This window comes from Pestalotiopsis fici (genome assembly GCF_000516985.1).
Source record: "Pestalotiopsis fici W106-1 unplaced genomic scaffold PFICI_Scf_1, whole genome shotgun sequence".
NCBI lineage: Eukaryota > Fungi > Ascomycota > Sordariomycetes > Amphisphaeriales > Sporocadaceae > Pestalotiopsis > Pestalotiopsis fici.
Genome location: NW_006917091.1, coordinates 2,358,193 through 2,496,624, shown reverse-complemented (window position 1 = coordinate 2,496,624; position 138,432 = coordinate 2,358,193). Strand labels below are relative to the sequence as shown.

The 138,432-nt window shown below is 45.5% G+C and overlaps 39 protein-coding genes across 39 annotated transcripts; 24 read left to right on the top strand and 15 right to left on the bottom strand.

Annotated features, from left to right (window-relative positions):
• Positions 1–1,277: 1,277 nt before the first annotated feature.
• PFICI_00752 (putative beta-glucosidase M) lies at positions 1,278–4,102 on the top strand (the record flags this gene model as incomplete). The annotated part of the gene is made up of 8 exons (XM_007829333.1): positions 1,278–1,404; positions 1,475–1,721; positions 1,783–1,916; positions 1,980–2,068; positions 2,120–2,232; positions 2,292–2,421; positions 2,478–2,644; positions 2,704–4,102. The coding sequence occupies 8 exons, from the start codon at positions 1,278–1,280 to the stop codon at positions 4,100–4,102; spliced, it is 2,406 nt and encodes an 801-aa protein (XP_007827524.1).
• Positions 4,103–4,614: 512 nt separating this feature from the next.
• PFICI_00751 (uncharacterized protein) lies at positions 4,615–5,949 on the top strand (the record flags this gene model as incomplete). The annotated part of the gene is made up of 1 exon (XM_007829332.1): positions 4,615–5,949. The coding sequence occupies one exon, from the start codon at positions 4,615–4,617 to the stop codon at positions 5,947–5,949; it is 1,335 nt and encodes a 444-aa protein (XP_007827523.1).
• A 2,651-nt stretch (positions 5,950–8,600) lies between these two features.
• On the top strand, positions 8,601–9,260 carry PFICI_00750 (uncharacterized protein; the record flags this gene model as incomplete). Its single annotated transcript, XM_007829331.1, has 2 exons — positions 8,601–8,959; positions 9,155–9,260. The coding sequence occupies 2 exons, from the start codon at positions 8,601–8,603 to the stop codon at positions 9,258–9,260; spliced, it is 465 nt and encodes a 154-aa protein (XP_007827522.1).
• A 723-nt stretch (positions 9,261–9,983) lies between these two features.
• Positions 9,984–10,604, top strand: PFICI_00749 (uncharacterized protein; the record flags this gene model as incomplete). The annotated part of the gene is made up of 2 exons (XM_007829330.1): positions 9,984–10,022; positions 10,086–10,604. The coding sequence occupies 2 exons, from the start codon at positions 9,984–9,986 to the stop codon at positions 10,602–10,604; spliced, it is 558 nt and encodes a 185-aa protein (XP_007827521.1).
• Positions 10,605–11,323: 719 nt separating this feature from the next.
• PFICI_00748 (Phosphoglucomutase) lies at positions 11,324–13,280 on the top strand (the record flags this gene model as incomplete). Its single annotated transcript, XM_007829329.1, has 4 exons — positions 11,324–11,376; positions 11,512–11,609; positions 11,709–11,912; positions 11,974–13,280. The coding sequence occupies 4 exons, from the start codon at positions 11,324–11,326 to the stop codon at positions 13,278–13,280; spliced, it is 1,662 nt and encodes a 553-aa protein (XP_007827520.1).
• A 772-nt stretch (positions 13,281–14,052) lies between these two features.
• PFICI_00747 (uncharacterized protein) lies at positions 14,053–14,862 on the top strand (the record flags this gene model as incomplete). Its single annotated transcript, XM_007829328.1, has 1 exon — positions 14,053–14,862. One exon carries the CDS (start codon positions 14,053–14,055, stop codon positions 14,860–14,862), a length of 810 nt encoding a protein of 269 aa, XP_007827519.1.
• A 576-nt stretch (positions 14,863–15,438) lies between these two features.
• On the bottom strand, positions 15,439–19,119 carry PFICI_00746 (uncharacterized protein; the record flags this gene model as incomplete). Its single annotated transcript, XM_007829327.1, has 3 exons — positions 15,439–15,657; positions 15,730–18,896; positions 18,954–19,119. 3 exons carry the CDS (start codon positions 19,117–19,119, stop codon positions 15,439–15,441), a joined length of 3,552 nt encoding a protein of 1,183 aa, XP_007827518.1.
• Positions 19,120–21,828: 2,709 nt separating this feature from the next.
• On the bottom strand, positions 21,829–24,667 carry PFICI_00745 (uncharacterized protein; the record flags this gene model as incomplete). The annotated part of the gene is made up of 7 exons (XM_007829326.1): positions 21,829–22,012; positions 22,070–22,212; positions 22,275–22,775; positions 22,827–23,169; positions 23,225–23,797; positions 23,855–24,390; positions 24,461–24,667. The coding sequence occupies 7 exons, from the start codon at positions 24,665–24,667 to the stop codon at positions 21,829–21,831; spliced, it is 2,487 nt and encodes an 828-aa protein (XP_007827517.1).
• Positions 24,668–26,267: 1,600 nt separating this feature from the next.
• PFICI_00744 (uncharacterized protein) lies at positions 26,268–27,396 on the top strand (the record flags this gene model as incomplete). Its single annotated transcript, XM_007829325.1, has 3 exons — positions 26,268–26,484; positions 26,610–26,842; positions 26,959–27,396. The coding sequence occupies 3 exons, from the start codon at positions 26,268–26,270 to the stop codon at positions 27,394–27,396; spliced, it is 888 nt and encodes a 295-aa protein (XP_007827516.1).
• Positions 27,397–27,917: 521 nt separating this feature from the next.
• On the bottom strand, positions 27,918–32,494 carry PFICI_00743 (uncharacterized protein; the record flags this gene model as incomplete). The annotated part of the gene is made up of 3 exons (XM_007829324.1): positions 27,918–28,175; positions 28,257–32,337; positions 32,421–32,494. The coding sequence occupies 3 exons, from the start codon at positions 32,492–32,494 to the stop codon at positions 27,918–27,920; spliced, it is 4,413 nt and encodes a 1,470-aa protein (XP_007827515.1).
• A 771-nt stretch (positions 32,495–33,265) lies between these two features.
• PFICI_00742 (uncharacterized protein) lies at positions 33,266–34,056 on the top strand (the record flags this gene model as incomplete). Its single annotated transcript, XM_007829323.1, has 3 exons — positions 33,266–33,401; positions 33,454–33,610; positions 33,678–34,056. The coding sequence occupies 3 exons, from the start codon at positions 33,266–33,268 to the stop codon at positions 34,054–34,056; spliced, it is 672 nt and encodes a 223-aa protein (XP_007827514.1).
• Positions 34,057–39,188: 5,132 nt separating this feature from the next.
• PFICI_00741 (Non-histone chromosomal protein 6) lies at positions 39,189–39,550 on the top strand (the record flags this gene model as incomplete). The annotated part of the gene is made up of 2 exons (XM_007829322.1): positions 39,189–39,255; positions 39,309–39,550. The coding sequence occupies 2 exons, from the start codon at positions 39,189–39,191 to the stop codon at positions 39,548–39,550; spliced, it is 309 nt and encodes a 102-aa protein (XP_007827513.1).
• Positions 39,551–41,915: 2,365 nt separating this feature from the next.
• On the top strand, positions 41,916–43,853 carry PFICI_00740 (uncharacterized protein; the record flags this gene model as incomplete). The annotated part of the gene is made up of 9 exons (XM_007829321.1): positions 41,916–42,349; positions 42,405–42,513; positions 42,680–42,752; positions 42,824–42,890; positions 42,964–43,190; positions 43,248–43,359; positions 43,424–43,551; positions 43,608–43,775; positions 43,825–43,853. 9 exons carry the CDS (start codon positions 41,916–41,918, stop codon positions 43,851–43,853), a joined length of 1,347 nt encoding a protein of 448 aa, XP_007827512.1.
• A 1,221-nt stretch (positions 43,854–45,074) lies between these two features.
• Positions 45,075–48,361, top strand: PFICI_00739 (uncharacterized protein; the record flags this gene model as incomplete). Its single annotated transcript, XM_007829320.1, has 4 exons — positions 45,075–45,505; positions 45,561–45,748; positions 45,796–46,405; positions 46,456–48,361. The coding sequence occupies 4 exons, from the start codon at positions 45,075–45,077 to the stop codon at positions 48,359–48,361; spliced, it is 3,135 nt and encodes a 1,044-aa protein (XP_007827511.1).
• Positions 48,362–48,743: 382 nt separating this feature from the next.
• On the bottom strand, positions 48,744–49,517 carry PFICI_00738 (uncharacterized protein; the record flags this gene model as incomplete). Its single annotated transcript, XM_007829319.1, has 1 exon — positions 48,744–49,517. One exon carries the CDS (start codon positions 49,515–49,517, stop codon positions 48,744–48,746), a length of 774 nt encoding a protein of 257 aa, XP_007827510.1.
• Positions 49,518–50,206: 689 nt separating this feature from the next.
• PFICI_00737 (uncharacterized protein) lies at positions 50,207–51,445 on the bottom strand (the record flags this gene model as incomplete). Its single annotated transcript, XM_007829318.1, has 1 exon — positions 50,207–51,445. One exon carries the CDS (start codon positions 51,443–51,445, stop codon positions 50,207–50,209), a length of 1,239 nt encoding a protein of 412 aa, XP_007827509.1.
• A 3,718-nt stretch (positions 51,446–55,163) lies between these two features.
• PFICI_00736 (uncharacterized protein) lies at positions 55,164–56,876 on the top strand (the record flags this gene model as incomplete). Its single annotated transcript, XM_007829317.1, has 4 exons — positions 55,164–55,548; positions 55,611–55,725; positions 55,794–56,242; positions 56,305–56,876. The coding sequence occupies 4 exons, from the start codon at positions 55,164–55,166 to the stop codon at positions 56,874–56,876; spliced, it is 1,521 nt and encodes a 506-aa protein (XP_007827508.1).
• Positions 56,877–59,551: 2,675 nt separating this feature from the next.
• PFICI_00735 (uncharacterized protein) lies at positions 59,552–60,945 on the top strand (the record flags this gene model as incomplete). Its single annotated transcript, XM_007829316.1, has 5 exons — positions 59,552–59,748; positions 59,799–59,961; positions 60,017–60,102; positions 60,152–60,665; positions 60,724–60,945. 5 exons carry the CDS (start codon positions 59,552–59,554, stop codon positions 60,943–60,945), a joined length of 1,182 nt encoding a protein of 393 aa, XP_007827507.1.
• A 176-nt stretch (positions 60,946–61,121) lies between these two features.
• PFICI_00734 (uncharacterized protein) lies at positions 61,122–62,517 on the bottom strand (the record flags this gene model as incomplete). The annotated part of the gene is made up of 3 exons (XM_007829315.1): positions 61,122–61,485; positions 61,555–62,431; positions 62,499–62,517. The coding sequence occupies 3 exons, from the start codon at positions 62,515–62,517 to the stop codon at positions 61,122–61,124; spliced, it is 1,260 nt and encodes a 419-aa protein (XP_007827506.1).
• A 423-nt stretch (positions 62,518–62,940) lies between these two features.
• On the top strand, positions 62,941–63,921 carry PFICI_00733 (uncharacterized protein; the record flags this gene model as incomplete). Its single annotated transcript, XM_007829314.1, has 1 exon — positions 62,941–63,921. One exon carries the CDS (start codon positions 62,941–62,943, stop codon positions 63,919–63,921), a length of 981 nt encoding a protein of 326 aa, XP_007827505.1.
• Positions 63,922–64,128: 207 nt separating this feature from the next.
• On the bottom strand, positions 64,129–65,986 carry PFICI_00732 (uncharacterized protein; the record flags this gene model as incomplete). The annotated part of the gene is made up of 5 exons (XM_007829313.1): positions 64,129–64,297; positions 64,369–64,970; positions 65,028–65,424; positions 65,551–65,689; positions 65,761–65,986. The coding sequence occupies 5 exons, from the start codon at positions 65,984–65,986 to the stop codon at positions 64,129–64,131; spliced, it is 1,533 nt and encodes a 510-aa protein (XP_007827504.1).
• Positions 65,987–91,607: 25,621 nt separating this feature from the next.
• Positions 91,608–93,497, top strand: PFICI_00731 (uncharacterized protein; the record flags this gene model as incomplete). The annotated part of the gene is made up of 1 exon (XM_007829312.1): positions 91,608–93,497. One exon carries the CDS (start codon positions 91,608–91,610, stop codon positions 93,495–93,497), a length of 1,890 nt encoding a protein of 629 aa, XP_007827503.1.
• A 477-nt stretch (positions 93,498–93,974) lies between these two features.
• Positions 93,975–94,605, top strand: PFICI_00730 (uncharacterized protein; the record flags this gene model as incomplete). The annotated part of the gene is made up of 2 exons (XM_007829311.1): positions 93,975–94,016; positions 94,069–94,605. 2 exons carry the CDS (start codon positions 93,975–93,977, stop codon positions 94,603–94,605), a joined length of 579 nt encoding a protein of 192 aa, XP_007827502.1.
• Positions 94,606–94,921: 316 nt separating this feature from the next.
• PFICI_00729 (uncharacterized protein) lies at positions 94,922–95,789 on the bottom strand (the record flags this gene model as incomplete). Its single annotated transcript, XM_007829310.1, has 2 exons — positions 94,922–95,401; positions 95,469–95,789. The coding sequence occupies 2 exons, from the start codon at positions 95,787–95,789 to the stop codon at positions 94,922–94,924; spliced, it is 801 nt and encodes a 266-aa protein (XP_007827501.1).
• Positions 95,790–96,880: 1,091 nt separating this feature from the next.
• Positions 96,881–99,198, bottom strand: PFICI_00728 (uncharacterized protein; the record flags this gene model as incomplete). The annotated part of the gene is made up of 2 exons (XM_007829309.1): positions 96,881–98,541; positions 98,598–99,198. The coding sequence occupies 2 exons, from the start codon at positions 99,196–99,198 to the stop codon at positions 96,881–96,883; spliced, it is 2,262 nt and encodes a 753-aa protein (XP_007827500.1).
• Positions 99,199–99,656: 458 nt separating this feature from the next.
• PFICI_00727 (uncharacterized protein) lies at positions 99,657–100,379 on the bottom strand (the record flags this gene model as incomplete). The annotated part of the gene is made up of 1 exon (XM_007829308.1): positions 99,657–100,379. The coding sequence occupies one exon, from the start codon at positions 100,377–100,379 to the stop codon at positions 99,657–99,659; it is 723 nt and encodes a 240-aa protein (XP_007827499.1).
• A 2,185-nt stretch (positions 100,380–102,564) lies between these two features.
• On the top strand, positions 102,565–103,917 carry PFICI_00726 (uncharacterized protein; the record flags this gene model as incomplete). The annotated part of the gene is made up of 1 exon (XM_007829307.1): positions 102,565–103,917. The coding sequence occupies one exon, from the start codon at positions 102,565–102,567 to the stop codon at positions 103,915–103,917; it is 1,353 nt and encodes a 450-aa protein (XP_007827498.1).
• Positions 103,918–108,130: 4,213 nt separating this feature from the next.
• Positions 108,131–109,282, top strand: PFICI_00725 (uncharacterized protein; the record flags this gene model as incomplete). The annotated part of the gene is made up of 4 exons (XM_007829306.1): positions 108,131–108,379; positions 108,467–108,713; positions 108,769–108,845; positions 108,920–109,282. The coding sequence occupies 4 exons, from the start codon at positions 108,131–108,133 to the stop codon at positions 109,280–109,282; spliced, it is 936 nt and encodes a 311-aa protein (XP_007827497.1).
• A 127-nt stretch (positions 109,283–109,409) lies between these two features.
• On the bottom strand, positions 109,410–111,000 carry PFICI_00724 (uncharacterized protein; the record flags this gene model as incomplete). The annotated part of the gene is made up of 2 exons (XM_007829305.1): positions 109,410–110,096; positions 110,149–111,000. 2 exons carry the CDS (start codon positions 110,998–111,000, stop codon positions 109,410–109,412), a joined length of 1,539 nt encoding a protein of 512 aa, XP_007827496.1.
• A 1,875-nt stretch (positions 111,001–112,875) lies between these two features.
• PFICI_00723 (uncharacterized protein) lies at positions 112,876–113,351 on the top strand (the record flags this gene model as incomplete). Its single annotated transcript, XM_007829304.1, has 2 exons — positions 112,876–113,080; positions 113,164–113,351. The coding sequence occupies 2 exons, from the start codon at positions 112,876–112,878 to the stop codon at positions 113,349–113,351; spliced, it is 393 nt and encodes a 130-aa protein (XP_007827495.1).
• Positions 113,352–113,975: 624 nt separating this feature from the next.
• PFICI_00722 (uncharacterized protein) lies at positions 113,976–115,171 on the top strand (the record flags this gene model as incomplete). The annotated part of the gene is made up of 3 exons (XM_007829303.1): positions 113,976–114,246; positions 114,305–114,788; positions 114,862–115,171. The coding sequence occupies 3 exons, from the start codon at positions 113,976–113,978 to the stop codon at positions 115,169–115,171; spliced, it is 1,065 nt and encodes a 354-aa protein (XP_007827494.1).
• Positions 115,172–115,625: 454 nt separating this feature from the next.
• PFICI_00721 (uncharacterized protein) lies at positions 115,626–117,174 on the bottom strand (the record flags this gene model as incomplete). The annotated part of the gene is made up of 3 exons (XM_007829302.1): positions 115,626–116,769; positions 116,832–116,961; positions 117,012–117,174. The coding sequence occupies 3 exons, from the start codon at positions 117,172–117,174 to the stop codon at positions 115,626–115,628; spliced, it is 1,437 nt and encodes a 478-aa protein (XP_007827493.1).
• Positions 117,175–118,910: 1,736 nt separating this feature from the next.
• PFICI_00720 (uncharacterized protein) lies at positions 118,911–120,667 on the top strand (the record flags this gene model as incomplete). The annotated part of the gene is made up of 3 exons (XM_007829301.1): positions 118,911–118,965; positions 119,122–120,136; positions 120,196–120,667. The coding sequence occupies 3 exons, from the start codon at positions 118,911–118,913 to the stop codon at positions 120,665–120,667; spliced, it is 1,542 nt and encodes a 513-aa protein (XP_007827492.1).
• A 655-nt stretch (positions 120,668–121,322) lies between these two features.
• On the bottom strand, positions 121,323–122,402 carry PFICI_00719 (uncharacterized protein; the record flags this gene model as incomplete). Its single annotated transcript, XM_007829300.1, has 2 exons — positions 121,323–121,659; positions 121,726–122,402. The coding sequence occupies 2 exons, from the start codon at positions 122,400–122,402 to the stop codon at positions 121,323–121,325; spliced, it is 1,014 nt and encodes a 337-aa protein (XP_007827491.1).
• Positions 122,403–123,049: 647 nt separating this feature from the next.
• On the bottom strand, positions 123,050–124,822 carry PFICI_00718 (uncharacterized protein; the record flags this gene model as incomplete). The annotated part of the gene is made up of 4 exons (XM_007829299.1): positions 123,050–123,853; positions 123,916–124,523; positions 124,580–124,683; positions 124,740–124,822. 4 exons carry the CDS (start codon positions 124,820–124,822, stop codon positions 123,050–123,052), a joined length of 1,599 nt encoding a protein of 532 aa, XP_007827490.1.
• Positions 124,823–127,181: 2,359 nt separating this feature from the next.
• Positions 127,182–129,255, top strand: PFICI_00717 (uncharacterized protein; the record flags this gene model as incomplete). Its single annotated transcript, XM_007829298.1, has 6 exons — positions 127,182–127,509; positions 127,563–127,724; positions 127,782–128,074; positions 128,147–128,663; positions 128,732–128,838; positions 128,896–129,255. The coding sequence occupies 6 exons, from the start codon at positions 127,182–127,184 to the stop codon at positions 129,253–129,255; spliced, it is 1,767 nt and encodes a 588-aa protein (XP_007827489.1).
• A 625-nt stretch (positions 129,256–129,880) lies between these two features.
• On the top strand, positions 129,881–130,522 carry PFICI_00716 (uncharacterized protein; the record flags this gene model as incomplete). The annotated part of the gene is made up of 1 exon (XM_007829297.1): positions 129,881–130,522. The coding sequence occupies one exon, from the start codon at positions 129,881–129,883 to the stop codon at positions 130,520–130,522; it is 642 nt and encodes a 213-aa protein (XP_007827488.1).
• Positions 130,523–133,163: 2,641 nt separating this feature from the next.
• Positions 133,164–134,377, top strand: PFICI_00715 (uncharacterized protein; the record flags this gene model as incomplete). The annotated part of the gene is made up of 2 exons (XM_007829296.1): positions 133,164–133,584; positions 133,641–134,377. 2 exons carry the CDS (start codon positions 133,164–133,166, stop codon positions 134,375–134,377), a joined length of 1,158 nt encoding a protein of 385 aa, XP_007827487.1.
• A 244-nt stretch (positions 134,378–134,621) lies between these two features.
• Positions 134,622–136,311, bottom strand: PFICI_00714 (uncharacterized protein; the record flags this gene model as incomplete). The annotated part of the gene is made up of 3 exons (XM_007829295.1): positions 134,622–134,662; positions 134,889–135,291; positions 135,349–136,311. 3 exons carry the CDS (start codon positions 136,309–136,311, stop codon positions 134,622–134,624), a joined length of 1,407 nt encoding a protein of 468 aa, XP_007827486.1.
• Between the last annotated feature and the right edge of the window lie 2,121 nt (positions 136,312–138,432).

Below are 138,432 nucleotides of genomic sequence, written 5' to 3'. Positions count from 1 at the left end.
CTCCCTAGTGAGATGCATATTTGCGGGGTGATTTCCAACGTGTATTCCTATGTATGCTTCGAGGTGATCGTCGTTGATGACTCTCGTGTGGCTTGTTCTCGTTTTAAGTTCTACGTTCCTATGTTCATATGTTTAACGTCGAGCGTGTCTCAAGATTGTGCCTTTGAATGAAATGATCCTCGCAATCAGACAGGCTTCTGTCAGTCGCAGTGGTCATCATCATTAGGTCGACCACAATGCTTTGTTTTTAGCACGAATGTAGAGGTTCTCCTTATTTCTTGTGCACTAAGTGTAGTGTAGAGTAGCTGTTTAGTCATGACTGACTGAGAAGCGGGCTAATTGTTCAAGTCTTTCGTAGTTTCTCCAGAGAAAAGCCGGTTTCCCTTGCTGTGCGCCACAGTTCCTGGTTGAAAAATTCGGTCGTGGATCTACGACCGACACGACGGAAGCTGAAAAGTATGTGTTTGCGAAGTAGGACAGGAGGCTAGACATGAACTTGGATAGACACCGCCGGCGGCATCACCTAAACAGGTTAGTTCTTCTCACCGTGTGCATCTTGTCCTGGAAACACATTGCTTGGCATCAGTGTGATGATAAAGGGACAACCCCATCATTGAGCAAAGACTGCTTCTCATATGACCACATCGTGACCGCTTCCATAGCATGGGGATGACCCGGAAACTCCGCGCAATCCTGTCGCCAAGCCAATGAGATGGGGTACCGGTTGAAAATTGTTTCCCCATGCTTTCCACTGCCCATGTGGTGCAACTCCAAGTCCTAGCCATGGGTATCCAATTAGCTTCGCCTCTCCACACTTCCCCATATTCTCCACGATTTCGCTTCTGCAACATTCCCCGAAGCCGACTCTGGTAGCCGGGTCTGTAAAAGCCTCAATGGAACATTTTTTGCGGCTCCAATGGTCGTGATTGGTAGCATTTCTTCGGCGATCAGGGTTAGATGCCAAGTATTGATTTTCTGTCTCCGCACGGGTTACTTGGGCTTTCGGGGTGATCCTCGATAGACCATGTACACCTAGCTTGAAAATGCGCGTCAACATGCACATGATCTTTTGATGGCTTCGGTGGGTATTTGCCGACAATGACCCGGAAGAGGTCTGACAAGGAGTCAGGAACGACAGGGTGCGATGGAGTAAAGAAATCGGTTGTGTGACGATGTATTCATAAATACAGCCCGTCCCCGTGGAAGTATGCTCTCGCAGATCATGTCCCATTCGCCTGATCATCCTTGGCTGATCAAAGATTGACTGCTCTGGCACAATGGTTTCAGTCACTGTTCGAGCCCTGCTGGGCCTTGCTGCTCTGGCACAGTCGATCTCCGCTGATGACAGCGCCATCACCAGTGATACCGTTTTCTATGGTCTTTCTGATCCCGTATACCCAACACGTGAGTGGTAGAAAAACTTGATTATGCTCGATCCTTGGGTTGCCGTTGGAGTACTAACATGATCACTAAGCGGAGCTGGAGGCTTCTGGCACCTGGGCTGATGCCATCAGCAAGGCTCAAGCCTTGGTCAGTCAGCTGACACTGGATGAAAAGGTCAACTTGACTGCCGGAGCCACAACCGAAACTGGTTGCTCGGGCTTCATTCCAGCAATCGATCGTTTGGGCTTCCCTGGTATGTGTTTGGCGGATGCCGGAAATGGTTTGCGAAACACGGACTATGTCAGCTCATGGCCCTCTGGTATACATGTCGGTGCAAGGTCAGTACTTACTAAGCAAGTATATACATATTGAGGATCCATGCTAAAGTCGATCACACAGCTGGAACAAGGACTTGACCCGCCAGCGAGCAGTAGCCATGGGCAACGAGGCCAGGAAGAAGGGCGTCAACGTTATTCTTGGACCCGTCATTGGCCCCGTGGGACGTGTCGTGCTGGGTGGAAGGAACTGGGAAGGTGAGTTGCACAGTTTGGTGGCAGACGCGGTACCAGAACAGGATTTTCTAACACGCCATGCAGGTTTCTCCGTTGATCCATACCTTTCTGGTGGCCTCGTCTATGAGACCGTGTCCGGTATCCAGAGTACTGGTGTCATCACAAGCACAAAGGTATGCCCAGCTGAGGAGTTGATCATACTGCGAAACTTACAAAGTAAACAGCACTTCCTCGGTCAGGAGCAAGAAACACATCGCCTGGCAACTACCAGTGCTCCTATCGTGGAGTCTATTTCGAGTAGCATTGACGACAAGACCGTACACGAACTATACATGTGGTAAGCTCCTCTTGACTTTTTCTCCTGTGGACTTCAGCAGACTCAATTCCTCTCAACAGGCCATTTTCCGAGGCAGTTCGCGCCGGCACAGGCAACATCATGTGCTCTTATGCCAGAATCAACAACTCTTATTCATGCCAGAACAGCAAGATGCTCAACGGCCTCTTGAAAGAGGAACTCGGATTTCAGGTAAGCACCCATGGTGTATATGTATACGAGGCAAGAAAGCTAAACTATTTGATCAGGGTTGGGTTGTCTCCGACTGGGGTGCTCAGCGTTCGGGAGTCGCTTCGGCTCTGGCCGGCCTTGACGTCGCCATGCCGGACGGTGATGGACTGTGGGCAGGCAACCTTAGTCTCTCTGTCACAAATGGAAGTGTCGCAGAGAGCCAGCTTGATAATATGGTTACCAGGTATTTACCCAACATGAGGAAGATATGCGAAAGTGGATAAGTTCTAACATGTTGCACAGGGTCTTGGCGTCTTGGTACCAGATGAATCAGGACGAAGAAGACTTCCCGGTTCCTGGCGTAGGATTGCCCGCAGATCTCTCGGCTCCACATGAAGTCGTGGACGCCCGCGACCCCAATGCCAAACCTACCCTGTTCGACGGTGCTGCAGAGGGCCACGTGCTCGTCAAGAACACCAACGGTGCCCTGCCTCTGAACTCATCAGAGATGAAGCTGATCTCCCTTTTTGGATATTCTGCAAAGGCTCCCAACATGAATAATCAGGCTCCTGTACGCGAAGGAGACTATTTCTCAGCATGGTCCCTTGGAGTAGAGTCTGCAAACCTTACGGAGATCAACCTTGGATTCCTGGGAAACCTCAGCATTGCCAAATCAGTCATCGCACCCAACGGAACGCTCGTCTCTGGTGGCGGATCGGGCGCGACTGCGCAGAACCAGATCAGCTCGCCTTACGACGCCTTGGTCGCTCAGGCCTATGAAGACGGAACTGCGCTTTTCTGGGACTTCGAGTCTGGCTCGGCACTGGTAAACCCAACTTCGGACGCATGTATCGTTATTGGTAATGCCTGGGCAACTGAGGGATACGACAGGCCCGCCCTCAGAGATGACTTCACCGATGGCCTAATCCTCAATATTGCGGATCAGTGTGCCAACACAATTGTCGTCTTTCACAATGCCGGTACCAGACTGGTCGACACATTCGTCGACCACCCCAACGTTACGGCAATCATCTTTGCCCATCTACCTGGACAAGACAGTGGACGCGCACTCGTCTCTCTTCTCTATGGCCAAACTAACCCCTCTGGCCGACTACCCTACACGGTAGCTCGCAACGAGTCTGATTACGGAGCAATGTTGAAGCCAGACGAGACTTTGGCGCCAGCCAAGTACGCACTGTTCCCCCAGTCCAACTTTACTGAAGGAGTCTTTGTCGACTATCGTCACTTTGATGCTCAAAACATTACGCCACGTTACGAGTTTGGCTACGGTCTGAGCTATACCACCTTTGACTATGCGGATCTCCTCATCTCGCAAACGGATGCTGCCACGCAATCGTACCCAATCGGCGAGACTGTCGAGGGCGGACAGGCCGATCTGTGGGATGTCATCGCCGAGGTCAGCGTCAATGTCACCAACAGCGGTGCGCGGGACGGCAAGGAGGTTGTGCAGTTGTACGTGGGCATTCCCGGCACCGATGTGCCCGTTCGTCAGCTCCGAGGATTCGAGAAGCCTACCATTTGCGTTGGCGAGACTGCGACGGTGGAGTTTGCCATTACGAGAAAAGACTTGAGTGTCTGGGATGTCGTTGCACAGAAGTGGAACCTTCAGGAAGGAGACTATAGCATTTCCGTCGGCAGAAGCAGCAGAGACCTCCCTTTAACGGGAACCATTTCGATTTAATTATAGTACAAGTCGAAAGAAAATAATGTTAATATAAAAAATTATAACATGAAGAAATTCGTTTTAATCGCATTCATTTTAGTAGCTTAAATGACTTTTTTATTGACATGTATTGGACTTGACGTTTCTTCACAAAACCGTCGTGCATCATCTTGCCCCTCAAAAGAATGGGTTAATTGTATTTCTTATTCCGAAGCGGCAACATCTGCTTGAGTAAATATTCTTCTACTTCCAATGCATCAGGAGATTCGACGCCAAATCTGACGTGAATGCAATGCCCAGGTACAGAGTAATGTACATAGCCAAAGCAGCTGCCCTCGGCCCGACAACCGGCGACCTTGACAGGGGTGGCGACCAGTACTGACTCGATAAGAGCTGCGATAAGAAACGCCGGGTCCCAAAATTTTGGTAGCGTCCCGAGTACAACTCCGCGTTGCGACCAGGAGTAGACGAGCCTCGCGACGATCTTGCGACATATCTTTGCCCTCTGATAATTGTGTTCCCCAGGAATCATGGCCGACTCAAAGCCCTCCACAACGCCCAATGCCGCACCGGCGGCCCCAACCCAGGCGCCAGGCTACAAGGCCGCAACGCCGAATCCTGCTTTGCGCATGATGGGATTGCCGAACCTGCCCAAGAAACTCCCGTCGCGCAACTGGATGATCTTTTGGACCATTACAGCCAGTTTCTCGGCTGCTGTGATATACGACAAGAGGGAAAAGAAGAGGGCAACCGCGCGATGGAGCAAGGCAGTGGCACACTTGGCCAAGGAGCCCGTTACATCGGCTACTCAACTTCCCAGAAAACTCACCATTATCCTCGAGAGCCCGCCCACTGAGGGCCTGAGACCTGCGCAAGATCACTTTACCGAGTACATGAAACCGATTCTGGCTGCCTCCGGTCTGGACTGGGAATTTGTTCAGGGCCGGAAGGAGGGCGACGTTCGAGCAGCCGTGGCTGAGAAGATACGGCGGACAAGACGATTACAAGAAGGCGCCCCCGTCGAGGAGCAGGAGCCCACTGGCGAGGAAATCGTCCGAGGTATGAGGCAAAGGAATGCGACTCCGGAATGGACCGGTATCAATGGAGATATCATTGTCGGCCGACACACATGGAAAGAGTACATTAGAGGCCTGCACGAGGGCTGGCTGGGCCCATTGACTGCTCCTCCGGTCCCCGAGATCCCGAAGCCAGAGACACTTGCCGAGTCCGCTGAAGGCAGTACAGAAGAGAAGAAAGAAGAAGAGAAGAAGGAGGAGGAAAAGAAGCCTGAGCGACCTGCACAGCCCGTACCACACAACACCACAAACGACTATGAAACTTCACCTTTGCCTTCCCAAATACCCGCAGAGTTCTCACCTTCCACACCCGTGCACTTCCCTCACATTCTCGGCTTCTCCAACACTTTTATTCGGCTGGGTCGCTTCCTCAACCGCCGCTCCTTGGCCGATGAGGTCGGTCGCGAGGTCGCCGCCGTCTGCTTGGCACATGCTCGCGAGTACCGCCAGGACGCCGTTGGCGAGGAGCCAGAGATCCAGACCGTGCTCGAGAAGGAAGAGGGTGACTGGCCGAAATCTGTATGGAAAGAGGAGAAGCCCAAGGAAGGCGAGGCAGATGTCACCACACCTGCACCCGAGAAGATTTGGACGAGCCCCATCGTCTTGGACTCGAGAATCACCCAGCGCATGCGACGCTTCGAGCTGCTTCCCGAGGACGAGGCCCGCGCTCGCGAGATTGTCGTACCCGAGGAGGAGATTGAGGGCTGGATCAAGGGAAGCTTCCGAGGCCTCTGGCGTTGGGCCACGGGCCCTTCCCCGCCCAGACCGTACTGGTCTGACGAGGAGTAATCATTGTGTGTGTCTCAAAAACGTCACTTAATCAGTCCATATTTGGTAATTCATTGTACAATATCGGGGTTTGATCTCACGCATTTGCAAGGCGCGCAGGGTGTACAACATCTGAGCTTCTGGGGTTTTGATAGAAGAGGCATCTGATGATGGTTTGTTAGATAGAATTGGAAAACCTCCAAACGTATGAATAGTGCCATCTTGTACATCAATCACGACTCTCCAATGATAGACAGCTCAACGAGCAATCTACTATTTCAACTCGCCCCCCTTGTATCTGAAAGTGGATGGTTAACGGTGGTAAAAGCTCATTTGCAGACCAAACCCTTCGATTGACGCCTGGCTCTGGCGTGAGTGACATGTAGCCTGGATTTTCAGGAGTGACTGCGTAACATTTTGAATGCGACTAAGCATAGATTCGCTCCTGGCTCGGTTGCTACAGTCACCAGAAATAGCATTTGAAGGATAGCCGAAACTTACTGATAACCATAATATAAAGGTAAGAAGAACCATCTATATTCAGAACTTCGAGGAAAGAGACACGGTACTCGCCTTGGGCCTGCTTGGAGGTCTCTGCGTACATCCTCATTTCTGGCATTTCAGTGGACGGGCTTGACATGAATATTTCGGTTAAATGATGGAAAGCAACCAGTGAAGGCCCACGAGTTATTCTCATTGCTTGTACGCGAACATTCAAGGATGACCGAGAAATATATTCCCAGTAATAGAATCTCCACGGCACCTTTCCTGACCGACATGGCCAGTCTGAGTGTATTTGAACCTTGGAGGCTCTAGACTGTTGTGAATACTCACGATGCGTATGATTTGTTATCTATTTATTTTTCACACTCTGGTCGGGAGTCCAGACGAAAGAAAATAATCATGGTACTAAATATTGGGTTCTGAGGTACAGAGTGGCAAACAAGATTTCTTATTATTTTTTCTTCTGTTTTTTTTTTTTTCTGAAATACGTATCTAACATGAATTAGGAGCTAGGAGCCTGACTTCGGCAACTAGCAAAAGATGCTACCACAGGTTTCCTGATGATTCCATTGATGAGACTGTTCGTCATTGGCCATCACATAGAACCTTGACACGACAATTCAGACGTGAAAAATTTCAGGTTCATTTAACTCACTGATTTCGCCGAGATCATCATGTAAAGACTTGCGCTAGAGGAGGTCTAATGGCACAACGAGCAGGTTCGTTGGAATGAGACATTGGATAGAATACATAAATATATTGGCAGTTAGCATTGAACTTGACCAATCTCATCCGAGTCTTATGATCCTTTTAACGGGAGTTCGGGTTATATATGGCGCTTTCCATTTTTTGCCGCTCCGATGCTGCTAATTATTACTTGAAAATAAATGATCTTGAGATATATATCTTACGACTAATTATGGCAGATATCCAAGTCTACACTTCTTGGCCCATGGATGTACCACTCAATCCGAAATTTTCATGTCACGATGGTAAGCTACTTGGAAGAATTCTGTCAGAATGATCCGGAAGAATTCAAATGGCGCTCACGCCTGGGGGTCCCAAGCAGAGCCATGGGGTTGTGTTGGGATGAAGTTGGTAATTATATTTGTAGAATTGTGTTTGATTAGGTACCAGGTAGTTTCGTCCAGCGAAAAGCTATAGCCGTAGGTTCAGCGACGGTCCTCCAGTGCCTCCCTCTGCTGAACATGTCGAGCACCAGAACCTCGCCACTAGTCAGTCTGCGTAGCCGTGGAAACCGCAACAGCCGAGAGAGTTCGAGAGACAGAAGGGGCACCCATCAAGGTTGTTGAATCACAAGCTTTCGACGTCAGAAGTTGATGGGGTTCAGAGTTGACATCTGTTGGCGCGTCCTTACGCGACATTTATCGTAGCCTTGCTGCACGCACTATCGGGGATTATACATTGCACCATTTATCAAGGAATGAAAATCAAGTCGTATATAACAGCCGATATACAAGCTCAACACATAATACGACGTATACAAAATTTGAGATTCAGAGCTGCTGGTCGTCGAGTCAGCCCTGGGAGCGACTTCAGTGTTCAGCTCAAGAAACTACTTGGTGAAGTCTACTTGCTAATTCAGCTGGCTATCGCTGCTGTCTACAGTGTGGTGAAGATTATTTACCTTGGCCGCAATTGAGATCATGGGGAAGCAACTCCCGTGCCAATATGTACAACGAGAAAGCCACACTGAAAACCCTTCAAGCTGGTTGCACCTTGTCGGCACTTTAGGTATGGCTTTACAGTTTCCTCAAGCTGCGTCTATATTGGTTACATTTACGACTTCCCATGTTTACACGCAAGTAAACAAAACGTTCATTCTTCTATTATTTTTAGGCGCCATTCAACGTACATGTATTGGTTGTCTGACTTTCGTGCCTCATCCTCCATTTTCTCTTCTTCATCTTCACATTACTTCCAGCAATACCTGCCGCCATTACCTTTTAACATGATTTCCAACACTTGCTGATATTATTATCGCCATAAAATCTTTCTAAAATATCCCTTTGACATTTTCTTTCAACAATTCTTTTCGCAACCATACAAGCACAGCCTAAAGTCCTCGTACGTCTGACCAAACTAGATCCGACATATCTAGTTCTTCGATCTACGCGGCAGTGAGTCAACACCGACCTGCCGCAACCATGCCATCGAGGACCGAGAAGCCTCGAAGCCAGTCGGCGGCAAGCCGACGTAACGAGAAGAGGCTCGAGCACCGGGCCTCTTCTCTGCCTGGTGGCTCGTCAAGGGTCACCAAAACCAGCCGACCACGAGAGCGTCGGTTCTCCCTCTCGTTGACGTTGCAACACGTTGACGACGAGTGCCACTACGAGGAAGTTGTGGAGAAAAGGGGTGAGATGGCTGTTGACACTAGGGACGGCAGCCAACGCGACGAGGCCAGAGATCTCATTGCAGAGATCATGGTCGCACAGGGCCTTCAGGGAAGGCTATACGAAAAGATGGGCCGAATGGCGCGAAAGGAGCGCTTTCAACAAGTCGTTGTGTAAGTCCCCAAAACCTGCATTATAATTCTGTTTTCGCATTATTTTCTCGAAGAAATTCCCTTCCTTTTTCTAAGAAGATAGAGGTGTTTCTTAGAGTTCTCTCTTGTCTCGGGAAATAACCACCTACCTTTTATCCTCGGCTCCGTGACACAAACCTGAAGATAAAAAGAGACTGACACATTTTAACTCCCTAGGCAGAGCAACGCTTCCAAGGCCATCGAGTGCCAGGTGGCCCAGCTGCAACAGAGGTTGACCATGATCAGCCTGTGTTGCTCTTTCGAAGAGCTTTGTCTAGATTAGACAAGGCTTTTCCTGGTCCGAGAACATGGGAGTCATACATCAGTCACAGAGTGAGTTTCCCTTTTGCGCTCGGGCAAATAATCTCCTGTCAGCCAAGTTCCATCTGACGCCTTCTCGGCCAACCAAAGGGGTATATGTCTAAGACCTACCCAAACTCATAACGATTCCGATGCCACTGGGTCGTTCGCCTCAGGGCCGCAAATACTTCAGAATAATCCTCAACGTACTTCCAGCATTGGTCGACCATGTCTGTATAGATGACGCCTCATCTTTAGGCGGCCGGGCAGCCTCAGACGGCTCTTCCATCAATACCAACCCCGACAACCTCAACGACGCCATATAATCTATGAGCAGGCTTCGCCGTGGTGCATTCACGAAACAATTCACTGAGGTGGCATCTCGGCTATGCTATTCATACGTCATCTATGTAGCCAGTGGTGCTTCTTGGACACGAGATGGGGATAGGGTTTGAAGGAGATGTTGGGTGGACATATTCTGTGGGCGGCCAACAGGAATCAAATAATGGCGCTGGGTTTGGAAGAAAAAGATTTGGAGAGAATCTTTTGTGAGCATGTATGGTGGGTGTTGATTTGATGTTCGAGAGTGGCGCCGATTTCTTTTGGGCGGGTGGTGTGGTTTGGGCTCACCTCTATCATCATCGCTCAAGAATTACCCACCACTCAAAATCTTGTCACGAACAACATCAAAATTTCCGCGCACAAAATGGCTGGCAACGAGGCTCTGGTATGGATTGACTGCGAGGTAAGTTGAGACCGAAAATGCCTCTCATGCCGTCTCATGCCTTGTACTGATCACGGTGGACAGATGACGGGCCTGGACCCTGACCGCGAAGAAATCATTGAGATCTTCTGCATCATCACAACCGGCACACTAGAGGTTGTCGACGAGGCCGGCTTGGGCATAGTGATCCACCAGAGCAAGGAGAGAATGGACCAAATGGACGACTGGTGCACCAAGACACACGGACAGAGCGGTTTGACGGCAGCCGTGATTGCCTCGACAGTCACACCAGAGCAGGCGGCCGACGAGCTGCTGGCCTACATCAAGAAGTATGTGCCTGAAAAGGGCGCAATCCTCGCTGGTAACAGCGTGCACGCCGACCGCGCATTTCTCCGCAAGGAACCTTACAGAAAGGTTGTCCGACACTTGCATCATCGCATCCTCGACGTGAGCACGTTGAAAGAGGCGGCTAGGCGGTGGTGTCCAAAGAAAATCATTCACAACGCGCCGCAGAAGAAGGGGTTGCACCAGGCAAAGGATGATATTTTGGAGAGCATTGAGGAGGCCAGGTACTACAAGGAGACCATTTTCAAGAGGGATTAGACTCTTGCATCACTTGTGATTTGGTGCATTGGAGGCGTCAAATCTTTGTTTGTCATGGTTTTGGGGGATTTGGAACAGTCAAGAGACTTCATTATCTGGGAGCTACGATACTCGACGTCTTGTTTCGCATGTCTTCCACGACTGCCAAACTTTTAGTCAATCAATACCATCGAATCTGGAGGAACATCGTGACATCATGTTGAAATTTTGCTCGCCATTCTTTTGACCTTGAGACTGTCGCAATTGTGCATGTTTCAGGGACCGTCCGGACTGCCCAATCCGTCATTTCTCGTCTACACTATCACTTCCCCTTTTATTGCCCCTGATCTGTCAAGGTTGTTCCATTGAAGTCGCCGTGCACGAACAAGAACCGAGAATTCGCGGAATCTTTCGCCGCTACGGCACGCCACTTGCAAGGCAGCTCACCAAAAAGAGCGCCCAGATCGGCCCAGCTCACCCCCACTTCAGACCAGCCGAACCCCCACCACCTCATCTCAACTATTGTCCTTAGGTTGGGAGCTATGATGTTTCCCAGCTCACCGTTGTTAGACAGCCAAATACTGTACACACCACTACTACATTGACCTACCTTGTACCTAGCTGTTCCAAAAGCTGGTGCTTTAACCGCTCAATTGACTTGACTCTTTTGCAAAAATCTCCTCCTTTCTTTCCTTCTTCTTTTTCTTCATTACACAGCACTGCCCATTACTAAAGACATCATGAGCGTCAAGACTGTCGAATTCGAGTCATTCACTGACCAGAAGCCCGGAACGTAAGTCAACTGGGACTCTCAACTACCCCGCGATCGTCATAACCATCACTGTGCTCCAGAACATGGACCCCCCTCCTTCGACTATTGCACGACAGATTGATTTACGGAGAACTGGTCCTAATAACATTTGCACAGATCCGGTCTTCGCAAGAAGGTCAAGGTTTTCCAGAAGCCCAACTACAGTGAATCTTTCGTCACCAGCATTCTACTCTCCATCCCCGAGGGTGTCGAAGGTATGTTTGCGCTTTGCAAGGGACCCCGCCAATGCCCCTCGCCTACCCTACAGCCATCTCTGTCCCCCCTTCAACGTGAGACTGACCACGGCGCTATAGGCTCGTTCCTCGTCATTGGTGGTGATGGCAGATTCTGGAACCCCGAGGTTGTGCAACTGATTGCAAAGATTGGTGCCGCCTACGGTGTCAAGAAGCTCCTGATCGGCCAGAATGGCATCCTGTCGACCCCCGCCGCCAGCCACATCATCCGGAAACGCAAGGCCACTGGTGGTATCCTCCTGACTGCCAGCCACAACCCTGGTGGTAAGTTTGGTTTCCCAGTCTATCTGGCCATTGTGTGTGCTAACGTCGAGTCGCAAAACAGGTCCCAACGAGGATTTCGGTATCAAGTACAACCTGGCCAACGGTGGTCCCGCTCCCGAGAGCGTCACCAACAAGATCTACGAAGCCTCCAAGACCCTCAAGTCGTACAAGATCGCCGACATCCCCGATGTTGACCTGTCGACCATTGGCTCCAAGACGTACGGCAACCTCGAGGTTGAGATCATCGACAGCACTGCCGACTACACCCAGATGCTGAAGGACATTTTTGACTTCCCCCTCATCAAGAAGTTCTTCACCAACAACCCCGACTTCAAGGTTCTATTCGATGGTCTGTCCGGTGTCACTGGCCCCTACGGCAAGGACATCTTTGAGAAAGAGCTGGGCCTGTCTGGCTCGACCCAGAACTGCGAGCCCTCGCCCGACTTCAACGGCGGACACCCCGACCCCAACCTCGTCTACGCTCACTCACTGGTCGAGAAGGTTGACAAGGAGAACATTCCCTTTGGTGCCGCTTCTGACGGTGATGGTGACCGTAACATGATTTACGGTGCCGGCGCATTCGTCTCGCCCGGTGACAGTCTGGCAATCATTGCCCACCACGCCAAGCTCATCCCCTACTTCCAGAAGCAGGGTGTCTATGGCCTGGCCCGTAGCATGCCCACCTCTGGTGCTGTGGACCTTGTCGCCAAGGCCCAGGGTCTCAACTGCTACGAGGTCCCCACCGGCTGGAAGTTCTTCTGCGCCCTGTTTGATGCCGACAAGCTCAGCATCTGTGGTGAGGAGAGTTTCGGTACCGGCAGCAACCACGTCCGTGAGAAGGACGGCCTGTGGGCTGTTGTTGCTTGGTTGAACATCATCGCCGGTCTTGGTGAGGCCAACCCCGGCACCACGCCCAGCATCAAGCAGATCCAGAAGGACTTCTGGGCCACCTACGGTCGCACTTTCTTCACCCGTTACGACTACGAGAATGTCGACTCTGAGGGAGCCAACAAGGTCGTTGGTGTTCTGAACGACCTGGTCAAGGACCCCAAGTTTGTCGGCAGCAAGATTGGCGACCGCACCGTCGTTGACGCTGGCAACTTTTCCTACACTGACTTGGACGGCTCCGTCTCCGCCAACCAGGGTCTGTACGCCAAGTTCTCCAGCGGCAGCCGCATTGTTGTGCGTCTGTCCGGCACTGGATCTTCTGGAGCCACTATCCGCCTGTACATTGAGCAGTACACGGACGACAAGTCCAAGTACGACCTTGACGCCCAGGACTTCCTCCAGCCCGAGATCAAGTTCGCAACGGACCTGCTCAAGTTCAAGGAGTTTGTCGGCCGCGACGAGCCTGATGTCAAGACATAAGCAAAGAATGCTAATTTTATGAATGATGAGAATAAACACCAAAAAGAAGCCCTGATTAGTTAGATAAATCGATCATTTTTAGTATACCAACTTTTCTCACCCGTTTCAACACTGTTGCATCATGAATGGCTTTGCCGTACCATCAGTGTCCAGGTGATTGCTCAAGGATAATCACATGCGATTACACTGTAAGCAGCCAATGCGGCGCATTATGAGGGGGGTGAAATGCAACACAACTCTGCTTCTCGCTCCCAAATGGTCGGCCAAAGTGAAGACGCGGACAATGTCCAATCCTTTCGAGGCAGACGGATAATGTCATCAGCTGCGACTTGATACTCTGGGCGCTTTGATGGCTAGATGACATCTTATGTATATTCCCGTGGAGGAACCCGACCCACTATGGTCAATTTAGTCTGGCACCATACTTACCTACTACCTAGTAAACATCCATGTGCCTATCTGGTATCAGATGCGTCAGCGAGGTCAGAGCCGCGCTAAACATCGAACCGAGGCAACATTATCCGGGCGACTGACAAGTCATTTATTGTTCACAAATCTACTCCCTGGATAATGTAGACATCTGACAATTGATATCCAATCGCTGCTTGGAGCTTTCAGCCTTGTATCTGACATTGAAGTGTGGGAAGAAACCTACATACTCTCCACGGGACTCTCCAAGTGTATTTATCCATTCTTGGTGCTTTCAAATTCCAGCATATCCGTCATCCCCTTTGGCGCAGTCTCGAGTAGTCCCCTTCATCGTCTCTCAAACATGGCAGCCAAAAGCCTGTTCACAGTCTCTATCCCGCCGCTCAAGGACCATGTCGGCGGCGAGATTGTCTGTACCGAGCCCGCGCCAGAGGTCTACCTCTTGACATTTTCCTCGGCCCCGGATAACCGCCTGACGCCAGCCTTTTGCGCGGCCATGATCAAGGCGCTCGACCTGATTGAGCTGCGCAAGCCCGCGACCACGGGCGTGGTCATCACCACGTCGGCCATTCAAAAGTTTTACTCCAACGGCCTGGACCTGGACCTGGCCATTCGCACGCCGGGCTTCACCGAGGACGCCCTCTACCCGCTCTTTCACCGCTTCCTGACGTTCCCTATGCCCACCGTTGCCCTGGTCAATGGCCACGCCTTTGCCGGCGGCTTCATGCTGGCCATGCACCACGACTACCGCGTCTTTGCCGGCGACCGGGGCTACATGTGCATCAACGAGCTCGAGTTTGGCGCCCCGCTGCTGCCGCCCATGAGTGGCATCTTTCGGACCAAGCTGCGGGCCGACGTCTACCGGACCACGGTCCTCGAGGCCCGCCGCTGGGACGCCCAGGCCGCGCTGGCCGCCGGCATCATTGACCGCGCCGACGGCCTCGAGGGCGCCCTGGCCCTGGTGCGCGACGGCAAGCTGACGACAAAGGGCAAGACGGGCGTCTATGGCCTGCTCAAGGAGGAAATGTACCGCGAGCAGGTGGCGCTGCTCACGGCGACGGGCAAGGACGTGGTCAAGTTTAGCGATGCCATGGATAGGGAGAAGAAGCGGAAAGCTGGGCTCAAGAAGAGGGGGGCCGAGTCCAAGTTGTAAGTGGGAGGGAGTCATAAAACCCCCGCGGTTGCATTTAAATTTGGAGTCAATCAAGTCAAACATGGAAAGCGATAAACCATAGACAGGAAACATGCCATTCATTATCGATTAATCAGGGGTCTGATATTTAGAGAATCCCCCCCAAAAAACCAATATTGGTCATGATAAAGAGCTGCAACGCTGGACAAACCAGGTTAAACTCCAAATGAATGCACATGTATTGTTTGTCATGAAATAAACTGAGCTACCTCTGCTCCTGCTTCATCAAAGGTGGGGAAAAAAAAGTAGTTCAATATGTCGCGAGCTGGCGACGCTTGAAATTATCAGCGAAAGAGAAATTAGTCCAAAAGGGGGGGAGGAAAGAAAAAAGCAAGAGAGATCACAAGTCCTTCAAAGGATGGTCTTTCCGCCACATAAATACCCTTGGCTCGTAGGCCGTTTTTTTATCTCTTTCAAATTCACATCAAGATACTCCCGTCGAGCCCCTCAAGTCGAAAAGAAGTCCGTTTAACCTTGTCCAGCCACTCAAAATCCCGCCGCCCAGCGCCAGGCATCGCGTTGAGAGAGACAAGTTCTCTACTGGGGCGTGGTTGCGTTGATGGGAATTCTGAATCGGAAGTTGCCAAATCGGAAGCAGGCGCCAAAGGCGGACTGGCAGGTTGCGCAGTACAGACCACCGGTGCCGCACCATCCCCAGGCGCTGCAGCACTGGCCCGTCGGGCAGCGTGTCTCGAAGTCGGTGCCGTGGTATTCGACACCGCAGCGGCCGTCGGTGGACAGAGGAGGAACGCCGTCCTAGTAAATCACCTGTCAGTATCACAAGGGTCATACTTGCATAATGGGGTGAGAGGTCAATTTGGAACGTACTGCTGGGACGGTGATGTTAAAGTCAAATGGTGGGTTCACGATGACCGACGTTGTGACGGGAATCAACGTCGAGATCGTGGTCGGTATCGAGATGGATGTGATAGTGAAGCTCGTTTCGAGGCTTGTCGGGAGCTCAGTTGGTGTTGTCAGTGGTGGCAGCTCTGTTGTGATGTCGCTTGTAGGGAGCTCAGTAGTCGAAATCTCGATTGAAGTCTCAATCGATGTGGGGAGCTCAATGGAAGTCTCGATCGATGTTGGGATCTCAATCGAAGTCTCAATTGAAGTCTCAATCGATGTCGGAAGCTCAGTAGTCGAAATCTCAATAGAGGTTTCAATCGAGGTGGGAAGCTCAGTGGTGGAGATCTCAATTGAAGTCTCGATCGAAGTGGGCAGCTCGATTGAAGTCTCAATTGAAGTGGGGACTTCGATAGAGGTCTCGATTGAAGTTGGCAGCTCAGTCTCAATCGAAGTCGGTAGGTCAGTAGTTGAGATCTCAATAGAAGTCTCAATTGAAGTTGGGACCTCGATTGAAGTCTCAATTGAGGTTGGGAGCTCAGTCTCAATCGAAGTCGGCAGGTCAGTGGTTGAGATCTCGATAGAAGTTTCAATTGAAGTCGGGAGCTCAGTCGTTGAAATCTCAATAGAGGTCTCGACTGAAGTCGGGAGCTCGATAGAAGTCTCAATCGATGTGGGAAGCTCGGTAGTCGGGATGTCGGTGGGAAGATCACTAGTCTGGTGGCTGAGGTCCGTGGTAACGTCGGTGCTGATCGGAATCTCCGTCGAGACTGTAATGGTAGGCTCGCCAGTAGGTGTGGCAATAATGGTAATCTCCGTCGAGATGATGCTATCCGTGTCAGTAGGGACCAGGTCGCTTGTTGTATCGAACGTGGGCTCCAGGCTGATGGTGCTGCTATCGATAGTCGTTGGTATATCAGTAATGATATCAGATGTATCGATGGTAGGGACCGGGAGCGAAGTCGGCAGGCTAATGGTTGTCAAGTCTGTCGGCAGCGAGGTGATGTCCTCGGTGCTTGTGGGAAGGTCGGTAGTCTCGAATGACGTTGGTAGAGTTTCCGTCGGTAGAGTCTCTGTAGGCAGCGTGATGACAGTGTCCGTTGGCAGTTCTGTTGTCTCGATCGGGAGCTCAGTAGAGGTCTCCAGAGACGTCGGGAGGGTGATCGTATCCGTCGGCAGGTCCGTCGTGTCCGTGGGAAGCTCGGTAGTATCCAGCGATGTGGGCAGAGTCTCAGTAGGCAGCGTGATGACAGTGTCCGTAGGCAATTCTGTGGTCAGATCTGTAGAGGTGTCGGTGGGAAGCTCCGAAGTCTCAATGGAAGTTGGCAGAGTTTCAGTAGGGAGCTCAACGCTAGTCTCAGTGGGCAAGTCAGTGATAACAGGCAGGTCGGTCGAGATCTCTGTAGATGTCGGGACTTCCGTTGGAATCTCAGTGATGGTCGGGATGTCGGTGGTAATCTCAACCGTGGTGCTCAGATCCGTGGAAAGAATGGTCGTGGGGACATCCGTGGGAACCTCGATTGAGGTAATCACGTCCGTGGAGACTTCAATAGTCGTTGGCAGGAGCGTGGAGATATCAATGTCCGAGGTCAACGATGACAACAATGAAGTAATATCAATCGAACTCGTGAGATCCGTCAAAGTTTCAATAGGAAGATCGGTAGACAGATCAGTGGACGTGGGCAACTCAGTCGTCTCAGTCGGCAGATCGGTAATCTCGGAAGTTGGCAGCTCTGTCGTCTCGATAGGCAGGTCAGTGGAGATTTCAGTAGAGGTTGGCACTTCAATAGAAGTCTCAATCGTCGTGGGCAAATCTGTAGAGATATCCGTCAAAGTTGGCAGCGTTAAAGTGGGCAACGTCAAAGTTGGCAATGTCAAAGTTGGCAATTCAATGGAAGTCTCGATAGTTGTAGGGAGATCTGTCGAGGTCTCGATTGTCAAGGAGATATCAGAGGTGATATCGGTGACCGTTGGTAGATCAGTCGTGATATCAGTGATCGTGGGCAGATCAGTCGTGACATCGACGGTGGTCGGCAACACGGACGTAACATCGATCGATGTGGGAATTTCAGTTGTGATCTCAACTGTCGTGGACTCATCCGTAGAAAGAATTGTCGTAGGCAGGTCAGTTGAAACCTCTACTGCAGTGGTGATGTCCGACGACACCTCAAGAGTTGTGGGAATAGAGGTAGGCACTTCAATGGAGGTTGGGACCTCGGTCGTAACATCAGTCGACACGGGCAAGTCTGTTGTAATCTCAGTAGACGTGGGCAGGTCTGTTGTCACCTCGAGAGACGTGGCAATATCTGAAGAAGTGTCAAGTGTTGTAGGCAACTCAATCGACGTGGTGATTGGCACTTCTGTAGAAATTGTTGTCGTGACGGGCAGATCAGTGGATACCTCGACTGATGTGGGCAGGTCAGTGGAAACTCCTGAGATTGTCGTGGGCAGAACTGTAGGGATTTCCGTCGACGTGGGCAGCAGGTCGGTTGAAACAGTCACGCTGGGGCTCAGCGAGACTGATGGAGATACAGAAATCGGGATCGAGATATCCGTGGAGATGGGAGACGATACTGAGGTCGTTGGTACTGAAATCGGCAATGATGTTCCCAACAACGTCGAGGAGGAAGAAAGAGAAGTTGATGGCAGAACTACCGACGACGAGCTCGATCCTGGACAAGCCCCATTGACGTTCTGGTAGAGGGTGAACTGAATGTCATCGAACCAGGTAGCACCAACAAAGCCGGCCGCAGCTGGGTCTCCACCGGAGGATAGAGTTGGTGAGTAGCCAGTGCCGAATCGGATCTTGTCCAAATTCTTGAAATCGTCAGTCAGTGTAGCAACGATCATGTTTCCCGTAGTCGAGCGCATGTTTGGGAGGTAGCTGAACTGCTGAGCGGCCACTCGGTTGCCATTCCTATAGCCGAGAACGGCTACGATGCAGCGCGAGACACCAAAGGGAATCGTCTGGAATCCAAATGCACAGCCAAACTTGAAGGATGTCAAGTCAAACGAGTCGTACTTTGAACCAATGTAGTTGACCTTGACAATTGGTGTGGATTGGTCGCCATAGTAGAGCGCAGATTGGTTACCCGAGGCCGGGTTGATGCCGTAAGGCAGCTTGCCAGTCTTGTCATGGGGATCTTCGACGTCTATATTCCTGATGTTAGTATCTTGTACCTATACTGGCGGACATTATAGGCTCTCACAGAAATCCTGGAACTTTACTCCATTGTAAGTACCAATAGGTGTTCCCGCAGCACGAGGTCCTCCAGTGGTGAGGTCGTCAAAGTTATCCAGTACGCTGACGGGACAGAGGGTGGCGCTGGTGAGCGCTGCTCCGGAGAGCAGCAGCGGCAGAACGGAGTTGAGCATCTCGGGAGCTCAGCTATTACTTCTCAGATGGAATTGAAGAAACGAGTGGAACGAGGATGATGCACAACCTCTCTTGAAGCAATACTAAGCTCTGAGGCCTGTAGATTCCACCATGAACCCAGAAGGCGGCGCGCTGTTTATATATTCGCGGTGCCCTCAAGGCCGTGAAAACTGAGTGGCGGCGGCATCTTTCGAGGCGTTCCATGGACCATACAGCTCAGTGAACCGTCTCCGTGATCATGCTGCGCTCGCTCCAAGCGTGGACGCACGCGATTCCACCTGAGACATTATAGAGTCTGCCGCTGCTGAAGGGGCTCGAGGGGCGCCTCCCCAAAGCTTCTCGTGCTGGGAATCACAACGGAAGATCTCCGTGCATCGTGGTTGGAATTGCCATTCCGGGTCAGCTCAGAAGCATTGATGCCGATGTTCTTGGTATCATGGAATATCTCATTCATGCACATGTTTGTTTCATTATCACTTGATTTATTGTTGTCATTCTATGAGTAGTCCGATTCATCTTTTCGCCTGGCCAGTGCAGATCCGAAGAGCGTGGAGTTGAAAGGGTCTTGCGAAGATCATGATCAAAACAAGCCTAGTCTGTAGTATGACTCTCTATTCTTTTTCAAAGACACACAAACCGTTGTGATCAAAATGAGCGACAGAAGCAAATTCTACGAGCTGACCCGAGCCGCAGGTTTCAATTAGCTAGGAGAGTGAACTCAAAAGTGCAGTCATCCCATTGGCCATTGGAGGCGGCAGCAATAGCCTGTCTCTATAAAAGCAAATTTACCCTATAGTATTACTAAGTTGGTAGCCAAAGCACCCCACAAGTTGTCAATTTTGAGTTTCAGCTGATGTCAAAATATTGAGGGACTTTGCAGCAGAGCACGTGGTTTTGGTGATGAACCAGGAAACCACCACGGCTCGGCTCACTGGGAAAGGTTCACTGACTGAGTCCCGCCTCCGCCACTGTCGCCCGAGGCTTGAACGAAATAGGCTTCTTGGGGGAGCTTGTTGACCCATCGAGCCGAGTCGCGGTGAGGCCCGCAAGTGGACAGGGCAAGTGGACAGGATCCCAAGTCCAGACCTCAGTCTTGACCATTATCGTCGCATTCCCTTCAAGAATCAAATGAGCTAGATTCACTATGCGAAAACGTTATCCAAAAACAATCCCATAGGGCCCAACCTTGATTGTTTAGCCATGCTGGGATCAGCCTTGCCAGAACTCTGAATTATTTTGGTTATGTTTGGTACCGATGCAAATCACTTAAGTTGCAGAAAAGAAAAACCATTAGTGCCTCGATCTGCAAACCTGTGGAAGTGGCATCGAGTCAGGTGAGAACATAATATTCTTTAGGAAACTATTAGTTGAATGAATCAATGGCTCCAAAGTACAAGCATTTGTTTAGTTAAAAAAAAAAGAAGAAAAAAAAAGTAGACAGTCACTGGGGCTTGGGTTTGATCACGTGAGGTTCGTACGTTCCACATTCCTTCCAAAGGTTGAACATGCTTTCTTTTCTTTCTGTGACGCATTTCCTTCATACTGGACTCATTTAGTCGTTCTGCTAACTTATTTATGTATCGTAAAATACTACCAAGAAGTGCATGAAGTGTCCTTTCTACGGGCAAGTCTCTGCCAAAGGATGCCAGAATGCTCAATCAATTGATGGAGCAAGAGGAAATGCTCATGATGGACCTCATCCCTGACCAAGGTCGCGTGTCCCGTGCATGGTACCTTGCATTAATTTGTTAAGCAAGGAGCACAAGTCAAAATGCAGCGCTCACGATGAGACGGAAGGATACGAGTCTTGCCGTGCTGTGGCTGAAAATGTCAATGGGAGCCGTGCTTCTCGACTGTGTGGCGATCAAGATATGCGCAAATCGAGGACCGCAAGACTTGACTGCCTTGTGGGATTTTGTGCGAATCAGATGTCGTCGCTTGTGTATCCCAAATCGAATCAGACATCAGCCCACAATAACCATATAGAATTCCTGACTCTATGTTCTGTTCCCCAGCCATTTACAGCGATGAATTTGGAACCTTTGGTCCAATCTCAACACTCGGACACATTTGTGGAACATGGGAAACGAAAAAAGAAATAAAGAAATACAGGAAGAAGGATGGAAAGAGAAGTATAGCGCGCTGACCAAAGAGAGAAAAAAACCTGATGGTCTTACACCACGACGTGTCTTAGAAGCATAGACCAGATGAATAACGGGATGGCATCTTGGAGCAAAAAGGAAGTTCCGCAAACCCGCTTTTGATTCCGCGCCCTGCATGAGGCGTCAAGGTTTGGAATGAAACTAGACGTGTCAACTGAAGGTCGGGTCCTTCATTACGCTACAGAGTGCGTAAACTTCCCAGGCTGATGAGGCATGTCAGAAATTCCATACCCACGTGTGCAATTGAATGGATATATCTTCATGGATTTGCGTCACTGTAGCCTCGAGCCGATCCGGATAAGATGCCGTTTGAGAGGATCGCGATTCGTGCTAGACTTGGCAGCGATCGACGTGTTTAAATGTCCTGCTTATTTGCTCACAGATGTGACAGTACGCTATAAAATCCCATTCACTCTATAAGGTTGGTGAGCTCTAGCATGAGCAATGGATCGCACAGGTATGGCGACTACTGCAACATCACAGAAAAACCACCGAACTTTCATGGCCAGAACCTCCATCCGCTCTCATCTGACATAAGTCTGGTACTCACTCCTTTTCTTCAGCTTCAGCCTCCTTCTTGGCTTTCTGTTCCGCAGTCGTTTGTTTTTCCCACATGGCAAAGTAAGCACCCTGCTTCTTCAAGAGCTCCGAGTGGGTACCCCGCTCCACGACTTTGCCTTTAGAGAGCACTACGATCTGATCCGAGTTGGTGATGGTCGAGAGGCGATGCCTGATGCCAAAATATCAGTGAGCAGTTCTTCTTGTATTTCAATATGGGAAGGCTTACGCTATTGTGATGGTGGTTCGGCCGGACGTCACTCTCTCCAAAGCATCCTGGATCTGGCGTTCTGTATGAGTATCGAGGGACGCAGTGGCCTCATCCAACAGAAGAATCGGGGCATCCTTCAGAATGGCCCTGGCGATGGCAATCTGATGAGGTGTCAGTCATGAAACCAGAATCCGGGTCAGCGCCATCACGGCGCTCCACTTACTCTTTGACGTTCACCACCAGAGAGCTTCAAGCCTCTTTCACCCACTTTGGTTTCGTATCCATCGGGGAATGCCAGAATACGATCGTGGATATTGGCTGCTCGTGCAGCATTGAAGACTTGCTCCTCAGATGCTGATGGATTGGCGTAGAGCAGGTTGAACATGATGCTAGCGTTGAATAGCACCGTATCCTGAGGCACGACGCCGATGTACTTTCGGAAGCTATCAAGCTTGAGATCCCGAATGTCATGGCCATCAACTGTAACCGATCCACCAGCGACATCATAGAATCGGAACAGAAGTTTCAAGCACGTCGACTTGCCAGAACCAGACTCGCCCACAATGGCGGTCTTGGTGCCGGGCTGCACGGTAAAACTGACCCCATCAATGGCTGGCTCCTTGCCCTGGTAAGAGAAGCGAACATCATTAAACTTGACTTCGCCTTTCGGGTCTTTGAGAGCTACCGCATCTGGCTTTTCGACGATGCCAGACGTCTCCTTGAACTGCAGAATGTCAGTCGAAAATTGTTTTCCAAGGTGCGATAGCAAACATACCAGATCGAGCATCCGCTCAGACTCTATTAGCGTATTCTGCAACATGGTATAGTAAGTGCCGAAAAAGTTCAGTGGAGCCTGCAATTGTGCAAAGTATGCCATCAGCTCAACGAAGCCCGGCACAGTCTCCTGTCCAGTAGAAATCTTGTAGGCCGAAAGAACAACAATGAGGGCCGTGCCAAGCGTGAAAATAGAGCTCTGAGTCAGGTTCAGGGCATTGAGCGAGTAGTACACAATTCGCTCAGCCCTTTGGTATATCGTTACTTGTTCCTTGAAACGCCCCGTTTCTGACTTGACGGCGCAATTGTGCTGTACCGTTTCATAAGCCATGATGGCATCAGTTCTGTGAAGCATTAGCGGTGATTGGTGGTTGATTTATCAAAAGTATTTGGCCATACCTTGCAGCATCCATTTCTCGACTCTTGGTAGTCATGTCTCTCCTCTGCCTGGCGCGGAATTTGGCCATGTAAATAGTCAAAAAGACATATGACCACATGATGGTGAGAACGATCAGAGTGTAGAATGCATTGTACTTGAAGAAAAAGTACACGGCCGCAATGAGAATATCGAAGATCATTGGAAAGACTTGGAAAAGGAAGCTCTCCAAAAAGGTATTCATCGCACTGCCACGGCTGAGCGCGCTGGTCACCTCACCAATTTTCTTGCTCAGATGAAAGTCCATGGACAATCCAAGAACATGCTCAAAGGCGGCACAGGCAAGTCGACGGTATAGATTCTGAGAAACTGGTATCCATAAGACAGCACGTGCAGCACCAATGGCACCTTGACCACCCTGCAAACCGCGGAAAATCACGTACAGTGCAATGTCCTTGTAAGGCATGCGACCATATCCAAGCTCTGAGACGAGGACTCCCATCTGACGGGGGACCAAGAGGTTTATAACGCGCTGAGCGATCAGCAAGATGATACATAGAACCACAACGGCTTGGTGCAGACGCGAGTCCTTGGGCCTTTTAAAGATGATTAACATGAGACTATTCCGAGCATATCCGGGAACGCTGGCTTACCAGAGGTAGGGGAACAGAACACGGAAGCCGGAGATGTAATCGAGCCATCCACTCTTCTGTGCATCAGGTTTCTTTGGCGGGGCTTTGGCTCCGTTTGCAGGTGTGCTGCCGTAGCCATTGGCAGGCTCTCCATTCTCGAGAAGCGATTCGTGCTCAGATGACGAGCCGGCATGCTTCGGTTTCTTCAATGCCCATTGGCGTCGAGCCAATACAGCAACCATGAACAGCAGCAGCACAAGTCGCGCAAGACTCAATGAAAAGAGGTTATCCAGAAGCCTCGAGCTGACATGAATCCGTTCTTGCTGTGAGAACAGAACAGCAGCAATGACGGCCTCGAGGATAATGCCAGCCGCCCAAGCGATGGCATGAGCAACGGTTGGCGTCCAAGGGCCATCTGGATCTGGCAACAGGCCACCAAGAAAGTAGAGCAGTACACCAAGATAGGAAGCAATGTAGGCAGTGTACGGAAAGTTGACTGGTGGGTAAGCCTGCTCCTCGGCAATTGCCTGGGCAGTGACAAGCACTACGCTGACTAGCTGTTGCGGCAATGTTAATTTTTGGAAGCCTTGTATTGAGGGAACATTAAGACAGGGATATTATACATACCAATAGCGGCAACAGTAATGCCTGCGCAACGCGAATGATTCTGTTGTGTACTCGATTCACCTGCTCGGCGCGTTTCTCATCCACGTCCGGGGAGCTTCGGGCATTGTAGCGCTGATGGCGTGCGAGCTGCGACAGAGCCAAAGTCACGAAAAGACCGCAGGGGTAGAGGTAGAAGGCGACCTCCAGCCCGACTTGGACGCCACTCATACTTCCGAAAAGGCGACGTTGTGTCGGCACTCAATGGTTGATGATACAAAAAGGGTTAAATTTCAAAAAATCCTTTGATGTCATGGTTGAAGATGGTACCTGGCAGGCGGCTAAGGCTTATGGGTCCCCTACCCGTGCACCTTAGCGTTGGTCGTGGGGCCGAAGCCCGGGTGTTCTAAACGGAGAGTTCTATTTCCCTTGCCCCGCCAAGATGCATCTTACTCTTACTAATGTAGTATCTTATCCTTGCATCCAATGCACATAGGAGAACAAGTTTCGTTGAATGTATCATGCTGCTTTGCGGAAACAATCAATACCAAATTCGCAGGAATGAAAGTATTCAATTCTTCGCAGAGATGAATTAAGATATCAGCCGCGGGCGAGTGTTTGATTTTATGGAATTAATACACTCGATTTGACAAAGTTATGCGTTTGTGGTTTCTCCCTTGATCTTCTTTTTTTTTTTTTTTTTTTTTTTTTTTTCCCCTTTTTTGAACAAACGATTGCCAACGCCAACATCATTCATTGAGTTCAATACACTCTGATACCGCTTAGCCATACCCCAACTACTTGATAGATCTGCCGTCTGGTGGTCCATGTCTTGGTTGTCCATATCGCTTCCACCGTCATCATATAGGTCACTAAAATCGGTCCAGTCGCCGTTGGAGTTGTTACTGTTGCTGTCTTTAAAATATATTCGAGATACCCCATTCCCAAATGCGTTTGCCCTTCATCTCAGCAAGACGTTGGGAATACATCTGGTAAGGGTTCCCACTTGGTTGGCCAGGAACTCATGCAGGATGCGTACTCTTTGTTCCCAGCGAGGCTTCGGAACGGCGAAGAGCTTATCCGTTGGCCTTCAATAGTAGAGGGAATAGGGCAAAGCGGTAGAAGGGAGACACAATTCAGTAAAAACGCTTTTCGAGAGGAATACAAATCGTGCTGGATTCCATACATTTGTCCATTAGACATATTAAGTTCTGTATCTCTCGCAAACTTTCTAAGAATCAACGGTATTCGACTGGTTTGTTTTTCGTTTTTTTATCTGAGGACTTGCAAATCTATATTACGAGCCATCCTCTCCATCTCTGTCTAGGTGGATGTAAGAGTTACACCCTGAATATCCCCGGGGTAGGAAGCGCTGCTCATGATGGCCTACGGTGTCTGCGATGGCCAAAGATTTCATAACTCCAACTTCATAGATTATAGCACCCACACTGAGCTATCCATGACAAGTTGTTTGAGCAATATCAGTTCATTACCGAAAAGAGAGCATTCCCCTCCAATTATAAGGCATAATATTCATACCCATATTGCATTTACATATCGCAATTATATCGAGTATGCACGGCTTATACACAAGTCTGATTGGCCCATTCATGTCCTTGCGGCTAACAGCCAAAGACCGGCCCCACTCTTTTTTCGTCAAGCTACGTCCTGCATTAGACCGACCCCAAGAAAAATATCGTGGAAGCTCTTTTGGGGAGCGCGGCTTTGCAAGCAGTAGAACAGCGACATCGCCAACAATTGTGCCCACGCCTCTCCATTTGCGAATCTTGCCACGGACTCCCCCGAGGACGCAAGAAACCGAAAAGAAGACATGGCGACGCCAAGACTCGGCCGGGCGCTCACAACGTGTCCAAACTGCCTGGGACGCCTGCCCCTCGCCCGACCGACGGCCACGCAGGTACTGCCCTCGCCGCTGCAGCAACTGACCCAGGTCCGGCACGCGAGAACCCTCACCAAGGCCGAATTGGAGGATCTTCAGGGTATTCCTGTGCGGCTGCTCAAGAACATTGCCGGGTTCGGCAAGCAACGTATGTTTCCTGACCGTGGCCTTGTCTCTATCTCTCTTTGCCTCTCTGCGCCTGCTCCGACTCTACCTGCCGAAATCATTACAGAGAGCCTGGCTGATTGCTGACCTTTTCTACTTGAAATCTAGATTCCATTATCCGAGTCAAGCCCGGCCGTATGCGAAACCAATGGCACCACAAGGGTCTCGCCGAGTACATGACCAAGAAGCGGTTCACAGAGCTGGGACTCACAGAGGCCGCCATTGGTGTGCGCGACCGCACGTTTGGCACCAAGTTGCTCGACGAGGAGGACGGCGATAGCCAGAAGATTGTCACCAACGAACCAGTCAAGACCAAGAAGAAGGAGACCATTGTTATGACGGTATGTGACAGCAGTCTATCAAATTCCTATGGAATGGATTGGGATTGGCGAGTTAGGATATAGAGAACCAAACAAGGATCACGAGCATTGCTAACTTCGCCATTTTATACATACAGGCCGATGAATCCCGCGCCCTTTTACAAGATCTCCTCCCCAAGGTCCTAGTCTTTGCTAGGAAACCAATCGCCGCACCCGAGCCGGCCAAGGACCCTGAACCCGTGGTCTCGCGCAATTTTGCCCTTGCCGCCAACGCGCAGGTATCGACGCAAACCGCGGCGGAAGCAGCAGCAGTACCCGAGCAGCCACAGCAAGACACCAAGGCCATCTTTGGTTCGGTGGCCCCCACCGATGTCGTGGCGCGCATCCGCGAGGCCCTCCTGGCCGACAGCAATGGTAGTCGCGTGTCGTTCGAGGCCGAGGCCGTCTCGATTCTGGGGCTTGAGGCCGGCGAAGACCGTATCAAGCGGCTGGGCGTGTACGAGGTCGAGATTGTGACGGGCAAGGGTCTGGAGCCCGTCAGGAGGACGGTCGAGGTTGTTCCCGAAACCGACTAAACGGTAAGGCTGAAGCCACGACCGCCGACCGAACTTCACCAGCTCATAATGATGCAATGGCTCGGTGAGTTTTGATAGGCCTGGGCGACAGAATAGAAAGAGTAAAGAATGATGTGGGCTGTACTATATGTTGTTAGAAATGTACCAAGAAATGTACAACACGTGTTACCATGGACAATATACTCAATGGCAAACAAAACATGGCTGACAAGTGCACATTATTTGTTGCGCGGTTGCTTCAAATTTTCAGGAGTGTGCGCTCGATACTACATTCCATATCCATGAGCCCATTATCATTCTATAAAGGTAGACAGTACTAAGCTACGCGTGTGGGTATAGCCTTATTCCACCCCAAACCAAAATACCTGAGCAATCTGAATACACGACCACAATCACAGATGGTAAGGAAACTATCTAACCCAAATGCCTGCCAACGCCAAACACCAAATCAAACCCTGCTAAATAACCACACGTAAATCAGGCACTGATCTCGGAGGAACGACTTTGAGAGGGAGCCAATGTTACTTTCCGGGATAGCTAACGTCGAGACTCCAAAGAGAATCCCAGACCACGCTCTTATCACGGCTGTCGGCACTGGTATTGCTTGTGTCTCTTTGCAGCTGTTGGTGACCGTTGCCTCCTTCTGAATTCTGACCTGCACCTTGATGAAGCCGTTGTTTGGAAGGGCTACCACGGTATAGGCTGGCGGGCTTGGATTTGGCTGGTGATGTGGAAGTTGGCTGGGACCGTGGAGGCGGTGGCGGCATCCGTTGCCAGTCCTATCCAAATCAGCTTCATTCAGCTTTGGATCATCACACTCAGGGACCGAAAAGAGAATCCACCACTTCTTGGTCGCGTACCTCATCGCCCTCGGCATGTCCACCGCTGGCTTTGGCGGATCCAGAACCTGAAGAGTGTTCCACTGCCTTTCCTTTGCCCATCGCCCCAACGCTACCGGCCAGATCGGGGCTGTCTGACGGACCAGCACGCAGACTATTCGTCTCAGAAGCCAATGCACTACTCTTGGCAGCGCCGGCGCCAGCGCCGCCAGCAAAAGGCAGAGCTTTTCTATTGACACTGCCTGAACTTGACCGACGGCTTTCAAGACTTTTGCTGAGCGTACGACTAACGCCTTCAATGCCCGTTGCTTTGCCACCAGGAAGCAACCTGCTCGCACCGGTTCTTGCTTGGTGTGTGTGTATATCGGCCACAGCCTCTACGGTATTGGCGGCCACGGTGCTTTTGCCCAAACCCGGTGTTGATGGCGCTCCGGCTTTGTCCTCGGCAGCATCAACAAGCCACCATCTGAGCCCATCAGAGAGATCGAATGGGTTGTCAAATTCAGTCTCCCCGCTACCGTTGCTGGTATTTACGGAATCGGTCTCGCCAGCATGGGCAGCAGTTGATGAACTCAAGCTCTTGGACAGGTCCACAACGCGCTCCTGCACCCGCGTAATGCGAGCTACGAGCCATTCACGCTGCCTCAGGCGGTGAGACTCCTGCTCACGCAAGAAGAAGTGAGGACAGCCAACATTGAAAGCTGCCCAAGCCCCAGTGGTTTGATTTCTAGTCGGCAGGAACAGCGCCAGGTCGCCTTCCTTGAAATGCCTGAAAGCAATCTTGTCATGGGCATCCTTAACGGCTTGATGTGCTCGTTCACGATAATTGCGTGCATCCTTGGTATATTTGCGAGCCGTATGCTCTAACTCTTTGACCCGCCGGTAGATTGCCTCGGCAAAAGCATCAATGTCGAAGGAACCAGGGCCAGACACGAATCCCTGGTACTGAGACGTTTCCAATTCGGCATCCTCAGCGTTCATCCAGTACAACAATTTCAAGTCAGTGCTGTCGGCGAGTGTGGCACCCATTGACACCGAACGTCGCACAGAACTACTTGGATCTGACGAGTCATTTGCATCCTTGGATGTTCGTTCGGCACGAGGGATCTTCTGTATAGTCATCTTGCCGTCTTGCCGGTTGACTGAGAAGGAAAGCCTCTCAAGAAGCCGGAGTAGTCGCTCATTGTAAGTGAACAAGCGTTGAGTCAGATCCTTGGTGCGCTCGTTGCGTCCTTCAAAACGTTGACTCAAGCCCATGGCGCGCAAATCCAAGGAATCGAGCTTCTCACGGTACATGCGAACCTCCTCCTCCAGGCTGCCAGTATGGGACTGTCTGGCAGCGAGTGTCTCCATGAGCTCGGCGACTTTCTTTTCTTTCTCCTCAAGCTTCTTTCTCAGCGTTTCCGAGCCTGACTCGCCCTCCGTCATCTTCATACGGAGCTCACTGAGCTGATCGCGCGCTTCTGTTATCTCATTTTCAAGAGTCCGACTCTTGGCCTTTTCTTCCTCGAAGACCTCATTTAGCTTGATTCGGGCAGCTTCCTCGGATGACAGCTTTTCTTGTGTCATTGCAACTTCAGTCTTGCTTTCCTTGATCGTTTCTTGAGCGATCTCTAGATCAGACTTCAGTAAAGTCATATCCTCCTCAAGCGTCATGACCTTGGACAGAACATCACTGGATTTCGTGGCGACAGCCTCCATGAGGTCACTGATGTCCTCGGGGATCTTTTCCCGTGGTGATATTTGACCATGGATGTCCCTTAGAGTTTGGATGTGAGTCTCAGCACTGGCCTCGGATGCTTCGGCTCTTCTACTAAGCGTCTTAACAGCCTCATTTGCCTCTTGCAACTGCTTTTCCAAGGACTCATTTCGTTCTCGCTGCATTCTTGCTTCGTTGCGCAAAAACTCGACCTGGCCTTGCGTTTTGAGAGTCTCGTCATGCTTCTCTTGGTTAAGACGCTCGACTTCATCCTCGAGGGATCGCATTCTATCTATGAATGCTCCCTTTTCGTCTTCCCTAGACTGCCCGAAATGCTCAATCTCGTCTTCGGTCTCTTCCAGGCGAGCCTTCAAGGTCTTGATCTCATTCTCCAGGGTCTTTCGCTCCCTGTCGTGCTCCTTTTGCAGAGCATCCATGTTCTCCAGGAGATCCTTCTTGATGGAATTGACTTCATCCATTCGACCCTCCATGTCCTTGGTACGGGCAGCGGTTTCTTTGCCGAAAACCGCGGATCTCTCTTTTTCAGTGACAAGATCTCCCTCAAGCTGGGTAATACGCCTGAGCAGGGCTTCACTGTTGTCAGACACATTGGAATATCGTCGATCATCGGGGATGGCTGGAGATTTGATCGAAGACACGGAGCTGTTGCGATCGTGGCTCCCAGGCTGGAAAAGGTTGCCGATCGAAGGTCTGGATTCGGTGCTCTGGCGATGCAAGAGTCCTTCAAGGCGTCGGACCCGGCTCTCTGCTGTCTTGAGCTTGCCCTCCAACATGGCCTTATCGGCTTGAAGGCCACGCAACAGGTCGTCATCACCACGGACAAGAAGTCCGCTTCTACCAAGAGCTGCTTCATGGACACTGCCGTTCTTGAAAGCCTTCACCCTTTTCATCTGCTGCTTGGTTGGTGAATTGAGCTCATTGATAAGTTTTTGAATGTCCTCGATTACTGTTGTATCAGCCCTATGATGTTGTACCACGGCTAGGAAGTCGTCCAGGTCCTTTTTGTTTACCGCTGGCCACGCCTCCTCTTGGCCAAGGACATTGACCTCGAGGCCAAGCACATTGCTCTCTGTCTTGTCGGGACCGTAAGTACTGCCCACCATTTTCTGCCATTTGCGACGCCGTTTGAGCTCCTCGTCTTGGAATAAAGCCATTTCGTTGACCAGAGTTGAGGAATCTGTTTTGACCTTGTCTGACCATTCTCTCCGACGCATTGATTCAGCCATGAAGGATGCGTACATGAATGGCAACTGTTGTATGAGTCGTAAATAGTCGAAAGTGGTCATTTCCTCTTCACCCTGGTTCAAGACACCCATCATCGTCTTGAGGTTGTGAAGAAAACTCGTTATTTCAGCGATCGTACGCATCAACACAAGGGACTCGGCAGATAAATCGTTTCTCGCTCGGGTTGCGTCTCTGAGCAGCTCGTCCATCTCCCGAGCTCTATTCTGAACACTTGGCAACAGACGTTCGGTGTGGTTTGCGGCCGTCTTCGATGCTTGCAGGACGTCCCTAGTCGAGCTCGAGTAGGCTAATGTTGCCTGATAATCCGTATCTATCTTCTTGGCCACGGCTTCAATGTCCTCGAGTAGTTGTGCTGCATCATCACCATGGGTCAATATTGAGCGAGACATGACCTTGTCGATTTCCTGGAACAAATCGTCGCAGCCGCCAAACATTTTGTCTGCCATATTATCCAGCTCAGCGACCTTGTTGTTGAATTTCCGCAGAGACGATGCTGCAAGCTTCCCAGCTTTACGAGCAGTGTCCAGGTCGATCAGATCTTCGAGTGTGGCCTGCCGGGACTTGCGCAGGTCTCGTCCAGTCATAAATCGCACCATGGTTGCTGAAATCGTGATGCCCCGCGCAAGATCCATATATTGCTCCCAATTTGTTGCAAGGGTGCCGTACTCTTCCTGTGCTGGGGCGACCCATTTCTTCAATTCGTTAAATTTAGGTTCCTGTGGTCGGACTGCCGAGTCCAGGTTAGCCACGGCTGCATCGAGACATTTGGTCATGACCTTCATTTCCTCGTGACGGGCCTGGAAAGCTTCGGTCATGGCCGCACAGTCCTCTATTATTTTGAAGGCCCAGTCCCGGCGGCTCTTGAACAGGTCCTGCCATGACTGGAGCGAATGGGTGTTCTCGATGTAATCGGGCGCATTCGTGACAGTGTACTGCTTCGGAATGGGCTCCTCGGAAGCAAGGTGTGCTGGTGTGCCGGTAGGCGAGGCTTGCGTTATCCGGACGTCGTAGATGTATATTTCCTTTTCGAAGTGTATCGTCTGAATCTTGACAGTCTTGCCTTGCGGCGTGAGGGCAATGATGTTTTGCGGCGAGATGGAGCTCGGCCGAGCGACCCAGGCTTTGAACTCATCCAAACTACACGAAACACGCTCCGTTAGCAACAGACGACAAGTGCAAACAAAAGCAAAGGGTCTTGGACTAGGAGCCGCGAGACATACGTTGCGAACTGCGAGATGTCAACCTGCAGGCGCTGGCCCGTATGGGCTATCAACACCTGCGTCGGCGTCGCCATAGCGCATGCATTCTCTCTCGCGCCAGGAGAGTTGCAGAGTTTGGTCACGGATGTTGCGAAACGTATGTGTCGGGCAGTAACAATGCGACGGTGTTTTGAGGATATGTGGCTCAAGGTTGTAGAGGTGCGATATCACAACCTTTGAACAAAGACCGGTCGAGGTTTGTTTTGCTGGGTAATCACAAGGGTCATTCGTCAGATATCCCAGATGACCGCCTAGGTTAGGGTAGGCAGAGCAGTGAGCTACTAGGTTGTAGCACGCGCCGCCCACCATGCGCCAGGGTCTCTCCAAGCGGCCTACCGTACCTGGGCTGCGATAAGTACTCGAGTCTCGACAATCAGAAACACCGATAAGCGTAGATTGAGATGTCGGCCAATTGGCGGACGAAATTCCGCAGTGATGATTTGCGGCTTCACTTCTCTGGAAGCTGAGATGCAAATATTGGCAAGTTTGGCAAAATCTTGTCAAAAATCAAGACCAGCATGACATATGCTTGACTTCAAGATTCAATCCCTTGTCAGGCCAAAGGTTATGCAATATTGCGGCTCGCCGAAACTTTCCCATCATCCGAATCGCAGCGTCTTCCGTTAGCATTCGTTTGCCGCCAAATTCAATACAACTCCGGACACTGCCAGTTGGTGCGCCACATGAGAAACGCCACACTTTTGCAATTGCATACACACAGGTACGCGTACGCGACGCTGCGACGAACATATGGTGAATACTGCGGCTATACAATTTCTAAACCGACCTCTTATATTGCACCAGAAATGGATATCCCAGCAAGGACGGAGAACTCACTGCCACTATCTGAAGATGAGAAGAGGGTGCTGGAACTCTACGACCGACTGCAACAATTGCAGCTCGAGATCGCCCTCATAACAGCACAAAAGAACTACACTCCGTGTGAGCAAGACGTCGCCTTGTATCACTTCCTGGCCTAACACTTCTTTCCCAGCTACATCGCGCGCGCAGACTGTAGAGGATGCCCAAAACGATCTGTTAGAATCTAGAGCACGATACGTCCTGCGGAATCAAGTCACGGAAAGCGTGGTCATGGCAAATCCCGTATTACAAGCTGTGCATGGCGGAACAAATGCATCACCCATTGAAAAGTACGTCAAACATTTCGATAATCAACTGCATGTTTTATTTGGAGAGGGGGCTCATAGCTTGAGACAGAGATCTACTGGGCGTCCTGGCCAAGCGAGACAGCGCTTCGATAGCGCTGGCTGATCAGACAACCTCGACCAAGCAGATCAACGAGGAAATCATGGATGTCCGCAGTCGGACATTGCAGCTGAGCCGGCAGAACGTCGACTTGGCCTCGCAGGTTCTCAGTCTCGCCGGCGAGGCAGAAGAGCGCAAGGCCGCGGCCGTTGAGGACACGGAACAGGCCGAGGAGATTGCGCAACTGGAGCAGGAGGTCAAGGCGAGCCGGCAGAGATGGAGGGTCATGAAGGCCACTGCAAGTGCAATTGTAGCTGGCAGTGGAGTTGACTGGGCTGCTGACGAGCAGCTCAAGAGTATAGTACTTGATGAAGACGACGATGGCGTTTAGAGTCGAGAGAGTGACCAAAGACAGCTGCCCAGTCTTGTGGTACACATTTCCTGTATCGCGCGAATGCAGGTCTGACTACTGTTTAACGTCATGAATTGGAACGAGTCTGGTGGACAAGATGCACGAGATGTATGCATTGCAGCACCGAGCAATGTCGACGACTGTTACATGGTGCAGCATCACTCAATGACTGAACCCAATTTTGATACCGGGCTCTGCATCTGCATTTGATAGTTGATGCAGCTAGATTTCAAGCCACATCTGCGTAAAAGCTCATTTCTCTTCGCATCTGCGGCTTTCGACGAGGAGATGGCGTTCCACCTTGACCAGTGCAGATTGATGTCAAGTTCCGAGCATCGCTTTTAGCAAAACATGACGACAAGTTAGCGGGGAGAGGCAGATCAGGGGACCGATCAAGTGGAGGCCATCGGCTACTACACGTATACATCCTCAAAGCCTTGATAACGGTTACTTGAGAAGCAACATTTACAGTACTGTCAATTTCCCCAGAAGCTTTCTGTTTCTAAACAAATACCTCCCGCCATATGTAGGCTGTGAGCGTCACGATCCAGACTGGTCTTTTCGAACTGCGTCTGACCAATACCGAGGCGTTCGTGCCTGGATGGGGTCATACTGTAGATGCGGTTTAGCGCGGACACAATCTGGGCCGCATCTTTCCTGATGCGATGGATCTTTGATGCAATTGCCCATGTCACCTCGTGGCAGCAAAAGAAGGGGTTCATTTAGGACCATTGCGGGCATGGTTTTTAATCGATAGCGGACATTGATTTGGGCTGAGGCCAGTAGACGAGGTTCTATCATGAGAAAAGTTATAAAGGTCTTGATTCGGGTTGCGCGGGAGAAGCGAGGATTTATCGCGTGGGCGAATCCACGTGATGTCAACAATGCCGCAAGACAATCAGCCATGAATCCGGCTGGCACGCTACGCACCGATATTGGGCCCTGCCTGGGCCCTGGGGGGGGTGAGAGAAAGCTTACAGTAAATTGCCGTGTTCCAAAGAGAGCTCAAGCTTCATGGCGAGGGGGGGAAAGGCTCAAGCCAAAAGGTGGAGAAGAAGCTCTCAGAGGAGCAAAGACGCACTATTGAGCACAGTGCCAACTCATATTGTGACTCTGCTGCGCGCGCACTTTGGCTACAAGCAGTACCGCAAGATCTCATGGTGTACTTGGGGGGCAAGACGCGCCTTGTCCCTCACCCCAAAAGTCCTACCCATACATTAGCTGATCCTTGGGCTGACAGGAAATGGCGAGAGAGGCGAGATCTGGTGCACAGCAACACCGTCACCCACTCCCTGCCACTGCTCTGGTGCGTCGTATTCTTCCCACTAGGCACAGTCGCCCAGCCGCATCATGGAGTTGATATCACCGAGCTAGGTAATAGACTCTCATCAGCCAGAAATGGGACGTCACCAGTTTGTCAGTACATTGAAGTGATCGTCACTCCTACCAAGAAAGAAGATACACAGTAGAAGCAACCTCGACTTATATGCGGGATCGAGGACCGATTTTCATGGAATGATTATTCATACCAGTCCAGAGCCTCTCCAGTTATCTGTGCATCCACAGCAACAGCCTTCTGATTTGCGGTAGATGCGGAGCAATTGGGGTTCTCATTGTCGCACTGCCAAATCCTGTGACCAGCGGACTTGTGATGTAGCCGCTTCATAATAATAGTTGCCCGGATATCGAGTGCGAAAGAGTTGCAGGTTGCTAAAGCTCAATTTAGTAGATGGACGCGGCCGCCGAATAGTAGCCCGTAGAACCTCTCATCCCATCCATGTGATGGAGGGCCCCAATGTGCGCGGCGGTGATTACCAAACGGCGTACGAAGTGCATACCTCTAACAACACATCTCATAGACGGCAACCCTGCACTTCGGGCCCGTCAATCAACTGAAAAGCTTGGACAAGGGAAATGAATGCAGTTCGCTTGGTTACATGCATGTAGAATCCCTTTTTTGAGTCTCATCCAAATGAGTTGCTGAGCGGCCGCGTCAGCTCCAGTCTGCCAGGAGACCCAGGAACCAGATCTATCCATCTGGTGTGAATACTGCAACGAGACTTTTATAGTCTTCTGACAAAACTCGATAGTATTTACTACTTCAGAGAATGATAAGCTGTATAATCAGCCTGCGTTGAAGTCCTTGGTAAGAATTGCTGTCAAAGACATGCCAAAACTATATCAATTGAGATAAGGGTCCTCATTCCATTGCCCCAAGGTTAGCACTTGGTAATATTTAAAATTTATGTCGTGTGCATGTTTGGTGATCATATTGGTGGCCTTGCATGGAGCCTTTCGTGATAATACTAGTATGAGGTGACCGAGAGGAGACTTGTGACGGGCACAGGAAGGCACAGACACAGATAGTAGAGAGAGAAGTGAGGGAAAGGGAAGTGCGGGTGCAGAGAGGGGACAGCCAAACTCCCAGCAAAATGGGCGCGGGTAAGAATCACCAGCAAAACCGGCCCATCCACCACTGCGACTGAGCAGCGCGTCCACATGCACAAACCTTGGGAGACGAGCCATGGAAGTACCATACGCGCTAACCGGGGACCAGGAGGTACATCTGCGACAGGAGGCTGGTTTGGCTGGACTGTAGGTAGGCGTGAGAAAAGACCTGGTGCTGGGAGGGTGCAGGTAAAGAGGCAGAGGGAGCCCGAGGGCAGATGCAAACAGGTGATTGATTGAGCGCGGGGAAGAAATGAGCATATGGACACCAATGGGCGGGCGTCGACGACCGAGAGTGATGTGAACGCAATGAAAAGTGAGAGGGCGGAAGGCTTGGAGCAGATGCCGACGGGGTGTCAGCACAAATGTGTGAGGTACACAGTGAGGGCGCTCAGGGCCTCTGACGCTGCGCAACAGCGCAAAGAGGGGTACTGTACATGGCCGGGTGAAGGAGAGACAAGACGATGGAGTGTCGGTTTGTTACGCGCTTGCAGCGTAAAGGAAAGGTGTGTGGTCCCGTTGCCTGGCGATTGATTTGATGAAATGAGGAGACGAGAGCTTTTTTTCTTCTTTCTTGCGGCACGCACCAAACGAGGATTGGAGGAGGAGCCAACAGCCTGCCTGTCTCTCTCCTACCTACCTTGAGGTACCTCAGACCTACCTTGACCCCTACCTACATTTGATAGCTCGCAGGTCTGGCTGCTGCAGGCGTGCAACATGATGTATGTACCCCACGAAGCTCCCAGTGCGACGGAGGCGGTACATGCTTGATGCCTCATTCCATTCTTTTAAACATGGCATTACTTGCCTCCTACATACGCTCATCATAATATACAGTAGCGTAGTAGTAAGAGTAACCTCAGCCTGGCTCGCATAGATTTGGCCATGTCAAAATTGGAGTTCTGTCGCAGGAGCTGTGCAGTCAGTCAGTGCAGCGCATACATTACGAAAGTGTGTTATTATAAGCTGCTTGACATGATTATGGTGTGTGTGCGCCTGGTCTGGCTGGGTAGGTAAGGTAAGGTGGGTAGGTAGCTTGGGGTCGGGGCCTGTAGGTACCTTCCCAGCAGCCGATCGGATGCTTTCTTTCGACGACGCCCCTTCCCTCACGCTTGTGCTGTTTTGTATCGTATTGTCTTGCCTGTCTGTGATCTAGTAGATCCAAAGAGAAGGTATGGTCAAGTACCTACCTTGGAAGCGAATACCTCACTACACATGTGGGATGGAAACAATCAACAAGCGACGGACTTCTTTTTTTGTCTAGTGGACTATGATGTAGGTAGGTTGATACAGAAAAAAAAAAAAAAAAAAAAAAAGAACCTGCCATTATCTACTTTGTATCAAATTAATCAGTGCATAAGGTCAGCTCACAAGCCGATCATTGTGTTAATAGACAAAGATGTATTCCCAGGCAAATCATTACTAGTAAAATCAGATACCAGGGGGGCCACAGACAGAAGACGCGACAAGCCGACCCAGAGAAAGGGCGCCCCAGGCAAAGCAAGGAAAGGCAGCAACTGACTGGGCAAAGAAACAAAGTCAAGGCAGGTACAGTAGGTAATGTACCTAGGCACACACCCAAAGAAGTGAGAACGCAAAGCACAAAGGCAAGACCAAGCTTGGAAGGGGGAGCGAGCGAGACGAGACAGAGACCAACAAACCAGGCAACGCAACTGGGGGCCCCTCACTCATTCTTCCGCTTTCCTTTTGCACACCCACCCCAAGCAGCAGACACACACTCCCACCCCCTCAGGCAAGAAAAGGCCCAGCCCAGCTTAGACAGCTTTTGCGCGCGATTGACCAGACACCCACACAATCAGCTGGCCCTCTAGCTCCCATAGTAAAAGGGCGCCCGCACTCTCCCCCATACAAATTTCCCTCTCTTCTCTCTCACCAAAAAGCTCCCATACAAATCTCCCATACAAACCGCCCTCACATACAAATCATCGCCTACACTTCTATACCATACAAAACCAACACATACAGACAAGCAGCAACTGTGAGTACTTGCTTTTCTATGACTGCACACTGCAAATCACAAGTCCCTCTCTTCCCAATCGCCCTCCTTGCCCGTTCATCGCATCGCATCTGTTTTCATCGCCTGGACCCGTCCCATTGGATCTGATCTCGCCGTCGCGATTCATCGCCTCTTTGCGCCGCCCGCTTGCGAGAGCTCTGCCCACGCCCAGAGCTGTCCAAGCTTCATATCGCAAGCTCGCCTGGCCTGATCACCCGCCAAAAATCGATAAGAGTCACAACCTCGCACCCAAAGCTGCACTTGCGCGTCTTGCACTCAATGAATGCCGTTGTGCACAATTGCGCAGCACCACAACACCAAATGCTTGCAGATTCAGCAATCTTGCAACTATGGTCCTATGATGCACCGCGATGGGTCATTTCAAGCTTTTTTTAAGCTGGAAATGATTGACTGGACAGGGCGCAATTGCGCCGTCCATGAGTCTTCAATCGATCACGAAACATCATGAAGCTCATCGCGTCTTGCATCATTGTCGCAGCTATGAACCCCACCAACGTAGCGCGACGCGTCGCAGCCGACAAAACCACTTAAACTACACCCGCCATCACTGACTCCCTGGCCACACTTCAACACTAGCACTCATCTCGCATTATACTCGAGATTTCAAGTCACTGACAATACATAGATGCCTAAGGAAGCCACCAAGCGCGGTAAGACCGGCAAGGCCGAGAAGGTCAAGCGCGGCAAGAAGGGTATGTTTCTACACCACTGAACTTGTCAACGCTTGACTAATACCAGTTCCCAGACCCCAACGCCCCCAAGCGTGGTCTCTCTGCCTACATGTTCTTCGCCAACGAGCAGCGTGAGAACGTCCGTGACGAAAACCCTGGCATCTCCTTCGGCCAGGTTGGCAAGATCCTCGGTGAGCGCTGGAAGGCCCTCAACGACAAGCAGCGTGCCCCCTACGAGGCCAAGGCTGCCGCCGACAAGAAGCGTTACGAGGATGAGAAGCAAGCTTACAACGTGAGTACCCCATCTCCCACTTAAAACTATTTTAATTTTCTTTTACTGAACCATCTTGACCTTGCGCTGACTAGGCCATGGACAACTAGGCTGGTGATGATGACGAGGAGTAAATGCTCATTCGTTTTTTCTGTTCCACTGCCTCCGGTCTACCAGAGTGTCGAGGGGATGACCGACGGTTGTCCCAACGAACCAGCCTAGATGGAGGAATGCTTCTGGTTTCTATTTTGCGTGTAATATCGGATTTCGGACAGGTGTTGGCTGCGCTGCTTTTGAGGACCTTGACTTGATGAGAGGCCGGAAATTACGACTCGGGGGACAGGTTGTCTCGTTACAGTTGATCTGTCGCATCTCACACACGATACCCGACGGTCACTGGTAGCGCATGTACACTATAAGTCGTCTCCCACAAATGATGATGAGTTGCGACACAACAGACTTGTGTCTGAATCAGAACATATCTCACCCACTATCGCGCGTTATTCCTGACTTGCTGTGATCTTGGAAATTACTGCTGTATCTTGTGCCATTTCAAGTGGCCGTCGTAGAAGAATACAGGAACCCACTGGTGCTGCTGATGGTGGGTGGGTGGCGCTCATACACCTGATTGGTTGGCGTAGCTTCGCTTGGTACGTCTAGGAACAAAGGCGTATGGGCTTGGGATGCCAATAATGTATAGAAATCCTGGTGTCTGCCTAGAATGGATTTTCTCAGATCCTGCGGCAAAAAAGTCTTGAGTCTGTCCTTCAGCCTCTTCCATAGACGCTGTTGACTTAAACCACCCCAATCCCGCCGACGACATACAACTTACGCGAATTTCTTCATTCCTCTTCAATCAACCATCTGTTGTTTGATCGCATGATCGCAGCATGGCAATCAACAAGACCAAGATAATGCACAAATATTGCACATCACCAAGACTTTGAATCGGCGCGCTGCAGGGAGGTCGCCCTTTTCTCAATATTGCAGCCAACCGACCCGGCGTATTGCTTGTAGCGGCACGGCAAGCTTGATACGAGCTTGGGCAGACGAGGACGAGAGGCTTGCGAGCCGAGCTCTGATAATGATAAGCCCCAGATTCCCCGCCGTTCGTGGAGTCGGTCGAACAGCTTCTTTCCTTTCGTATGGACGGACCACTGGCCTTGGGTGTGCCGCTGTGCCCAGATTATAATGCAAGCAACAACTGGTAGCAGTCCCTGCTTTATAAAGAAAAATTTCCCCGCGATTCATCTACCCATTCCAGGTTTTGCTAATTGGTAGGTAGCTCTCTACATAATATAAGGACGTTTGGCCCCGATTCTCTGATCGCTATAGCCTATAGTGGCAGCAGCATCATGCCACCACAGTCCTCTCCTGCAGTGATGCCAGCGCTCTTGTTGGTCTAAAAGCAGGCAGGCTCAGCAACACTGCAGATTCCAGATGGCACAGCATCCGTTGCGTCCTTTGGGCCAGCCCTCTGGTAGTTGCGTGATGCCGGGCAGGTCTCTCGGGACTGGTTCGATTGATGTCCCGCATATGAATACATGCATGTCTTCATATCCGAGCCCGTTCACTACGCCTGATCCGGATTACGGTCCAATTTACTGTTGCATATTTTCTCCATGGGACCGGATGTTGGATTCGTGGCAATCGCTGACTGCCCATTCTACAATATGCTTTCATACTGCCTCCTACCCTTTTTTTTCACGCCTACTGTCTCAGTCTCAGTGGCTTTCACAGAGCGTATGAATTTATTGATTACCCATGATTGGCAGCAGCAACAACAGTAGCAGGTCTGTTAATTGATGACGCGCAGTCTCTCTTCACTGCAGAATATGCAGAACATCGCCAAGCTCCTGCAGACCTAGCAGCGGCTTACGCGAGCGAGCAGTGGCCTGCGCTGTCGCTTCTGCTGGAAACTAGGAATTATCGTTTGGGGCAGAGCCCAACTAGAACTTGAAAGCTGAATAAAACCAAAGGGCTCTCTCTGCCTCTTGCACGTTCTCAGCCTTTGGTTTTCGGCATGTCAATGCTGGTCAAGCTTGACTGCGTGTGATTGAATATCTATTGGCTTTCGGGTCTACACCACCACTTGCCCCACACGGCCAACTGGCCGGCCGTAGCGGAGGTGCCCTTATGGGAGGCTCTGCTTTTTCCTCGCCGATGTAGGTGCCCTTACTCTTGGGGTTTCTGTTCCACTCTCACTTTCTTTCTCTCTTTCTCTTCTCTCCGTCTGCGTTGGGTCTCGACTTTTTCCCCAATCCCGCCTTGGCGGCGACCGTCCACCATGTATTCTACAAGCTGCTTTGGGAATTCATCCTGAATAGCCTACAGCAGAGATGCTACAACGAGGGGAGCGAGAATTTCGGTCCTATGATACTGCTCAAAGTACGTCGGTCCCGCCGCCGCCATGGAGTTGGTTCGTAATAGCGTGGGCATCAACCTGCTTGATGGGTGCTGTTATGAGGCGGAGCGCGCTGAAAGGGTCGCCGGGAGCCTTGAACAACTTCGACAACACCTTCCACCAGATATGCACGCGCACCTTGCCGGCCTAATCACTCAGATCATCTCAACGTCGCACAATCTTCGGGACATTACGGATCACTCTCAAGTCCACATGGCCCGAGTTCCGTGGGCCACCGATCATCTCAATATCCTCCTACCTTGTTTGGCGAGAACTTTGAGAGACATTGAAGGATACTACTCGAATAATGGTGAAAGTCGGGTGAACAGGTGGCGTAGAATGTATCAGGAGATGGGTGAAGAGCTACGCGGAACACCTCTCCCGGCCCGCTTTGTTCTGTACAATGACTACCTAAATCAACTCCGTTTCCTGCTCGGCAGGTATGTTTCAATGCGCACGATGCAGCTTATAGTCATGATCTTAACCCATTTCCAGGTCGCCAAATTATGACCCAAACTCATTGATTTATATGCAACGTCGAATACTTGATCTCAGGAGGGCAAGAGATATCCGTGAGTTCCTTTCGGTGGGGAGAAGCGATCAGGTACTTTACAGCAGCTAACACGAAGCGACTTGAGCCCTTCCTACTCGAATCGAAAACCTGCCTATCTTGCCGTGGAGAGACAGCGCCAACCAGCTGGATGTTGCAACGGTACATTACTGCTCAGCTTTGTTTTCTTGTCCTTGTTACTGAAAACTGAATGATCCAGAGATCGCACTGGGCGGAATCCATTTTCCAGCCAGAAATCCCAAGAAAATCTAGGCTGGAAAGACCCAAAAGGTGTGTTTAGCAGTTGTGAAGCATACCAGCCATAGTCATGGTCGCTAATGATTCGGCAGCACACAATCTGAAGCATTCGGCCCATGGGAACGGTTTGGGCAACCTTTTGTCTCACCCAATGCCAAGATTCTTACTAGATGGTATGTCCGAGATACTGCAACTCGAACGACGCAAACGATTCCTGCATCGATATTGACCAGGATCTCGATATAGTCACTTCAATAATCACCAGCTCTCTGTCACCTTCATTCTCCAGGATGATGATGCTCCCTGGCTGATGATTCGAATTGTCAATCGCCAAGCGCATTGGCTCTGCTTGCATGGGGCTCACGAACTGTGCATCTCACGTCACGATTATGCAACTTTGTATCTCTCGCGTTGGAGCAGGACTGAGCAGAGGGCAAAGAGATGGGCAAGCTTGAAGTTTGAGTTCTTCGAAGGTAGGTTCCTTGGTGATTCGACTTGTCATTCTTGAACGACACTGAATATCTCGGCAGAATTGGTTCTCTTCTACAATATGTTCCTTTGCTTGAAGTTGAAAAGTAGTCGAATGGTAGACTTTCATCCCAAAGAATTGGCATTGAGGGAGGAAATCAACATGTTTACGGCGTGAGTCTTGATTTCAATACGCCACATTCATTCACTCTACAATCACGTACTGATGGGATCAAAGCTTTGTGGAAGACGACAGGACGATATACACCCTTGCAATACATCGCGATGTCGATACCAAACGACGTCGACTCCAGATGACTTTGTGCGAAGGCCACCTCAAAGGCTGCCCTGTTTGGACAGCCTTCCGTAAGCAGATGGCCAAGATATCTTTCACACTTGTCAATCTACTGACGGCGATGTAGTCCCTGGACCCGGCGAAACCCCGCGCTCTCAATGGTTGAAACGCGGCAAGTCAGAACATGTCATTTTGTTGAAGAACCTTCATGCATACGTTTTTTGTGACGGCTACTCGGTACCGACAACTAAATTGAACGCGGACACCTTCAAGATCTATTTTGTCAACCCAATTGGTAAGAGCGCCACTTGGAGACCAAGGCGTTATTTCTGACCTGGATGTAGATGCCGATAAGTTTTTGACATACTTTTGATCGCCCTTACCACACCATCTTTTACCGTTTCCGAGCCACATAACAGCCGCTGCGGTTGGTGGGCAATGATGATGAAAAACATATATGGGAAAATCAGGACTTGCGAACTTAGGGTCATATTTACGATGTGATGATTTGGATATGAACGATTACGACTGCAGCAGCACCGAGTCCCTTTTCGCCCGGGGCTCAAATTTCATGAAAGATACCAGAAAGGAAAGTAATCACAGATTGACGATTCACGATTTACGACATGACGAGGCCCCAAAAGAAAGATTCTTCCGCGGGAGGACTTTGGCAGATTGTACAAAAAACAATATGCACATGTTTTTGTGTATTGCTTTCAGGTTTATATCCCCCCTTTGCTAGTTAATTTCTCCTGGTCGACTTGAGCTTCTCCTTTCTGTTGTCACAAAGTGTATATATTCGAGGGAAGGGAACGAGTAATACATGCTTTGCTTGTCTAGTCTCATTGAAGCCTTTGAGAGATGGCATTATTGACGATGGTATACCCACGATTAGATGGCGTGCGTCATGAACTTCATTGAATGAAACTCATCTACATAACGTAACAACATATATGGATAATGGCAGAAGTTTCTTTTTACCATGGTTTCCGCAAATCGTGACGGGAGAATAGCATGTGCAAAGCTGAGAAGCATATGACCTGCCCATCTACCATGTTAGAAAGATTGGAATCAACCCTGCCATACTGCCTGAGTCGCCACCATCCCGAGACTAGCTGTAGGTAAAGAAAGAGTTCTACATTCAGTATTTACCATCATTTAATGATAATACCGCGCAGCGCCCTTGATTTGGGGGACATTTCGCACCAGTTGATAACTCACTCGTTCAAATGAGAGTATATTTTGCAAAACAATAGAACCCTTTGACTTTGTCAAGGTCAAACAATCACAGGTGAAATGGTTAAAAAAAAAAACAATGGTAAAACAAGATGCCCAAGTTGACCCAAATCCGACAGCGCAACCTCCGCTCAGCCTGTCACACAAGGGGGGCGTATCACGAGAACAACACACCACATGCACTGCCCACATACATCATGCAGGCCCCGCACACAGCCTCGGAGCAATGCATGCCACCTAGAGCAAATGAAAGTCCTCGCCTGCTTGGAAGCGAGCACTCTTCTTCTCAAGTTGTAGAAATCGCCTGAAGCACAACTCTAACCATTTTTCGACCTTGAGTTTTCCATTGTCCACCACAATGGAGGCGCTTGGTGGGGTGGCCAGCGTCATCGCTGTGGTTGATCTCTCAGCCAAAGTGCTCTCACTCTGCTCGCAATATCACGAAGAAGTCAAGAATGCTAGAAGCGATATTGAGGAGCTCAGAAAAGAGGTGCAAAACGTTCAGACGCAACACGAGAGAACAAAAATGTTGCTTGAAGGCCGAATGGGCTTTGTCCTTGAGACTTCACGACAGCTGATTGAAGGCCATCAAGGTTGCAAAAAGCAACTGGAAGATTTGGAGTCCAAGCTGGCACAAAATCTACAAAATCAGCCTGGTTCCACGAGGATGAGAAGATTTGGTTGGCGAGCCCTGAAGTGGCCATTTGCAGCCAAAGCGGTACAGGAGACCGTCCAAAAGCTCAGAGTATTCCAACAAGACATATCAAAGGGACTTACCATCGATCAAACGTGCGTTCCAACTTATCTCATTATGCTGATTGATTGCTGATCTTGGTTTTACTAGCGTGCTTGAGCTGGGTGATGTTGAGCGCTCCTTCTTGGAGGCCATTTCATCTATACCCTATGAGAAGCACCACAACAGCAACAGCGAGAAGCGAACTAAGGGTACGTGCGAGTGGCTACTTTTGCACGAAACTTTCAATGAGTGGCGAAAGAGTAATTCACAAGTAATATTGTGGCTTCAAGGGCAGGGTAAGCTTTTCTTTTACCGCTTTCAGCTACTATACTGACCTTCCTAGTTGGCGTTGGAAAGACATGCTTGATGTCAAAGGTTGTCGATTACATGAAAGGAGAATCCGGAAACCTTTCACAAAATGAGGGGGTTATCTTCTTCTACTGCGATCATCAAGAGGAACGGCGTCGAAAACCAGTATCTATTTTCCAATGCCTGCTTCGTCAACTCCTACTGTTTGCAAAAGAAGACCATCCTGCGAGAAAGCAGCTCTACAATCGCTGGCAGGGGCGAGAAACACAACAGCTTGGCCTCGATCTCGAGGAGTGCCAGAAGTATCTATCTCACTTGATAAATGATTCCGCAAAGACCACAGTCATTCTTGATGCCTTGGACGAATGCGAACCCAGCTCTCGCAGGTACATTATTGAGGGACTCAAGACTCTCTTGGAAAAGTGCAGCAAGCCGCTCCGTATCCTCGTCTCTAGCCGTCCTGAAAGAGATATCCGTGACAGACTCTCTTCTGTCTCCAGTATTGATGTCCGGGCAGAGTACAATGAGCAAGACATCAAGACTTTTGTCAAACAAGAGATTGTCAATCATGATAATTGGAGCAACATGCCGCCTGAACTACAACTCATTATTGAGCGTACAATCCAGGGGAAGAGTAGCGGAATGTATGTCCCAAGTAGGCTTGGCCAAACAGAGAGATACTGATACGCAATAGGTTCCAGTGGGCAGCTCTTCAGGTCGATCAGCTTCTAGAGCAAGAAACTATCAGCAACATCAAAGACCGCCTCGGCCGGCTGCCTGATACCCTAAAGGGCACATATGACGAGCTATTCGCTGCAATAAGAATCCGAAAGGGGACTGACAAATGGTTAGCAGAAAATGCTCTGAGATGGGTCATGTGTGCATTTGCCCCTCTCGGAAGAGAAGAATTGCTGTCCGCAATCCGATTGAACACGGAGGGTGACGAATTGGTGTTGCTTGAAAAGATCACCGAAGTCCAATTGCTGAAACTATGCAACCACATGCTCGTCTTCGATACAGAACGAGACGTATGGAGATTTGCACATTTTTCAGTCATTGAATATCTTGAAGACATCGGCTTTGGCATCCGGAAGTCTCATTCAGACGTTGCCAAGGCTTGCCTGAAGCTTCTCAACCACACATTTATCAATTTTGAGCAGCAAGGGGACACCAGCAAAGTAAAAAACCACACTACAGTCACAGATGGCATCTTCGAAACTGATCATCCCATCCAAGTGTATTCTCGACATCATTGGATCAATCATATTCAGACACAGGAGACCTCCTCAGAGCAGGAACGAGATGATGAACTGAAAGAGCAGAGAATTGACAATGCATTGACTCGCCAACTTCAGACCTTCCTGGGTTCTTTTGACAACAGCAGCCCTCAGTATCGAAATTGGTACGACCAAGTTTTTGAAGACCGATATTTTCCACGCACATCTTTTCTATACATCCCGGGTCATTGCCGCACAGCCCCCTTACGCATGATATCTCCAGAATCGGCAAGCATTCTACTTGCCTGCCGGTTCGCGGTCCACAAGGTCTTGGAGGATTGGTGGAAAGCGGATTATGACCTTTGGCAGACCAATCATGATGGGAAGAACCTTTTGGCCGTCGCTGCAGCCGGCGGTTCCAACTCCATTTGCAAAGAGCTTTTAAGTCGTGGAATCAATGTTGAAAGCCAAAAAACGAATAATGCCGAAGCTCTTGCTGAAGCATACTATTATGGCCATATTGACACCCTCAAGCTCTTAATCACAAAACAAATGGTTGATCCGAATGTGGGTATAGGCTTGAAAGGCAGCATCCTCGTAATGGCAGCAGAAAACAGAGATCTTGAGACAACAAGATTTTTGCTTCAAGAAGGGCAAGCAAACGTCAACATGGTTGTTGAACACGGCAGGTGTGGCAGTGCTTTAACAGCAGCATCTAGAACATTCTGTCTAAGCATCGTGAGACTCTTGGTCCAAGAAGGCCAAGCAGACGTCAACATGGTTGTTGAACACGGCCAGTATGGCAGTGCTTTAGCAGCAGCATCTAGATCATTCGGTCTAAGAGTCGTGAGATTCTTGGTCCAAGAATGCCAAGCTGACGTTAACATGATTCTTCAGCATGGCCGTTATGGAAGTGCTTTAGCAGCAGCAGCAGAAGCAGGATCTCGTCGCGGATCCAGTAAACATGTTGTGGAGTTCTTGGTCCGAGAAGGCCAAGCAGACGTTAACATGATTCTTCAGCATGGCCGTTATGGAAGCGCTTTAGCAGCAGCAGCGTCACGTAAGAATTTCAAAACTGTCAAGTTCTTGGTTCAAGAAGGTCACGCAGACGTCAATCTTCCTCTCAGGTGCGGCAAATACGGTACAGCCCTTGCAAAAGCAGCAGCAAGTGGGGAGCTGAAGATTGTGAAGTTTTTGGTTGAAGAATGCGGGGCGAAGATCAATCTGCCTGGAAACATTCGACTCAGATATGGGCTCGAGTGCGACGCCATTCATGCAGCACGCACAGCGAAAGAGAAGTCGAAGGACAATGGGTGCTTGAAATTTCTCGAAGATTGGGTGGCTCGTCATCCTCAAGAAGTGGAAACCGAAAATCAAACATGAGACTGGCCGTCTTTTTTATTTTGTAGCCCCGAACTGTACCATTTTACATTTAGTTCACGAGGCTTTGGATTTTATCAGGCGGAATAACGTGTACATAAGCATTGTAGTATGTGTTGAAGTTTCTCGGGTTACATTGAAAATAACGTCACTCCTCATCCCCTAGGTATCTCAAGTCTTGAACTCATCAAGGTCGGCCAGTTGCAAGCGCCCGGCTTGAATGAGCTGACTGGTTTCACAGGTACCTACTCAGCGTTAAGCTAAGAACAACCCGCATCATTACACCTAGATAAGGAACCAATACTGAGAATAAATCTTGCGCATTTCGAGAAACAAGTGAGGCAGAGACCCCCGCCGAGTCACATCTTCAAACCATTCCGACAGACTATTCCGACACCTTGACAGGCTGCCTCAACCCGTACCGGAACGTATACTCTCCCCACTTCTCCCGTCCGGCAAACACGCCATCCGCCGGCGGCGGTCCGACAGCCCACTCGTCTAGATCAAAAGTCAGACGATCAACCTCCTCATACCCGTGCTTGCTGAACAGTACCCAGCCAGCCTCGGACGAGTGCACCCACGAAAAGGCGCCCAGCCGATCCGCCTGCTCGGTGCCCCAGCGGAGCAGCTGCGAGCCAACCCCGAGCCCTTCGTAGCGCGGGTCCACCGAGATGCCGCCGATAAAGATGCACTTGGAGCCCTCGGGCATCCGCTTGCCCATGAAGTCAAACAAGTGCTTACTCGTCATGCCCTCGAGCGCCTTGATTTTCTCGGCTCCGGGGGGCTCAGTCTGATCCTCGCCTGCACTCGCTGCTGTACTGTCATCGTCCCCATTTTCCCGTCGACCAGAGAGGACGTCCTTGTCCGTCTCGGCGCCGGGCGAAGGGTCAAGCTCCACGCCCCGGAACCCCCAGGCGCAGGACCCCACAATGGTGCCGTCCCGGTCGTCGGTGGCCTTGATGAGCACGGCCCGCGGCGACTCTAGCCAGGACCGCGCGCCCGCAACCATGCCTTGCGCAAACGCGCCGGGCCGCTGACCCATGATTTTCATCTGTGAATTTGTGTCCTTGTCAAAGGCGCGGGTCGAGATCTCGCCGATCCGCGGCACATCGCCCGGCGAGGCCCGGGATATGGTAAAGGTTGGTTTGGAGTCGGACATGTTTTATTCTCGACTTGGTGATATGGGCTAGCAATGCAGTGGTGCGTATAAATGATGCGGATTGGTAGAGGTGTGCGAGGCCCTAGAGTGTTTCTGGACGAGTGGCGTCAGTCGGACCAAAAGCGTTATGATGTTTGCCGCTTTCTCTAAGAGGCGGAGCAGATGGATCCATGGATGTTCTTGTATCCGAAGGAGCTATAGGGCGCCCGCCGGAAGTTGGGAGCTCCGGCGATACACAAGTTGCGTTTTCCCCGGGGTGAGTCAAGCGGCGTGATACGGCTACTGAGCTTCCGAATCCGTCCTGGTTCACTAGTTCGTACATCTGTCCGCCGCAGCAAAAGACACCAAAATTTCCTGCATACGAGTATCGCATCCAGTTTACACGATCTCTGCATGGCCTTTAGTTTCCGTTTTTGTCACGCCGAACTGGTTGCATTGGATTGCTTCAATACGTTTATAGGGTATAGAAAGTTTTGATATTTTGATTCGCCAGTCAAACTGCCCGCGGGATATCCTTGAACCCCATAGTAGAAAACATCTCTCAAATCAGGAAATCGTAAATGGCCAATTTTTCAAGAGATGGCCGGCCAAAAGTCATGTCTGGATAACGCCATAGTCCTCGTGGTATCAAAATCTGCAAATGAAATAGGACAATTTACACCTCGTCAGTCTGATCTCTTTGCCCAATCTCAACGACTGAGCCGCGCATAGTCTGCAGGATTGTACGGCGGAATGTTGTGCTGCTGTGTCTTTGGCCCAGAGTGATGCTCCTCTCGGGTCTCGGCATGGGTAGCGAGCTCAAATGCGAACCCCTTGTGATCGAGCCCTGGCGACCCGTGCGGTGCATTTCCCGGTTCGGAGCTGTAGGATGTCGGCCTTGAGCTTTGCAAACCCGGGCTGTGTTGACTTTGTGACCACCTCCAGTTGTTCGGATTTGGTGACGTCTTGCCTGAAGTGTCGGAAATGCCTGGAGACAGTTGTGGCGGATGCAAGCTTGGCGATGCCTGCGGATGATACATGTCTCCCGGTAGCTCCATCACAATATCGTTTTTCTGCGGTGCCTCAACAGGCAGCTCGGCAACCTGGGGGTGTTCTACTGGCTTGCTATACTGGTAACTACCTGATTGATGCGACATGGACGAGTTGGGTCTATTGAATTGTTGATGTTGTTGTAAGCTCGGCGGCACCTGGTACGAGACGGGCCGTGGAATCTGATACGGGATAGAAGGCGACATTGGCGGCATGGAAGACTGTCCCGTATGCGTGTGGTACATGCTTGCTGGGGAGTCTGGTGGCGACTGAGCCGCCAAGCCGCCAGTGTACTGCGATCGGTCATTTGGATTTGACGTCTTGATCTTGCCATTCTCGATCATGGCAGTCAGGACACCGGCCTCGAGCAATTCGGCCTTTTTGACAATGCGATCCACCATTTCTTTGCTGGCAGCCTTGAGCTGCGCCTTGACAAAGCTCACCATGGCAAAATTGCAGCGAATTTCAATATCTTCGCGTAGATAGAGTCCGTCCTTGGGGGCGCCGAGTCCCATCTCCTGCTGCTCCGGTGGCTCGACGCCCGGCTGGTTCCCACCGATGCGATACTTGTTCCGGAGGTCGACGCCAGCCGGAGCGTAAATGTGGGTTTGTAGGCCCCACGGCAAGTCGTGAAAGCAGCCATTGAAATTGATGACGCCAGAGCCCAATTTGCCAATGCCGGGAATGAACTGCAGGCGCTCGGTGATTTCGTACCAGGTCGAGTAAAATTCGTCGCTGGGGGCGTTGCGCGGTGCCGAGATGGGCTTGTGACTGAGCACGAGCGGGTTCAGGGTGATGACCTCACCATGGCTGTGGAGGATATCTATGGCCAGTTGGCGGGGAATGAATCCGGGGATTGGCGTTATCACCGTGTAGACTTCCTTTTTGCGGAGCACCATGTTTGCGCAAAAAAAGTTGATTGCTCCCCCTTTGCGCGCGTTGGTGACGATGATGACAGAGATATGAATCTTCTATTTTACAGTGTATGTACAGATTGTTTCTCTGGATGCAATAGATGAGTGTAAAAAGCAAGAAGAGAGTTGGCAAGGGAAAGAAAGAAAATAGTTTTCTCGCTATGTAAGCCCTATCTACTATCGTGGCACAGTGACGAGCTCAGCGGTGCTGACATGGGTACTGGGCGTGGTTGTAATTGCGACGCCGGTCACCAACTGAACCGAGCGAGCTGAGCTGAGCTTGGGGTCGGGTCGGGTTGGAACTTTTGGGGTGAGCTGTGCAAAGCTTTCTTTCCAAGAGGGGAAGGAAGGAAGCTTTTCCGGGGGGTCAGTTGAGTGATTGATGAGTGAACCCAGTGCTTGTTTGCCAAGTAGGCGGACGCTTGTGATGGCGATCTGTTTCTCCCCTCTTTCTCTGCTCTCCTCACTCAGCCTCGAAGAGAATGGCGATGCATCGGTGCTAGAATGGCCTGGGGCCCAGGCTAGGATCAAGCTACTCCAGACTAAAACCCTGACGGCTCTGTTTTCTTGAACTGTGCAACCATCAACTCAGAGCTCAAATGGATGTCAGGCAGCCGGTTGTGTGCCAACACCGTTGAGTTTTATCCGGTCCCACGCCAGTTCCAACGGGCATCAAACAAATGCTGACAGCCCGATGGTGCCAAGCAGGATACCGGCATTTGCCAGTTCCAGTATTGCTTGCTTGTCCCTCCATCCTCATTCCAGATCAAGAATACAAACCAGCTGTCAATGTTTGTTTGGTCTCTAGGTTCATTATTGATGGATACCTAACGCACAAACATATTCTTACACGACCAGACCCAAGCGAGTGGGATTGCCCTTACAAATCCAGTGGCGTTGCCCGAAATAGACACAGGCTTTTTTGGTGTCGCACTCGAAGAGGGACTCTGATCCTTGTAGGGAGCCACTGGCCCAGCCATTTGGGTTCGTGCCTCCGTTTTTCTAGCGAGGGGCTAGGTTGTATATTGGTCGGGAAGCTCGCTGCTGACCTTCCATGCTGGCAGGCGAAAACAATCTTGTCTCCGATGTTTTGAACAAATCAGATGGCTGGTAAACGTCAAAGTTGGTGGTCAGCACTTTGATAGCATCTTGAAAAGCTCGGTCAAATGTCTTTCAAATGTCTCTCTTACACGTGCATGTGTGCTTACATTATTACTCTTATTTTCTTGCTCCTTTTTCTTTCCGTCCCAACGTCTCAGCAAGGGCCCAGTGACCTTGTTTATTCAGACTAATTGCTTAGATCTCTCTATTCTTCCCCAGGACCCCTTGATACAATATCGCGCAGGTGGGTTTGTAGTGGCCAAGGAGCACAACACCCAAGAAACCGCCGAGCTCTTGTCTAGCGTAAAACCTGTCTCGGCCATAGTGGTCTCTGAGCGCCTGCCTTGCCTGCTGACTGACCGGTAATCTCAGTTGAAATCGTCGGGCAGATAATGTACCTGGGTAGGTAATAGGCTTTTCGGCTCGAGAATTGCGAGCTCCAGTATCGAGGACCCGTGAAAGATGACTTCATCATTTGCCATTATGTTCTATTTCGACAATGATATCCTATCAAGGGTCCAACTATTACAAGACCCAGGTCTCATGCTATTTCAAGCGCTTACCCGCGCATAGCGCTCCTCCATTCCGCCGGATCCATTATTTCCGGGATAGAATCTGTGGGTTAGGTCAACGGCCGCAAATAGAAGAACATTCCCACAGCTTGTGCCTCTCTACCAGAAGCAAAGCCTCGTGAACCCAGGCTCTACCCCTTGTCCGATCAATGAGCTCAGAATTCCTACGCGATTCTGGGTCCCGGAGTTTGCTAATGTCCCTAGTGGACAGGTGAGGAAATCGTTGTAGGTTCTACCAAGTTGACCATATAGCACAAGACTGTATACCTTTTCCATTATCTTTCCATGTTTGTTTCTTTCGCCTTTTCAGAATGTATGCCGGAAGGTCCCGGCGCCTGGATATGTACTTGGATAATTATAAACCAGAACACAAATACATACATACCTACTCATCATGAAAAGTACATTAGGCAAAATGGTAAGTATGATTCAGCATCTTCACTACCAACACCTCCAATGAATTCAGACCACTCTCTGAAGATCTTGCAGCTGCATTGAGTGGTGCCAAATTTGGACTTCTTCTGCGTGCTCAACAAGATCAAATTTATCGCGTTTGTCAATACTACATTTTTCCCACGATGGAAGGTTTGCATCTGCAGGTCCTGGCGAATCTGAATAAAAGATGAATATACTTGTTAAAATCATAAGTATTGCGCTAAGGTTAATGGTAGGTAGGTAGCCATGTAGCTCCACTGCTCTAGCAATACCTAGCCTAGAAGATCTGATCTTATACTCTATATTATTGGCTTTGTTTCAACTTTCGCGTGCGGTGCTATGCATGAGATGTGGTCTACTATAAGATCTAGGTAGTCATGTATTGTGTGCATGCGAAGATGCGGACTCGGCATCCTAATGACTAACCTTTGCATTGCGCCAATGTTGTGCAACTATTGTGCTAGCTAAAATGCGTCTCGGCTTTGGAGGTTTGTCAAACAAGGCTATTCCATTCCTCGAACCCTGCTCTATACGTGGTCAGTAGAGGCTAGTACACTGCAGAATACTAAAGTCAGATCATATTACATGCGACTAGTCTATGAAAATCTATGTTACCTACCCTCTTCTGGAGCGCCATCTTGGGCTTGGCCATGTTGTAACAGGGATTCACGGTGAGACCCAGTGCGTACAGGTTCTGGAATCGTGAAGTGGAGTGTTGCGCCATGTAGTACAATCTATGGATGGTGACCTACACAAGTCTAGTCTCTACCAACAGGCTGCACGTCCCGGCCTGATGAAGTAATTAGTTGTTAAATCATATTGTCGATACCTGGTCAAAGATACGAGTGAGAGTACTATGTAGATAGGGATATGAATGCTCAACACAAGATCTTCATCAATGCACAGGAGGGACAATTTTGTCGGGGGCAGCGTCCGGATAGGAACTCAGCCCCGGGCCGCTTGACTAGGACCAGACGAAGCCGTCTCGGCGGCGGGCATCAAAATCTCGGCGTGAATACCAGCAGATGGACAAAAGTTGCTCGAGCGCTGAACACAAGACCATGCCAGGGTCCCGACTGACTAAATATCTTGACGGGATTGGCCTTGCAAAAGTCGCTTCAAACAGCATAGATGCTCCATTTCCGTCTGGCATAGATTGCATGGTCCCGTCAGGTTGGTTAGAGTTCACTTCCTCAACGGCGCAACGGCGCAACGGTTTGCTGCAGAATGCCTCTGTGGAGTCTTGCGCCGTGGAGATTCAAAAAGACCATTGCATCTCTAGTGTCGGTAAACCCACCAGAGTGCCAGCATTCAGCAATACTTGGCGAAGTTGGGCCATCTTTCACTGGTCGGTGACTATACGACCCCTGGCGGACCCCGCATGTACGCACAGATACAGATGGATCTTCAGCATGAATACTACTACTGTGTATTTACGAGATGTTTGACTGGCTGGTCAGGACAGGGACCACATAAAGCTTCGCAACATTCAACCGTCTTTTGAAATATATATCATGCATCGATCGCCATTAGAGAATCAGTAGCGTTACAAATTTTCGCTCTGTGTAGCTATTGCTGCGTTGTCACATACGACCATGGCTCACGACAATGGCGGCAGTCTGCTCCGCCTCGTATCCCCAACTGGCATCTTATCGTTTGACTTGATTATTGTCCTGCTGGGTCTTTCATGTCTGTACATTGTTGGAACTGCCATCTTTTTCCTCACATTTCATCCCTTGGCCAAGGTGCCTGGTCCTAAGCTATGCGCGGTGACACGCATGCCGTTCTGGATTAATTATGTGAAAGGAAACGACGTCAAATGGATGTTTGGACTTCACGAGAAATACGGCCCAGTCGTACGATTTGGGCCCACCGACATCAGCTGTTCCTCTGCGCAAGGCTGGAAAGACGTCCATGGTCACGTTAGAGGTCAAAGAGACATGGAAAAGGCACAGGAAGCCTTTGTCCAACCGATCAACGGTAAGGGGTCACCAGGAGAGTCATCATCATCAAACATGCATGGACTGATGATCGGATTATAGGAGTTCCCAGCATACTTACCACTGATTATGAGAACCATAACCGAGTGCGCCGTCTGTTTCTGCCCGCATTCTCGGAGCGAGCTCTGAAGAAGCAGGAACCTCTCTTTCAGAAATAGTAGGTCGTCATCCACAGCAATGGAAGAAATCTCGATACACGTGTCGCTAATGTGAAAGGAAAATTAGCGTCGATATACTGGTGTCAAAATTGCACGAACTTGGTGATAATGGCACCCCAGTGGAAATGATGCAGCTTTATAACTTTGCAACCTTTGACACCATGGCAGAGTTGTGTTTTGGACACCCCTTGGGCCTGCTCGAGAAGAACGAGTTCAGCCCGTGGGTCGCCTCCATATTCGGCTCAATCAAGATGATGCCATACTCGACCATGATTGGATACTATACGATCCTGAGGGAGTTTTTCGCTCGTTTTGAGCCAAAGGCGATCCGAAAACAAAGAGTTGAGCATTGCAAGCATGCAGAGGACCGTGTCAACCAGCGTCTCCACGAGGGCTCCGACCAGCCAGACATATGGAACCTGGTCATGGTCGCCGACGGTTCCGAAAAAGGTTTGACGCTCAAAGAGATGCACTCGAATGCAGAGCTCTTCATGATTGCCGGTTCTGAAACAACTGGTGAGTATTAGTGTGTGTCTCTTGAAAAGTAAAGTTGGCAACGTACTGACCGTTCCCTGAAGCAACACTCCTCTCGGGATTGACGTTCCTCCTACTCACCAATCCTGAAAAGATGCAGCGACTCGCCAAGGAGATTCGAGACTCGGCAAAGGCCATCAAGGACATCCACTTTGACACCATTGCCAACTTGAAGTACATGAACGCCTGCATCAAGGAAGGTCTTCGCTTGTACCCTCCAGTGCCATTTGGCGCCCCGCGCGTCGTCCCCGCTGGCGGCCACACCGTCATGGGCTTTTGGCTGCCAGAGGAGACGCGCGTGTCGTGCCATCACTACTCGGCCTACTACTCCGAGGCCAACTTTAAGAATGCCACCTCGTTTGTGCCGGAGCGCTGGCTCGGCGACCCCGCGTACGTTGATGACTCGAGGGATGCCTGGCAGCCCTTTGGCTACGGCGCTCGTGATTGTGTCGGCCAGAACATGGCCATGCACGAGATGAGACTTTTGCTGGCCCACGTCTTGTTCAGCTTCGACTTTGAAATCTGCGACGAGAGCCGCGATTGGATCGACCAGGAGACTTACGCGTTATGGATCAAGAAGCCCTTGCTGTGTCGGCTCAAGCCCGTGAAGAATTAACTGGTGGGCTAGAATTTTGTCGTTGAAGATGAATGATGAGTCTAATCTCGCTTGGCGGTTTATATTACCGAGGATCAGTTGTTGTCGAGATTCCGTGGGAATCGAATAAATCACGTAGGATGACATTTGATTCTCGAGGTTGACTTTGGATGGTAACGCGGATAAGGGCCACGTGCGGTGCCTGGAAACGCAGTCGGAGCCGTACACAAAAGGCAGGTTGATAATGACAACTATAAGTCTGCTTTAATAAAATCAAGTAGACCGCCTAAGCCGCAAACATTTCACAGAGTGCGGATCATGTCCGCGTGTGCAAACGCCGATCGGAATACGAGTTAGATGCCGTTTAAAGATGAAATAGAGTGTATAATGTTGCTATCAACAAAGAAACCAGAGAACAAGTACCAGGACGCGTAAGTGTATACTTATCAGGATCGCGATGAGTGATTAGGGCAGAACAGAACAGACCACCAGTTCCCGACCGACCGACAGGGCCCCCGACAAGGCCCCCGACAGCCGTTGCGCAGGGCAGGGTTGGGTTGATCCCCCGCAACTGCCACATTCATCATTAGGGCCCGCTCACCAAAAAGTAACGGCACCGCCACGTTGGGTCTCGGACCCCGTTATTCATATCATTCTGAGGGCACTGATTAGTTCTGGGTATTTGTGTTGCAACTCTACGACTTCGCGGCTATGTCTAAGCGAACAGACGTTTTCGCGTGGATATATATTATGGACGCGTGAGGTGTCGTAATGAGGCTCCATTCAAGTTGAGCCACACAGTTGCACCAGGAATTTATAGAACTAGAGCCATGACAGCATATACCTAGGAGAGATAATGACAAGCCATGAAGACACAAGTATAGTACCAAATCCATATTGCAAACGTATCTTCAGTCTGGATTAGGAAAATATCATTGACAATTGATTGACCAGATGATATGTGTTATGGATCCAGCGATTGCTGTATAAGGTTTTCTTTGCGAGATCGCGGAAAATGTTCCCAACCCAGACGACAGTCTCATTGGTCAATTGGCAACTCAGTGCCGACACGACTTAAGCATAGAAATACAATTATGGACGGGGATCTCGGGATATTTCCCAGGAAGCGAGGCAAGAGAGTTCGTATGGGAGAATCTTGGGGGAGAAGCTTACGTACGACTGTGTTCCCATGATGCATGTGGGTATTGTAGGGCTGGCTGGTCCTTTTGTAGTGTGGCTTGAAACGAGTAACCCCCGCATTGATAAGATTAGATCAAGAGCATCTTGCCAAGAATCAACTCGGCAGACCAATTGGCCAAGGAGATTTATACAAACAAAATCGTTCATTAAAGATTCGCTCTGGACATTCTCTTATCACTGCACTGTATATTGCATACCCTCCTTGGAGAGAGTCCAACCAGGGGTTCATAGCTTGCGGACCATAGAGGTTTACAGAAGCTCTTTCTATCTTGGTAACTGTCTGCATATTATATACCGTGAAATATAATAAGGATACATGGCTATACTGCGGACTTTCAGATGATTGCCGTGATACAATCCGCGATCATATGCACGTGCGTAGCTCATCATGGGCAGGACACATAGGACACAAGTGACTTATTTTACAAAATGTTTTGCTCGGCCGAGATCATAACAGAGGGCTGGTTTTCCGGGACAATAGAGGGCTCCCACACACTCGCTTGCCTGTCCCTTGACCATGGATCCAGAAATCGGACGTTGTTTCGAAATGCGTACGAGCAGCAATGATCGGCTTGCTATGATCAGTCTAGCGGCCTGAATACCGGGAGTGGAGCCTCGGCTGGTTATACTACAAGCATTTGCCAAGCTGCTCGGACATTTTGAAGGGGGCCCTGTAAGGTTCGGCAATTGAAAGGCTTGACATTTACAACAAAATACCGCAATATCATCACCTTGATGCTGTCTCGAGAACAGCCTTTGGGTATTTTGTGACGCGGCTGGCTAGGGTCCCTGGCTTCTGGCAGTTCATGATGGTGGAGAAGAAAACGCAGTGATCTGCGCTGGTCCGAGCGAAAGTAGAAACATGCCCCCATGGATTGCGTATCCTCTAACGCGCGTCTAAGAAAGCTTGTCCCTATAGAGCTTGGCATCATGTTGGTGGCAGACTTTTTCTATAGTATGGTGCCTGACGATCGATCTCTTGGCTCGTTGTCTGAACCAGTAGGGTGTTGTGGCTTTGCAATATGGAGCTTCTCTTGAACATGTCTATAATGATGCTTACCTAGGTGTGCATGGTCTCGAGCTTATCGTCTCCATCAACAACGACCGGCTGGGAATCCTTCTTTGGAGGCTTCCCGTAGCCGATGCTCGGGCTGTGTGTCCCAGCTGTGATTCTTGTGCCGTTGTTATCGTTGGCAAAGTAACTTGACAAGACTCCATCTTATCCATTCTTCTGCAGGTCAAGTCTTTCTTCCCGGGATATCGTCCGCGTAATCTAGAGCTCTGTGCATATGCTCGTGCAGACCGTGACCGACTTGGATGTTGGGTGTAACGACGTGAAGTTCAACATGATGTGAAGAAAAAGGTTAGTATGCTGGTGAGTTCGTGTCAACATTGAGGTATCGCAGAGTCAAATTCTGTATAAGTAGCTCAAAGGTTCGTGCGATTTGAGGACCTTCTCTCGACACCAAGCAACTTCTGATCAAGAAAAAGCCACCATGTATTCATCGATCTTGTCTACTTTTCTCGTCTCTGGTCTTGCTCTTGCAGCACCGACTGCACGAGATGACACTGATGCAGCTCTGACTCAATTTTATGAATTGTTGGCTGAAGCATCTGCAAACCAAGCAGCTTTCCTTGCATCGAATGGAAGCTCAAACTGCACAAGCGAAAATACAGTTGTGCGAAAGGCATGGTATGTCATCAACCAAGTTGAAAAATAAAACGACGATCTGACATAGTAAGGGGTTCCATGCCCGAGGCCGACCGAAAGGCTTATACAGATGCTGTTACCTGTCTGCAAAGTCTCCCAGCCCAGACTCCTAGCGACTTGGTCCCTGGAGCCAAGAGCAGATATGATGACTTTGTTGCTGCACATATGAACCAGACACTGACCATCCACTATACGGTGAGTGTTGATGATTGGGACCATGTGATGATTCATTCGGCTAATGCCAGTACAGGGCAACTTCCTCTCCTGGCACCGCTGGTTTGTTTACTCGTATGAGCAGGCCTTGAAGGACGAGTGTGGCTACAACGGGACCCAACCGTAAGTTTGGACCTAAAATTATACGAGGGAAGACACTAAAACAAGGCAGCTACTGGAACTGGGGCCTTTATGCCTCTGACCCGGCGTCGTCGCCCATCTTTGACGGAGGCGACTACAGTATGGGTGGCAATGGCGAGTACATTCCCGGCCGCGGAGATCTTGTTCTCACACTCGACGAGAACAACACCGTCTATCTTCCCGCTGGAATGGGTGGCGGTTGTGTACAATCCGGTCCGTTCAAGGACATGGTTGTCAACTTGGGGCCCGTGGCTCTGCCTCTGAACAACGGCTCTACTGCCACCAGCGCCAACAATGGTTACGATTGGAATCCGCGCTGCCTAGTGCGGGATGTCACCACCGAAGCCAACTTGGGGTACGCCAACAGCACGTCCATGCTCAACCTCCTCACAAACCCCGACAATATCAAGGACTTTCAAGAGCTCATGCAAGGTCCCATTGGCTCGGGTGACCTTGGTGTTCACGGCGGCGGCCACTACACGATTGGTGGAAATCCTGCAGACGATGTGTACATTTCACCCGGTGATCCCATCTTCTTCCTCCACGTAAGAATCCCCTTGACACGAGAAACCCACCGGCAACGACTAACTTTTGTTTTCATAGCATGGCATGATCGACTTGATGTGGTGGCTTTGGCAGTACCTTGACATTGAAAATCGTCAATACGTGATTTCTGGCACCCGAACGTTTCAAAACTCGCCAGCCTCTGATAATGCGACATTGGACGACATTGTCGAACTCGGTTACGCTGGAGGCTATCCAATCACCATTCGGGAGCTGACAAACACTGCCGAGGGCCCACTGTGCTACACGTATGAGGCATAGATTCACATGGCATGGTCTTCAGACCGGGATATCTAATATTTTGACTTATAATAGATTGAATCGTGCTCTTTTCTCATTAATATACTCCATTATGTCAAGTTGAAGAATTCTCCAAGGACAAGAACATATCCTATGTGTATCCCATAGTGCCATTGAGCAATGGAACACTCACCAAATCATTGTCGAGACTCCCTTTCTCCATAGTACGGTAACTTCCAATCCCCATCGTGGCTTGAAAACAAGTCGATAACAGCCTGAATGCGGAATTTGGCTGCCACTTGCAGAACAAAGCGAAGGACCCAAATGCCCAAATGGGACTTTGGAAACATGAATTCCGGGCTCGCAGGCAGTTCTTGGACTATGTTGATGAAAGGTCGGTATGCTGTCTCATAGCCCTTGAAGGCGGCATCAACGGCGGCCATATCGCTGGAGTGCTTGCAATGCTTTGCAATCTCCCCTGCAAGCACATATGCGCCAGCAATACCGCAGGTAGTACCGGATCCACTTAGTGGTGAAGGGCAAGATGCTGCGTCGCCAACTCTTAATAGAGGCGTCAGATTAGTCAGCAAGCAATTCTCAATGTTATCGGAGAAGACTAATGCCACTTACAGGACTACTCGACCTTGGTGCCATGACTCCATTTTGACTTGGCCAACGTGCTCATGGTAGAAGTTCTTGGCCTCGTCGCTTCCAAGCATTCCGGAAATGAGTCTCTGCGACTGCCAGCCTGCGTCTTGAAAGGTCTTGGCCCAAAACTTCTTTTGCTCATCAATAGGTTGTCTATCTATGGCATCCGCTTCAGCAGAGTCGGTGACAATGGAGAAGTAAGCTTGAAGCGTATCAGGGTGGTTCTTGCGAGTCGCCACAAAACGTCTTTGCGTCGTATGGTACGAGGTAAACTCCCAACCGTCATCAGGGTGGCTAGGGACAGAAAAGTAGGCGACGCGGAACCTCAGAGAGCGGAAAGGATCTGGGCCACTGTAGTCTGTACCCAGCATCATCTTTCTGGTTCTCGACCGGATCCCGTCTGCACCAATGAGCATATCAAATGTCTCCTCGTGGCCATCGGAAAAGCGCACTTGGACCGAGTTCTCATCCTGCGTAAAACTTTCGACGGTCCTGTTGAAGATATATGTCACCGAGTCCTTGGTGGCCTGGTACAGTATCTCGCAAAAGTCTCCCCTCATAATCTCGTATTCGGTGGTGAAGCTTTTCTCGTCCGTGTTGACTCCAAAAAAGGCAAATTGTCGGTTTCGGTCGTCGACAAACTTCAGTCCTCTCTCGGGCACGACTTTGGACTTGAACGTTTCCATCAGTCCCATTCGCTTGACTACTTCAACAGCAGGGCCTCGAATGTCAATCTGCTGCCCGGCGGCTCGCAGCTGGGAGAAGCGCTCAACAATGGTGACTTCATGGCCGGCTTTGGTCAGCCAGAAAGCAGCTGTTGGGCCAGCGAGGCCCGCACCAGTGACCAGGATCCTCAATTCTATAGATGGTGGCTTTCAGAATAGTCGCAATTGTATTTGAAGATCCAAACACGACGACTAATATACTATATATATATATATACATATTGAGATTTCTGAGAGCATAATAGCGATTATACCACTGCCAGTCTCAGGACGACTACTTTGAAAATATCGCGGTACTTACATGCACCGACCGCCGATGATCATCTAATATCGGACATTCTGACTTTGCCGAAGTCTTTATAGGCTTGCAAATTAAAATTGGGGCTTTGTCGTGCGTGGTGGAACGTCGAGTCATCCGGCGTCAACCCCACACAATGGACTGTATTCCGCTTAGTCAACGGGAGCGGGTGCCATTTAGTATCCGATATAGTGAATTTATTATATGGGCTGAGTGCTCCAGAGTATAATACGGGAGGAACAAAAAAGCCAATCACTGATTTAATCATGGCAATTCAAATTGTATAGAATATCAAGGACTGCAAGACACTGGAATTTACTCTTAGCACGCTTGACCATCACCACTATGCCCCGTCTAAGCATCGTAATAGTTCTCTTTTGTGCTGCCGCAAGCGCATTTACGTCGTTGGTCCATCAACGACTGGTTCCGGAAGCACGACAGCTATACAAATTCGATGCAAACACCACTCTGGAGAATATTGCCGTCAACTCCTTGGATGGAAAGCTCGTCATTACCAGCTTCGAGGGACGGTTGTACACCTTGGATCCCTATAGCAACGACACTGAACCTTTTCTGGTCGGCCAGCTTCCCGGGGTGGATGCCTTATTTGGCATCGTGGAGTTGGCCCCAAACACATTTGCCATTGCGGGAGGAAATTTGACCGAGTTTCGACTAGAGCCAGGGTCTGCAAAGATATTCAAAGTCTCACTGGGCTCTCCAAAAGCAATCGATGTGATTGCTTCGATTCCTGACAGTACGTCGATAAATGGCATGGCTCTACTACCCTGGAACCCGGACATTGTTCTCGCCGCGAATTCTGAGAATGGCTCGATATACCGAATCGATATTCGTACGGGTCATGTCGGCATTGCATTTTCCGATAGTATCTTGGCACCAGTAGACACTGGCAATGTCCCACTCGGTGTCAATGGTATAAAAATCTGGAACTCTGATTTATACTTTACAAACAGCGCGCAAGGGTTGTTTGGTCGAATTCCGATTACTCGAGACGGCGGCAAGGCCGGAAATGCCACCATCTTGTCGACCCTTCCGAGTTCAACAGGAGATACCTATGACGATTTTGCAATCATATCGCAGTGCGAGAGAGTGTATGCGTACATCGCGACCCATGGGAATAGTATCAGGAAGGTTGGGCTTGACGATCCTATCGAGACTATTTATTTCGGAGACGGAAATAGCACCACTGTAGAGCAGCCGTCAAGTTTGGCGTTCTCAAGAGACCGTAAGATGATGTATGTAGTCACAAACGGGTTTCTTACAGGCCCTGATCAAGGCGGGCAGATTGTAGAAATCAGTGCAATCTAGCCTCTGCGTTCAGTGCAACGAGATATGCTAATGTCATTGTCTCATGAGGAATAGAGTTTCATAAAGTTACATAGCTCACAACTACCCATTGGCAGCACATCGAGGCGCATAGAGGGGAGTTAAAACGTGAACATACTGGATTGAGTTGCGACCGTTGCATCCTGTACTGTCTCACCAGAAATCTCGGCTTTCATATTCACTTTAATCTCAGGATGTGCACAAGGTTACGCGAGCATTCAAAGTAGCGCCGGCTCTTGTTCCAATGATGAACCGATCACTCACCATTTCGAAATCTTCTGCTTTGGCGCTTGGCAATTCAAAGTTGAAGCGTTGCACGAGGGCGGCGATAACGAGATACATTTCTGCCCAGGCAAGACTGGAAGAACATCAGACAATCACAACGCCTTGGAAAACTCCATAACATAAGAGAAAGAAGCGAAGGCTTACTGCAGGCCTAGACACATTCTCGTACCCTTTGAGAATGGGGCATACGTCTTTTCCAGACGCTTGCGAGCCTCAAGGTCCATCCATCTGTCAGGCCGAAAGGACAGTGGCTCCGGATATAGTTCCTTGTTTGTGTGCATCAAAATAACTGTCATGCTGACTGGCGTTCCAGCTGGGATGCAGTATTTGTCGTACACAAGTTCTCTATCGGGGGCGATGCGTGCCATGCGCGTGGAAAGTGCCGGACTCAATCGTAGTCCCTCCATGAGCACCGAAGTCAGGTAAGGTAGCTGCTCCAGCATCTTTGCGTCAATGTTTTCACCTACCGGTGAAGCGGGAACAGCCAATGTAGCGAGTTCGGCCCGCAGGCGATCAAGGATTTCAGGGTTGCTATATATGTGAAATGCAATTAATCGCAGCACTGCAGATGTTGTTTCGAAACCGGCGCCCGTGGTCATTGACACGTCTGGCTGAACACGCAAAATTGTCTTTTCGGATGCAGGGAGTTTGGAGTCGTAGATTTCATGGACCATGGTGCGGGGTGCCTCATCGACAGAAGGCGTAGCCGCCTCTTTCAGAAGCTTCGTCGTGTCTTCTCCGCTCTCCTGTACCGGGCGTTAGCGGTCTAAAGTCCCCATGTACTATTCGCTTCATTCACATACCTCCAGATACTCAAAGAATGCCTTTGTGCTTTCGTCGGCCGTTTTTACCAACAATCCTCGAGGTATCGATCTCATCATTCGGTTGAACCACGGTATAAATTTGTTGGTACGCCACATTACTCCCCCTTGCTGCAAGATTTGTGTCGTGGCAACATTGAAATCATCTTTATCTAAGGCTCCATATGTCTTGTTGATGATATATTGGCATGCAATGTCACGCGCGACAGCGCTTATGGCTGCTCCCAAGTCAAACGTATTACCATTTAGCTCTGTGATTCGGTCACAAAGCTTGGCAACGTTTCGCTGGATAATATCCTGTCGTGCGATGACCTTGGCTTTGGAGAAGAAATTGTTGAGCGCAAGTCGGCGGACCTTGTGCAAATCGTGTGGTGCAGTGCTATGTAGTATATTAGTATGCAGCGCCGGCAATCAAGTGTGTGCGATAGAGGGAGGAGACGTGGAAGATGGCATTAAGTCGTCATCCAGCTAATCAAAGTTATCGATCAATGCAGTAAATGCTCACCAAAGCGTGGAACCTGGCGCAACAAACCCATCATATGACCATGAATACTTGTCCCATCGTCCATCATGACGGTAGAGCTTCTCGAAATAGGAAGGGTCGTTTATATGAAGCTCGTGGGGGCTTATGCGAATGATGGGCCCTATGTTGTGGTCTAGTTTAGCATCGAATATAGTGCGCTCTAAGCGTTTGATAGCAAATCTATAGACGTACCATATTTTTCGTGCAACTCGGCAATTTTGAATGTATACTGACCGCTGCGTACGAGATCATAATATGCCTCGTACAAGAGTGTTGAAGCGGCTAGTTTTGGGCCTGGGAATCGCGCGAGAGGGTGTAGCACAAGGCGATAGAAAACCAATGTGACGAGGTAGATTGCAGATGCCACAATGACATTACTTATCGACAGCGCCTCGCTCAGCCTGAAAGACACGCCCATGCTGCTCAAATTTTATGTTTGCACGTGCAATGTTATCTTGGAACGAGCTGAATAAAAAAGATCTAGATGAAATTTGAAGTGCCGAGGCTCTATTTAAAGTACAAATATTGGTTGCTACTGCAGGAGGACTCATGCATCATGCTGCTTAATATGTTGTCCATGTCGAAACGCAGCATAATTTGCAAGGTGCTCGAAATCGCTTTGTTGCTTTACAGCGGGGTAAGCAAGGGTAGAATTAGGCCGTTGGCCGTTGGCTTGGGCATCATCAGCCACAGGAAGAAAACAACTCCGTTGGGGGCCAGGGCTGCTAGCTATACTCTGTACCAGATGCAAAGTTCGTAAGACACTGAACTGTGCCGCAACCTGAGGCGCCATCATGTCAACTGACAGGATCAAACTTGAACATAACATGCCAGCGAAGGGCAAATGAGTGAAATATGTCACAATACACTAAAGAGTCACCATACGTTACCTTCGGCTGTGTTACGGGTGCACCCGATTTTCGGCACCGGATATATAATTGATCCGGTGCCTAAATAGGTTACGATAGAATTTGCGTATAGGAAATAGCTTCCTTTTACTTAAGCTAATTTATAAACTATATCTGGCTATAATTACGTAATTATACGTATTTAATAAGCCTATTATATATAAATTAGCTTTATTTTTACAATTTTATATAAATTAATAAGGTGTTTATAAAGTTTTTAGTATTATTTCCTATTTTTAATAGCGTAATATCCGAAAATCTTAATAAATACGAAATCGCTTTAAAATTTCCTTTTTTTAATAACCCCTCGCTTTTCCCCTTAATATACGATATTATTAAATGGTGGGGTTTTTACCACTGCACCACAAAAGATTAGTTCTTATCGATTCTTAGTCATAATGCGCTTATTAGCACTTATCTAACACACCCCCTCAGCTTGGACGTCTTTTACGGGCGAGCTGGAGATCTTTGGTTCCTAGTATTTTTTGCTCCGTGACGTTGCTGTTATTTTTTTTTTTTAGGTTAGGTGGTCGACACTTGATTTGAACTTGTGACCTCTACGCTCAAGTTTTAGTCGGCGGAGGCAGTGAGACTCTTAATTATTAAATGGTGGGGTTTTTACCACTGCACCACAAAAGATTGGTTTTTATCGATTCTTAGTCATAATGCGCTTATTAGCACTTATCTAACAGATATTATAAAAGGTTCCGACCCCGAAGATATAGCTTAAGCCTTTTATAATAGCGCTTTTAGTTATTATAAAGCCGCTAAATAGCCTTTTTAGGACGGAAAAACAGAATCCTTTAAGCTTTTTTTTATTATAGCGAAAATAAAAATAATAAAAAACCGTTATTTATTAAATAATAAATAGCTTATTTATTTTAATTTTATAATAACTTTCCTAAAAAATAAGCGCTTTCGCGTAACGTAATAATTTATTAGCATTAATCCTAAATAGTTTAAATAAAAAACGTTCCTTAAAAAAATCGAAAACTAATTTATCGATAAAAAAGCTAAATAAATCGCGGATAATCGCTTAATTCGGATAAAATAAAAGGAAAATTAAAAGTTTTCCGATTTTTTAAACGATTTTAAATATTAGCTCGGTTTTAATAAAAGATTATTGCACGGATGTTAATACAGCATCGTATAATGCATAAAATTAGCTTTATAACGCATATTATATCGTTATAACAGCTATAAAACCCATCGAAATATCGTTAAATAACAATATATAGGAAATTAATAAAATTTACCTTATATTAACTTATAGTTAATATAATACCACTTATAGCCACTATTCATAATGCTATATAATTAACAAATTATTATAATTAACTATTATAGCCACTATAGCCACTAGAACCTACTAAAATCTAATAAAACGTTTTACTAGATCTAGCCCCACTAAGTATAACCAATATACCTAGCTATAATGGCCCTAGGTTACAGGGTAACCCACACTATAAAAATCTATAGATTTCGATGGTTTCTTCGATTATAAATTAACCTTATTATTAATTAATTTAATTATAAATCTAATTTATTAGTAATATATTTCAAAATATTCTTATTAGTTAATTTTATAGGTATAAAAAGTAATTATTCCTCCGTAATTAATTATTTTTTCTTTAAACTTTAATAAATTAGTTATATAGCCCTATAACTACCTTTTACGGCCTGATTTTACGAATTATATAAACGCTTTTTTATGCCTAAGTTTATAATTTACTAATTATACCTTAAAACAGGTTATAAGCCCGGTCCGGTATAATATCGATTATATTAGGAACCGGACTTTATATCGAAAACTATAGCCGCTCTCCTAAATGAATTAATTTAACGTAGATTTTAGAATTCCGTTATAATAGCCGATCTTTTATAGGCTTATATATAAGCCTATATAAGCCGTAATTATATCGAAAATTATAGTTAAATGGCTAATTATAATGATTTTACCCGTTATAGCCATATAACGGCTATAAAATCATTTATAACTAATCCCTATTATAATAGCCGATTTATTATAGCACCTTATAGCACCTGTTATATTATATTATAGCATTTGGATCCTTTTATATATTTTATCGATAAAATAAAAGAATTAATTTCTTTTATTTTCATTGTCTTAACGATTCCTTTACCGTTTTTAACGATAATTATACCGTTATAACGGCAAAAATTCGGCAAAATGGATAACTTTATCCGTATTATTGCCGGATGCCAAATGCCGGAGAAACAAAAGTTTTCCGGATCCGAAAACTAGAATACGTAAAAATCCACATTACAGTTATATTTTAAACTGCTAGGAATCGATCGGTTTTTTAAAACTACCGATATATATAACGGTATAACCGATATTTAAAAAGCCTAGGTGTTCTAAAATATAATTGGTGGATTATAAATTTAGGCACAGGGAAGCGTTTATATAATTCGTAAAATCAGGCTATAAAAGGTAGTTATAAGGCTATATAACTAATTTATTAAAGCTTAAGGAAAAAATAACTAATTACAAAGGAATAACTACCTTTTATACCCATAAAATCAACCAATAAAAATATTCTAGAATATATTACTAATAAATTAGATTTATAATCGAGTTAATTAATAATAAGGTTAATTTATAATCGAAAAAACCATCGAAATCTATAGATTTTTATAATATAAATTACCTTATAACCCAGGGCTATTATAGCCAGGTGCACTAGCCACATTTAGTGGGGCTAAATCCAATAAAACGTTCCACTAGATTCCAGTAGGTTCTAATGGCTATAATAGCCATAATAATTAATTATAATAACTTATTAATTATATAGCATTATAAATAATAGCTATAAATAATATTATATTAATTATAAATTAATATAAGGTAAATTTTATTAATTTCCTATATATCGTTATTTAACGATATTTCGATAGGTTTTATAACTATTATTATAACGACTACACTACGGGTTTTTAGAATAAACCTAAAATATAAGAGGTGTTAGGGTTTATGCTAATAAGGAACGATAGCTTTAAAAAAAATACTAAGCAATAAATATCTAAAGGTAAGGGTAATCGAACTAATTTATAAATATAATCGTTAAAGCGTATTAAATGCTTTATTTATAAGTAAAATAAATGCTTAAATTAATTATTAAGGTAATAACTATCTATATAGGAAATCTTTTTATAATATATACTTATTTATTCCCTTACTAATATTCTTAAATCACTATTATAATAATAATGCTTATGTTTAGCTTATTAATCTTATTATAAATTTTACTTTTGGATTACTAATCTAATAGTAAGCTTACTAATAATTATTAATAATTAGCAAGGGTGCTGGCCTGTTTTTTATTTAAAATATTTGCGGATTTCGGTTTTAAGCCCCGCATATTATTTTCTTAAGCGCTAATATCCTTTATTTACCGTATATAAAAATGCATATTTATAATATTAGCTCCTTTTTTTATATTTTTTATCCTCGAAAAACTTTAAATCGCATAAATAGGTCGTGGTTCCTATTTCTATTCCTTTTTTTAGCTTTTTCGTTTTTTTATATATTTATTTATAATATATGCTTTATTATATCGCCCCGTATCGCAAAACCTGCTAACGGCGAAAAAAAACTTTTAAAAATTAAATAATAATATTGTTTTACGGCTTTAATCGAAAAGCTTGGTTTCGACGTTATGCTTTATTCCTTATATTATAAGCGTAATTAGAAATGTCGAATAATAAAGGGAACGTCGCGGTATAAAAAATGTATTCGTCGCGGTCGTTTTTATAATAGGACCGGTATCCTAATATTTTCCTTATTTCGGATAATAAACGAGTCGCAATGTTTACGGCGGAAAAAAAAGGAAATTTTTAAGCTTTTCCGTCGTTTTTACGAGCAAATTGCTATTGCGTTAGCTAAATTTAAGCGCTTTCGTACCTAACGGGATTATTTAGTAACCCGTAATACGGAGATGGTAAATCGTAATTTTTAATCCCTAAATAAGCTAAAAAAGGATAAGCGGGCGGAGGCGGAAGCCGTAGCCGAGGTTTAATTTTTTAGGGGTATAAACGTTATTAATTAGTTTTCGATTAAAATCGGAAATAATTTTAGAAATTTTAGTTTTTTAGTTTTAATTAAAAATAATATTTAAAGGCAACGTAATCCTTTATATATTTCCTAGGTTCCTAAATATTTTCCTTAGGTAAGTAACCCTCCTATTTAACGTAGAATTAGTATCCGCGTCCGATTTTTTTATAATTAATAATTTTTTTAACGTTATATATTTGCTAATTTGGTTCGGTTTTTAATATTTCGTCGATTTTAGCGTTTTTTAATGCTAATTCGAATAATAAAATATAAAAGGTTTTATGGTTTTTTATAATTTTTAATAGCTTAAATCGATAATTAATATTCGAAATTTTTTTATCGATCTTAAATAATCCTAATTTCTTAAAATCGAATTTATCGCTTAATCGTTTTATTTTAATATTTTTGCGTAAAAGGTAAACTTTATCTCCTTTTTTAAAAATTAGTCCCTTAATTTTTTTTTATCGTATTAGGTTTTTAATTTTTATTAAATAATAATAAAGGTCTTTTAAAATTTTGCTTATAGGTCTTTAAATTATTTAACGCGTAAAATCGCATATAATATAAATTCTTTTTTTTTTAATAGTTTTTTAATAATATCGGGTTTATATCCGTAATTAGCGTAAAATAATGATATTCTAATAAATTCTCGTATTATACTATTATACGCGAATTACGCAAATAGTAATAATATAACCCAATTATCCTATTCGTAATTAACGTAGCATTTAAGGTATTTTTCGAATACCTAATTTGCTTGTTTTATTTATCCGTTAATTTGCGGATAAAAAGCCGTTAAAAGCTTATAATCGCATTTTAGCTAATTAATAAGTAATTTCTAAAATTTTAATATAAAGAGCTTATTTCGATTTAAAATAATCTTATTTGGTAATCCGTGCTAACTAGCTATCGTCCGAAGGAACGTATAGGCTAGGTTTTTTATGTTATTAGCTTTTTTATATAGGAAAAAATAAGCGTATTTCGTAAATCGTTTTATAAATACTAGGATATTATCGTAAAAGGTCCTAATTAAAGGTTTTTTTAAAAATAGTAATTTTACTATAAAATCTAATATAATAGATTTTTATATCTTATTTAGCGGTAGTATAGGTTCTAATTCCCTATATTATTTATGCCGTGCTAACTTTGCTTTATTATATAAATTATATTTTTTAATAATATTGCTAATTATTTATCGGAGATTTAGGCAATCGAATTTTTATTAGATTCGCTTAAAAGTTTTAAAAATTCTTTAATATCCGTAAATCGGTAATTTATAATAATCTTTAATAAGGTTTTTTCGGAATTTATCCGGTATCCAAAATTTGCCTTAGTATTTAACGATATCTTCGAATTCTTTTAACGCTAAGTTATAAAATAGATTTTAAAATAGCGGTCGTATTATATCGATAACTTTTTTTATCCAACTTTTGTTATTTATAACCCTTATAATTATATATAAAGTTATAATTAATATTAGGTCTCTATTATTATCTATAAAAAGGATAATATTAATTTCTTTTAATACTTCCTAAAAATAATCCGGTCTTCGGCTAAAAGCGTCAGCTTTTCCATTTTCCGATCTTTTGCGGTAAATAATTCTAAAATTAAAATCTGCTAAAAATTCTACCTATCTAATTTATCGTTTATTAAATTCTTTATTAATAATAAATAAGGCTAGATTCTTATAATCGGTATAGACTTTAACTTAGTATTTAATTCCGCTAAAATAGTATTTCCATTTTTGGAATGCTTCGATAATAGCTATAAATTTTTTATTATAAATCTAGTAATTTAATTATTTTTTTGTAAACTTTTTGCTATAAAATATAATTAGGTATAATTTCCCGTTATCGTTTTTTTATATAAATTATCCGCTTATAGCGTAATTTAAGGCATTTATTTCGATTTTAAATTCCCGTTTTAAGTCTATTATACGTATTATAAGTTCGTTTATAATTCGTTTTTTAACTGCTTCGAAGGCTTTTTACGCTTCGGGTATTTAATCGAAAGGTATATTTTTTTTTTATTAAATATATAAATAATACGGCAATATTTCCGAATCCCTAAATAAATATTTAATAAAAATTTACAAATCCTAAAAAGAATTTAATTTTTATTACTAAAATCGGGATAAGCTAATTTTTTATTATTAAAATTTTAAATAGTTTTATTTTAATTTCTCCGGGGGATATTACGTATTTTACGAAAGTAATTTCTTTTTTATAAAATTCGCTTTTCTCGGGGTTAACTAGCAGGTTCGCGTTTTATAATTTTTATAACATTATTTTAATATATTATTAATATTCGTTAAAATTTTTAAAATAAATAAATATATTATTAAAGTATATTATTATAAATTTATTAAGGTATTCCCTTAAAACGTTATTAATTATATTTTAAAAATTTATTAGTGTGTTAGTTAATCCGAAAGGCATAACTTTATATTCGAAATATCCGTATTTGCAACGGAAAGCGGTTTTTTATTTTTTTCCTTTTTTAATGCGTATTAAACCGTATATATTAGGCAAATTTAGGGCCATAAACTATTAGGCTCCGTATAATTTATCGCGTAGGTTTTTAATTAAAAATAAAGGGTATCGATTTTTAATCGTAATATTGTTAAGCTTACGGTAATCGATACAAAATCTTTATTTAGGTTTCCCGTTTTTATTTTTTTTTGGTATAAAGAGTATAAGGTATTTTACGGGTAAAATAAATTCCGTAATTTATTCCTTTTATAGCATATTTGTTAGGTATTTTTTTAGTGCCTTTTTGTGCTAAGGTTTTATTAGGTATATTAGTATAAAATACGGTTTTTTTCCTTTTTAGAAGGGTATTTTATAATCGTATTTTATATGCTTTAATAATCTTATTTTTAATATTTTATTAAATAAATCGCTAAACTCCTAGTATTTTTTTAGTATTTTAATTTCGAATTTCGGCTTAATATATTTAATTATAAAATAAAATCCAAATATTTTAGGATTGCTTAAAGGCTTATTTTAGCGCTTTTTAAAGGCTAACTCTTTTTTTAATATATCCTACTAAAATTAGCCGATATTCTAATTTACTTTAGGGTTACTCGCTCGTAATTAGGGTATCCTTAGGATAATATTATAATCCGTAATTTTTATAATATCGTACGTAAATCTTTTTTCGTAATTTTAGATATAAATTTAAATATACGTAATTTTTATGCTTATAATTCCGTTTTTATACGATATAGGTTTTTTATTAATAATTTAGAATGCGTAAGGCGTTTTTTTTATTTTTATAATATTTATAAAGCGTTAACGATTATTAGCGAAATAAAATTTTTTTAAGCTCTTATATCTATTAAGGCTCGTATTTTTTAGTTTATAATCCTAATTTAGATTGTAAAATCTTCGTTAATATTAGTGCTATTAGTGGCATATATAGATTTCTCTTTTAGGGACTATTTTTATTGCTTTAAAAATAATTTAAGTTTTTTCCTAAATTTTTATTTAATCGTTTATTAGCTCGTCGTTTTTCGGCGGCCGTATATACCTATTATTTTATTATATTTAGGTTTTTCCTAGCTCGTAAAAGTCGATTTCCGTATTATTTGGATAATTCGCCTATTTTTTTTTATATATTAAAAGTATTTCCTTATTTTCCGTCGTCCTTAAAAAGCTCTTTTAGCTCCTTATATTCTTAATATACGAAATATAAACTAATAATAATCCTAATATAGGTTTCTCCCGTTTTTTTTATTATTTCGATAATTAGTCGTAATAATAAATTAGCTATTAAATATATAAATAATTCGTATCCGTTATTAATAACTCGTATTAAATTTTCGGTATTATCGTTTCCTAATTAAATAGCTATAACGCGAATACGTCTTATTGCTTTATATTCTCTAAAAAGGTGCTATACTCTAATTTTTTCTATTACGTAATATTTATAATTATAATATAGGCATTCTTCCCATTTCCTATCCCCGTTTTTTAGGCATCGGTCTAAATTTTATAATCGTATATAAAGCATTACGAATCCTCGAAAATCGATATAACTAATCTCCACATTTTCTATTTCTCCCGCCCTAAAAAAGTGATAAATAGCGTTTTTATTATATCGCAAAAAAAACATCCCTTTTCGGATCTTATCTTATAAATATATATTATAACTAAAGTCAATATATCCGTACTATACTACGGTATTATATACTAAATATATATAAATAAGCTTTATATCGTTTCCTATTATCGCTTTTAAGGTTCGTCTGGTTTATAAAATATTAGTCTTTTTTTAAAAAATCTTTACAAGCTATAATACGGTATCCTATTATTCTATTATAATAATAATTGCATTATAAACGTAACTAATTCCGTTTCTAAATATATAATCGATAATATATTCTTTATTATTATCTTAAATAAATCTAACGAATTTATCTCTTTTTTATTTATTAAAATCCATATCGATATCAATGCTTTTTTTATAGCTAAAAATATTATCGCATAAATTTTATTAATTCCGGCCTTTTATTTATTTCGTTTAATAATATGCTTCGTTTTTTAAAGCATCCGAAAATATATAATTATTATTATTTTAGAATTATCCCTATTTTCTAAAATATATAATCTTTTTTAATCGTATAACTGCTAAGGTTTTCCGTTTTTAAAAATACTATCCGCTTTTATTTTTGCTAGATTTATGCGTCCGATATTCGTCGTCGAAGCACGCCGTTTAAAAAAATAATTCGTAGGGCATATTATCCCTTTTAGTGCTATTAAACTACTTTTTACCTTTTAGCACTAGCTTAAATCCTAATTTTTTAAATTAGCGATATTCGTTAGCATAATATCCCATTTTATCGCAATTATAGCATTTAACCTTAAATTTATTTTTATGCTAAATAGCGTTAAAATCTATTTATCCGTTATAAATTCCGTATAAAGTTTTATCGCGCTAATTATTTTTAGTTTATTAGTTATTTTGTAATTTACCTATATTAGCGTAATTGCGTTAAAAATATAGCGTAAAATAATTCCCTTTTTTCTTGTTTTATCGAGCGTATAACTAATTATCGATTTTAACGGTAAGCTCGCTATATCTGCTAAATTCGGCTAATAATTTAAAAATTCTGCTAAATTCGTCTTTAACACTATTTTTAAATTTTCGATAATATAATATAATCCTAATATTATCGGTATATTCTATTTTAGCGATAATGCGTTTAAAATCTGCCGTATAATTAAATACGGATCTTTTTTATTTAAGGTTTTTAAATTCCCTTTTAGCTTATCGTTTTTCGTCCGGATCCTAAAATAAAAATCGAAGCGCTATTTCGAATCCTATATAATCTTAGAAAATATTCTAAATTTTCGCCTTGTATAATTCTACCTATTATTCGTACTTAATCACATTTAAAAAATAGGGTTCGAACCAGGCAAATACTCGTTCTTTAAAATAAAACGCAATATAAAATATTTTTTATTTCTTTATTATAAATTAATTACCGTAAAAAATCTAATAAGCTCGGACCTAAGCCAAAAATCCTTAGAATAATCCGGGAATACCGTCAAAAGCCGCTAATACGCTAAGCTTAAGCTTCTCGGAATAAACTAAAGTAAAAATAATATTAGCTACCCCAGCTATAGCGTTATTAAAATTCTATAATTCCTATATAACTTATCCTATCTAGGCTTCGCGCGCAAAAAAAGTGGTTTCCCTCTCCTTAAATGCGCGGATCTCTTTAATTAATTCCATATATTAATTCTTAATTAATTCGAAATCATCTTCTTTTATCTCCTACGCAAGCGAGCGCTAGGGGTATTTAAATAAGGAAAAAAGAGTTTTTCCGGTTAACGATATCCTACTAAATATTGCTTAAAATTTCTTTTAAAAATAATATACCTAAATAAAAATAATCAAAATATAACGACTATACTATAGGTTTCTAAAATAAACCTAAAATATAAAAAATATTAGGGTTTATGCTAATAAAGAACGATAGCTTTAAAAAAAGTATTAAGCAATAAATATCTAAAAATAAAAGTAATTGAATTAATTTATAAATATAATCGTTAAAGCGTATTAAATGCTTTACTTATAAGTAAAATAAATGCTTAGATTAATTACTAAAGTAATAACTATTTATATAAAAAATCCTTTTATAATATATACCTATTTATTCCCTTATTAATATTCCTAAATTATTATCGTAATAATAATATTTATATTTAGCTTATTAATTTTATTACGAATTTCACCTTTAAATTACTAATCTAATAATAAGCCTGCTAATAGCTATTAATAGCTAGCAGGGGTGCTGGCCTGTTTTTTATTTAAAATATTTGCGGATTTCGGTTTTAAGCCCCGCATATTATCTTTTTAAGCGCTAATATCCTCTGTTTGCCATATATAAAGGTATATATTTGTAACAATTATAACGATATAATATACGTTATAAAGCTAATTTTATATATTATATAATATTATATTAATATCCGTATAATACTCCTTTTATTAAATAATATCGGTTAAATTTAATAATTTAATAAATTTTTAAAATTTATCTTTAAAAAATGGTTTTATAAGGCCGTTTATTAGTATATCGTTAATTAAAATATATTTAATTCGAATATTTTTATTTTTAACCTTTTACCGTACGTAAAAATACCATATAGCCGTATATTTAATACGTTAGTGATATTCCGGATTATATGCTAAATTTATAGCTTTTATATTATTTTTTTTAATTAATACGGTATTTATATTAATTCCGATTTTTATAAAAAGATTTTTTAACTATATTGCTTTATAGGTAGCCTGCTTTAACCCGTTAAATTCGGCTTTAATAGTTAATAAAAAAATCGTAAATTACCGTTTCGATTTCTAATTTATCGGCTTATTATTTAAAATAAATAAATAACCGAACGTTAATTTACGGGTTTCGAAATTATTAGCAAAATCGGCATCGGAATAACCTATTAATGCGGGTTTTATTTTCCCGTTAAAAATAATTCTAAAATAATAATAGGATTTTAAATAATTAAATACCCCTTTTACCCTTTTTATCGTAATTTTCGATAGGTTTTATATATATTTAGCTAAATATACTATAAGGTAAGCTAAATCGGGCCTGGTTTGGATTATAATATATATTAATCTATTTAATAAATGCTAATATAAATAGATAAATTCCTTTAAAGCCGGTTTTTCGTTATTTTTATTTTTTAACGTATATAACGATTTTGGGAATCCAAGGCTAAATGGTATATTAGCCGGTTTTATATCGGAAAATCCGTTAATTTCTAATAATTTTTTAAGGTAAATTGCCTGGTTTATACGAATTATTTTATTTTCTCGATTTCTTTTAATTTATATACTAAGAAAATAAAAAACTGGTCCTAGATCCTTTATTTCGAATTCTTTCGAAATATCCTGTTTTAATTGGTTAATTTTACGTAAATCAGGGCCAAAAATCAGGAAATTATTTACGTAAATTATAATAAAAATATTGGATTTTTTATTATAATAAGCTAATTCGTCTGAAATAAATGGATTAAATCTAAGCTTTTTTAGGCTGTTTTTCAGCGTAATTTGCTATTGGCGTGGATTTTGTTTAAAACCGTATAAGGCCTTTTTAAGCTGGATTACCTGGGAGTCTTTTTCGTTGATTTTCCATCCGAAATTATTTAAATCCGGGTTTTCGGATAAGAATTCGGATAATCCGTTTATAAGGGTAATATATATTTTTTCGTATAATTTCCCGTTTAGGAAGGCACCGATTATATCGATTTATTCGATTTCCCAATCGTAATAGGCTGCTAAGGCTAATAAAAGCCTCTAAATAATAGATTTTATTCCTATAGCAAACGTTTCGAAATAATCGATTTTATATCGTTATTCGAATTTACGTATAACCAATCTAGCCTTATATTTATCGATATTTCCGTTTTTATCGGTTTTCCTTTTAAATACCTATTTTATAAATAATGGGATTTTACCGGCTTTTTAGACTTTATTTCGATCGATAGCTTAAAAAATCCTTTTCTAAATTAATTACCGTAATTTAGTATATATAGCCTAGTTTTATTCTTTCTTTTTAAGGCTTTTTAGCGCTTATTTTATAGTTTTCGGTTTTGTATAGCCTAAATTTTTAATAATTAAATAATACGAGATATCGGCGAATAATTCGTCGTATTTAACGAATTTATCTCGTTCGGAATCCGTAAGTTTCGGAAAAATTACCTTAATATTCGACTTATTCGGAATAATCGAAAAGGTATTATTAATATCTATGGATTCGGAATTTATACTAAATCCATTATCTATACTAGATTCGTTTCCGGGTAAATCCGGTCGATCGTTAATTATGGATTTATTCGTAATGGATCGAAGAATTCGATCGTTTTCGGGAGGTGGATTCGTTGGATCCACCGTTTTCGGGACTGTTAATTGGATAAATTCACCGTCGGTGGGACTTTTATCCGGTATTATTTCCTAATCCGGTAATTTCGAATCCGGTAATTTCTCCCCTTTTTTTCGATTTTTAGGTAATAATCGAATATAAAAAATCCGTATAATCTATAACTTATACGGTTGATCGGGAAGATATATGTAATAGATTTTATTACCGTTATATCCAATTATTTTCCCGTTTTTAGTGGTAACTCCGAATTTATCGGAGTTTTTACGGATTTCTTTCGGTTTATAAACTAAAACCGGTATTCCTAAAATATAAATTTAAAATAAATTAAGCGTATTATCCCGTTTTAGCCAGAAATAATCGTAAAATTCCTAATAGGGGGTAAATAAACCGGATACCGTAGCAGTAAAATTTATTAAATAAATTACTGCTTTTATAATAAATTCCTAAAGGTTTTTCGGGAATTATAAATCGATAAAAACCGTTTTAGTTTTTTCGATAATAATCCGGTTCGTACGTTTAGCTATACCGTTTTATTTTAATATATAAAAAATTATAAATTCGAAAATAATCCTTTTTTTAGTTAAATAATTTTTTAATTTAATTAGGGAAAATTTTTTGCTATTATTTATGCGAATAATATTCGGATATTTTCCGAATTAGGTTTTATAATATTCGATTTTATTTATTATAATATCGAATATATCGGATTTTTTTTTAAAAAATTTAATTTCCCGAAATCCGGTTTTATTATTTATAAAACCAGTTATATATTTATAACCGAAATAGCTAAAAAGGGTAATATAAACCGTATCGATATAAATACGATATAACGGTTTATTAGCCTTATTCGGATTTATACGGGGCTGGTTTCGGGTAAATTTTCCCGAAATATAAAATTCGCAATTTAAATCCTTTTTTTTTAATTCCTTTTTAAAAATCCCCGTAATTATTTTAGCTATTTTAGCTAAAATATTATAGCTAGGGTAGCTAAATCGTTTATGCTATTTTTCCGTAGCTATAAGGAAATTCGAATAATTAAAGATTAATTTAATTTTTTTAAAATCCGTAGTTTCGTTAAATTTCGTATCCGAATTCGGTTTCGGGTAATTTAAACCGATTACACAGGCTTTTTTTATTATTTTTAGTGGATTTATAGCTAAATATATTATATTAAGCTTTAACTTATTAGTTAGGTATAGGAAAAATCTACGTTTTTCTTAATTTAACGTAATAAAAAGCCTATTTTTAAAATTATATAATTTATTCCCGTTTATAATACCGCCTTTTTAGTAATATAATTAGCCGAATATAATATTTAGCGGAAATTTCGGTATATAAAATACGTTTAATAACGTTATTTTACGTATTTCCCGGTTAATTTCGAAGGAAAGCGTAATATTTTTAATTTTTTTTAAAAATACTTTTCTATTATTTATAATAATCGGTAAAAAATCCGATTTTATAGTAAAATTATCGAATAAATTCTTATTATTCGATATATGCTTTAAAAAACCTATATCGTATAATTACTAATCCTTAGGGAAGGTAGTTAATTTTTTCTTTTTTAAATTATTCGAAATATTCGAAAAAATATAAAACGACTCGTTTTCGTCTAAATTTTCGTTATAGGGTAAATTTCCCCGTTTTTTAGATTTCTGGTTTATAATAGATATAGTCGAATTTAAGTTATTCGACTTATTCGAATTATTCGAATTATTGGAATTATTCAAATTATTCGATTTTTTCCATTTATTCGATTTATTCGAATTCTTCCTATTTCCGCTTTGGGTTCCCCGTTAATTCTAATTGGATCGGGGAAACCGGGATTTTTTATTATCCGTATAATAAAAATTTCCCATAGCCGTATCCGGATCCCGTCGGTTTTTATCCAAAATATCCGTAATTAACCCTTCGAGGGTAGGTGGATTTATAAACCGTAAAGCATTGCGTTAACGGTTAGCCTATATAGGGTAAGCTAATTGGAGGGCTATAATAAAAATCGTCTTTTAATCGATATTATCGATTTTAGCCTTAACGCTTAAAAATTTTAAAATATATCCTTTAAAAATAAATATAAACTCGTTTAACGAGTTATAATTCTCGAATTTTATAGTATAAAATTTAAAATATAATTGTTAACGTAATACGGATCCGGTGCCTTAATAGGCTGATTATAAAGTCGATAAGGCTTTATATAGATCTATTTTATCGAATATTAGATTTAACGGTTCTGTTATTAAATTCTAACGAATTAAAAGTAATGCCTGGGCTTTCTAAATATCGGTTATACCGTTATATATATCGGTAGTTTTAAAAAACCGATCGATTCCTAGCAATTTAAAATATAACTGCAACGTAGATTTCCATATATTCCAGTTTCCGGATCCGGAGAATTTCTATTTCTCCGGTATTTAGCATCCGGCAATAATACGGATAAAGTTATCCATTTTGCCGAATTTTTGCCGTTATAATGGTATAATTATCGTTAAAAACGGTAAAAAAATCGTTAAAAAAATAAAAATAAAAAAAATTAATTCTTTTATTTTATTAATAAAGTATATAAAGGGGATTTAGGTGCTATAATATGATATAGTAGGTGCTATAAGGTGCTATAGTAGATCGGCTATTATAGTAGGGATTAGTTATAAGTGACTTTATAGTTGTTATATGGCTGTAACGGGTAAAATCATTATAAATAGCTATTTAATTATAGTTTTCGATATAGTTACGGCTGTATAAGCTTAAAATAAAGCTTATAAAATCGGCTATTATAGCGGAATTCCGGAGTTTACGTTGTATTAATTCGTTTGGGAGAGCGGCTATAGTTTTCGATGTGATTTAAGTCCCGTATTTAGATATAATCGATATTATACCGGACCGGGCTTATAACCTGTTTTAAGGTATGATTGGTGGATTATAAATTTAGGCATAGGGAAGCGTTTATATAATTCGTAAAATTAGGCCGTGGAGGGTAGTTATAGGGCTGTATAACTGATTTATTGAAGCTTAAGGAAAAAATAACTAATTACGGAGGAATAACTACCTTTTATACCTATAAAATCAACTAATAAGAATATTCTGGAATATATTACTAATAAATTAGATTTATAATCGAGTTAATTAATAATAAGGTTGATTTATAATCGAAAAAACTATTGAAATTTATAGATTTCTATAGTGTGGGTTACCTTGTAACCCAGGGCTATTGTGGCCAGGTGCATTAGCCACACTTAGTGGGGCTGGATCCAGTGGAACGTTCTATTAGATTCCAGTAGGTTCCAGTGGCCATAGTGGCCACAATAATCAACTACAATGACTTGTTAACTGTACAGCATTGTAAACAGTGGCTGTAAATGGTGCTGTACTGATTGTAAGTTAGTATAGGGTAAGTTCCATTGATTTCCTATATATTGTTATTTAACGATATTTCGATGGGTTTTATAGCTGTTATAACGATATGATATGCGTTATAAAGCTAATTTTATGCACTATACGATGCTGTATTAACATCCGTGCAACACTAGGTATTGCTTTTAATTCGTCAGAATTTAATAACAAAACCGTTAAATCTAATATTCGATAAAATAAATCTATATAAAGCCTTATCGACTTTATAATCAGCCTATTAAGGCACCGGACCCGTATTACGTTAATAATTATATCTCGAATTTTATACGATTAAATTCGAAAATTATAACTCGTTAAACGAATTTATATCCATTTTTAAAAAATATATTTTAAAGCTTTTAAGCGTTAGGGCTAAAATCGATAATATCGATTAAAAAACGATTTTTATTATAACCCTTTAATTAGCTTACCTTATATAAGCTAACCGTTAACGCAATGCTTTACGGTTTATAAATCCACCTACCCTTAAAGGGTTAATTACGGATATTTTAAATAAAAACCGACGGGATCCGGATACGGCTATAAGAAATTTTTATTATACAAATAATAAAAAATCCCGGTTTCCCCGATTTAATTAAAATTAACAGGGAACCTAAAGCGGAAATAGGAAGAATTTAAATAAATCGAATAACTTAAATTCGACTATATTTACTACGAACCAGAAATCTAAAAAATAGGGAAATTTACCCTATAATAAAGATTTAAACGAAAACGAATTATTCTATATTTTTTCGAATATTTCGAATAATTTAAAAAAAAAAATTAACCACCCTCCCTAAAAACTAATAATTATACGATATAGGTTTTTTAAAGCATATATCGAATAATAAAAATTTATTCGATAATTTTATTATAAAATCGGATTTTTTACCGATTATTATAAATAATAGAAAAATATTTTTAAAAGGAATTAGAAATATTACGCTTTCCTTCGAAATTAACCAGGAAATACGTAAAATAACGTTATTAAACGTATTTTATATACCGGAATTTCCGCTAAATATTATATTTAGCTAATTATATTATTAAAAAGGCGGTATTATAAGCGGAAATAAATTATATAATTTTAAAAATAGGCCTTTTACCACGTTAAATTAAGAAAAACGTAGATTTTTCCTATACCTAGCTAATAAATTAAAGCCTAATATAGCATATTTAGCTATAAATCCATTAAAAATAATAGAAAAAGCCCGTGTAATCGGTTTAAGTTACCCGGAACCGAATTCGGATAAATTTAACGAAATTACGGATTTTAAAGAAATCGAATTAATTTCTAATTATTCGAATTTCCTTATAGTTACAAAATAATAATATAAACGCTTAAGCTATTTTAGCTATAATATTTTAGCTAAAATAGCTAAAATAATTACGGGAATTCCTAAAAAAAAAATTAAAAAAAAAGGATTTAAATTATAAATTTTATATTTTAGGTAAATTTACCCGAAATTAACTTTATACGAATCCGAATAAGGCTAATAAACCGTTATATTATATTTATATTAATACGGTTTATATTACTTTTTTTAGCTATTCCGGTTATAAATATATAATTAATTTTACGGATAATAAAACCGGATTTTAAGAAATTAAATTTTTTAAAAAAAAAATCCGATATATTCGATATTATAATAAATAAAATCGAATATTATAAAACCTAATTCGGAAAATATCCGAATATTATTCGTATAAATAACGGTAAAAAGTTTTCTTTAGTTAAATTAAAAAATTATTTAATTAAAAAAAGGATTATTTTCGAATTTATAACTTTTTATATATTAAAATAAAATAATATAGCTAAACGTACGAATCGGATTATTATCGAAAAAACTAAAACGGTTTTTATCGATTTATAACTCCCGAAAAACCTTTAGGAATTCGTTATAAAAGCAATAATTTATTTAATAAATTTTACTATTACGGTATCCGGTTTATTTACCTTTTATTAAGAATTTTACGATTATTTCTGGCTAAAACGGGATAATAAGCCTAATTTATCCTAAATTTATATATTAGGAATACCGGTTTTAGTTTATAAACCGAAAAAAATCCGTAAAAACTCCGATAAATTCGGAATTACTACCGAAAACGGGAAAATAATTGGATATAACGGTAATAAAATCTATTATATATATCTTCCCGATCAACCGTATAAATTATAGATTATACGGACCTCTTATATTTGATTATTACCTAAAAATCGAAAAAAGGGGGAGAAATTACTAAATTTAGAATTACCGGATTCGGAATTACCGGATTAGGAAATAACACCGGATAAAAATTCCACCGACGGTAAATTTATCTAATTAACAGTCCCGAAAACGGTGGATCTAACGAATCCACCTCCCGGAAACGATCGAATTTTTCGATCTATTACGAATAAATCTATAATTAACGATCGACCGGACTTACCCGGAAACGAATCCAATATAAATAATAAATCTAGTATAAATTCCGAATCTATAGATATTAATAATATTTTTTCGATTATTCCGAATAAATCGAATATTAAGGTAATTTTTCCGAAATTTACGGATTCCGAATAAAATAAATTCGTTAAATACGATAAATTATTCGCCGATATTTTATATTATTTAATTATTAAAAATTTAGGCTATACGGAACCGAAAATAATAAAATAAGCATTAAAAAGCCTTAAAAAAATAAATCCAGGCTATATACGCTAAATTACGGCAATTAATTTAGAAAAGGACTTTTTAAGCTATCGATCGTAATAAAGTCTAAAAAGCCGGTAAAATCTTATTATCCGTAAAATAGGTATTTAAAAGGAAAACCGATAAAAACGGAAATATCGATAAATATAAAGCTAAATTAATTATACGTAGATTCGAATAACGATATAAAATCGATTATTTCGAAACGTTCGCTATAGGAATAAAATCTATTATTTAAAGGCTTTTATTAGCCTTAGCAGCTTATTACGATTAAGAAATCGAATAAATCGATATAATCGATGCCTTTTTAAACGGGGAATTATACGAAAAAGTATATATTACCCTTATAAACGGATTATCCGAATTTCTTTCCGAAAACCCGGAATTAAATAATTTCGGTTAAAAAAACGACGACTCCCAGGTAATCCAGCTTAAAAAGGCCTTATACGGTTTTAAATAAAATTTACGCTAATAGCAAATTACGCTAAAAAACAGCCTAAAAAAGCTTGGATTTAATCTATTTATTTTAAACGAATTAGCTTATTATAATAAAAAATCTAATATTTTTATTATAACTTACGTAAATAATTTCCTGATTTTTGGCCCTAATTTACGTAAAATTAATTAATTAAAATAAAATATTTCGAAAAAATTCAAAATAAAGGATTTGGGATTAATTTTTTATTTTCTCGGTATATAAATTAAAAAAAATCGAAAAAATAAAACAATTCGTATAAATTAGGCAATTTATTTTAAGAAATTATTAGAAATTAACGGATTTTCCGATATAAAACCGGCTAATATATTATTTAGCCTTAGATTCCTAAAATCGTTATATACGGCAAAAAAAAGCAACGAAAAACCGGCTTTAAAGGAATTTATTTATTTATATTAGCATTTATTAAATAAATTAATATATGCTATAATTTAAATTAGGCCCGATTTAGCTTATTTTATAATATATTTAACTAAATATATATAAAACCTATCGAAAATTACGATAAAAGGGGTAAAAAAGGTATTTAATTATTTAAAATCCTATTACTATTTTAGAATTACCTTTAACGGGAAAATAAAACCCGGATTAATAAGTTATTCCGATGCTAATTTTGCTAATAATTACGAAACCCGTAAATTAACGTCCGGTTATTTATTTATTTTAAATAACGGGCCGATAAGTTAAAAATCGAAATAGCAATTTACGATTTTTTTATTAATTACCGAAGCTAAATTTAATAGGCTAAAATAGGCTATCTATAAAATAATATAATTAAAAAATCTTTTTATAAAAATCGGAATTAATATAAATACCGTATTAATTAAAAAAAAATAATACGGGGGCTATAAATTTAGCATATAATCCGGAATATTACTAACGTATTAAATATACGGCTATACGGTATTTTTACGTATAGCAAAAGGTTAAAAATAAAAATATCCGAATCGAATATAATTTAACTAATAATATATTAATAAACGGCCTTATAAAGCTATTTTTTAAAGATAAATTTTAAAAATTTATTAAATTATTAAATTTAACCGATATTATTTAATAAAAAAAATATTGCATAGATATTAATATAATATTATATAATATATAAAATTAGCTTTATAACGTATATTATATCGTTATAATAGCTATAAAACCTATCGAAATATCGTTAAATAACGATATATAGGAAATTAGTAGAATTTACCTTATATTAACCTATAATTAATATAGCATTATTTATAGCTATTATTTATAATACTATATAATTAATAAGTTATTATAATTGATTATTATGGCTATTATGGCCACTGGAATTTATTAGAATCTAGTAGAACGTTCTATTGGATCCAGCCCTATTAAGTATGGCTAGTATACCTGGCTATAGTGGCTTTGGGTTATAGGGTAACCTATATTATAGAAATCTATAAATTTTAATGGTTTTTTCGATTATAAATTAACCTTATTACTAATTAACTTAATTATAAATTTAGTTTATTAGTAATATATTTTAAAATGTTTTTATTAGTTAATTTTATAGGTATAAAAGGTAGTTATTCCTCCGTAATTAGTTATTTTTTTTTTAAGCTTTAATAAATTAGTTATATAGCCTTATAATTATTTTTACGGCCTAATTTTACGAATTATATAAACGCTTCCCTGTGCCTAAGTTTATAATCCACTAATTATACCTTAGAACATAATATTATATTAAAAAAACCCTAAATAAAAAATAACGATATAATATACTTATTTAAGAAAAAAATATTTAAATTTAGTATTAAAAAGCACGGTTTTTTTATTTATAAAAAAGGCTAATACGAAAATAAAATACCCGAATTAGTAAAAAATAAGACGTAATACGTAAAGAATATATAAATAATTATAGGTGCTATTTACGTAGCGGAAATGCGTAAAACGCGTAGGAATTTTAAAAAAATAATTAGAATTATTTAAATTTTTGCCGTTATAATAGCAAATATTAATTAAACGCTAAAAATTAAAGAAAAAACGACCTTTTCCAAAATAACCGATATATTACCTTTTTAGCTTAAATATTACGCTCCTTTATTTATAAATAATAAATAAACGGAGCTTTTATTTTATCGACCCGGAGCAAATTATACGATTACCTTATTTAAGGATAAATAAGGCAAAATTCGCGAAATTTTATAAAGCCCTTTATACGGTATATTTAAAAATAAATTATTTATTTTTAAGAAAATATTTACTAATTATTTAAATAAAAATTAAATTAGGGCTAATAGTTTTTCCGGAAAAGCCCCTATATTTTTTATAAAAAAACCCGGAGGAGGTTTTCGTTTTTACGTAAATTACTAAGCCTTAAATGTTATTATAAAAAAAACCGCTATTTTTTTCCTTTTATTAAGGAAATTTTACGCTTTTTTTTAAAAGCTAAATAGTTTATTAAAATTAATATTAGGGCCGCTTTTTATAAAATAAAAATTAAAGAAAAAAATAAATAAAAAACCGCTTTTCGCATTCGCTTTAGCTTATTCGAATAGCTAATAATGCTTTTTAGATTAACGGGAGCCTTAGCTATTTTTTAAAAATTTATTAATATTATATTATAAAAATATTTAAATAATTTTTGCTTTATTTATTTAAACGACGTTTTAATTTATTTTAATAGCGATTATACGGATTATATACTAAAAATAAATAAAATCCTTATTAAATTAAATAAAGCTAAGCTCCGCTTTAATAATAAAAAATGCAAATTCGCTATTATTTAAATTAAATATTTAAAATTTATTATTTATACCGGAAAAAAATTAAAATTAATTTTAAAAAAATAAAGGCTATTAAAAAATAAAAGGCTTTTATTAACGTAAAAAAAATTTATAATTTTATAGGCTTCGCGAATTTTCATAAAAAATTTATCTTTTAATTTAGCGATATTATAGGATTTTTATTAGCCTTATTTAAAAAATTAGCATTTTAAAAATAAAAATTAGCTAAAAAATATAGCTTTAAAATTTTTAAAAAGCTTTTTATTATTATATTTATTTTAGCGATATAAAACGAAAAGCGTAAAACGGTAATCGAATGCGATTATTTTAGCTAAGCCTTAAAAGGAGCCCTTTTATAAATCGATAATAAAAAAAGATTACGTTTTATAGCCTTTTTTTTAAACGATTAAACCTAGCCGAAATTAATTACGAAATTTATAATAAAAAGCTATTCGCGATCGTCCGCTGCTTAAAAAAATAAAAATAAAAAATAAAAAACTTAGCTAAACCTTTTAAAATCTTTACGGATTATAAAAATTTATAATATTTTATTATTAAAAGGAATTTAATTAAAAAATAAACTTAATAATTTTTAATTTTATCCGAGTTTAATTTTTAATTATAATTCCGTATAAAAAAGAAAAGCGGTAAACCTAATGCCTTTAGCCGTTTAAAGCAAAACCTCCCTAAAAGGGTCGATAACCCGAGATTAGAATTTCGCCGCTTATAATTCGTTAAAAACGAATAGCTTTTATTTATTATTATACTTTTCGAAAATGCTAAATATATTTAAGCATTAATTTATATAATGCCTTTATATTTTAAGTTTATAAAATAAAAATTATTAAATATAAAATAAAGCTATTAAATCCCCGAAAATAAAAATTTATTTTTTAAAGCTAAATTATAATTATTTTAAGATAAAGCTATAATATAAAATATTAATTTTATTAATTTATATTTCGCAATATAATTAAAAGCGTATATATTTCCGCCCGGGTTATTTAAAAAAAATATAATATTAGGATATTAATCGCGGAATATAAATTAAACCTTAAAAGCGCCTTTTTATTCTAAAAAAAATTATTTATCTTAAATTAAGAACCTTTTTAAATTATATTTATATAAAAAATTTACGATTTATCTATTATCGGCTACCTAAAAAAGGATAATATTTTTGCGATAATATTAAGGCATTTTTATTAGCCGGGAATATTTAAGGTAATACGGAGATTTTATATTAATTACGATATTTATAAACGCTTTAAAATTTAGCGCGAAAAAAAAAAGCGGCCTTTTGGCCTTTTTCCCTATATTAAACCGGTTTTATTTAGAATTTTTTATCGATTTTATAACGGAGCTTTTTGCGAAAAAAAAAAACCCTCGTTTTATAATAATAATCGTAAATCGTTTAGCAAAAATAATTATAATAAAAAGCATAAATATTATAAAAGCGTTTAATTACGCCCGGCGTTTTATTAATTATTATTAAAAATTTTACGGTTTCCTTTAAGCTATTGTTTTTAATAAAAAATCGAATTAAATAAGCGATTTTTAGGCTTATTTATGCAAAATCGTAAATATTAAAAAAAGGTTATTTATAGCCTTTTATTTAAAAATTAACGGTTCGATTAAGCGTATAAATTAAAAAATTTAATTATATTTTAAAGCTTTTATTTCGTACGCTTAATATAATTGGCCCGAATTTTTTTTTTTATTATGCTTGCTATTAATAACCGTAATACCTCGATCGGCGCTAATTTTTTTTTAACTTATAAATATTACGCCGAACCTATAAAATAAATACTCCCGTTATAAAAGTTTTTATAAAAAATAAATAAAAAGCAAGCTAAAAAATTCGTAAACCGATAAAAAAAAAAGCTAAAATTTAGCTTAAACTATAATAGCAGCTATATAATAAAAGATAGAAAATACGGCGAATAAAAATAAAAAGCTATAAAAACGATTTAAAGCTAAAAATTTAATATAGCTTAAGCTTAAAAATTTAAAAATATTATAAATATTTAAAAAGCTATTTTAAATTAATATAAAATATAAAATATATAAAATTATTAGCCTATAAATAATTAAGCTAAACGTATTTAGCAAAATCTAGCTATAATTTTACGTAAATTTGCTATAAAAAATAAATAAAAATCTTTTACCGTTATAAAAAAAGCAAAAATTAATAGCCGTTTTTAATATTTAATAAAAAACTTTTATAAAAAAAATAAATTATTAAAAAGATTTTTTATATAAAGCGGCATTTTATAAAAATAAAAATTTAAACGGAAATTATTAATAAAATAATAAAGTTACGTAAAACCTATTTAGCAAACCCGAACCGTATTCGATAATATATAAATTTTAGATAATTTTAAAGCCTAATTCGGCGTAAGTAATAAAATAAATAAAAAAAAAAGGGGCTAAAATAAGGCTTTTAATAAAAAAAAAATAAAAAGCTATTATTAAAATAGCTAAAAATAGGCAATTAGCAAGGGTTCGAAAAAAAAAAGCTAGCTAAAAAAAAAAGCTCGAAAATCCAATTAGCAAAATGCTTTTATTTTTCGTCGGAGTTTAAAATTAAATTTTTAATTTATTTATATTTTTTTATTTTTATTCGAAAAAGGTATTAGGAATTTTTTTATTTATTCGAAAAAAATACCGGTTATACGAAATAGCCGGTTACGCGCTTTTCGATATCGAGTTAATTAATTAAATACCTCCCGATAAAAGCTTTAATATCTTAAATATACCCGGATAGCGTTTTTTTTTATATTAAAAAAATAACGGCTTATTAATAATTATTAAAAACTTTACGTTTTAAATCTTTTATTCGTAATAAAAAATATATTATAATTAAAAAAATTTTAAGTTTTATAATAAAAACTACGGGAAAAAAGCATTATATAAAATAATTAGGGCATAAGCGGCTATTATAGCTTAGTAGTTAAAAGGGAAATTTTTAAAAATTTAGGGTTTAATTCCCTAAAAGGCCCGGAAAAGTGGTAATATTACGGGTATACCCGATTTTCGGCATTAAATATATAATTAATCCGGTGCCTAAATAAGTTACGATAAAATTTACGTATAGGAAATAGCTTCTTTTTACTTAAGCTAATTTATAAACTATATCTGGCTATAACTGCGTGACTGCACGCACTTAGTGAGCCTATCACAGGCTGTGGCATTTGACATCGACGTGTATCATAAGGAATTTATTCTTTGGAACACCGCCAGCATCAAAAGAAGCCTAGTCGCCCCTCTTCATATCAGGATCCAAGTCTACATTGTGTCAAGGTATCTATCGGGAACTCATCGCGGCTATGGCGTACTCGGCCTTAGAGCCACAGCACATAAGGGTGCTGAAGCTTGAGCCGAGCGCCGAGCGCGACGCCATAATCACCTGCTCGCTGTCTGTGATATCACTATCAGAGAACCCTACGCCGCAGTACGAAGCCCTCTCGTACGTCTGGGGCGACTTCACGGAACGGCATGAGATCCAACTGGATGGCCTTCCCACTCCCGTTACTATGAACCTTTGGACCGCACTTAGATACATCCGCTTACCGGATGCTCCTCGCACCCTTTGGATTGACGCAGTCTGCATCAATCAGTCCGACGTGCAGGAGCGCAATGCGCAAGTTCGCCAGATGGGCCGGATCTACAGCCAAGCTTCCCATGTGCTCATCTGGCTCGGGGACCCGGACCCGCAAATCGAGGACACCTTTTCCGCGCTCTCCGTTCCGGGGGCCCTGGACCAGAGACAGTACGAGGACTTTCCCCCAGAGATCGCAGATGGTTTACGCAAGATGCTCGCAAGGCCCTGGTGGCATCGCGTCTGGGTGCTACAGGAGCACGTTTTGGCGGACGCGGATCCTGCTGTGGGGTGCGGAGATTCATGGTTGGACTGGAAGGAGCTGTCGGGCGCGCTGTTGGATTTTGCGCGCAGTATGATGGATGCGAGTGGTACTACGATCGCCGACGACCAGACGACGTGGGTCCAGGATTCGACCATGCTCCTGCGCCATGTCCTGCTCAGGGAGCAGTGGAATGATCCTGGCTATCAAGGGGGGAGAGGGACGACTATTGCCGAGATTATAGAGAGAACGCGGGGCCGTCGAGCTACGGATAAGAGGGATCAGGTCTTTGCGGTCAGCGGTCTGCTGCGCGAGGAGGACAAGGCCATGTTCCCAGCGCCAGACTATGCAATGTCGGTCAATGAGGTCTACCAGATGGCAACGGTCGCCTTCATCCGGAGTAGCGCGAAACTTACGTTCTTGATCCATGCTACCGACAAAGGTGATGACGATCTGGAACTGCCGTCGTGGTGCGTCGACTTCTCCAAGAGGATGTGGGATTGGGGCGCGTATGGGAACCTGGGGGGTCACGACTTTGGGCACCGTAGAGAAAGCGAGGAAGAAATCCAAGAGTTCATGAATGTACTCTCGCATGATGCGTCTCTGGGTACATTGAACGTGCTAGGTGGCGTCCTCGGACAGGTCATCATGTCGAGGCCCCTTGTTCCGCCATCGGCTTTCGACCAGAGCGGAGTGACTGTGCAATTTGAAGGCGAGCCTCGACCCATGATGGAAGCTGGGGTTGGAAAGCTGCTCATGCTTACCGAGTTCGTCAAGGAAGTCCTCCGGATGACCACAATTTCTCACACGATTTGGGAGCAGCGGGACGGCGCACAGGCGGCAAAGGAGATGATAGCCGCTGGGCAGGTGTGGGAGACACTTTTTGGAGGAATACTGTTTAATATCGTCGATGCTGTTTGCATCCGCACCGGGATTGAGACGGTGGATGGAGACGATAGGCCGCGCGAATATTGGGTTATCGAGGCCTTCATTCGTAAGATCTGTCCCTGGTATGCCAATGCTATTGAAAAATTTGGTTTTCTACATCCGACACCCCAGCTCGCCGAGAGTGCCAGGTTGGAGAGAGCTCTGTGGGAGACGATGATGCTAACGACGCAGATCAATATTGGCAAATATTGGTTTGGGACTGACACGGGTTATATCGGGTGCGTCGATCGTGAGCTTGAGGCGAGTGATCAGTTGTGTACCATCCTTGGCTGCGAGGGGCCTTTCATTCTCAGGTCGACCAATGATGCTTTCAAGTTGATAGCCTTACCTCAGTCCAGAGATTTCGTACAGGACCATCATCGAACTCGCGTGCGCGAGGTGGAGAGGGAGGTCTTTACACTCCGTTGAAGGGAAACGAAGCGCCTTAAGCTCGCCAATTCCACCGAAGATACAAGATTTCAAAGTGATTAGCATTATTTAAACAAAACAGTATATCGCGACCTTCATCATACCAAGATGGACATGTTTATCCAAGGAAAAAGAGAAAAAAAAAAAAAAAAGTACTTTTTGATTTCCTTAGTAGACGTTACTCGCACTGGACTCGCCTGAACGGACTGATTAAGCAGAGCATTCTTTCCTCATATGATTGCAAGGTAGGTAATCGGCACAGCCACTGCAGAGGCACTCCTCCTTGCGCTTGAGCTTACCCCCGCCAGCCAGCTGCAACGCAAGCGGGACAACAAACATTGCACACATAACACCTCTCACCATCCTCACGTTTGTCAATCTGTACAAATAATAGGAAACTCATATCAGTATTAGATAGTATCAGAATTATCGTTCTCATTGTTCTGTCCAATTGAGCAAATCGCAAATTCAGCAATCATGGTAGTCATTCTATTCTGCACAGCTGAGGAGGCCAAGCCTGTAATTCTAACCTCCCACTTGCGCACGTGGGAATTCAACTAACCTCTCACAGCTCGTCCCAGCAATCATGTCATTTGAACAGGCCCAAGACACCTGGATCTTTGGCTTTGCCGAGTCGCGCGACGGCCTGGGTGCTGATGATGGCAACTTTAAAAATTGGATCGAAGACGGCGCGACCGTTGAAACAGATTTCATTGGTGCCTCTGAACAAGAATGCCAGTCATGGGCCCTGGAGCAGATGAATCGCCTACCCAACGTTAACGACGGGATGATTGCCATTGCGGATGAGCGCACTGCAAAGGATGACACGATTCTATTGCAACTCTACAATTCAAGCTCCGGCGATCTGACACCCGAGGGCGAAGGAGATTATGGTCTCGAATTCGAGGGCTATGGAAAGCTTCCAGCCAAGGAAAACACATGGTACAGCTTCAGGATCAGATACCAAGACTCATTCAATATTTATGCGGCTCTTTCCTATGGAGCTATCGATGTAGTCTACCCGGTTTATTTTGGGCGTACAGACGAGCTCGTGGATGACAACGGTGTGTTCAATGTCGAAAGGGCAGAAGCTCTCTGTGTTGAGTAAATGAAACGAAACATCTCGTTGAAGACATCGTCACTACGGTCGCAATAGATATCGTTTCCTCTATAATTAGTTGAAGCCAAGCAAAGAGACCACCAAGACGTATAGAGTCATTGGTGAATTACATCATGCACTTGATCAGCAAGCCTTTTGGCCACAGTAGACTTTACTGGCGCGCGTCAATCTGGTCGATAAAGACAGTGGTGTTCACTAACTCGATACATCACGCGAACAAGCGAACAGCACAAATCTCCGGCCAGCAGAGTCATTACCAACGCGCCTCAACCCTCCAAGATGTCTTTTCTTCTCCTTGTAGTCCCTAATCCTCATCGTCAGAATCTTCATCGTCACTCGCATCATCGAGTGCGTCCGACTCTGTTTTGCTTGCGTCCTCTGCATCAGTCACAGCCCCCTCCTCCCCTTCTGGTGCCTTGACAGCGCTCGTAGGCACAAAAATTGCCCATTCACCATTCATGTCGGCAACTTTGAGGGCGACCTCATTCTCTTCAGCCTCAAATTCCAGCTCGCCGAGGCCTTCAGTGACAAACTGGCCGGTGGCGGCATCAAACTTTCCCACTGTTGCTTGGGAGACATCAACTGCATTGGAAGATGCCTCGCCAAAAATGTAGTCGACTTGATGAATGTCTCCTGCCGCGGGCGGCGTCGCGGTGGCAATGGTAAAAGTCAGAGGGTCGACATACATGAGACCAGCCGGGGGAGCGATCGATGCCATTTTGGGCGCCACCGTGATGGTGTTGGCTGCAGTGCCATTATACTCGGCTTCGATTGCGCCGGCAGCCTACCGCATGACTGTTAGAAGAGGTCCAATTCTGGAGCTTACGCGTGCACTATACACGGATACTTACATTAGCAGGTAATTTCATCTTGGTAAAGAGATTGCCACCTTGGACGGGATTTGCAGAACCAAAGACACCAACAGTCCTGACCACCCCTTCCTTGAACTCCTCTCCGACTGCCAAGACTTGAGCAGCCGTCCGGTTTGTAGTAGTGGCTTCTCCTGCTTTTGCCTCGGAGGCTGTGGCTGCTTCGCTTCTCTTTATTACACTCAGGTCAAGAATTGGAATCGCCAGATCGCGATGGACAGCATCGTGATGCGTCAGCGCTGTGGGAAAAGACAAGACAGGCAATGCCTGATATAGGAAGATGACCAGCAAAGAAGAGTACATTATGCTAAGCTTATCGGAAAAAGAAGAAGAGATGAATTAAAGCGGGCTTGTAAGAAACAATGACAAGAATTGGACGGCACAGCCGGAATGATTGAATATATTGGTTAAAAGTCGTTCAAGTACCAATGCACCGCACTGAATAGAAGAGAAATCGAATCCTACTGGCCATTCAACCCAGACCGAAAGGGCATACCCACGTAGACTTATAGACAATTTTGATGTACCACGATTTTGAAAGCGCTCGACTCGTGTTACATACCTGCTGAGAGCGAGTAGCAAAATATCATCTTACACCTAACATCATCAACGGGCAACCTGCCGGACAGTACGTCTCGGCGTTCCATCTCCTCGTTGTCCAAACCGCATCCTTACTATGCCTGCCGGCTGTCATCCTATCACTTGTGGTTCACACAGACTTCGCCCACCGTGTTTGTATCACTTGTGGCCATGTCAACCCATACTCAAACAGCCAAGTCGTCTCTCAAGGCTGCAGGCGGCTGTGTACCAAGCAAGAGAAAAGCCTTGCGAGCCTGGCGAGGCCTAGTAGTCATATAAGCGTGACGCGGTGCACCCTACACCACCAAGAGCCAAGAGTTACAAGACGGACTTGGCAGAGGTCGAGGTGAGTAGATGGTCAGTCTGTATAGTCGTGCCGAGCTGCCGAGGCCCCTGTTCAGAGTGGATTCATCCTCTTGACAAAGAATTGTGTCGCGTGCCCTCATGCCCAATTGGTCTTGGGGCACGTCCGATGAAACAAGAAAAGGGCCCATCTGGGTGGACGTGGGGTAAGTAAATCCATGGCATGCAAGGGTCAAGCCGAGTCCCATAAATCCCACTCGAGGTCGCCATAAAAGGTGTGAGGTTATGACCTTCAATCAGGTAAATTGAAAATGACAAAGTTTGCCAAGAGATTAAAACTCTACTACATTCGTTCCAAAACAATGTATATTCGGTCGTTTCAATATGTCATGTTCGTGAGTATGCGAGTGGATATTCTCTGTCGGATAAGGCATAGTGTCTTGATGGTTGTATCTGCAAAGTTTGAGAGTAGGGAAGAAGAAACAGTGAAGCAACAAGAGAATCGATAGCAATCAGACAATGGTAATCAAGAATCTTTTCTCTGGGTGTTCCGGGTGATGTAGCATTTCAGCACAGACAGTCTCTGCCGTGATTGCCCCAACTTGGTTGAAAATTTTTAGAAAGGGCTGGAGATACTCGTTTATGCGTGCCCGTTCGAATGAAGCGTTTTCGAAAAATTTGAATGATCCGATCCTGCAAAACTCTCCAAGACCTGCGGCAGTCTTGCGAAGAACAAGACCAGATATATACTTCTCATCAACCCAATCCCCCTTGTGTTTTCTTATGCTAATCCCAGTCCGTCCTCCAGCAAGAGGCAAGAGGTACACGGACTTCCCATGAAGACTGCGTGAGTCATTGATGCAGTCGACACGAATAGGAAACTCCGTGTCGTGATCGTTATAGTTGATGACCACTGAATCAATGGCCTCAGGAATATCCGAAGCTACTGTTGTCTGGTCGCAGAGGCGGCCAAGGACAAGGCCGGAACAACGCATATGAAGCATTGTGCGAATAGACTGCCCAAAATCTCGATTCTCCGAGTGAGTGATCCCCAGCTCACAGACATGGCCGTATCTTTCTGGTTTTGACATGTCGTCATTGGGCTCGTCATGTTTGTCCGCGTCATTGTATTCCACACCTCCATCAATGGACGCCCACGACCAACTTGGGGCGATCCAGTCGCGATCTTGATGGTTTGCTCTATGATGAGTGACTCGAGGGCCAGCGACTCTCCAACACAGATGTAGTTCAATGTCCTTTCTCCAAATTCCGGAAAGATATTCGTCTCCTGTCTGATTGAACACGGCTCGAGCGATTCCGGCTAGGGCTCGTAGCTTGTCGCGTCGATATGTCAGATTTGCCGCTGAGTAGGCCATGACAACCTTGAGCCAGAAGAACGGCTTAGTCATGTCTGCATCACACACAAGACTGGCTATGTCGCTTCGGATATTTTCTTGGAGGCATAGCGGTGCAAATCCCTTCCTACATTCCCAGAGTACACCTCGATCCCCAAAGTGGATTGTCCGAGGTGGCAACACTTTCTCTTGTATTGCCCAAGCGCGAGTCATCAAATGGGCACCCAAGACTGATCTTTTATAAAAGTCATAATTGTCGAATTGCATCCGTTCTTGTCTGCCATTGATTGCCACTTTGTTGGAGAAGCCGTCGCAAAATAAAGCGGGAGTAAGAAAGCATCCTTGATGTACGTCTGTCGCCGAGGAAGCGGATATGGTGACGTACGAAGAGCTGTAGACTTGCTGCATCTTTTCCGCCTCTTTTTCCCAATCGCTCTCATCATTCTGGACAATACACAAAGAATCTATCCAGATGAAGTCAATCGCAAGTCGCGATGCAATCTCAAAAGCAGCCTGAAATGTTTTGGGGATATCTGCTGTTGGGATGCCTTTCTTGAAAGCCTCAATATTGTCAGTTCTTAGCTGGATGAAGGCTCTTTCTCCCCAACAGTAGCTCAATGTTGCATATCGTAGTTGCGATGAAGGCTGGCCCATGTCTTTTGTGATTATCAATCGCGGCTGTCCTCCAACCAGCGAAACAAGTCGTGTTGGTAGATACGTTTCAGCAAGAGTATTACAACAATCATGGTCAGCACAACATTCGAGCAACCATTTGTTCGCCTGGTCAAATAGTTCCAGTGGCTGATCAGCATGATTCTCTGGCGAGGATTAGCAGCGTGCGGAGACGCATCAGTGTCCATGTTACGTAGCTTACCTGAATCATTAATCGGCGTGCTTCTGCTTCTGAACGTGGAGCGTGCACTTTCAGAATTGCATTCCATCGAGATCTTGTTCGGTAAATCCAGCCATAGACTAAAGGCTCCTCTGATCCACATGGTTCCAATTGAAAGAGAGATTGTACTGGGCTCTCCTAATCGACGCAGACGAGATTCGATTTTGCGAAACATGGTGAGCAAATCATCGTCTTTGAGTGCCTGTAACAGGAATGCACAAAACTTGCACCCCATTCGCGTAGATGCCTCGATCTTTATCGTATTACAAGATCTTGCAATGACATACTTCCACCGGCTGTCATGTTCTCCCAAGGATTCGTCCGAGACACTCGACGCATTGACCTCTGCTTCCGAGTAATAATCCAAGGGCCACTCATCGAAAATATGCCAACATTGCTTGCAGAATCCATTCTTCACTTGTATGCTGGGCATAACTTCTTTTATGCTTCGTTCAAGGGAGCTCGTGTCAAGATCATCAGCGAGCACTGTTTGGAGCAGAGGGGAGCATTCCGAAAGAAACTCCACATTGGATTTCAGGTACTCATTGTACCACTGACGGAGAGACTCTATGTCCATGGCCATGTTGACTCATCAAGGTAGCTCTGATAAGGCTCGCTTGATGCGTATGAAATAACTGGACGTCGTGATGCTTAGCTCAACGGGGCCGTCTTGAGATTGATTCGCTGAGAAGCCAAATGCAACGCAAGGGACAGACGTCGGTCGATATTTGAGTTGTACTCACTTGTGATCAGAGAGATGAATTGCGGAGAACCCTGGACCAGTTAGAAGGTGGGTATTTTCTGACAGCCCGTCAGCTGCAGTGCGGTCGCAGTTTAAATTGCGGAGTGGTAAGTACACAGTGCTTCGTAAAGTGATCGCGCGGATTGGCTCCAGTATTTCTGGCCAGAGGTCCTTGATTGTTCATCTTGGCCGACCAGCAGATTTGTATTCATATTCAATTTGATTTGGTAAAATGACTCCTTTAAATTAAGCCCCGAGGGCCCTGGAGGAGAATAGATATAGAGTATCATGACGACGACTCAATGTTCAGACGTGGTGCTCTCAACCCAACCGAATGCTCTGATAGGCGATCCGTCACAGCCGCGAACTTTCAACGGTGCAAGACAGACCATGGCCATCGAAGCCTCTCCTGACGCCTGTTGCGCATCCAGCAACTCTTTGAGATTTGTGAGATTTTCGGCAATAACCTTGCCAGCTCCAAGAACTATATCGTGCACATCAAAAACCGCACTCCCGTCGTCGGTGACAGTGGGATCCGGGTTCATGGTATCGACGCCCAAAACAGCAACTCCGAGCTCCACCAGGCGCTCAGCGACCCCGCGTTCAACGTGCGGGTGCTGAAAATACCGCTCGCTCTGGTCCGCGCCAAAGTACCGATCCCAGCCCGTGCGAAAGAGCACCGCCATGCCCTCCTTGATGTGCGCCTCGTGAGGGCCAAGATCTGTCAGGCTGATCGAGCCCCCGGCTACAGCCTTGTGCGATACATCAATGATGCGAGCGGGCAGCCGGGTAAGGGCCTCGAGAGGGATTGCATCGACCGTCACGGCGCCGTCGATACGGTGCGACGGCGCGTCAATGTGGGTTCCCACATGGGAAGAAAAGGTGAGTTCGCTGACAGCCCAGCCAGAATCCTTGACGGCGCAGGCTTGGCGACAGTGGAAGGTTGGGTCGCCGGGATAGACGGGCACATTCGAGTCCAGAGGGTGCGTCAAGTCTATAATCGGATGAATAGAGGGTGGCATGGCTCAAATAAAGAGGAGCGCAATGATGCTGACATGGCAAGGTTGAGTATACAAAGGATGGATAGCAGTGAATAATAATCGACACAAGTTGGTCTGCCCTTGATTTGTCCATCTCGACGGCTTAATGCCAAGCTAGTTTGTTTCCTCTAGGCACTAGGACCTAACCTTAGGTAGGTGCTATGGAGCATTGCTCTTAGATAGTGGCTTACTCAAGTGATGGTTCGGCCTGTACGCGATCTAGAAAACCAGTCGGCTCTAGATAAATCGACCCCTGCATCTCATTCACATGTAGCGAACTCTTGATATGCATTATAAGGTACCGATTAATGTTTTCGCAAAGCATCAGTCCTCCTCCTCCTTGGAAATGTAACCCTTCCATGGGAATGTAGAAAGGAATCCTAACAAAGCCCTCACTATACATCCCAAGACGCCATTCCCTCCTCCCGAGCACGCACGAAAATGGCAAAGACTTCTTCATTTCACTCAAAACGGCTTGAAGGCGTATTTTGGCTTGCAATCAGCCGGTAGATAAAAGCGGTGGAATAAACCCGTATGTTCAGCACTCGGGTTAGGGTAAGCAGGTGAGGGTTAGCGGAGGCTGGACAGGGTTTAAGCTGGCCTCGGTCTAGATGTATTATTTCACGAGTGACCCAAATCACTTGCATACAAGAATCCTGGTGATCATCGCACGCTTAATTGCTAATATTTCTCGATGTAAAGACATTCTGCATCTGCTTATACCCATGAGGTGTTGACCATGAAGCATGAACCCAATGGGCGGTGATCTAGAGCCAAGCAATAGCCTAGGTAAGAAGCTTACTGATCAATATGATGGCTTGCCTTGATCCTATGATTTTCTTGTAAGTCCTGCGCATTTTTAATGCTAGTATTTAACGAGTCGCTGGGAAAATACCCGGTTGCACTCAGTGCTGTGCTTGCTCAAGTCTGAATAGATGGCTTACTCAAAATCGGCAGACGACCATGTGTACTTTGTACATGTGGAGACGATCCCGCCGATCGCCAAGGGATGGGTTCCGTTTTGAGCAATGTTTGTTTGCGCATAGTCCATGTTGGTCATTTCTTGCATGTTGCATGTTGCATGGCAACTTGGCATATCCAAATGCAGTCTATATACCTACACGATCCACTAATAATCCTGGGCAATACCCGCACGTGCTGCAAGAGTCTGAAGTGTCATTGAGGATAGACACTGAGACAATCGAGCAGCAGGAGCAGTAGTGGACTCTGCAACCCGAGCTAGTACAGCCAGACGCAACCGACGTCAACATGACGACTTGGCATGCGGGACTATCCGCTGCGCCTCGGGCTAAAGATCTCAGCCCTAAGCTGGCAACCACCAAAGTATCCCAGCTGAATGGACAATCATGGCCAGAACAACAAAAGCGCATGGATTTCGTGGCGTTAGTATTGCATTCAAGATATTTCTTGGAGTTTCACCAAAAGCCATAAGTTCGGGAGAAGAAGAAAAGAGAAGCTGGATGGTTACCATGGAAGAGTCAAGCGCCAGGAAATGCAAGATCCCGTGTGTCGCACGTCACAGATGGACGGGAACTTGGAAAATGCGTAAGCATCGTGTCGGGTTGGTCCACGTAGCACTTTGTCCGTCACACAGCCTCAGTACCTTCTGTACCCCCCAAGAGGCATATCGCAAGTTCTATCGGATGGGTGGTAGTAAGATTGCCCCCTCAAATGCACACGGCATAAAACCGACTTCAATCAACGTCTCCATATTAGCGTCCTGCCCGCAGGCTGAATTTCCCATAAGCGATCGTCGATGTGCGCACAAAACTACATGAGCCATCAGATCATGATCAAATCACCCATAAAGAAAAGCCATTCAACCATCATGGTACCGCCGAGCCTAGCCTGCTCTAGGTAGCCCCCAAAATAGTTTTGGATGTATGACAGAAGCTTGGCTAATGTAAATGCAGGCAGGCTCAGATTCGCTAGACAGTCGTTTCTACCTAAACCGAACCTTCGTGTGGCTCCCAGGTTACAGGTTTCCCGTAACTGCAGGGGCCGTATGTCCCCGGGTCCATATAGCCAAAAATGCCATTTCCTTGGATTCTGCGTGGGAAACATGGACAATTTTCCCTTTCCCTTTCTCCTTCACAAATCAGCTTGCATAGTAGTGCTTGATGCTTTTTTTTAAGTTTTTGCAACCATGCTGCAACATATTCCGGCGAGAACGGTGAAAATACTCGTTATTGCCTTACTAATTAGCACCTTGCTTGTTATTATTCAACAAACTGGACAAGCCGATCGAATCTTGCACAGTACAATAGGTACTTCCAGCTCAGGTAGCTCAGAAAAACAGAAGCCCAAGCCGCACTACAAACCAAAAGAAGTCGCTGTACCGCCTCCGATTCGAGATCCCTTTCCCTTACTTGCCAATACTCAGCAACCTCTACCACCCATACCACAGTACAACGTCCCGAGAAAGGATCTATACAAAGAATATGGCTTGGGAATTGCGCCGCCGCTGCTCATAGGATTCACCCGCTCCTGGCCGATGCTATTGCAGACTGTGGTCTCATACATAACAGCGGGATGGCCGGCCGAGCAAATCTACGTCGTCGAGAACACTGGTGTACATCGCGCGAATAAGCACGACCAATTGACATTGCAACACCCTCGATATCTCAATCACACGAGTCTCCAGCGGCTCGGTGTAAACATCATACAGACTCCTGTATTGCTCACCTTTGCTCAACTGCAAAACTTTTACCTATCCATTTCGCAGGACATGGACTGGCCGTATTACTTTTGGTCGCACATGGACGTCTTGGCATTATCGCATGAAAACGGATTCGAAAACCTCACGGTGCGAGCTGGTGAAGAAGGATACAAGACTGTTTACGCCTTGTGCCTTGAAGCGCTCCGAGAAACGCTCGACAATGACCATCGATGGGGAGCTCGACTATTCGCCTATGATCACCTGACGCTACAGAACCCGAAAGCTTTGGAAGATGTGGGCGGTTGGGACACTTTGATACCCTTTTACATGACCGACTGCGACATGTACAGCCGGTTCGCCATGAGGAATTGGACACAGGAGGACCGCAACGCGGGCGTCATTACTGATACAGCATCACATCTCCACGATCTCGTTGCACTCTACCATGACCCTAGCGTAGTTCCGGCGATGGAGGATCCCAACCCCATGGTGGAAGTGGCGGAACCAAGACAGACGAAACGCGACCAGCTCTCGTCGTCATCGGCATCCCTCAGCCTGGATGAAAATATCGAGTACTGGAAAGCCCTCCTCCAGACCAGCGACCACATGTTCCACCACAAACACGGTGGACGCGGCCGCAACACGTGGCAGGACGGGCAGCGTGGAGGCTATGGAGAGCCTTACTATTACGACGCGGCTGGATTCACAGAGGCGCTCGAAGTACTCACGGAAGCGGGCAAGGAAGTATACAGGCGGAAATGGGGACACCAAAACTGTGACTTGATAGGTGGAGGTGGCTTACGGTTTGAGGACCAGTGGCTTGTCGAGAAGGATTACTAGAGAAAGTGTCTATGGTGTGGGCGTGGGAATTCTCGTCCTTCTCTTCTTTTTCCCTGTACAATGGCTTCGTAATGATGACGCGCTCAGCGAGACTTTTTTTTGTTTAGATGGCTCCGTTTTACTCTAGATTATATCCAAGTTTCCTACTACTATTATCCTAGGCTTTCTTGGCAGTTGCTCTAATTTGTCAATCTTGGAAGCTTTCGGTAAGGTCGTGCCGGTTGCCGTGTTTCTGGCCGCTTCCTGCGCTACGGGACACTAGATCATCTGTGGACAGGTTCCGAGTCCCAATCTCCACACGCGATAAATATGTCCATTGTCAGCGGTAGTTTTGCTCCGCCTCCCTTGTGCTACCCCAAAACTCGAGTGGGTCGAGGTGACATTTTGAGACACCAAAGTCAATACATGGGTATCTAGTAGAATGAGAATGGCAATTCAGTGAAAGTTGCATACAGATTTAGTGCCATTTTTTATCTCTTCCTCGAAGGTGTCGAATATTTGGCTCAAATGAAATGACCAGGCTCTCTGACAGCGTGATTTTATCCCAATTGATGTTTCCTCTTTAGTTTCAAGCATTTTCATATTTGCTTTTTCTTATATATCGACTTTTGGCCACCATTTCTTTGTATTGCCGCACAGATAGCGTTTTCATCATATAGTGGATCAGTGTAGTCTTGATGGGAATAAAATGCTAAAGTGTGCCAAAGAGGACTATCCGAACAAGGCCTGGCGCTATGTTAAGTAGGATGTGGGTAAAATATTCCAGACACCAATCGTTCGCCAAGCTTTGAACTCATTTCCAATATAATCCAATTATATGGCAACACCTATTCTACTCACAGTGGCTGCCGCGGAAAATTAAAGGTTCGCGATTTTAACTGTACAGGATAACCTGCTCTTCGATCTACACCCCCGAAACTTGCCAATCCCGCTGTCACCAGGTCCCAGCCTCGGACCTGGTTGCGACGTCCTAATCAAGGCGAATAGATGGTTGCCACCGATGTGACAATTATGTTATTGGGCTATTATGTAGCAGAGTAAATGGATCCTGACCACTACTCACCTCGACACCGAGTCTTTTCACTAGTACAACTCACTGAACGTTGACAAGACTCGTGACAAATTATCTCAAGGACAGCACTTGGCCCAGAAGTCAAAGAAGGCAAGAAAGAAGACAGAGAGAGAGAGAGAGAGAATATCGAGGAAGCTTCTTTGAAGAGGAACGCGAAGCTCATCAAGAAGCCGTAAAGCTAACGATATTGGCAGGAGCAATTGATGGTCGAGAAGGAATCAACAGCAAGTACGAACCCAAGCTCGTCATTGGCATCGTACACGTACACGCAGTAACTCGGAGGGAACGAGTGGTTCGATACTGAATCCTCACACTTTCCATCCGAGGATCAAATGTGAGCCTACCCTTCTATTTAAACCAGCCTCTTCCCCCTCTTTGTGTTTTTCTGATCTTTCCACTTCCATACTCCCTGACCCAAAGGTCAATACCATAGCATCTTTCACCTCTTGGCTATCCCCTCACTTTCATTAAGTGTATTCAAAACATCAAAGCAACAACGGATTTCACCCTTTGGCTCTCCCCTCACTCCCATCAAGGCTAGGGGTTTCTAGGATAGATATCCACCGCTCTTTAATCAACCCAGATGCGCTTCCTCCCGAATCAGAGGGTCACAACCAACTATATATCTGCTTCTTCCACCAAGGCTCACGGGGGTCAGACGTAAAACGATCTCGTGCCCGTCTCTCCACCCATAAACTAGATTCCATTTAAGGGTTAAAGCGAAAAACAAAGAAGGAACCCTAGAATAAAACTTATCCCTCGTCTAATTTCGGATCCAATTCTCGTGTGACATACTCGCAACCCCTTTAGCCGTTTATTGCACCAGCTCATCTACCAACCCACTCCGAGATTATCTACCAGTTATTTCCCGGGCTTCCACACCAGCAGATCTCTTCTTCAAGCCCTCAACCAGATCGTCCACCATTCTAGGACCTGGTCTTTGTCCAACGCCAAGGAAACGATAATTGTACGCATTTAGGGTGGATAATGGTTGGAGTGCGAATGCCTAACAGGATAAAATTGGTTATATTCTCGCGGGGCATTATAGGAATTGGATTTCTTTATTTATACGTATAACGAATTAAATTTTTTAATGGAAATTCTTTTTATTTCTAAGCTTTTTCGTGAGATTCTTTTCTTATTTAAAGTAATAACCATAATGATCGCGCCCTCTTCGCGGTGTCGGAATATTAACTCACCCCTTACGAGTAGAATTTTGGTTTACTTTTCTAATATCGGCTATTAAAACAGCGCGTTAGCAACAGACTCTCGCTGCTAATCAGGGCCTGTTGACTCAGTGCAGCCAGCTCATTGTTTTGGTTTCGCCACGATGTAAGTGACATCGTTCCTCACTGTGGCTAGATATATCAGATGGCGGTCATTGCACCATACTATGGATCCTTTTATGTCACATGGGGATAAAATAATGCGGCTATGATTTGACTAGTGCCTGTGGCCTTCTCCGGGCACTGTCTAGTACTAGAATTGAGAGTCGCAGAGGTACAATGGAATCGCATTGCCCAATGATCATATTTCTCTATGCCGGTATGATATGCCAAGTTATGACCAAGATTATTGCGACTATTTCGGTTTTAATTTTGATTCTCAAAGACTCTACTTGAAGCGTTGATCTCGGTATTCTTTAAAGGTATCATAACCTTAACCTTCTCGAAGATGGTGGTCATAATGTGACCCTCGTTTGATTTATTTTATATTGAAACATGTTGAAGAGATAACTTATCGCTCATACCTACTGCTCACCATAATATCTTCTTTCTTTTATGAATAAGTTTTCGGATATCTCAAAGTCGATATTCACTACGCTGCACCAAAACTGCGGCGCAGAGCTTGGCCGTGAAGGTTCACACTCCATATTCAACCTTCTGCGCACATAATCAAGAAGAGTGGCCTGAATTTTGTTACGTGAATTCTTTAAAAATAATTATTATAATATGTTTATTTCGACTGCAGCCGTCTTTAATTTACCATTTCCCGGTTATTTTTCAAATGTAGCCGCGCCCGGAACCGGACCCAAAGATACTCAAACTCGGGCCGAAGGTCGCACGCCGGCAACATATTACACATTGCCTTGCACCTCTCATACAATGTTGTTATTGCCTTTTCTCTTATAGACGCACGAGTCAGTGTAATGCTGTCAAATATAGGGTCATCTCAGTCGCTGACATTGAGTATTAAGATCTATATCATATAGCATCTTCTTCAAACCAGACATCTAATGAGTATAAATAATCAATACAAGCCCTCAACCAAATTGCCGTTCTGAGTTTGCTTGGCATAAATGGTTGCGCGATTCGTGTATTTCTTGGCGCGGTGGTGGTCTCTTTAGACTACGCCCATGACTCCGATGGGACGGGAGTGACCGAGCCGAATCATACGTTCTTACTAAGCAATGTTAGAATGACCCAAGGCTTATCTATCGTCTCTTGGATACTTCCTATGTTGGGGGCACATGGATGGAGAAGCGCTCAAACTACTGCGTAGAGGGGGTGTGGGCTAGAGGGTGTGGGGACGCAGTCTGGCAGTTGACTGCCCCTAATGGCCGTTCTTATGATCCAGTCGCGCGTAGTCCTTGTACACCTGATAGACCCTCCCGTCAGAGGCACTCCAGTCACGACGGAATATTCTCAGATGCAACCCATCAAGCTACCGAATATACCTGGATTTGACGATGTGACGATAGACTATCAATCCCTCCAGCGCCCTGAAATAGTGCTCAAGGTTCACTCGCGTGGCGTCTTACGCTAGCAATAATTCACTCTTACTTACCGCTCGTGATGTGGTTAACAACATGCAGAATGGCGATTTCTGAGAACTCAAGATGGGAAATAAAATTCGGCTCTTGCCAGTCACTACGTTATTTCGGAATACAATCACAAATACAACGATATTGACCCTGACTAAGATGGGATGCTGGCTATCGTCTTGGCGCTTATGACTACCATCACAGCTCATTATGGATCCAAGTGATCATGAGTATGTGATCAAGAATACGCCAAACATTTCCGAATGGAGACGGCTATAAAGATCAAGGCACTTTCTTTGGCCTCGATAAGACGAGATCTAAACGTGTTCCATCACTGGCTCAGCATCTATACACTCTTTAGTATACCAGTTCTCAATATGCAACTACCTATCTTGTCCACGCTTTTGGCCCTGCATTTGGCAGTTGCCAATGGAGCATTGAGTAAACCGGCACTGTGGCCAAATCTCGGCAAGTTTTCGCCAGATCTAACCGCCGGCTTACCCATGCCCGGGTACCAGGTTACCCAATGGCCGGCAGGCACGATTTCTCAGGGATGCCTCTACATAGCCGACAGAGATGGCCAGGACCCTGCGTTCTTTCGTGCATATTCTGTCCTACTCAACGATGTAAGCCGAAAGCTGCGTATGATGTAGACTCGTCTCATGTTGCGTCAAAAGATTGCTGATGGAGAGAGTATATGACAGTGTTCTCAGTCGTGGAACTTTTGCATCCAAGATGGCTCCAAGCAGTCCATAGACGATTTGGCGTTTGCCTTTGGCCAGGCTCCCATACGGTTGCGACAATATACTTCCGAGGTCGTCATGCAGTCGCAAGGTGGCGGTGCCAATGCCCAGAACCAGATCATCACCTTATACCAGCCGGCGACGGTCCAGTTGTTCCTTCATGAAATGTCGCATTGCGCCGATAGTGCTGGCGGTTATAAAACTCCCTCTAGCTCTGGTAGGCTCCTGGGTTGGATTGTGTACCAGACCCGGTGTGCTGACGATACGTGTAGCAAGCACTGCATGGTCGAGCTCATACGATCTGGATTCAGCGGTTCCAGACACGTATGCTCAGACAAATCAACAAGAGGTAATTGGCGCCCATTTTCCAGCTACAAGATCCAAACGCGTGGTGCACGTTAGTACTGACATAGGATATCGCAGAACTTTGCGCAGTTTGGCGGCCTCATTGTCTACGACCGACTCACTGGCGGCAAGCTCCGAGACGAGCCCAATCTGTGGGAGATTGGCCACCAGCTCAACACCATGGTCGACGAGGGCGACAATGGCCAGCACGGAGGCAGAATGTATGATTTTGATAGTGGCTTGATCTGCTCGGGACGGTACGCCAACTCGCCACCAGTCACTATGGGATCATTTGTACAATCTGTGGACGACAAGTCGCAGCTTGACTTCATTGCTAGTTTCGATTTGGACAAGCAGGTTGCTTTCGGTTCTGCAAATGGTATCACTGTTGAGACGTTGATTCCAGAGACGGGTGCGCCAACACAATGTTTTGACGTTTGACCGAGTAGATAGTTGCTGGAAAGTAAGGTTTTAGATATTATATCTACCTTTGAATCTTATTCGAAAAATTATATACAGCCATGACCATTGTACGTGGTCATGATCGAATTAAATAGTATCAGAATATTTAGCACTGGCCTCCAACGGCAATGACCTCGGATGCGCCCAGAGTGCCGTTCAGGCTGTATGCGTCAGCACGAACATACGAAACACCGGCGGGAAGGACGGCAGACGTCTCAAAGCCGGTTCGGGCAGCCTCGGCGGCGAGAGTCAGGTTGAACTTGGAAGCACCGGCGTAGACCTTCCACGAGGTATACTCGGTGGCGCCGTTCCAGCTCATGTAGACGGACGTCTGGTTGCTCTCGTCGCTGCATGCCACAGCCTTGGGCGAGGTGGTGGGCTTGCCGACCCAGGGCAGGCGGTAGGCACGGTAAGAGAAGACGGTGCCCTCGCTCGGGCCAAACTTGACCGACATGGCCACGGAGCCGTCGGGGTTGTACTCCTTGATGCGAGGCGTCGAGCCGTAGCCCATGATGACATGGCCATCGTCGAGCAGCTGCACGTTACCCTGGGAGTGGGAGTAGATGGCGTCCTCGGGGTCAGTGAGCTCCTGGAGCAAGGTAGCAGTCCAGTTCTCGACGTCGACCTGCATGAAGATACCAGTGGTCTGATTGACGCCGTAGAAGTCGGCATTGTTGTCGTTGTTGAACAAGCTCATGGTGTACTGGCTTCCTTCGATGGCGTGGATACGAATGTCGTGCTGGTAGCAGAAGTCGAGTCCCTCACCGAGAGTAAAGTTACCACCGTGACGTCCCTACAAAGCGTTAGTCTCAAGTCACAGAGATGAAGAGGTAAGCTACACGTACATTGAGCGTCCAGGCGACCGAACCGTCGGGGTTGATCATGAAAATCGAGCAGTACTGTCTCGACGAGATGAGGTAGGAACCATCGTCAAGCTTGTTGACAGTGTTGATGTGGAAGGGGCCCCAGGGGTAGGTCTGGTTCGTGCCAAGGTAGTCCAGGGGGTAAGTCTCGACGGCATCAGCCAGGGGGATCTGGTCCTTGTGGTCCGAAGCGAACCATTCAAAGAGGACCTCATCCGTCTTGACGTCAATCTCGAAGAAACCGCTGTCGACAATCCAGCCGTCCTTGGGGCCTCCGGCAGAGGTCAGATCGGCTGGCGTGACGTTGTACGCCGTGGTCAGCATGGTGCCCTCGGACGTGATGAGGTCCTCGTGCATGTCGAGCCACGATTCGAAGCCACTAGTGTCGGCAATGTCGATGGTCACGAAGTGAGTGCCAGGAACCGAGACGTTGTAGATGTTGTCATACTGGTCATTGTGGACCTTGACAAGACCGTAGCCCCATCCCCAAGGCTCAGACCAAGTGACACCTTCAAAGTAGGTCAGGACGGGCTTGCCCTCAAAGGTCTGAGCCTTGAAGGCAGAGTAATCTCCGTAGCCTCCCTGCCAGACGAGGTCTCCATCATCAGTCATGATGAAGCAGCTGTAGTTGTGTCCATAGTTGCCATTCTGGTCAAAGAAGAGGTAGCCCGGGGAGACGGGACCATTCTTGGTGATCTCCAGCGCAGGCGGCTGCAGACTGGGCTCAGACTTGTAAGTCTGCCATGGCCAGTAAGTGTCATTGTCTGCTGCTCTGACGGGAATTACCCCGAAGAGCGAGACTAGCGACGCAGCGGAGACAATCGTTGAACGCATCCTGCCGTACTGGAACAATCGTCGGATCAAGGATCTACTGAGGGACAACCGAGAAGCAGAACCAACTCATCATGGCAGTCGGGCACCAAGCTCATCTTTAATACCGCGAAAAGCCCTGAAAGCCAAGGAGAAAACATCCGTAGTCGGGGCGTGCATGGACATGCATGGAAGCTCGATCCAGTCCATATTTCCGTAAATCAAGGTTGAGTGCGTCGAGAAGATCGCTGCAACCTGCTGATGAAGATCTTTTTCCCAGGTTGCTGGCCCAATGATGAATGGCCATTCCCTCGTTGGTATGGGGGCCCTGCTGCCAGGTACGCACAGAGAGGTTCAACAGATGGATCAGATAAGATAAAATTTTGATCTATGTGGGCCACTCCGAGATGAACCGGGCAGCCGGGGGGGCGACAGTCCTCCACCTTTGGCCTATAAACTTGGGTCAAGAACGCAATGATCCGCGGCGCTGACCGTCTGTTTCGGCGGAAGAAGGAGGTTGCTGGGAATAAAATCGCTCGGAGCACGTCCTCGAGTCAAGAGATGCGCACAAATCCAAGGCAACCGGAAACAGCAGGAGTACAGAATGGAGTGGCTGTGAACTACTATGCAAGTCAACGTTCCTATGTATGTTTGCAGCAATGTATCGACCATTGAGCTCGCTCAGGAACCAACAAGTTACAAAATCTAACCTTGCCCGCCTGTTGTATGTAGAGCAACCCTCAATTAACAAGGGATGATGTCGATCAGAACGTCATTACTCATACAATACATAACTGGCACTGTTTACCAGACACATAATATACCTTGGAGGGCGGGCCGTCAGGTCTTGGTGTCTTGGAAGATGGACCGTCATCGGAGCGGTTCTCGGTGGAGGACCCGGTCGGCTCGGAGCTTAGAGTCGACATAGTGATTGAGTCGGACATCGTGATCCCAACGCCGGAGAAAGATATATCTTGGTGCCCTTGGCCCTGACCTTACAATGTTGAAATTCGGCTCGAAATCTTTCCGTCCTCTATCATCAAGCTCATGTTGCATTTGAACAAGAACTCTTGACCATTCGAGCAGCAAGCGAACACGAGGGTTTAAAAGGGAGAGACCCTCCTTAGGTATAGTACGAAATATCGAGCCTCATGCGAACTCTGTCGTTTCCCAGACTGCTGAGCATTTCTGTACGACCTTGGGTTCGTACTGGTTCCTGACGTGAAGAGGAAGACGGAGGTCAGCGGCGGAAGACCAACTGCAGCGCATGCATGCAGAACGGAATTATTATTGCCCAATTGCAATCTGGACCAGACTGTACAAGCGAAGAAGAATGGACTCCATCAGTGCAGTGCTACGTAGTCCGTCGGGGGATTTTGCGCCCGGTGTTACACTGAGTGAATGAAAGTCAGGTGCTTTTTTGTGTTTTGCGTTTGTGGCTGAATCAGGTCTGGGCCGATTCATTCTCGTGGCCGCGAAAATCCGGGGGGTCCTCAGGGGCAGACTTCCAGTCGCTACAGCGATTCACAGCGGCTGGTGGTGCACTTGTAGCGGGCTCTGGGGTCGGAGTCGGCCGACACTCGACCTACAATCAGCCCATTTCGATGCCGCATCGACGCATTTACGCATAACCAATAGAGAGTTTCCTGTTTCGTGTTCCGTCATAATTTGGACCATGAAAACGAAGCGGAAAGTCGAAATCAGCATGTTTGACTGTATATATGGTCCAAGATGGAACGAACTGCCACTGCTCAGTTGACATGACCCATTGAACACATTCATCATCACAACCATCAACAGCATCAGAATTCAAAGATAGGCAGTCATACACCTGCCGCAATATACAGTCTATACTACACACACAAACCCTCCCACACAATACTAGTATCATATTATACTATGAGCAACCCAACATACTACGCTCGACGATACAGGACTCTCTTCAGTCCCAACGCTCTCAACTTTGCTCCGAGCCAACCTCGCCAGGCCATTGCTGCCGTATACTCGCCCGCCCCCACTGGCATCCACTGCGGGCTGCCTAGAGGTATAGCTGCACGAAGCAACCCGAGAGTTTTGCTAGCTCTTCTGGCGCCTGTAGCCATAGGTGAGTCGATCCCTATACACTCTCCAAGTACTTCTTTCCCCGGATCGCAATAGTTACTGACATTGTATTCTCTCTCTTTACAGCTACCGGTCTCGTCACATTCCTCGAAGGTCAGCTCAATAAAAGTGTAGCAACAGCACACCTCAACAGTGCGCCGGTAACACCCTCGGCAGAAGAATTGAGGAGAAAACAACTGCTCGACGCCTATGGCGACCGAGAGAGCTTGGAGAGGCTCGCAGAGGTGACGGCCATCTACGAAGCCACTCGCTAAGATCCAAGCGCTGGACATGCGATCCGCCTTGGTTTTCATGAAGGGATTACTAAGGCGGACAGGATTTGTTCATTGAAATTTGCACTTTGCATTTGTGGCGTCTGGGTATCCTCCTGGATGAGGATGGCGTTCAAAGGACAGAATGTCTCTGGCAATGGTTGTCAGAGACAAAGACATGAATTGAATTCAAAATTCCATCTTTCAAAACTACGTGCAAGTTTCAGCTGCTCAACAGGGGTCGAAACTTACCCTCGTGGAGATTATAGGTCAAGATTCTGTGCAGCGAGACATTGGGTCCTGGGCATGGGAGTTGTGATATGCATTATCGTGGTATCTGCTTTGTTGCATCAACCTGCAATGCTCGGACAAAAGATCCACATGTAGGAGTATACACCAATTACATGCTCGTTCATTCATTCCAGATGAGTATACTTAGCAAGCTGCCCACCATTCCACGAACGGCGATGCGGTGCCTCCACGGAGAATGACGCAATTGGAGACCCGGATTGCTCAACACCACACAATCTTATTCCCGGTCCCCTCATGACCATTTCACTATTTGAGAACAGCGCGCGAAACTGTTCAAGTGAAAAATAAAACAGTCATTCACATCTTTCTCTCATCATGTCGACGACTACAACAATCACTGCGCCTCCGGGTCCGCCGGGGCAACCGGACATTTCGTACGTGCCAAATCCAGAAAAGTGGCGTGCCCGCGCCGAGTCTCGGATTAAAGCCGGGGGGTTGCCGAACAAGGTCCCGGAAGGTTTTCCGGAGCAACTCTCCGGAAATCTAGTGTGGGAAGGCAGTTCCGTTGCAGCCAGTTACAACTGGACCTTCGTTCTTAGTGATGGTCATCTCGATGAGATCGATAGCGCTGTGAAGCATTTCAAGTGTAAGTTGACGTGAAAATCACTGGTTGGCAAAGGGGAGGGGAAACTAAGCAATAATAGCTCTCAACCTGCCGACTGGTCATGTCAGTGTCGAGACCTTTCCACTCCCGACCTTGCACCCTGAGCTTCGTCGTCTCTCTGCCGAGTTGCATAAGGGCCACGGCTTTTTCGTCATCCGCGGTTTGCGACCAGACGAGCACACACGAGAGGAGAATCTCATCATTTACGCCGGCGTTTCGGCGCACATTGCACCGCAGCTGGGCCGACAGGACCACAAGCACAACGGCGAACCCGCTGACGTTGTGCTGGGGCACATCAAGGATTTGAGCAGCACGCAGAATGGTTCTATTGGGAGCCCGGCCTACACGACTGACAAGCAGGTCTTTCACACGGACTCGGGTGATATCGTATCCCTATTTGCCCTCGAGACGGCGGCCGCGGGCGGAGCCAGTAAGCTGGCGAGCACGTGGAGAGTTTACAATGAGATAGCAAAGACGAGGCCTGATTTGATCCACACACTATCAGGCACCTGGGACCAGGAAGTGTATGTCCTTCTTAAAAGATTATGCTATAGTCTGTTTCCTTATCACGTACACTACTAAACAAGGTTGCATTAGTTTTGAAAAGGCCGACAAGCAGTGGACGGAGCGCCCGCTCCTCTTCCACTTCCCCGCCACCGACTCTACTCCGGAGAGGGTCACGCTTCAGTATGGTCGCCGCTATTTTGTGGGATATGGTGCGCTGCCGCGAAGTCCAAACGTTCCCGCTATCACAGAGGCCCAGGCAGAAGCGCTGGATACGCTGCACTTTTTGGGTGAAAAGTTTTGCGTCAATACCAATTTCCAAAAGGGCGATATCCAGTACATCAACAATCTAGCCATATTCCATGCTAGAGATGGGTACACCGATACTGCAGAGCAGAAGTAAGTCGATCCTTTATCCCTCCTCTTTCCTTTCCCTGTCCTTTAAGCCGAACTCTGAATTCAGTTGAGCAGAACAAGGTTGCTGATAAGTATTTAGGCGACATCTTCTCCGATTCTGGTTGCGGGATCCGGAAAACGCTTGGCAGACACCACAGGTTTTGCAGAAACGGTGGTCTTCTTTGTATGACGGAGTGAATAAAGATTCCAAAGTGTTTCCTCTTGAGCCCTACATTCGCAGCGCTGGAAATAAAGGACGTTGAGACTTGCATCATCGCCAAGCAGTGTATAGCCGTGGATAGCTCCATCTACCGAAATGTCTTGGCGTGATGCAGCGTGGTTCACAGATTTCATACCCCGCGGCATTGCTATAATATGCGAATTGAATTGCTACTGATAGAAAATATATACGGAATAGACTTACTCCAACGCTAATCTAACCTAAACGTCCAAGCAAGCTTTCATCGACAATCCGACCACCAGACGCTGGAACGGACACAAGTATAGGGAGGCTTGCACTGCGTCGGACCGGTGTAACCACTACCACCGCATTGGCCCCATTGATTCACCAGTTGGTTGCTGCCCGTCGTGCCCGTCGTGCCCGTTGCTGCAGTCGTGCTCGCCGTGGTGCCTTGAGCGCGGGATGTGCTCGACGTGTCCCTTTTTGAGGCACTCGCCGTTCCTGTGAAGATCGTTGTAGTGACTGTCACCGTCGCGGCTGTCGGGCAGGCACATGTCGGCGCTGTGGCTGTGCTCTGACGTCCAAACAAGGAGGAAGTCAGGCTTGATGATCTCGCCAACATTGTCGAGCTGCTACTGGCAGCGGAGCTCCTCGACATCGTTGCCAAGGCAGTGGAAAACGATGTGGCCGAACTGCTGGATGAAGTCGAGGCCGATGTCGAGGGGGTGGGCGGTGAGGAAGAACCCATCAGTGCACCGTATACTCCATCCAGAAATCCCGTGTTGGCTGCCATCTGGCTCATATCCCACATCATTACACCTCCAAAGCTCGTAAAGGTCTTGCAGTAGCTAATGATGGGTGCCAGCTGCGAAGCTGGGAGGTAGCCACCGCCAGCGCCCGTGTTTGCCGGTACTCCGAGGAGGACCTTTACACTGGGATTCTTGCTCTGCTTGGCCCAGTTATCCCAGACATCCATATTGAAATTGTTTTGGGAAGTCGCTCCGAGTGTGAATGACTGGATTCCGCAGTAGTTGTTGTAGAACTGCACCATGACAAAGTCCATCTCGACAGTGCTCAGCATATCGTTCATGGCGGCATCAGGGAATGGACACTGTGGCGCCGCTGAAAGATAGTACTTCTTGTCACCAGAGCTAGTAGCAGCGTTCATGAGATCACGCAGCTCCTGTGCAAAGGGTGCCGTGTTTTGCGTCGTGGATTCGAAATCGAAATCAAAGCCATCTACCACAGCAGAGCCAAAGGGTCGGTTGGCGGCTGTCGTGTTGGGTCCAAAGAGATTCCATACATTATTTGCGGCAGCCTGTGCGGCAGCGGCCGAGCTGAACCCGCCTTCGGTATAAGTTGCGCCGCCTAGCGAGAGGAGTATTGTCTTTGAGTACGTCGTCTGACAAGTCTTGATATCTTGTCTAGATAGTGGTTATAGCCATTAGTTACGTGATGACAGAAGCAACATCTTGCATATACGCACGCTATTTGTGGACAATTCAATAACTGGGTTCCAGGGTACGATGTACAGGCATGAATAGCACTGGCAAAGTTGACCGATGGGTTCTGGATACCAAGCATAAATGCAATTGGAATGATATTGAGCTCAGTATCTAGCACACGGGTTAGTAGGGGCCTTGTTAAAGAGGACTTGCTGAATTACTTGAGCAGTATTCGCTCAACCGCGATTGTGAGTTGGCTTGTCCGTAGGAATTCTGCCCCCAGTATATGGCAACGTTTGACTGTATGCTGGGATCAAATCCAGCGGATGCCAATTGTCCGAGCCCTAGGCTCGCCGCGAGCAATGAAAAGGAGAGCTTGGCCATGGTGATTTTGTCTGATGAAACGCTTTGACTCTTGCAGAACTTCTTTCCGACATGTTGATGGCCCTGTATTTATCATTGCTGTCAAACATTTCTCAACTTCATGAGGTGGACGCGTGTCCAACCTCAGTGGCACCAGCCCGTTGCCACATGTGTCGCTGATGAGGCCTCATTGTCTCTGCTTATCTCCATAATTCCCCATAGTGAGGGCACACGTGAGACTACTCCTTCGAATGAAGGAGTTCATGAACTGGGTCCTGCCCCTTTAGCAGCTCTTGGAAACAAGATGCTCCGCGGCCGTTTGAGGCACATGAGCACACCACTTTCGATAGGGAGAGAAGTAAGGTGTGAGACACTCATCTCGGCACGGCTGGACGTGCCACTGACAGGCTTGACAGGAGGCACTAGTCTCGACTGACTCAACGGCTTTTAGCATGTATTGTTATGTATGTATGCCTCACGATATACCCGTTCGTATTAGTGGAAAGGGGGGTTCTGCTGAAAACACAGTTTCTAGCCTGATAGTTCCCAAACATTATTGGAGAAAAACCACAACACGATGCCCAGAGGCGCCAGCCTTTCAGGGGGAAGAGAAAGCCACGATGTATTGGGTCCAAATACGCAACACATAGATGCGCTCCCTCTCCCTCTCGGCCATACATATGATGGTTGGAATTGCAAGACCGCACTGGATGGCATGGCACATTCCTAGAGTCTGGCATGCACACAACCCGTGGTGGATCTTTCTTCTCCTAGCCATGGACTCACGACCCAGGTTGCCCAGAGACTTGAAGATAGGTGCGCCCTACCCGCACGCCTTGAGTTCGGCATATGTCGGGGTGATTGACCGCCGCCCAGTAATTGGGGGGTGCCATCCTCTGGCCCAGTAGCGTGACGGGGAGCAGCGATCCATCACGTGTATCGTGTGCAAGATCTCTAGTACAGTCGTCGTTGAGGGCCGTTGCACACACTGGAGGTATCACACAGCGATGATCTCCAAAGTGAAAAGTATTGCTTCCTCGTTGACCGCAAGTCGGCCCATCCCATTCAACTAGGTCTTGTGCTGGCGTGTGATTACAGAAGTCGGGGTAGATAAGGCTAACAAGCTTCGATGTCCTTCCAGAATATCACGAGCCACATAATTTTGAAGCTCTTGACTGCATCTTCCCGATAATCGTCGTATCACAGTGACAATTCAAAGAAGATGGGATTTCGAATGAGGCTTAAATGTGAGTTGCGTGATCGAGGTTCATCAATATAATAGTACTTTTACTTCTTCAAGTCCTGTCTCATGCGCACCCATACATGTATACTCCCACCACCACTACCCGTGCTACCATGCCCACTATTACAGTCAACTGCTGCTGCTGATGGCATCGAGTTTTAGTTGGTTGCTGGGGCCCTGGCTCACGTTCTAAACCCCGAAGTCCCCTACAAGTCCACTGAAGGTGGATCCACTCCAAAAGGCCTGCTAGGTTAGCGGATTTTTGTTGGCGACGCGCCACAGTTGGGCCAATGGCAATGCGCCCGCGCATTTCGCGTACGGGTCCGAGCTTTCCTCTGGTTGCTAGCGCTTTCGTGTTAGCTGCTGTTGCTCTGGCTGGCCAACGACTTTTGAAAGACACCAAAAAGTGACATCGCCAGTCTCCATTTCTCATCGCTGCTGTTGTCGCATTGCCGTGGTTTCGCGACAGAATTCACCCCGGAAACGGAACCGCGCCAATATTTCTCTACACAAAATGCCTGGCCGTCGCTCCGGTCGCGCTGCCGCTAAGCGTGCTGCGGAAAAGCTCGGTAAGCATCAATTCATTCCAGAATAACCACCACAGCAACCATCGCTGTCCCATCGAACCCGTGCATCCCTTGTTCCAGATTCGCGACCGCCGCAACTGGCGCAATATATGTCGCTTCTGTAGAGGTCATCACGCTGACATGGTGTCTGAGTTTCAGAGAGCACGCCCCGCACCTTTGAAGACCTGGAGGATGAGCCCATGCCCGATATCGACGCAGACAACTCTGACGCTGAAGCCCAACCCGATGCCGAGGATCAGGATGGAGGCTCTGACGGCGAGGCCGAGCAGGAGAAGGAGGACGAACCAGAATCCGACGGCGCTTCAGCCAAGTCGCCATCACCCCCGCCACAGCCCGTCATTAGAAGACGACGGCTAGGACGCCCACCCAAAAATCGACCTCCCGACTGGGATACTCTCCCAATCGAACCTCCAAACCGCGATCCCAATGAAACTCCCAGAAGACGAGGTCGCGGAGGATGGCGCGGTCGAGGTGGCCGCAAGGGTCAGTCCTTTAAGCCAACTCAACAAGCAATCGACAATGAGGGAACCATGGCCGACATTGTAGGCGACGAGCTCGAGTTGCCCGAGGATCCCGACGGTGAGACCAAGGTCGACAAGCTGGGTAACCTCAAGGATGGTAGAGATTACCGATGTCGTACCTTTACCGTCGCAGGACGTGGTGATCGGCTTTACATGTTGTCAACAGAGCCGGCTCGATGTGTTGGTTTCAGAGATTCGTATCTCTTCTTCACCAAGCACAAGCGCCTGTACAAGATCATTGTTGATGACGACGAGAAGCGCGACATGATTGAGCGAGAAATCATTCCACATTCATACAAGGGCCGTTCGATAGGTATCGTTACAGCCCGCTCAGTCTTCCGCGAGTTTGGCGCCCTCATCATCGTGGGCGGACGCCGCATCATCGACGATTACGAAGTGGCAGCGCGTCGAGCTGAGGGCGTAGTTGAGGGCGAGATTGCTGATCCCAACGACCGCTTCATCGAGGGAGAGGTATACAACAAGAACCAATACGTCGCTTGGCACGGTGCCAGTGCCGTGTACCACACGAATGGTCCTTCGATACCGGTCGTCAACGGCAAGGTGGAAATCAAGAAGAAGCGAGTACCACTCACGGACACAAACTGGCAGCTAGAACATGCTCGTGCTGCAGCGTAAGTCAAGATATTGCTACATTTGAGATATACGAGAATTCCGACTGACGTGGCTATAGTCAATTCAATGCTGAGATTGGTGCCATTCGCCGCCATAACAATAATGGAGTTTACGATGTTCATACCAATGTTCTGCAGTATCCTGTCAGCATGCAGCCTACGCATGCACGTATCGAACAGGTTGCCGATTCATCTGCTCCGAGCGACAGCAAGCTCTTTGCACCTCTCAACCCAGTCATACCTCGCAATTTCAAGGTCATTGACACAATCATGGAGACACCTCCTGCAAGCCTCCCCAATTCGGCGTACAAGCAGAATTACAACGTTCCTGATTTCCTGGCTTCTTTCCAAGGCCTCGACTCGGTATCTGACGAAATCGCGGACCTACTCCCGCCCGAGTGCCGCAAGGCCTTTGACGATGCACGAGTTAAAGAAAACGATTGGAAGAGTAAATGGGGACCGGAGGCTGAGATGGCGCATCGACGACTTCCCGTTATCGATGCTGCCATAGTGCCGTATAGCAAAATGTAGAACGTCTATGACAGACGCTGCAACGTTCTCAGACACTTGTCGAAGCTGATGCTCTGGCGCCCCCTGCCCGAGGTTAAGCCTCTGTGGAGATTTATCATCTTTAGGAGCTAGTGAAGCGACTCAAGTTTCGTTTGGCTCGCGTTGAAGATGTGCAATTCATGCATCCGGCAGAGCAGGCGCAGCAATCGAAATCTTTCTCTTGAATGTATGACTAGACCTAAGAGAACTGGACATGGTGGGAATAAAATGTAATGTTTAACGCTCAGAGAGATCCGTTTGATTGGCGGCGTTGATCAGGTTGACTTATTGGAGTTTGGAGTATTCGAGAGGGAGTCTGTTTGGTCGGACGGGACACTGACAATGGAATTATTTGTCAACGGTGGTATGAACAAGACCCGCTAGATCCGTAGGAGAAAATTGCAGTTTTCGTGTTCTCGAGACTGAATGGTACAATCATCATACATGTATCCTGCGCCAATGTCACTTTCTGGTCGGTCCGAACAAGCATCTCAACACCGTACGCATCTACAATTTCTAAACATTTCGACGGTCTTCAGTCTCGGGTTTTGCTAATGAATCATTTCTCGAGCCCAATGCTCTTGCCTATACCAGGCCGCCTCTGTTCCAATACAGCCATGGTCTGCTCAAATAGCTTTTACTGCGTCTTCTTACCGACATCAGTGTATATCCAGGACTCAACATGCTGAAGTTCTCCGTCGCTCATGAATTCGCCATGATATTCGGGTCCAGCCGCCGCACTGTACACATATGTGCGGCCGCCGACCTCGGTTGTTCGCATGAACAGGACTTCTAGTACCTTGATGCCAATCCGACCGGCCAATGGAGGGTTGATGTAGCGATTAAGGGCGGAAATGCAGGTTCCAGGGTTGACGAGGTTGATGATCACGGGTGGGTGAGACCCATCTACTGCCCTGAGGCGAGCTACCAGCTCTCGTACAAAGAGGACTTCCATGAGCTTAGTGACGGCGTACCTGTTGAAATATGCCATTAGATTCACCAACACCTTTGGACGGCCTTTTCTTTGATTTGGATCTCACCTGTCATTCACATTGTAATGTTTCTCCTGCGACAGTGTTGCGTAAATGTCGTCCTCCTCAATCTCGACAAATTTGGTCAGGCGGTGAGCTTCGGAACTGACAACGACCAAGCGCGGGACATGGCGATTCTCGCCGCCGGCATCCTCACTTCTTCCTCCGCCGCGCAACTTTGGCAGTAGCTCAAGAGCGAGAAGAAACGTGTTGATCACATTGACCTGCACGACCGTCTCCCAGACCCCGTCGACGTCCTGCACGGTGGACCACGAGCGCAGAGACACACCGGCGCCAAGAACGAGGACGTCGAGTCGGTCAATATCCTGTCTGACTCTCTCTGCAAATTTCAAGATGGATGCCGTGCTGCTCATATCGAGCTCCCAGACCTCGACGGCCGTGTCGCCATCGGTTCGCGCCGTCACGCTGGCCAGGATGTCCTCCTTGGCCGCCTCGCCCTTGGCCGTGGACCGCACCGCGAGAATCAGCCTGGCGCAGCCGAGGCGGTAAAAGTGCCGTGACGCCTCGAGGCCCAGTCCGATATTAGAGCCCGTCACGATAATTGTTTGCCCTGCAAAGGATTGGGTTGGGTATGCGGGGGTGCGAAATAGTTGCGAATGTGTCCATCTCAGCAGGAGTGCGGTGATGCTGGGCGCAATGGGGTACTGGCGCTCGCCTTTGGTCATGATTTCTCAAAGTATCAATAGAATTTGAATATTATAAAGGTGTGCACAAGATTCAGCGAGGTTTTGGGAGGGCGGTGCTGATGAATGAGTTACGAGACTACATCTTGAGGATAGAGATGCATATATATAGGTTCACATCAGAGACGCTCTTCTCAGCTGCGAAACTAATACTTTCAACCCATGATCCTCCTTTGAGACCGCATATCATTTGACAGGCATGAGTTCATCCGCAATATAAGACCGCAGTCCGAATGTTGTCCGACGAGAGCGCTGCATGACGTTGTTCGGAAGACTAGGTTATACGTTCGTGGATGGGAGGAGACATATTTCAAAATCGGAAACATATGAATTACACTGCAAGCTATATTGACATGCAAACATGTATGTCCCGGATACTTTTCTTGTCTCCGTCGGAGGCGATTATCGATTGTTAATAAGTGCTTGGTGCGTGGATGTCCTCTGGCATAACGGCATTATAGTCAAGCCGCTTCGGAGACTTTCTCGCTAAGCGCGGCGCGCATCTTTTATAGAGTCATAGTTGCTGCCGTTATGTCCATTTTCTCTACACGATTGAATTCCTTGCATGCGGTATTGTCCATTAAACAAACACGGAAAAGCAGAGGTTTTATTGCCGCCAATAGCACGGCTCATTTACTCGTGCTGTAAGTATCATATCGATCCAGCAGCGAAACGATAACCTCCAGTACCTGTTCCATATGCTCCTTCTTGTGCATGATATTCAAGCTCGTAAAGCCTCGTCTTCCAATCATGATCTTTCGCTCGAGTAATTCAAAGTAGAAGCAGTCCTTGACAATTTCACTCTCGAAATGCAAACCAATAGCACTGCCGTGGCCCGTGGCCCAAATCGCCTTGGATCCTCGAGATGTGACTGCCTCATTGATTCCGTCGCGAAGTAAATCCCCCAACTCATTGGTCCGCGAAATTTCCTCTGTGCCCAAGATGTGGCATCCTGCGATGCCTGCAATCATTGTAAAGATATTATTGTTGTAGGTACCCGAATGGCTGATCGCAGAAGGCGACGCTGGATCAAATGTGGCCATGATCTCTTGGCGCCCGCCAAACGCACCGAATGCGAATCCTCCACCGATGTATTTGCCCAAGGTGGTCATATCCGGGGTAATATCATGGTAGCCCTGTAGTCCGTGGTAGTGCAAACGCGAGGTGACAACTTCGTCAAAGATCAGTACGGCGCCGCAAGCCGTCGCCGCCTCGCGAAGATAGGACAGGAATTCCCGAGTGCCGGGGATCATGCCTCCAGCCGATTTCATGGGCTCGACAAGAATGGCACCAATGCTTGAGTCCATCAACTTGCGCGTACCTTCGACGTCGTTGTACGTGCCAATGACGAACTCATGAGGCAGTCTGACGGGATCATGCTCTTTCGCAAAAGCGAGCGTGCCGCCGTGGTAGCCACCGAGAAATACCAAGACCTGGTCGGTTATTAGTCGATAGTCACTTTCTCTTCGAATAGTAGTGTAGACGGTCAACTTACCTTTCTTTTCTTGGTGTAATGTAACGCCGCCGCGAGAGCCATGGTGTTGGCTTCGGTACCCGAATTACAGAAACGCATGAGCTCCATGCTGGGGAACCGCTTCTTGACCAGCTCAGCAAACTGGACCTCATACTCTGTCACGCCGCTCAAGTTAATACCGATGGATGCAGCTCGCTGGATGGCGTCAAGAATCGCCGGGTGCGAATGGCCAAACATGCACGCCGAGTACTCGGATATGAGATCGACATAATCTACACCCTCGGCCGACGTGACGGAGCAACCCTGTCCTGATTTGATGATCAAAGGGAATGGGCTAGAGTGCAGCACGGTCCTCGTGTTGCCTCCAGGCAGGGCCGAGGTTGCGCGCTTTGCATTGGCTTCGGATGTTGGGTTTGCGGCTATGAATCGATCTATAAGCTCCTCCAGCCGTTTTTCATAGTCTCCATATCTCGATAGGAGCTGATCTGCAGCACTTGAATTTATATGAATAATCTTGCAGTCTTCGGATTGGGTGGTCGATACCTGAGAGCCTTTCGGGATCAGGATGACGCAGGGAGCTTTAGCAGTCTGGCTACTGCTCGATACCTGGTCCTTGACGACAAGTTCTCCTATTTCCAGCTATGTTAGTCATCCAACTCTGGTGTCTATGCCATTAACAACCTACCTCGGACGAGGTACTTTACGCTACCGTCTTTCGAAGTGATCTCGGCAGATGACTGATCATTGTCTACACGCCAGACACTTTCAGAGAGCGCATTGTTCTCAATGCTGCACAAATTGCATTAGCTTAACAAGAACAATATTTCGTCTTCGTGAGAACTCACATGGTCTTAGATGGATGCTTATCAGCATGGAGATCCACCTTCAGTTGATCAAGATCACTGATGATGGTTATCTTTGAACTCATCTTGAATCGTGGGCTTCCAGATACGATCGGATACTTTTCTGGCTTTCCCTTTTCACTTCTATTGCATTTCAAAGGTTGACACGGAGAAGCAGGTATAGGGTGATGGAGAAATAGAGGTGGTTGGGCTTGTCTGCCTATCTCTGTCTAAGTGAGAGGTGCCTGATAAGTCACAGATCACAGCACCCCACTTACGGGGTTCAGTTGGAGTATAGTACCGAATATCGGAGCACTATTTACTCGCTTGCTATCTCACACTGTTGGATATAATTTCATCCGTTCTCTTCAAATTTCCCGACTCTTGGTCCAAAATCACAAGGCCACTTTTCGCATCCAACAGACATGCGTTGCATCAAGCGATTGAGCGACCGACCAAGTTGCGGCTGCATCCGGGTGAAAAGTGTAGCCACCGGACCTACCTCGTCCCTATGAATTCTGCTAGCGAAAACTGTCTGCAGTTTACTCCATTGACCTCGCAGCACCTTAGCCACTCCCGGCGAATAGCGCTCATCGAGTTGCCACAAGAAATGTTACGCAAACCCAACTCCGCCAACGGCAAGTGGCAGTAGATGCGGGTGGTTAGTGCATGTCGCGCTGACTTGAGGGAATCCGGCTGCTATTAAATCACCCATTACACCTCTATATATGAGGAGAAGCTGCCATTTGTGTCGAACAATGGTTAGAGTAAGCACAAGGTGATTTATACGAAAGATGAGCACTAGTGGTGGTAACCTCCAAGCCCATTTGAAGAACCCACCAAAACCCATCTCTTCAGACACGGGAGGATTGGCGGGAAGCAATAACGAAGAGAACTTCATAGGTAGGTGAAACCAAAATTTGTTTTAGCGGTCATTGCGCTTCGTGTACCAGTAATCCGATATACCGGAGAAGGTCCATGTAGGCCTTGTAGGTGACAGCATGAGTAACACTCCCGATCCACTCGTTCTGTGAAATATCGGGATCCATTTGACGGGAAAAGTATTCGAATTCTTCGCTAAAGCTCAGTGAGACCTTTGCTGCATTGTCATGGCGTCATGATTCTAGCCCATATCGGGCCATTGATTGCCCAGCCTCGCTGTACCTAACAAAGAAGGTATCTCTAAGGGTAAGTTGATAATTCGCAAAAGGTGGGAGATTGCAGTCTGAATACTTACACGTAGAAATTATCCTAATTGTTGGCTTTGATGAACACCCATACGGCTCTTCAAAGAAATCCAGCATATTATTTCGCTCATTTCCCGTCGTCACTTTGGGCGTTGCCCTCCCGAGAAGCGCCGCTAGCCACTTTGCCTTCTTGGTAAGGGAGTGTTTGCATAATGGTTCCCAGCAAGTCAAGTCGACATCACCGAATCTCTGACCAGATTCTTGCCAAAATTGTGGCTCCATTCCGACTCTTTCACACCTCGCATATGCTTCTCAAAAACGAGTTGTGGCGAAATTTGAGCGGAATCCGGCGCAATTTCAGGAAGCGATGAGGAAATCCAATCAAAGATTCTGCCCGAATATTGTGATAGATTGAAACAGGTCATGGGGCTTGTCCTTTAGAGAGCGGTCCAGAAGGGTCGGAATGGCGACTCTGGGCTGGGCCTCAAAGGGGGGGAGTTGTTCACGACTTGTTGGATTTGAGAAGCATGTAGTTTGCGAAGTCGAAAAGTATTTCGCGCAGGTCGATGCAGATAATGGCCCAAGCTGAAATGAAGATTTGTAATGAATCATGTCTGATTCGTTTCAATTGCGACCCAAAGAAGTTGCATTTTTTTCAGCTCGTTATCGCGTATCTCAGCCACATGGTGACATGGTCTGGGGTGTGCCTGAATTGGGAAGTCCAGAAGATGGTATTTCGACCAGTTTGGAAGACCTTCGTAGCAATGAGGCAATGGCGATATGTCACGACACAATGATGCACAGGATTGATTATATGAAACAATGTGCCACACGATCCGCCAAGTGCCGACAGCAATTCATGGCGGCACGTGCTGCTTAAGGACAATGAATTTGCGACGGGGAGGGGCTGGAATCCGTTGCCAAGACCCGTTCCGGAAGCATGTCCGCTCCGCATAACAGCCATCCGATCTCATAGTCCGCCAACGCTCCCATCACAGGCCAATACTCCAATCTATCATACCACATGCCGCAAAAGGCTTGGCGCTTCATTACACCCACTAGCAGCCATGACCGGCAATATACTCTCCGTGCTGCGACCTATACCTAGTACCTACCTGTCCATGGGGTAGGATGATAGTCGTCGAGTTTTCCCAATAACCTGGGGTCTGCAGCCATCTTTGTCTTTGCCAAGACTTTTAGACCTTGATATACTACTGTCAACCTGCAGACATCTTACGCGTCCATCACTACGATCACCATGTCTCTATTCACGCGAATGCTGCTCGCCTCCACAGCGCTGGCTCGCTTGGTCGCCGCCAGCACGGCTGCAAGCGATAGCCATGGATCAGATCCCAGTCCTCCGGCATCCCAGAAGCCCAATTTTATCTTCATCATGACCGACGACCAAGATCTGCACCTCAACTCGCTGGATTACATGCCTGCCGTCCGTAGGCATTTTACAGAAAAGGGAACAACGTTCGACAAGCACTACACCACCGTATCACTGTGTTGTCCTTCGAGGGTAACCCTCTTCACGGGGCGAGCCGCGCACAATACCAATGTGACGGACATCGTGCCGCCCTATGGTAAGGCCACAATCAGAATTCATACAGCCAGGCAGGCACTGACCCCAGTACAGGTGGATATTCGCAGTTCATCGCCGAAGGATGGAACGACAATTATCTCCCAGTATGGCTTCAGGCAGAGGGCTACAACACCTACATCTCTGGCAAGCTCATGAATGGCTTTTCGGATCATAATTATGACAAGCCTCCACCCAAAGGATGGACATCCCGCGATCGTAAGTGTCTTCAAAATGATGTGTTCAAACACCATGATACTAACGAGCACATGCAAGTATTTGTTGAGCCAAATACTTACGTATACTACAACGCATCCATGCAAAGGGACAAGGAGGAGCCCAAGTACTACCCACACAACTACTCAACTGACCTGGTTGGTGACAAAGCCGTTCACTTCCTGGACCATGCAATCGACTCGGACAAGCCCTTCTTCCTCGCCGTAACGCCGGTGGGCCCACATTCCGAATCGGTGCCGGACGGCTTCTCCCACCCTGTCCCGGCGCATCGGCATGAACACATGTTCCCGGGTTTGAAGGCACCACGTACTTCAAACTTTAACCCAGACGTGGTAAGTACCCTCACATAATGTATTAAAGAAGGTGTAAGCCGAATATTCGCCTATACTAACATCCTACACAAGCCGAGTGGCGGGGGCTGGATTAAGACGTTGGACCAGCTCAACGATACCGTCGTCGACTACTTGGACGACTGGTATCGAAACCGGATCCTGGCGCTGCAGTCGGTCGACGACATGATCAACGACATCTTGCGGCGGATGGAAAAGGACAAGGACGTGCTCGACAACACGTACCTCATCTACACGTCGGACAATGGGTACCACGTCGGCCAGCACCGACTCGCGCCGGGCAAGACGTGTCCAATTGAGGAGGACATCAACATTCCCTTTATTATCCGAGGACCAGGTATCGACGCCGGCAAGACGGTTAGCATTCCCACGACACACACGGATCTTGTGCCGACGCTGTTCCAGCTGGCCGGCATCCCACTGCAGGATGAGTTTGACGGCGAGCCCATGCCCGTCACCTCGGAACAGATTGAGGCTTGTGAGCACAAGAACGAGCACGTTGGCGTCGAATACTGGGGCATTGGTATTCCGGAAGGCAAGTACGACGGTACTGGAGCCCTCATGGTCGGAGGTAAGTGAACCTGCTGTCAAGCGCCAAGTAAATATTGCTGGCGCAAGAAGACTGATGATTTTATCTAGGCGGTGGTTTGTTCAACACGTACAAAGCGGCCCGAGTCATCAGCGACGACTATAACATAGCTTATATAGTCTGGTGCTTGAATGAACACGAGCTGTACGACATGACGGTAAGTCACATCTCCTGCTCTAGAGCGCGTTGCATGAAATTGACTCCATCGTTGCAGGTTGATCCCGGGCAAATGAACAACTTGTACGGCGAAAACGGCACAATCAACGGCTGGCAGATCCCGCAGTTGACTAACCGCATCGATGCGCTGGTCTTGACGCTCAAGGCATGCAAGGGCTCCGTGTGCACGCGGCCGTGGGAGACGCTGCACCCTCAAGGTGACGTGCACAACCTGGCCGAGGCAATGGACCCCAAATTTGACGACTTTTACCGCGACGAGGCAAAGGTCACCTACTCGGCGTGTATGAAGGGCTATCTGCCCGATTTTGAAGGCGTCCTGTACCCGACACCATTCTCGACCAGCGCAAACTACTCGTCGGCAGAGCCCCAGCTGAGAATACCCCGGTGGGCAGCATAGTGGCTTTGCACAGGCAACCGCTCGAGTCTTGTTTGCGCTTCCTGTCGTTATCGTTTAGAGTTTAGAAACATACATGAACACTTTCTTAATGTAAATTGTGTATATGTTCTTGTTGAATCTAATCGTGAGAGGAAAGGCAACAAGGTCGTGAATGCACGGTCACTTGGTGCGGATCATGGGCACGGCTCCGGCTCCAAAGATCTTCATTGCAGTCCCATTGCCAAGACGAGGATCTTCAGAGGCTCAGTCCCCCGTTGGCCGTTGCCCGGTGCGGAGACCTTGCCGGTATACATGATTCAAGATGAATATGTTCAACAGTGGACGTTTTCTCAGAGTGCAGACTGCCGCAACATGGAGTTTACGGTTCCGCTGACGCTTTGCAAAACTCCGGCGCTTAAGTCCGGCTGGCGTTTCGGAGCCGAAACGCTTGGGAGCTGCTGATGCTGGCGATGCTCACTCATTGGCAACGAAACGTATAATTCACAAAGGATATATATATATATAAGAGCTTCGATGAGGTTAGAATATAGCTAAAGGCATTGGACAGATATCCAGAGCAGCAAATCATCATCTACACATTCGAACATACGAGTCATTCCTGGAGCATCAAACACCTACCGGCACAATGGCATCGACATCTCAACCCAACCATCCTTCACACTATGGTCCATCAGACACTGCATTGCTTCTTCTGGACTATCACAATATCATACTCTCTACAATTCCAGTAGAGGCGGAGAAGGAAAAGCTGGTCAAGTCTACGCAGACACTTCTGGCAGCCGCAAGGGAGAGCAAGGTACCGATCCTACATTGTCTGATCGGGACCTCTAGGAACCCACTGCCCACAAGCAAACTCGTGGCTCGCTGGGAGGAATCATTCAAGCCGGCCATCCAATCGAACCCCGAGCTCGCTCTGCAAATTTCCAGCTTGGCTGGCGACCAGAGCTCCGACACGGAGTACTTTTTCGACCGGGTGCCAGGCCGGGTGTCGGCGCTCAAGTCCGAAGGCATCATGGAGCTGCTCAAGGACAAGCTCGGGATCAAGAGCCTCGTGCTCGGCGGCGTGGTCTCTAGCGGCTGCGTGCTCAGCACGGCCCGGAACGCGGCCGACGAGGACTTTGTCGTCACGGTCGTCCCGGATGCGTGCTGGGACCGCGAGGCCGAGGTACACAGGACCGTCATGGACAAGATTATCCCCATGACGGGTCATACCGTTAGCATTGAGGAGGCGGTCAACATTTTCAAGGGAAGCGGCGCGTCGGGATAGGATAGTAGACGGATCCAGTTGTGGTGCAACGTGCGCATATAGCATTGGTTTTCGCTTGCCAGGCTCTCGAGGCCTTTGACAGTGATATTAGGACCAATGCTTCATCATGTCTGGGCTGTACAGTTTGCTGCTTCGACGCCTCGCGGAAAACCTGTCGAGATTAGCTTTTTGAAAGATCTACTCTTCGAGGCTGCTGGTGACGACTAGGACCACCGGGCATGAGCTTTATCCAGTGAGGCAGTGCAGACACTACCCAAGTTAGATTATCTCTTTACCCCTTAAGAAATAAACATGAGATGAATTAGACGTTCCTTTAATTATTGGAGCAGAATCGAAAAGGCTCCGTAGGTATCAAGGTGCTCAAAGTTCTTATTCAATATGGAGACACACGAGGAAGAGGTTTTTGTGCACATGGTCAGACTGTGGTGCAAATCATCCCAATTATAAAAGTGTCACATGCCACACGATAAGCACATGCATACCTGAGCACTTATACCACAGCACATGTTTTCAAGACATCTTGACCAATACGAACAATGTGTCGCAGAATGAAACGAGGCTCTAGATAACAGTTATCCGGCAGGGGAAGTTATCCTCATGGTTCAGCAATGCTGCTGACATAGTAGATTGTCAAAGTTCGTAGCTCTTGAGCGTTGCTGGCTGTACATGCACAGAAGTACGGACGCGCGCCTAGGTGTACGTAAACGGCCACTTCCGTCCCCTACTGCAGGGGTGGGAGTCTTAAGCGACCGTTGGTCATGGCGTCTGCATCGGTGTTTAGGAAAGAATTTTCGTGCCTTGTGCAACATCCAATTGCATGTCTTGGAAGCTGAACAATTCTGCAGTTGGACGTGTTCCGGTTCGGCAGTTTCCCCTACTATGTACTAGTAGTTGTACTGTGATAGCGATTGACATCACTATGCAAACTCTGATGTTCTGGTCTTGTCGTTCGTCATAATGAATCCCCGCGGAGAAGGAGAGGAGGAAAGAAAAAACTCTTGCTAGCTAGATGCCCAAATAGAAGAGACTAAGAAAACAGAGAGCCACTCGGTAGGGCTTTTATTCATCAGTTGTACGAGTTTTTCTCGTATGTGCGTGCGCTCGTGTCCTTGGTTTGTTCGTGTTTTGTGTTTTTCTTATGTTCCTTTGGCATGAGCTGGGCTGCGGCAGTGCCTGACTAGCGAATTATGGGGGGCGGCAATTGGCAAGTTACAGGCGAGTCCGATCGACCCGATTTTCCTACTTTCCCCCCTGAATCTGAATAATGATGCGTGCATATTGAACGAAAAGCAGCAATCTGAGAATCAACCGCGACTCAATGTCAAAGTTCCAGAGCCAGGGGAAAACACGAAAAGAGTTCCCATGATGTTGTAGTAGGTAATAGTAGTAAAGATCCAAACATTTTCGTTCCAATAGTCGAAATGAGGCTCACTTTTGACCCCCCAGCCGAGGCGAGTCGAGGCCAAAGCATGTAATAATAATTCCAACATTCATTCCCCAGAGGAAAAGGAGGGCTTTTGAATTGAATTGTAGGAATTGCCAATTACGGCGGCACTGCGACGGGGCCTCTGTCCAAGTAGTAAGATGAGTGTTCAAGCCTCTTTAATATCTCCTCACCAAAGCATTGAAATTGCACTGGGCCAAAAATATCAACAAGATCGGGGTCGTGCTGGGCTCGTGCTGGGCCTGGTGCTGCTTTGAGCCCTTGGACTTGTTTACTGGCCTTTCTTGCTTGGTTATTACTACGTACTGCTGCTTGCTTATAAGCTGTCCACGTCATTAGTTGGCCATTTTTGGGCGGCAGATCCACCCAGGACCTGCCCATAGACAAAGTCCCCATCGAGGCTGAGCCCATCCCAGCTAGAGCGTCGCGCCCAAAGGCGGCGGGCCGGTAAAAATACGAGGGAATGGAGACCCGTCTGCCCAGTCAAGCACCCAAGCTGCCCGCCAACATTGCCCACACCCACATCCACAACGACGACTCTTGCTTGGTCTGGTGCTGGCGCCAGTTGCGTCCCACCCGAATCGCTCAGGGAGACGTAGCGCCGGCAGCGGGGGCAGCGGATGCAGTCTTGGCTAGGTCTAGACGAAGCCATATGTCAGGGGAACCACTACGAACCTGAGCGACTCTGCCCAATCAGCCCTCTTCCACCGTTGGACCATCCTAGCCATACCACGCACCACAGTCACCACACAACCACATACACGCACCCCCCTTTGCTCTATATCCCTGCTATAGCCGACTTGGCCGACACCCTGGTCAGAAATGGATACCCCCATCTGGATCGATTGGGAGCTCATGGATCAGGTTCTGATCCCTGGGGACCCGGATCATTGTTTTCAAGCGCTTCTAGAACCGCTGATCCGGGTCCCATCCAGGAGTTTTTCTTGGATCTTGGCAGATTTTCTGTATCTCAATCCTAAATAATAAACCCTTCTCTTCTAAGCATTCCCAAAAGGATTCTGTATTTTCTACAGTTTTCATACACATTCTTTTTCAAGAATCAACTTGTAAAAAATAAAATACCAAAAAAAGCCCACACACTCGCTGAAAACAAGAATCAAGACCGTCTAATTCGATTGCTGTCCCTCGCTATAACACAGCTTTATTTTTTATTCTCTTAATTTTTCTTCCTTCAAGATGCGTATGTCACTTGCTCTCACCGGCCTTGCTGCCGTGGCCGTCAACGCCAGCTGCAAGGGAAGATCCGCTGCTACTGCCACCGGATCCTCTTCTGCCGCCTCCACCGGAACATCCTCCGGTTCTCTCTCATATGGCAATGGCACCCTCGCCAGTGGCGCTGCCGCCCACGATGCCGCCCCCAGCAGCGTCTCCTCTTCCTCGGCTGCCGCTGCCGCCACGAGCGCCTCCTCGTCGAGCGTCAAGACCAGCAGCAAGGCTGCCACCAGCGCTGCCAACTCTGGTATCAAGGGTTTCAACTATGGTGCCTTCTTCCTCAACCAGCAGGCCCTGACCCAGACCGACTTCGAGGCCGAGTTCAACCGTGCCCAGAACCTGCCTGGCACCAGCGGCTGGAACAGTGCCCGTCTCTACACCATGAGTATGTCTTGTCCAACTCCTTTCCTGTCTCGGCGTCACCACTAACAACCTGCACAGTTGAATGGGGCACTGCCAACAGCGTCATCCCTGCCATCCCGGCTGCCATTGCCACTCAGACCACTCTTCTGCTGGGTCTCTGGATCTCTGGCGGTGATGCCGCCATTACCAATGAGCTGGCCGCTCTCGAGTCCGCCATTGCCACCTACGGCACCGCCTTTACGGACCTGGTCGTCGGTATCTCGGTCGGCAGCGAGGACCTGTACCGTGACGCCAACAACGAGGTCGGCACCACCGCCACCTACCTGATGGACTGCATCTCCAAGGTGCGCAGCGCCATTGCCGACACCGCTCTGTCGGCCGTCCCCGTCGGCCACGTCGACACGTACGACTCCTTCCTCAACTCGACCAACACGGCCGTCATTGACGCCATTGACTGGATCGGTTTCGACGGTTACCCCTACTGGGAGACCGCTCTGCCCAACAGCATCGACGACGCTAATGAGCGCTTCTACTCGGGCTACAACAAGACCATGGCCCTCGCCAACGGCAAGCCCGTCTACGTGACCGAGACTGGTTGGCCCACCACTGGTGACGACCAGAACCTTGCCGTTGCCAGCGCTGAGAATGCCCGCAAGTACTGGCAGACCATTGCCTGCTCTCTGGTCGACAGCAACATCAACATCTGGTGGTACAACCTGCAGGAGTCCCAGTACGGCACTGCCACGCCTGACTTTGGTGTTTACGGTGCTGGTGACCTGTCTCAGCTCGATCCTCTGTACGATCTTTCCTGCTAAGCGACTCGCTTTCGGGCTTCCATTTTTTGGTTCAATTTAGCGATAGGACGGTTGGCATCATCACCTTTGGATCTGGCACATAGAGAGGCGTAAAAGCTGTTTTGTACATATGTACTTAGAGAATTTGTAATTTACAGGCTACCATGTCCTGATCGCCGAATTGCTCATCCACTCGTTTAGTGCATGTTCTCTTGTGATTATAAATTTGTCAGTTTTGGAAACGTCTCCCTCCTGCTCAACCATGTTAGCCGTCTTGAAAAAGCAAGTCTGCACAGTCAAACTCAACTATCAGGTAGTTAGAGGACGAATGTTGTCAGACTGATTGATATGTAATCGGGCTGTCGTGCCGTATTCATGAAGCTACCCTCAATGGCTGGATACCGGCACTGCAGAAGGTCATGACTTAGCAAATGTTCGTATTCGTTATTTTGAGTTTGATACTTATCGAAAGAGAAAGAAACAGGCACTTGGAAATTGGAAATTGGAAATTGGTGAGGCCTCGAAAACTTACTTCCATTCTCAGCCACCTTCTTGCCGCTTCGAGCGTCAAATGTCGCAAGGCTGAACGCTTCAAAGTCGTTTTTATCCTCAAAATCTGCTTCATTGAGGTTTATACCGGCCAGTACTCCTGCACCCACCTTTGGCCATGCCGCCGGAATGTCCTCGGACCTCTCTCGGTCTGTTTGGCCCTGGTTTCCATTTGTTGTGGGAGTGTCTACCACGGGGGCTATGGGTTTGAAGTGGATTGGCCCTGGGCTTCCGGGTAGCGGTGCGGCTTTTGCTGATGCTGGGGGGCGCCCTCGTCTTGGTCCGTTGGCCTCGGGGAAGACTGGGAGATCGGGGTGAAGTTCAAGGCTGTACATGACCAAGTTCACCAATTGGCTCTGCGGAAGCCCTGACAAATATGCTCGTTTCTGAAAAGGTCAGTATAAAGCCATTCCGGGTGAGCCCACAAAGAGTCTCAAACTCACTTGCTCAACGGTTTTCGAAGGCCAGCTCACGCCTTTGTGCCCCTCGACTCTCTTCTTCTTGGCGAGATGTTTTTCCCTCTTCGCTGAGCAGCCTCGACAGAACCATGATCGAGCTTCGTCACTAACGAAATCATCGTCAATGTAGGGGTCGTGGCACATCTGGTGCCAGCATAGGTTACAGCCATCACAAAAGACAATTTGATTATTGATTGGGCTGAGTCCACGCGTGCACACTTTGCAGAGTGCTTGTTCTGCTGTTCGCTTGCCGTAGTGTTTTCTCTTTCCCGCTCCTGCTGCTGTTGTTGGATTGAACTGGTTCGGCTTTAGGATTTGGCGGCCAGATTTTGTCATTGTAGGCGTTGCATCATGGTACTCCTCTTCCTCTTCAGTCTCTGGTGGCTCGCTGAGCGGTGAAGATCCCCCATCATCGTCTTTACCAACACGTTTACGCTTAGTACCGCTGCTTGGCAACTTTCCCTTCTTCTCGACCTTTTCTTGTCTCTCCGCCTTTGCCGTCTTTGGGGGTCGTCCTCTTGGCTTTGGACCAGGTTTGGATGCAGGTCTTGCAACTATCTCTTTGACCTCTATTTTAGGCAATACAAGTGAAGGGACTGCACGCGGTGGTGAAACTTGTGCGGAATCTGGCATTGGAAGAGATATTGATGTGTTCATGCTCATAACAAGGCGCCTCTTAGCATCCTCAAAAGATGTCTTATTGATTGTCCCGGCTGCTGATGCGGAAGAAATTGCGGAGCTCAAATTGTTAGGCTCGCCTCGGATTCTCTTCAGGATCATCTCAGTTGTCGCGGAGAACTGCGGCGTGTAGTGAGGTCTGGTATGGGAGGCCGATCCGGCGGGCGAGCTCTCAGCTCCGGTGGACGGCCTTATCTCCTCCCTCGCTAGCGACTCCTGGGCAGCCATCGCCGCAGGATCCTCTCGTCCGTCCTTTTCATCTGCGGCCATGGTGTCTGCTAGTGCGAGCTGTTACCATTGGCTGGGGAAGCTATTCGGTGTTAGTTGAGCGAGCTTCCAGGTCAGCATTCCGGGACTCGCGTAGATTTACCAGGACTGCAGTACGGTCGCAATTGATGGCCGAGCGTTTGTATTTGTATATTATTGCGAATAGATCATCACCAAATTGGAAATGGCACGACCAGGAGAATTGTGCGAGGTTGGCGTTTGCAACACGTGACGCTCACGTGATTCTATCCCAAAGCTCCACCGCATCGTTGCTTCCCCAAAGTGAAACTTCACTTACACACTGCCGCTCAAATGTCTTTAAACCGCTACCGGCGCCTTTTATTGTTGGAGTCTAGACACTGCAAGACGAATAGAGATCTTTTTCCATTCTTGTCATAAATTGGACTTTGCGTTTACTCTGGCATTCGAATAATAATCGAGACCTAAATTTGTAGCAGTCAGTATTAGGCTTAACACTTCAAGTTTTTACGACTCAACTTCTATAGCAGCAATTTCCCTAAACTAATATGCCAAGGTCTTGTGGGATTGTTGATCTTTCGACATGATCAATTATATAGATATAACTGTCTTCCTGAGGAGATGCAGATATAAACTGCAGGAATCTAAATCACTCAGTCGTCATAAATGTACAGCATTTCCTTATTGCCACGATGATAGTGTAATATGAACTATTTAACACTAAATGTATTTGTATCTCGCCAGAATCATCATGCAAGTAACGGCTACTAACAGACATTTTGCGCCTTACTTTTGTGCAGATACCTAATTTTTCTGCTTGTTTGCAGGCCATCATACGCCGCTTGCGTTGCGGGCAGCTCCAAACCATTGTAGACAAAGGACAATAACTTAGATTTATCTAAGCTCCAACTGGGACAACAGGCGTTGGGATGCTCAGAAGATCGCTATAGAAACAAAGGAAATGATGTTGGTGACTGTTGGGCGATCTCCGCAAATCCTTGATCCATCGGTCCCACGGTCTGGCGAGCTCACAAGATTCATAAGGCAGTATTCACTGCGAGTAAGGGAAAGTCATGAAAACGACTGTTTTCGGGGAAATTCTTCTAGACTTCCCTTTTTGTTTCCTCTTGAAACTTGTTCAGACGAAGACATTTTTACTAACTCGACCACGCGCTCTCCTCGAAGCCCCTTTTCAATGAGTGGCAGCTGGCTTTCCATATTTCTGAATGTTTGGCCACTAGTCTCAATCATTGCTTTGCTTCGGAGTGGCATTACTATTGATACTCAGATATTCAGCGCTTTCGAATTCTACACAGACAATCCTGATATTTAGCCGCACCCCACGTTTGTCGGGATCGGTCTTACGCGCGAGAAGATGTTTAACAAAGGGCAATGGACTACATGGAAGTCTATAGTCGTATATGCGGCTTCAAGGACAAATAGCAAGGCCAACTTTATACTCATTGCTCCTGGTCTATGAAAACTCGAATGCGTAGCATGATCTTGTCGCCATTCATTGCTTGGCAATGGTGCCTATTTATCTTTATTATCCTTCAACTGTGGCATACACTTGTAACTGCTTATAAACTCGCAATTACACATCTAGGTCAACTCATTGCCTATACGTGGACATTGATACGAAGCACCCATGACCAGAGACTAGCAATGCAACTTGATGCCATTATGATCAAACGATCTAAAGGATGTTGACCTCAGGAATTCAACTTCGGAAGGCTCAAAAATCGCGATAACACACAAACAAATCGCCTATCCATGTGGTTACGAATAAGTAAGCAGTGTACAGTCACTAGTATGTAGCTCAATGACGCACTAATGCCGAGGGCCTTGTATGATTCGCTGGTTGCATTGCTAAGCCAAAGTTTGTCATATTTAGAAATCTGCACCGCAGTAAACATTGACGATGGGGTTAGCCGCCGCCTCGCTGTGTTTCTGCTAGGCCACGAGGAAACGTGTTGCAACACCACAGCCAATGTATGCATAGGTGCTTGCATTACTTACTTAGGTAAGTAGCTAGTGACGACATGCATATCGGTTAATGTGAGGACAATTTGTGCACTCAACGGCTGCGCCAATTCTTGTTTGGTGGAGGGGAGGGGGTAAGTCATGGCAAGTACCTACGCCTGC